This window comes from Geotrypetes seraphini, chromosome 7 (genome assembly GCF_902459505.1).
Source record: "Geotrypetes seraphini chromosome 7, aGeoSer1.1, whole genome shotgun sequence".
NCBI lineage: Eukaryota > Metazoa > Chordata > Amphibia > Gymnophiona > Dermophiidae > Geotrypetes > Geotrypetes seraphini.
Window position 1 is genome coordinate 156,147,436 of NC_047090.1, and position 144,179 is coordinate 156,291,614.

The 144,179-nt window shown below is 42.3% G+C and overlaps 2 long non-coding RNA genes and 1 pseudogene across 2 annotated transcripts; all 3 read left to right on the plus strand.

The window, feature by feature from the left end:
* The first annotated feature begins 7,354 nt into the window (after positions 1-7,354).
* On the plus strand, positions 7,355-52,126 carry LOC117363536. The gene is made up of 3 exons (XR_004540089.1): positions 7,355-7,450; positions 44,414-44,524; positions 52,013-52,126. It is a non-coding gene; the product is annotated as an uncharacterized LOC117363536 (long non-coding RNA).
* A 16,998-nt stretch (positions 52,127-69,124) lies between these two features.
* LOC117363715 lies at positions 69,125-97,710 on the plus strand. The gene is made up of 3 exons (XR_004540113.1): positions 69,125-69,249; positions 91,915-92,077; positions 97,600-97,710. It is a non-coding gene; the product is annotated as an uncharacterized LOC117363715 (long non-coding RNA).
* Positions 97,711-138,208: 40,498 nt separating this feature from the next.
* Positions 138,209-138,616, plus strand: LOC117364344 (annotated as a pseudogene).
* Positions 138,617-144,179: the final 5,563 nt, after the last annotated feature.

Genomic DNA, 144,179 nt, shown 5'->3' on the forward strand with positions numbered 1-144,179 from the left:
TTCTCTCCCCTTGGTCCCCCTCTTTCTTTCTGCCTTTCTTTCTCTCTCCCCCTGGCCCTCCTCTTTCTTTCTGCCTTTCTTTCTCTCCCCCTTGACCCCCTCTTTATTTCTGCCTTTCTTTCTCTCCCCTTGGTCCCCCTCTTTATTTCTGCCTTTCTTTCTCTCCCCTTGGTCCCCCTCTTTCTTTCTGCCTTTCTTTCTCTCTTCCCCTGGCCCCCCCTCTTTATTTTTTCCTTTCTTTCTCTCTCCCCCTAGCCTGCACAAAGCCATCGGGCCGATTTCTCCACTTCCACGATTCTTTCCCTACCCTCACCCCCAAGCCAGCAGCCGATTTCTCCCTGCTCCTTCCCCGATGTCCTGATGTCCTGAACTTCATCGGGCAGCAGCAGCATTCACAATTCACTGATGTTGCCCGCTTCAGGCCTTCCTCTCTGTCGGGTCCTGTCTTCATGAAAACTGGAAGTAGGCAGGACCCGGCAGAGAACAAGGCCTGAAGCCGGCAACAGCAGCGAATTGTAAACGCTGCTGCTGCCCGAAGAAGGTAATGGAGCACCGAGGCAGTCCGCTTCTCCCCCCTCCCAGCCGAACCCCCGCTGACCCTCCTATCTCCCCCCCCCCGTGAACCTTTCCGACCTTCCCAGCGAGAGCAGCAAACCTCCTTCGCGGCTTTCTCCTCCCTCTGCCGCGTTACTGATGACGTCATCAGTGATGCGGCAGAGGGAGGAGAAAGCCGACGCTACTGGAGGGAGGTTTGCTGCTTTCGCTGGGAGGGTCAGAAAGGTTCACTTGGGGGGGGGGGAGAGAGATAGGATGGTCAGCGGGGTTTCGGCTGGGAGGGGGGAGAAGCGGTCTGCCTTGGTGCTCCAAGGCCTGGCGCCATTACCTTTTCCGATAATGGCGCCGATGCTGCTTTCGCTGGGAGGGTAGGAGCGCGATAGGGACCGGGCCAGCTGTGCACCCCCCCCTAAGGCGGCCCCCGGGATGGACCTCCCCCTCGCCCCCCTTGGTACGCTACTGCCCTGGGGAAACAGCCTGCAACAAGATCGCGCGATGCCAGAGATTTTTGCCTGCTTCGGCTGTTTCCTCCGCCGCGGTCCCGCCCCTCCTCTGACATCAGAGGAGGGGCAGGACCGTGGCGGAGGAAACAGTCGAAGCAGGCAAAGATCTCTGGCATCGCGATCTTGCTGCAGGCTGTTTCCAGACGCGACACCCGGCGCAGGGGGGGATAACTGGACCGGACCGGGAGCACCCCCTCAGGGCTTGGTACCCGGGGCGGACCGCCCCCCCCGCCCCCCCCCTTGGTACGCCACTGCATTCAGGAACAGTAGGAGTTTTCTGTTCCTGGAGAGCTCAAAATTTAAAAATAATTTAAAATCGCAAAGAGTTGAATTGGGATTTGAACCTTGATCCCCTGATTCTCAGCCACTCCTCTAAGGCTTAGGCTACCCCTCTACTCTGCATGGATGTCTATGTGGCCATTCCTATGGTATCATAAAGATGTCCATTACTCTTGTTTTGCCCCATGCATAATTTGGACATTCCAGTTTGTATGAGGGATCTACATAAAGTTTTCACACTTTTTTATTTTTTTTAAACACCGTTTACTAAGTATCTTCAGTTACATCACTTTTCCTCATAATCACCCTATTTTGCCTGATTGACTGGTCACATGACATTCTACAACACGCCCTCTTACCACTTCTCCCGCCCCCAACCATTTCCCATGAAAAAATGAGCGTGCGGAAACTTTTTGAAGAACCCTTGTGGAATGGATGCTCATGCTACACGTCCATTTCTCATGTATTTTAGTACAGGTTGAATGTGGGCAGATCCCGTTAAAAATTACATTAAAAATGATATGTCACCGTCATGTCCTCTGCTTTCACTTCCATCCTCCCTTTTGCTCCTTAGGGTTTAATTATTTTCTGTTCTCCCACCCCCCACCCCACCCCCGTGCAACAATTTGTAACTTACCTCCCTTATGTGGTTTTTCCTTTTCCTTCCTTCTAAAGTTTATATTAATATTTACCTTTGTAAATCGCTTACATCCTCTTTTACTAAAGCCAGCAGCATGGACTGGCGCAGTAAGTGCCATAGGAACTGAATGGGCATCTGAGCACCCGGCTACATGGCATTGTAAAATGGGGCCTTAGTTATTATTGATTTGTGGTCTATTAAACAAAGTTAAACCTTGAACCGTGACATCTATATGTGTTGTACAGACTTGGACCTCCATATTCTGAGCTGGAAGTCCTTTCTAAAGTGCCACTTCCTTACAGAACAGCCCTTAGCCATTTTGCTGCTAGTTACACTTAGGGTTACCAGATGTACGGATTTCTCCAGTCATGTCCTCCTTTTGAGGGGGTCCAGATGGCTTTTCAAAACCTGGCACATGCGTGGACTTCCTCCCTGCCCGACAAGAGCCAGCAGTGGGGAGGGGAGGGGGCGGGGCTAGGACAGGACTGGGGGGTGGAGTTAGGGTGTTACAGGGCATGGATGGGAGAGCCTGGGGGCAGGTCTAGGGGGTCCAGATTGGATAAATCTGGCAACCCTAGTTACACTTACCTGTGAAAGTGTTGCTGTTCTGTTCATTTGTCCAAATAAGAGACACATAAATCTGGGGGCAGTCATTGAATTGACTAGAGAATGACACGGAGACAAAATTCATCACCGTCCCCGTCCCCGCGGATAACCGCGGGAAATAATCCCATGTCATTTTCTAGTGTCTCTTTCAGCCTCAGTCCTTCTACACCAGCATTCTTCAAAGCAAAGCTTGCGGGTCAGTAGTTGTGGCCATTCATACTCTGATTCTTCCCTCTCTCCTTAAAGAATGACATGAAGATGGTTTCTCGCGGTTATCCACAGGGACGGGAATGGTGATGAATTGTGTCACCGTGTCATTCTCTAGAATTGACCTTCACATGGTAAAGTACAAGGATAGTGCTTGTTTGAAAATTAACTGACTCTTGCATGGATGCAAAAGCACCCACATCAGGGCATAGCTATCAATGAACAAGTCCGGCAAGATGCCCAGCGCTGCCCAATGGTAGGGGCCGCCTGCAGCTGAACTCTTCCTTCTGCACAGCCAGGTCCAACATCTTTCCAACCTACCCCTCCCATCCAGGTCCAGCACCTCTCTCCCTACCCAGCACGCCCAGATGCTTACCTGCCCACCAAGTTTTCCACCAGCACTAAAAGCTGCCTTTTTAGCTGGCAGGACCTTTCCTCTGCCACAGCCAGGCCCTGCTGGCCCAAGAGGCAGCCTGTTGTACTGATGAAGGACCCAGCAGTTAAGTAAACATCTGGGTGTGTAGAGGGAGGGGGGAATAATGTTGGACCTGGGGTAGGTGTATATGGGAGGAGGGGCCTTCTTGGTCTCCCACCCAGAGACCACTGAATCCCAGCTACACCACTGACCTACATATTTGGCTTTTGCTATATCTGATTTGGGATTAATCAAGGGGAACCATGGAGATGATTTCAGAAGGATCAGGTGCCCTTCACAAGCGTAAAATCCTTATCATACGACACTATTGTTTTTTGTATTCTGCATGCTCAGTTCAAATCATGCGTGGAAGTGTTAGGTGTCAGATGCCAGAGCAGCCTGCCAACTTCTGCTGTTCAGGCCATGCAAGATGGCAGGGAAACTGTTCGGCTTGCAGGGCTCGGCCTTTCCCACCAGCAAATGTATGGTTGGGAGTGGCAGCGGTGACTAAGATGAAATTATTAGCCCCCCAGAGTCTATCCTCAGCCCCCCACCCCCAATCAACTTCTGCCTTTATTGTTTCTTTCCCCAATAAGATTGTATTTCTCCCTTTTTACCCTCTTGTACCAGTTAGTCAATCTCCTGTGTTGTCTGTAGTGTTAAACTATTGGTTTTAATTGTACCCAATATTTTATTATTATTCGCTTAGTATATCGAGATAAGCGATTTTATCAAATTTTTTAAATTAAACTTGAAACTTGGCTATGCCCTCGACTCGTGGCACACACAGATTTAAAGGCAGCATGTTCCGAGTATGCATTGGATGACCCTTAAGTATTTGTGCTTTTTCGAAAGCAGCTGAATTTTCAGCAGCTTGTACTGGAAGACTCACTCACTCTTTATATGTTCTTATGAGTGTCATTTGCATTTATTCGCTTTCCTGCTGCTTTTGAGTATGCCTCTTTCACTTGTCCTAAATCTACAACTGCTCTGGGTGTACTTATCTAGCTGCCTCCTACTGATATATTGATTAGCACGCTAATTGCATCCTGGATCTCTACGTGGGGTAACATTACACGTATATACCACGGCATGCATAGATTTAAAGAGGGCGTGTTCTAAACGTGCTTTCTGTGGATCGTTGTAGTATTTGGCATTGGCACCTGTCTTTAGACATGCATAACTGACGTCTAACTGCCTGTTTAGAACTGGTGCTTGGAGTCATGATTGAGGGGGGAGCTGTTTTCACTTCTTTGGTGTTCATAAACTACTTCAAAAAGCTCAGACAATTGAGTTTTGGAACTTGGCTCCCTTTGGATGTGCAGTTTTACAACATCCTGTACTTTCTCTGTGAATTGTTTTAATCTGTTGTAAATTTTGTTAAAAAAAAAAAACCAAAAGTGCATTGTAATTCAGCACTGCATTCTTGTTACCTCCTTTCAAACTCTTGCATATCTTCTATATTTCAGGCCCCTCTTCCTAATAAAGACTTTGCCTCTAAAGGCAGTCATTTAATTCACCTGACTCTCTGGAGCTCAGACTGGAAGTTGCTCTACAAACTTCTCCTTACTTTGCTTCCAACAGGGACTTTTTTTGCTTCTATATAACTGCACCCGTGACAAAGCATATGCTAATGCCAGGAGACTACTACTCCTATTTATCACTTATATGGCACTGAAAGGCATACACAGCGCTATACATTTTGAAATTTAATAGACGGTCCTTTCTCTGAAGAGCTTAAAATCTAATTTGGAGAGGCAGACATGACATATAGGGTTGGGGATGCAGAAACCAAGGTGAGAGGAGTTAGGAGTTGAAAGCACTCTCGAAGAAGTGGGCTTTTAACTGGGCCTTGAACACTGCCGCTGTAGGGATTTGGGCAGCTTGTTCCAAGCATAAGGTGCAGCAAGGTAGGAGGGACGGAGTCTGGAGTTGGCAGTTGAAGAGAAGGGCACAGATAGGAGGGACTTACTAGCTGAGCGCAGCTCGCAGGGGGGGGAGGGGGGAGCATAGCGGGAGATAAGTGAAGAGAAATAGTGAGGGGCAGCTGAGTAGGTAAGTAAGAGGGGTTTGAGGCATGGTGGTTGAAGCTACAGCCTCATCACCCTAGGGTTGTGGGTTCAAACCCCACACTGCTGCTTGTGACCCTGGGCAAGTCACTTAATGCTCCATAGCCCCAGGTACGTTAGATAGATTGTGAGCCCACCGGGACAGAGAGGGAAAATGCTTGAGTACCTAACTGTAAAACCACTTAGATAACCTTGATAGGCGGTATATAAAATGCTAATAAACTTGAAACTTGTATTCGGAAATGGATGGGAAATCAATGAAGTGACTTTAGGAGAGGGGTAACATGAATATAGCGGCTCTCACGGAATATGAGTCGTGCAGCCAAATTCTGGATAGATTGGAAGGGAGCGAGATGGCTAAGCAGAGTCAATGAAAATCACAGTATTTTTTTTTTTTATTACCATGATATCATGTGTGCTATACTGCAATTTCAGTCTGTTTGAATTTGGAAAGTCCCCTAACATCTTGAGTTTTACATTTTCTGTGATTGTTTTTTTTCTACATGGTTGTTGATTCTAAAGTCGTACTTCTTGCACAAGATCCAGTAGATCTTTGTGGCTTCCTTCTTGTGATGTTGTTTTCAGCAAGTTTGGGCTATTACCGTATATTACATCCACTAAGCAAGTGGTCAGTGGTTTCACCTTTTTCATTCCATATTCTACGTTTGCTTTTAGGTGAAATATGTTGGATATTTCCTTTTATGCAGTTAATTTGTAAAGTGTGCTCCTCCACTGCAAAAATTAGTCCATCAGTCTTTTTCTTGGTAGTGTCCATGTTATACTTAATTTCTCTAAGGTATTGTCCATGTAAGGCCTTGTTTTTTCCAGTTAGCCAAATGGGATTTCAGTTATTCAATTCTATATTCATTTTTCTTCTTTGCCATGTTAATGATCTTCTCCCTGCAAACTTTGATTAACATTTTCTCATTGCTGGTCCTGCTGTAATCAATCAGCCCCTGATTTTTCTCTTCAACGGTCTGTTTAACTCGGAGCAGACCCCCAACCACCTATTTTTCATGAAAAATATAGCCAGATAGCCTAATCAATGTCATCTCGGAGTGCAAAGTATGGTGCATTGTCATTGGGTTCCTGTAGTTGGGTTCCAGTCTATATTCTGTGCATCTGACTAGAATGGCCCAGGTATGTATGACCTTCGTAGTGTTTCAACTATTTAGTTTTGAATTAGGGCTTTCTGGAACCCCTTTAGGTTTTACGATTTTGTTTTATCTTTAACTGCCTCATGTAAGATGTCATCCAGTTGCAAAACTCCTAGATACTTATAACTATTGTCTCTGTGTGCATATTTTAGCAGTTTTCCATTTTCAAATTGTATCCCTTTTATTTCCTCAATTTTGCCCTAATCAAACCCCAAATCCACCTTTATGTCTTCATTATACATTCTTACTGTATTTTATATATTTATTTATTTATTTATTTATTTAATCATTTATTTAGCCCGTCGTCCCAAAGAAGCCCAGGACGGGGTTACAAGAGTACATTCACAGTAAAAGCGGAACAAACTTTCATGAGAATACAGAGATTGGCGGACGTAGGGGGATTAGATTACAGCATTTATGGTATAGGTGTAACGTACAGACTAAAAGTATGTATTGTCACAGGGTCACCCTGTTCCTATTGAAGAAGCCTTGCCAGAGAAGGGAAATAGGGTTAAAACCCTTTCAAGTATTCCTAAACCGGCTAAGGATAGTCTCAAAGTAGCCCCTAGGAATACTTATAAGCCAAGCCTTCCATCACTGAAACCTCCTAAAGCCCTGCTTAAAGCGGGCAGATATGCTTTAGCTTTACCTAAGCCAGGTATAAAGAAACAAGTGGAAAGACTACATTTCCCAGCAGGCCTAGAACCAGGGGCAGGAAAGAGCAGGGCTGGAATACAAGCCACTTCCAATCAGTCCCAAAATGGGTTTAGACCAGGTGAGGAGCTCTGTGAGAGCAGGCTACACCAACCCACCTGCAGGGAGGATTAATCAGCTTCCTACAGTGAGAGAAAAGGGATTAACTTTCTCAAAGCAGGGGAGCCAGCTCCAGAAGCAGTGGGAGCACCAGCCTCAGAGAACACACCAGCTCCCAACCCAGCAAGCCAGAGCCAGTCAGCCGATTGCCAGCCCAAGGAATTAAGAAGCCACAGTCTACCTCCTGGCTACCAGATCAGGCAGAGGTGGGTGATATAGAAGTCACAGAGAGTGGTGAAACTGTGTTTGGGCAGGATATTGAGTTAGCTGATGAAGACTTTGCACATGATATGGAGATAGAGGAAACAGAGCAGCCCATTATTGAAAGTATGAAAACAAGCTGATCTCTTCCTGTTATGGCAGCTGAAAGAAAATGTGGAATATGTACTACCTTAAGACAAGGCTGGAAAGTTTTTGGGTTTGAAGAAAGCTTTACATTAAGAACCAGTTTTTGTTTTTTCTCTTTTGGAGACGGTAAGCTGAGAACCGCCTATTGTTTGTATTCTAAATGCTGCCAGGATACCAGGTGATACAAACCTGAAGGAGCCTAGTGAAGGTTTTTGTTTTGATATTTTTGTTCAATAAAGTTTTCTTGAGAAATTGCACCTCTGACTCTGAACTGGGTTGCTTTTCCTTTATTCCAATACCAAGCTACCATTAGGACTTCGCATAACCGCTCAGCTGAGGTTTATGTGCTCCGGGTAAGGCCACTTGCTGAGCCCAGCTTGGCCGCACCCGGTCACAGTATGTAGCTGCGCTTGAGTTTCCACTTCCATAAAGTTTCGCACATTTCATAGCCCAGTTTTCTTTCGATCTGTTCACGTTGCAAGTTATAGATAATCAGAGCATTGTTGAATGCCATTTTATCATTATTATTATTATTGCTGTTGTTGGCCAGATATTCAGCCCATGGTTTTAAGTGGCTTTTTATGCCTCTCACAGCTGCTACTACTATTTATCATTTCTATAATGCTGAAAGGTGTACGCAGCACTGCACATATAACATTCAATAGACAGTCCCTGCTCAGAAGAGCTTACAATCTAATTTGGAAAGACAGACATGACATCTCAGGGTTGGGGAGTGTATAGCAGAAGGAACGATACGATGAGTATAGGTATCTAACAGAGAGTGGGAGTTGAAAGCAGCTTCAAAAAAATGGGCTTTTAGCTTGGATTTGAATACTGCTAGAGATGGAACATGATGCATTGACTGGCAGCCTGTTTCAGGCATATGGAGAGGCAAGAAAGAAGGGACAGAGTCTGGAGTTGGTGGTAAAGGAGAAGGGTACATATAAGAGAGACTTACCCAACGAACAGAGTTCAAGGGGGGAGCATAGGGGAAGATAAGTGAGGAGAGATATTGAGGGGCTACAGAGTGAATGCATTTGTAAGTCAGTAAGAGGAGTTTGAACTGTATTCGGAAATGGATGGGAAGCCAATGAAGTGACTTGAAGAGAGGGGACATGATCGAAACATTCAAATTGCTGAAGGGAATAGACTTAGATAAAGACATGTTGTTCACCCTCTCCAAGGTATAGAGAACAAGAGAGCATGTTCTAAAGTTAAAAGGGGATAGATTCCGTACAAACGTAAGGAAGTTCTTCTTCACACAGAGTGGTGGAAAACTGGAACGCTCTTCCGGAGGCTGTTAAAGGGGAAAACACCCTCCAGGGATTCAAGACAAAGTTAGACAAGTTCCTGCTGAACCAGAATGTATGCAGATAAGGCTGGTCTCAGTTAGGGCACAGGTCTTTGACCTAAGGGCCGCCGCGTGAGCGGACTTCTGGGCACTATGGACCACTGGTCCAACCCAGCAGCGGCAATTCTTATGTTCTTATGTAATGTGAGTGTGGCAGCTCATGTGGAATATGAGTCGTGCCGCAGCATTTTGAATGGATTGGAAGGGAGAGAGATGGTTGAGTAGAAGACTTGAGAGAAGTATATTGCAGTAGTCTAAGCGAGAGGTGATGAGAATCTAAGCGGGTTTTGAAAAGCTCTGTCGGGCAGGGAGGAAGTCCGCGCGGACTTTCTCCCTGCCCAACAAGAGCAGGCAGTAAGGGTGGGGCTAGGGTGGGCTTGGGGGTGGGATTAGGGCGGAGCTGGGTGGAACTAGGTGGGCCTGGAGGCAAGGCTAGGGGGATCCAGATTTTCCTAAAGGAAAATCTGGGAACCCTAGAGTTGTGGCTGCACCCAAACTCCATCCCCAGGCTGCTCCTAACCTAGCCAGTTAGCAGAGATATTCAACAGAGCTTCCCAGTTAGGTGCCACTGATTATTAGCAGCAGCCACCTCAGCGGGCACTTAACTGGTTGTTAAGTTTTTAATGTGTTAGGGGCAGGAACTAGGTGGGGAATGGGTGGCGAACGGTCTTGGATAGCATTCCGCCATTAGCAAAGGGTATTATGTGCATTTCAAGGGAATTCCCCTGGCCTGGCCATTTCACTCCCCCTTTGCAGAATCAGCTGGAAACACTTACATGCTATGCTATAAACGGGCACATAAATGTGTTTTCTTGCAGATTTGGTTCTGCCTCATTTCTTGTGCCTCACAGCTGTTGGAATGCTTTTTTTATGCCAAACGTTGGCTGTGGAAGTAGTGCCCAATTTATGGAGCCATATATAGAATTTTCCCCTAAGTGGTTATTTCAGTGGCAGGGGTGAAGCTTTGGAATAATCTGGTTGGACAACTGAGAATGAATAATCACTTTCGGAGTTTAAAAAAAATGATTTAAAACCTCTCTTTTTGCAGAAACCTTTTAAGTGGTTAAGAAGCAGTGACTGAAGAAATGAAGTGATTAATGTTATCTGTAATTTTTTTATTGTATTTTATACTGGGTTTTTTGGTGTTTTTATCTTATGGATTTTGTTTGTTCTATTTGTAATCTGCTTAGATATGGGCAGATTATATGATTTTTAAATAAATAAATAAACAAATGCTTGTTTTTATGTTTATTAAAATTCTTGCTATTGCTCAGAACATGCTGGACACATCCCCAACCACTAGCATGCAGCTTTTGCATCTAATGTGCACTGATTTTTGCTATTAGGGCCATCTAAGTGCGAAACCTTAATGCACTTGGGGACAGATTCTGTAATGGGTGACTAAAAAAGATAAGCACCTATAATTAGGCACCTATTTCATGGCAATCACACTTAGGCACCCAATAGATTCCTGCCTAACCGAAACTTAGGCATCTGTTAGGCGCCTACTATGTAGGCCAGGGTTTTAAAAGCCTACATTATGGTACCTGATGGCACCTCTTTTTCCACCCTTCCCTAAACACGCCTACTTTGGAGTTAGGTGCCGTTAAGTGTCATAAGATAGGCACCTATCACCCAATTAAATTAATTTTTTTCCAATTATGAGCTTACTAAAGCTCGTAATTGAAGCCAATATACTAATATCTTTTTGCGCCGTTTATAGAGTTTCCCTGTTAGGGTCTCTTTTAAAAAGCCGCAGTAGTGATTCTGCTTCAGCAAATGAACCGAAGCCTATTCATTTCCTATGGGCTTCGGTGCACTTGCCACAGGAGAATCACTACCGCAGCTTTGTAAAAGAGGTCCTTAAAGTAAAAAAAAAAAAAAACCCTTTATCCAAATTAACTCTTAGGCCTATCCACTAATACTGTCAAAATTTAGCCTTAAAAAGTATGGAGAAATCACTTTCTGATCTGGACATCTAAAAATATGGGTATCTGCCATTTCAGTATTGTAGATCATAAGCTCTGAGGGGTTTATACTGGTACCCTAAACTAATATTAACACTCAAAATGATATATTTTAGCATTATGCAAGTTTAAAGGAAAGCATAGAAATGTTTGGTATCAGCTCACAACCAAGTTAAAAACCTAAATAAAGAAATATAAATGGAAAAATCCAGAATGAAACGCAAAGAGCTGTATTTCTTCATTGTCTAGAATTTTGTATGCCTGTTTTGTAACTAGGAAAGTCACATTCTGAAAGATCTTGTTTTCCCCATTCTTTATTAAAATGATAGGTTATTAATATAGACTGGATATGGATGGAGAAGGGAAAAATCGATACAAAGGTAGAAAAAACTTGGTTAATTCAATTGAACTTATATAGACTAGCTGAAGTATTATTACCATATTGATTCCACAATAAAATTCACTTAACTAGTTTTCTGGTGTTTTATAGCCAAATAAATTGCTTAATTCATTGTACTGGAAAACCCCCTCACGCTGATGGGTTTATGTTAAAGATGTCACAACCCTTTGGGTGCCTGTCACTAAACTGCTCATTCAAGACTGCCGCCCCCTGGAGAGCGCACTAGGCTCACGAAAAGCACCGCCGGACGAACTGTATAGATTGCGTTCCAAGAGGAATTAAATGCCATAAACACTGCGGAATGTACAGAAATGTTAAAAGATCGTTCGGGTCCAACAAATTATGATGCTCCTTCCAGTACAGCTGCCATGTTAGGTGGATGACATTAATCAGAGTTTGCTTTTAAGTTACTGAAATTGCTCTCCGCAAAGGGGCTTCACAGCAACCACTTCATAATAGCCAAGTGACTAATGAAATTCATCTTAGTAGAGGTTTGGGGGAAAATGGCTCGAGGCTGATGGATGGCATATGGCCCAGAGACACCACTTTTGCTATTGATCAATTGCTCATTGCTCATGGAGAGCACTATTCCTATTGACTGACTGCTGATTGTCCGAGCTCGCTACTTTTCTAATTAAGGAACATGGATCAGTTGAGACATAGGAGAGATCACGCGCCTGGTGACAAGAAGATGGGCAATAATTTGTCTCTACCATCTCATTTGTAAGAAAAACAAATAGGAAAGGCCTCTCGTTGCTCCCATGGGACATCACTAGGGAATCGGCCGTTGCATCTATATTTTACCTGCGGGGAGAGATCAAATGCAGTTTACATAACAATGAGCGTTAAAGCTCACTTACTCACTGCTACAAAAGTAAAATCAACGCGGTTTACCAAGTGCTAAAAAGGGTGGAGGTACAGCAGGAATTTAGGGCTCCTTTGACTAAGGCGCGCCAGCGTTTTTAGCGCACGCAGGAAATTACCGTGCGCTACACCGCGCGCTATGCTTCTAGAACTAATGCCAGCTCAATGCTGGCGTTAAGGTCTAGCGCGCGGGGCAATGTAGCGTGCGCTATTCCGTGCGTTAAAGCCCTAGCGCACCTTAGTAAAAGGAGCCTTTAAACTCAGGGCTTCTTTTACTAAGGTGCCCTAGCGTTTTTAGCGCACGCAGGAAATTACCATGCGCTACACCGCGCGCTACGCTTCTAGAACTAATGCCAGCTCAATGCTGGCGTTAAGGTCTAGCGCGCGGGGCAATGTAGCGCGCGCTATTCCGTGCGTTAAAGCCCTAGCGCACCTTAGTAAAAGGAGCCTTTAAACTCAGGGCTTCTTTTACTAAGGTGCCCTAGCGTTTTTAGCTCACGCAGGAAATTACTGCGCGCTAAACCACACGGTACGCTTCTAGAATAACGCCAGCTCAATGCTGGCGTTAAGGTCTAGTGCGTGGGGCAATTTAGTGCGGGCTATTCCGCACGGTAAGGCCCTAACACTCCTTAGTAAAAAGAGCCCTCAATTTCTTAATGCCGCCGCGCACTTTTACATACTAGTGCTTTACAAACACTAAGCCCCCTCTTCTGTTAAACTGCACTAGCAGTTTGTAGCCACGCTGAATGGCCCACGCTGCTCCCGACGCTCATAGGAACTCTATGAGCGTCGGGAGCAGCGCGGGCCATTCAGTGTGGCTCACCGCGCTAAAAACTGCTATCGCAGTTTCGTAGAAGAGGGGGTAAATAATGGCTTTTGACTTTTACAAAGCTAACTTCTACAGAGCTTTCAGCTGTCACAATAAAACAAAATGTATTTTCCAGATTCACAGCCAAAAATAAAGTTGTTAATGCGTTTCTCCATTACTAGTGTTTTCTATATTTTGTTTCTTTGAATTGTTTCCTATTAACAATATTTATTTATTTTTATATACCACTTATAGTCTAATATAGTTTACATTCAGGTACTCAAGCATTTTCCCCTATCTGTCCCACTCTATCTAATGTACCTGGGGCAATGGGGGGGGGGATTAAGTGACTTGCCCAAGGTCACAAGGAGCAGCGTAGGATTTGAACCCACAACCTCAGGGTGCTGAGGCTGTAGCTCTAACCACTGTGCCACACACTCCCACATCATGTTAACATTGCCGGATTAGAAAGCCTCCTTATTCTAAATTTAGGACCCCATTGAAGACTTATCTTTTTGGATTGGCATTTTCTTTTCTTTTTTTTTAAATTTTAGGTCTTTATTGATGTGTGATTCCCTAATCTGAATTTTTTTAATTTGTAATTTTAGGGAACTAGGTCCTGCAGCAACTATTAAATTTTTCTCTTTTTTTTTCCTGTCCTTTTTAAATATTGGCATTCTTTTCCTTGTCTTAATTTTTTGTGAACCGCACTGATGTTGTAGCGGAGTGGTATATCAATACAAATAAACATCCCAGTAAAATGGTTCTTAGAACTCATCCTAAATTCTTTCCAAAAGTAGTCACAGAATTTCACCTCAATCAATCCATTGCACTACCTGTTTTCTTTCCATTCCTCATTCTCTCCCTGGAGAGACTGCTCTTCTTACATTGGACTGTAAATGTGCCTTGGCTTATTACATACAGAGAACTAAGCCACACAGATCTTCACCTCAACTGTCCTTCTCTTTTAATCCTATCAGATTGGGTCTACCTGTAACCAAACGAACTATTTCCACATGGTTCGAGGCCTGCATTTCCTTCTGCTATGCTCAGGCTGGGCTGAAGCTTGAAGGACGTGTCACAGCATACAGGGTCTGAGCTATGGCAGCATCAGTGGCTTTTCTGCGTTCCACGCTCATTGATGATATTTGCAAAGCAATTATTTGGTCCTCAATTCACATATTTACATCTCACTACCGTCTAGAATCCTATTTCAGATGAGATGGTCATTTCGGCTAAGCAGTTTTACATAATTTATTTTCTTCCTAATAGCCAACTCTCCCACCATCCCGTTCAATAAGCTAGGGAGTATCACACATGAGAATATGCTGCCTTCTTGTCCAAGGATAAAGCATAGTTACTTACCATAACAGGTGTTCTCCAGGACCAGCAGGCAGATATTCTCACATCCCTCTCACCCTGGTTGGCTTTTTAGCTTGCTTACAGAATTGAAGAACCACGATCCAATGTCGGGCAGGAAGACACTTGTGTTTGTGCAGTGTGGGTAGTCTGGAAGCTTCTTAAGAAGTTAAAGAGACAGTACAGTTTTAGCACTGTCCATACTAAGCTCCGTGGATGACATCACCCACATGTGAAAATATCCGCCTGCTGTCCCCAGATAATACCTGTTATGGTAAGTAACTGTGCTTTTCTTTTCTTTGTTTACAGCTGAAGCACTGGGAGCAGGACCACAGAAGACAAACGCAAATAGGGATGGAGGTGTGGTAGACACTGATCGATTTCCAGAAGATTGTGCTCAACTAAAAGTGGACAAAATGAGGGAGCCGGATGATGTACATCTGAGGGTACTGAAGGAACTTAGGGAATTCTGGTGGCTCCATTGGCTGACCTTTTCAATGCTTCTTCAGAGTCAGAAATGATATCGGAGGACTAGAGAAGGGTGGATGTGGTTCTTCTCCATAAAAGTGGAAGTAAGGAAGAAGTAGGGAACTATAGGCCAGTAAGTTTGACTTCTGCGGTAAGTATATCAACGGAAATGTTTTTAAAACAGAGAATAGTGAAGTTTCTGGAAGCCAGTGGGTTACAGGTGGGTCTTGTAAAACAAATCTGATCAATTTCTTTGACTGGGTGACCAGAGAATTGGATAGAGGGAGTGCGCTAGATGTGATGTATTTAGATTTTAGCAAAGCCTTTGATAGTGATCCACACTGACGTCTAATAAATAAACTGGGTGCCCTCAGTATGGACACCAAAGTGACGGACTGGATTAGGAACTGGTTGAATGGAAGGCAGCAGAGGGTAGTGGTCAATAAAGATCACTCTGAAGAAAGGGATGTTACCAGTGGTGTGCCTCATGGTTTGGTTCTTGGGCTTGTTCTATTTAACATTTTTATAAGTGATATTGTTGAAGGTCTGTCGGGTAATACTTGCCTTTTTGTGGATGATACCAAAATCTGCAATAGAGTAGACACTCCTGATGGTGTAAATAACAGGAGGAAGGACCTAGTAAACCTTGAAGAATGGTCTGAAATTTGGCAGCTAAGATTTAATGCTAAGAAATGCAAAGTCATGCATTTGGGCTGCAAAAACCCAAGGGAATGGTACAATTTAGGGGGTGAAGAACTTTCGTGCATGAATGAGGACCAGGTGTGATAGTATGTGATGAGCTAAAGGTGGCCAAACAGGTTGAAAAGGTGACAGCAAAAGCTAGAAGGATGCTAGGGAAAGGTATGGCCAGTAGGAAAAAGGAGGTACTGATGCCCCTGTATAAGAATCTGATGAGACCTCATTTAGAATATTGTGAACAATTTTGGAGACCGCACCTTCAAAAAGATATAAACATTTGATCCAGAGAAGTCTACTAAAATGACTGGTGGTCTTTGTCATAAGACGTATGGGAACAGATGTAAAGATCTCAATATGTATACTTTGGAGAAAAGGCAGGAGAGGGGAGATATGATAGAGACGTTTAAATACATATGTGGCGAGTCTCTTTCATTTGTAAGAAAGCTCTGAAATGAGAGGGAATAGGATAAAGTTAAGAGGCTCAGGTGTAATCTAAGGAATTTTTTTTAATAGAAAGGGTGGTAAATGCATAGTCTTCCTATAGAGGTGTTGGAGACAAAGGCTGGGTCTGAATTCAAGAAAGCATGGAACAAGCATTTGTGATTTCTTAAAGAAAGGAGGAAAAAGTAGATATTGCAGAAGGGCAGACTGGATGGGACATTTGGCCTTTATCTGCCATCATGTTACTGTTTGGTCAGTAAATGAGTTCCCAACCTTAGCCAGGGAATAAAGATGAAAGGGGAAGGCAATGACAAACCACCTCACTATTAGTCTGCTAAGAGACTGTCACACAAGTGGCTACCCCATAAGTCTTTTGGAACTTGCAAACGGAGGGCTACCTTTACAAAAGTACATTGAGCCAAAAATAAATATTTATTATTTATTTACTGCTTTTTCATGAAAAGATTGACCCAAAGCAGTTTACAGTACATTGAGTAATAATCAGGTACTCTTAAGTATTTTCCTTATCTCTCCCAGCAGATAGGGTTAAGTGACTAAGAAACATAGAAACATGATGGCAGATAAAGGCCAAATGGCCCATCACATCTGCCCATCCACAGCATCCACTATCTCCTCCTCTCCCTATTGGCTAAGCTTCTTAACACTTGCATTGTGAGGTCATACAGCTTTATGGTTATAGAAACATGATGGCAGATAAAGGCCAAATGACCCATCCAGACTGCCCATCCGCAGTAACCGTTATCCCAAGCTCTCTTGAATTCAGACACAGTCTCCGTCTCCACCACCTCTTCCGGGAAGACTGTGCTAATTACTAGGCCTCTACTCTACTCCTGGTGCAGTGTGCAAAAAAAAAAACCCCAACAAAATACATGAGTGAGTGAGCCAGAGAGGGAGAAGAAGAAGTTTGGAACACTGTCTGTGAAAGCATGGACCCTTGGCACTAGCGTCTGAGATGAAAGCTATCCCTATGCCTCATGTCAGTAGCAGCGGTCACTGAAATTCACCATGCTTTTCTTCTGATCCTTTTCTGGAGGCAATGCACTGAGCTGTAAGATCACAAATAGAGTCCAAGTCCCTTGTGGTACTGTATATGGAAACGTTGCTAGTGACTCTGCTTGATGGGTACAGTATTTTAGTACTGTAACCTTAGACTTCACTTAGCTCTATTCTGCTCAGATGAGCCCAACACTGATCGAAATAAGTAGCTACTGCCTCATGCATTCTGTTCGAATGTCAATTTAAACGCATTTGCAGAGCACTTAAGGAACAATTGCTTACTCTGGATAAGAACTAATTGTAATGCAATTCTTTCCCCATTCCTCAAAGCCAATCTTTTTTTTTTTTCTTCTGTAAAATGACTCATTTTATGTATTATCCATGTCTACAGAGACTTGTTCTACCAAAGCTAAAATGGTTTGAATTAGATTCAGGTATTATAGCTGACAAATCTTCAGTATCCTCAAGGTTCAATTACATCAAACTAATTCTGATACAATCCTAAAAGTATTTTAAGTAAAAAAGTATATAATTCTGAAAATATAGAGGGGAAAGTTACAGCATCCATTAAGAGAATGACACAGCCAAATAACATGTTATTTGCCTTATATGTATGATTTTCTTCTGCCATATTTATTTATTTGATTTTTTTAGTCTGTCCTTCCAAAAGAGCACAGAATGGGTTACAAATCAGGTTCCGATGCATTTTTCCAATCTGGAAGGCTCAATCTATCATGGAGCAATGGAGGATTAAGTGACTTGCCCAGAGTCACAAGGAATAGGGTTACCATACATCTGTATTTTCCCCGAATGGCTTTTCAAAACCCAGCAGAATGGAGTGGGCATCGCTCCTGCTGATGTTTCTTTCAAATGTACAGAGTGGTGTGGAGGGGTGTTGGGGGAGTGTCAGAAGGGGGGCTTGGGGACATCAGGGGTTGTGGAAGAGTATCAGGGGGAGTGTGGGGTGTTGGCCTCGGCATGAGGGGGCTCTCTTTGGAGTAGGACTGGGGGTATCAGTGGGTGGGAGGGAGGGAGAGAAGAAATGGAGATCTCCCTGCAGGTTCAGTTGATCATAGCAGGGGAATCCCTGATCAGCTGAGCAGGCAAGACTTCTCAAAACGGTGGTTTTGGGGAGTCCTCTCGGCTCAGCTGATTGGGGATTTCCCTGCTATGATAATAATACAGCTCTTACTTCTCTCATGCTCTTCTTTTTATGTACTCTAGTCTTAATTACCTGTGAACCGAGTCAAGCTCGGTTGGGAGATGACCCGGTATATAAATCGAAGACTAGACTAGATTGGTGCCATAAACGTAGGTCAGGGTTTTCCAGGCCTATATTTCCAGCGCCTATCTTTGCATGAATTGCACCTACATAGACGCTTTAAGCCACCTAACGTCACTTCTGACATTGGCCATGCCTACTTTTGTATTTGGCCGCCTCAAACTCCTAAGTAGGTATGATTCTGGCGCTTTTTATTTAGGTGCCAATAGGCACTTTATTTTTGGTTTTTGCCATTTTAAATGTTTATGTTTATTAAAATCTGATATACCGCCAAATCTTACCACAGTTCTCAGTGAATTACATTAATATAAAAATAAGAATTCAATAAAATATAAAAAGGAAGGCCATAAAATTATAGGCATTTCTCAATTAACTTAGGTGCTGGTAGGGTGCCTATCGATACCTACGTTTCGGCACCACTTATAGAATATCCCCTTCAGTGTTTTGTACTGTTTAACACAGCAAAATCCTTTTGTTTAAAGTTTCACAAAGGGATCACTCATATAACAAACTTTCACACAAAATTTGCTTTGTGCGACAGCTTATTTAAATTTCTCAGTAAGCTTCTGTAAAAATGCTTCATGGGTCCAGATTTCAAAGAGAAAACACTACATCTTTGAAGTTACAGGTATGTTTTTGCTATGTTATGAAAAGTCAAATTTCATGCAATTGATGACAGACTTTAATGGGTTCTCAAGGCTGAAATCTATAGAGGCTGGTCTATTTGTGGCTCATAGACTTTTGTGATGAAATGAGGAGTGGTTCATCATAGTCAAGGTGTTCTAAAGGTCAAAAATGGAGACTTTCCAGGTCGCTAAAATGAATAGGATAAGAGTGATGACTTTACTGAAGATTAATGGCGTCGGGGAGGGGAAGCATTCTTGCACTTATTAGTTTTCTTACCAGGTGTCCCCAATGGAGGCAAAGGAGACAAAGCTGACATTAAGTGGGGTGTCGGTGCTGGTTTTGATGCCGATCTAGGTTCAGTGTCCGAAGGGATGGACATCCTCGATGCTCCCACTGACAAACTGAAGAGATTTTCGAGCTGGAGCTGTCTAGCCTTCAGGGATCTTTTTTGTAACTGACAAAAGTGGTCAGGGCCTAGGCACTGAAGGCACCAATTGTGCGGGTCAGTGCCTGAAATGGTCCTGTTGCACCGAGTGCACCAATTGAGTCCCTTGGAAGGCTTGGACATCAAGGGAAAAGCCGCTGATGCAAAGTCAAAGGACTCAATGGTCCAATGGGGGTTGAGTAGAAGATGTACTGAAAAAGGTTCAATACCCCCAGCCTGAAATCAGGCTCCACGGGGTCTGAAGGCCCAAAAACCGAATAAGGGAAAAATTTTAAAAAAGGAGAAAAATATGAAAAGAAAATGAAATACTGAATAAAATAAACTCAGGAAAGCACAAAAAGGTAACAGTTTGATGCGCTGTTAAGATTCCCCAAAAATCCCCACTGTTTCTCAGCTCTGCAGAAAACTGAGATCTAATGGTCCTGCAAACTGACATAAAGGTGGGAAGGCATTGGCACATGCACAGTACGGGCAGTCTAGAGACTTTTAGTGAGGTTTAAAAGGACAGTACACTTTTGCATTGTCCATACCAGGGCTCCATGGATTATGTCACCCATCTGTGAGAATATGCTGCCTGCTTGTCCTGGGATAGCAAACAAAATTTTAAAAAAATAATAATAACAAAAGTGTTAATTTTTTCTTTTGGTTGATTTTCAAAACTAACAGGAAACAAAAGAGGAAAACCATTAACATTTCATGTTTCATTTCCAGCAAAATCATATTTCTTTATGTTACTAATTTATGGATTTAGTTCCCTACATGGCAGCCAACCAGTGGCTGTTACTGCAATGAATGGAGTAATTTGAGAAGGGGCATAACACAGGGAAAAACCACTCGATACTTTTGAATAATGGGGTCATGGTGTCAGATCCCTCCCAGCCCTAGTTCTAATAGAGCTGGAAACCCACACAAAAATCAACAGAATAGAATGGCAGCATTTTCCTCTTGCCAGTTTCTCATAACTACAGATCATGTCAGAATATCAAATCCTATTTAGTTGCTCTTCCCTTCATGATTATTCAGCAGGAAAGCACAAACTATTCTTGATATACCACAAGAGCTGCAGGGCATATATTTTAAATTCAAACAACTTGCAGTTTTCTCCAAAACCCATATTATTTATTATCATCAGTGTGCAAATTTTTTTTTTTTTTTTTTTTGCCTACATTGCAACCAGCAAAATATGAAAAACAATTACCAATAAAACAAGATTTATTAGAACCCATTTCACTGCTGTTCAGCACCATGGTCTGGACAGCTCTCGTGACAGACGGCCATATCAAAATTAATAGCGCTTTCAAGTTTTTTTTTTCAAGACCTACTAAAAACATCCTCAGATTGAGGTTAAGGACTCCACAGAGGGCTTCTCCAGAATGAATCCGGTGCTCATTTGAGATGTTTCCTTCAAGATATGTCTAAATAAAATGGAGATAAAACATTCCATTGAAAGAAGTGTGATGATTTATCAAACTAGTAATGGTCGCTGTCAGCAGATTACACAGTTTAGTCACATGGTGTTAATTTATATAGCAACCATTAAGAAAGCTACACAGTTTGTCAGCTTCCACGGCAAAATTTACAGCAATCTGAATAATGAAGATCCAGCTTAGCAGGTATAAGGATGTGGCGGGTGGGAGGGGGGGGAAGGATACAAAGGGCTAGATGCACTAAAGCCAGCGATCGTCGCTAAACCTGTTTTCACAGCTTTATCGAAAATCGCTTTAACCAACCCGATGCACAAAATGGCACACCGAGTGTTTTTCCCTTCGATCACCCATTGTCCGATCCAGCCTTGCAAATTAACTAAAACCCCTTGCAAAGTAGCCAAGCGATTGTTGCCCTATCATTGCTTGGCAATTCAAAAAAATAAATAAATAAATAAAATTGGGCTTTAGTGATCAAAAAAAGTGATAGGTCTGCCTTTTTTTTTTTTTCCAATGGCACAGATATTTTGCATGTGTTATACATGCAAAATATCTGTCCCATTAAAAAAAAATGATAAAAAGCTCCTCACTGCTGATGATGGCCCTCCCTGATGCCCCCAACAAATGCAGCATGAGAGAAAATTGGCAGGAGGGTGCCCACTCCCTCCTGCCATGCAGAACACTCCTGCACCATGCCCTGCCCTCCCTGTTCCAGGCACCACTTAAGCCACTGTCCCCCTGAACCCCCCCAAAATGGTAGGAGGGATACCCACTCTCTCCTACCACTGGATGCCCCCACCTACCCCCACCCCCCAAACCTTTTTAAAAAGTTGAAAGCAGGCAGCCCTTTCTGAGGCTCCTGCTTCAGGCTCACCAATCATGTGATGCACGGGGGAGGGGCCAAAGGCCCTGATTGGTTCAGTTTCCTAAGGCACCGGGGAGGGAGAGGCCCATCATTTAGGACTGGTGGCCCAAATCAGGAGCCTTAGAGCGGGCTTCTTGCTTACAACTATTTAAATAGGTATGGAGAGGTTGGGAGGTTGGAGGGCGTCCGGTAGCAGGAGGGAATGGCCATCCCTTCTGCCATTTTTTGGAGGTTTAGTGGGGATGGTGGCTCGGGGGTGCCTGGCCTTGGCACGTGGGTGTTCTGTGTGACAGGAGGGAGTGGGATCCCTAATGCCTATTTTGGGGGAAGGGGAGGGGATTGGTTCAGAGAACTCAGTGGTGCAGCGGAGGGGGTTCAACACGGGGGGGGGAAGATTTTTTCTTCTTTTTTTAATGGGACAGATTGTGCGTGTGTGCCATTAATAAAAAGAATCCCTAACAGCAGTGACAGGGGGCTGCTTCCCCTGTCACTGCTGTTAGGGCTCTGCACATGTGTCAAACGCTCACTGAGCGATTGATCAGTCATGTTTGCATGCAAATAATTTGCATAGAGACATCCTGGTGGGATGTTCATAAAGATCAAGATTCAAGAGGAATGTTAGGAAATTCTACTTTACAGAGAGGGTGGTGGATGCCTGGAATGCGCTCCCGAGAGAGGTGGTGGAGAGGAAAACGGTGACTAAGTTCAAAGAAGCGTGGGATGAACACAGAGGATCTAGAATCAGAAAATAATAGTAAATATTGAACTAAGGCCAGTACTGGGCAGACTTGCATGGTCTGTGTCTGTATGTGGCCGTTTGGGGGAGAATGGGCTGGAGAGAGCTTCAATGGCTGAGAGGGTTTAGATGGGCTGGAGAAGGTTTTAACAGAGATTTCGGCAGTTGGTACCCAAGCACAGTACCGGGTAGAGCTTTGGATTCTTGCCCAGAAATAGTTAAGAAGAAAATTTTTTTAAAAAAAATTTCAATTGAATCAGGTTGGGCAGACTGGATGGACCATTCGGGTCTTTATCTGCCGTCATCTACTATTTTATTATGTATCTTGGGTGATGGTGAGAATCTCAAAGTGATGAAACAAAATGACAATGTAGCAGCTAAAGCCAGAAGGATGCTAGGTTTCATAGAGAGAGAGGCATAACTAGCAGAATAAAGGGGGTGTTTAATGCCCATGTACAAGTTACTGGTTAAGCCTCACTTGGAGTATTAGACTCAGTTTTGTAGATCGTATCTCACTAAAGACATAAAAAGGCTTGTTGTGTTTCAGAAGAAGGTGACAAACATGTTATGGGATTTATGCTGAAAGAACTATGAGAAAAAAAATTGAAGACCTGAACATATAAACAACTAGAGCAGAGATGCAGGTGTTCAGGTCTCAAATGCTGCAAAACAGGTCAAGTTTTCAGGAGATGCCTCAAGAATAAGCGTGAGACAGATTTGCAAACCTAAGAGACAATAGACATGCAAATCTCCTTCATGCATATTCATGAGACGTATTCTGAAAACACTTGAAAGGTATTAATATGCAAATGGGTGGTTTTCATAGAGAGGGAAAAGGTAGAACTAGGGGACATGGACTGATGTTACAACATTGCACACTTATAGGCAAATTCTATAAATAACATCCCAATTGTAGGCATCCTACCACTGTCTAAACAGCCAATTGGGACACACATTTCTTTTTTTAAAAAAACACCCCAAGGCAGGCCTCCTACATTGTAGATATTTTTGCGAGCCTAGGGAGGTGTGAAGGGCTGCTTAAGCTCACCCAAGGTGTGGTTTCACCCAAGGTGGCTCTAAGCATCTTCCTAGGGCCACAATAGGCACCTGAAATGTAGCCCAGCAAAATGCTAGTCTTCATTTCAAATAGATGCAGCTGCTGAGCCGAGTGCAGTAAGGGATATCCCTGCCACGATCAGTTTAGCAGCCGCAGCAGGGTAAACATTCTCCCCATGAAGTCAATGGACAGGAGGGATGCCCACTCCCTCCCGCTAGAACCCCCGAAGTAATGGGTGAAAGTAGCCTAGAGAAGGACTTAGGGGTACTGGTAGATAAAACGATGAAGCCGTTGGCACAGTGCGCAGTGGCCTCAAAGAAGGCAAACAGAATGCTAGGTATTATCAAGAAAGGTATTACAACCAGAACGACGGATGTTATCCTGCCGTTGTATCGGGCGATGGTGCGCCCGCATCTGGAGTACTGCGTCCAATATTGGTCGCTGTACCTTAAGAAGGATATGGCGATACTCGAGAGAGTTCAGAGGAGAGCGACGCGACTGATAAAAGGTATGGAAACCCTTTCATATGCTGAAAGATTAGAGAAACTGGGGCTCTTTTTCCTGGAGAAGCGGAGGCTTAGAGGGGACATGATAGAGACGTACAAGATCATGAAGGGCATAGAGAAAGTGGAGAGGGACAGATTCTTCAAACTTTCGATAAATACAAGAACGAGAGGGCATTCGGAAAAATTGAGAGGGGACAGATTCAGAACCAATGCTAGGAAGTTCTTCTTCACCCAAAGGCCAAACTGGCTATAACTTTAGCAACTTTTATGTAGAACCAGTGAATTTCCAAAGTTAAGTCTTACCTCTTTAAATGTTCTACATAAAACTTGCTAAAGTTATAGCCAGTTTGGCCTGTTTTGAATCTAATAGTGACCAATACCATCATTTTGACACTGTATTGAACAATGCAATGATTGGATGGTGAGGCGGTATTTTCGCCTTCATGCCTCTGAGCATAAGTTTCAATAACAGTAAAAGACATTTTTTCAAGATTGTTTGCTGTTAAGGCATATAGAGTGACTATTTTATTGTTGTTAATATATATTCTAAGCAAGTATGCTATGAAATCATAGCTGGCTAATCCTTAAAAGATAGGTGGGGGAGGAAGAGGGGAGGGAGATGAGGGTGGGATAAGGGATTCTTGCTGCTACAATTAAATGGTTGTGTAGGCAGAAACAAATTACGGTACTTGGAGAAACTATAACTTTATTATTACATGAACTGGTTCTTCTGAATCGAGGTCTTATTTCTTCCTAGAGTTCCACACGTATTGTCTGTTAGGATGAGAAAGAAAAAGAATGAATTATTGATCTTAAATTCACGCCTCTGTGGAAAAAAGCACAAGGGTACAGTTATGAAATCTTATGCATTTTAAGTTATATGCCTGAATAAATAGTTGTCTTCACTAATTTGCAGGACAAATATATCTAAAAGTTTCCGATATTCAAAGATTAACAGTTTCTTAGAATAGGGCCAGTGAAAGAAAAGTTTTTGTATTTTTATATCACAAAAATAACTTGATACGTCTTATTTCCAAAGCAGAAGTGCTTATCTTAAAAATATAACAGTGCTTAAAATGCTTTACTATTGCTATAGTTTCATAGTTTATTTGAAATTTGATTAAACGCTTCTCCAGGGGTACAAAGCGTTGCATGCACATAGTACCGTATTTTCACGCATATAACGCGCGCGTTATACACGATTTTACAAACCATGCATAACCATGCGCGTTATAGGCGTGAGCGCGTTTTACAACTTTTTTTTTACATAGTTCCCCCCCATTGTCCGATTCACCCCGCAGGACCGCTCGCACCCCCACCCCAAAGAACCGCTCGCATTCGCACCCCGAAGGACCGCTCGCACCCCCACAGTCTCCCCCCCCATCATGGAGAAGCTCCTACCGTTGTCCTGCTGCTTCCTCTGCCGGTGGTTCCGGCCCTTCTATGAGCCCTGCGTCTGCTGCTTCCTCTTCCGGCGGTCCCGGCCCTTCTGTGAGCCCTGCGCCTGCGCTGCTTCCTCTTCCGGCGGTCCCGCCCTTTCTCTGACATCAGAGAAAGGGCGGGACCGCCGGAAGAGGAAGCAGCGCAGGCGCAGGGCTCACAGAAAGGCCGGGACCGCCGGAAGAGGAAGCAGCAGACCAGGGCTCACAGAAGAGCCGGGACTGCCAGAAGAGGAAGCAGCAGACGAAGGGCTCACAGAAGGGCCGGGACCGCCGGCAGAGGAAGCAGCAGGACAACGGTAGGAGCTTCTCCATGATGGGGGGGTGGGGAGGCTGTGGGGGTGCGAGCGGTCCTTCGGGGTGCGAGTGCGAGCGGTCCTTCGGGGTGGGGGTGCGAGCGGTCCTGCGGGGAGGTGAATCGGACGTCGGGGGGGGGCATCAGGCTTTCAGGGTGGGGACAGGACTTCAAGGGGGAGAGGAGAGTCGGGGCGGGCGAAAGGAGAGTCGGGGTGGCCAGAGGAGAGTCGGGGTGGGTGAAAGGAGAGTCGGGCGGCGACGGGAGAGTCAGGGCGGCATGTGCGGTATACGGGTGTGCGCGGTATATAAAAATTTCTTTACATAAATTTGTGTTCCCCTCACGCTATACCCGTGTGCACGGTATATGAGTGAAAATACGGTAATTTAAAATAGATAGGAGACAAACATATTAAAATATTAAACGTAGACCAACAAAACAAACATACTTATGACATGAAAACATTGGGAGAAAAGGGAAGAACTACAATTTATTACAAAAAAATACATAATAGGAAAATACAATAAGGGAACTCAGAAATACAATAGGGAACTCAGAAAATAACTTATTTAATTGAAAAAAAACTGAGCTTCATATGCTATTTTCAGTACATGGTTTGTTATTTTTTCACAACACTAACCTCCAGAAATATAAAAAATAATGGGTTCTATGAGTCTTTTTGTGTATTGAGGCACATTAAAGCCTATACAACTTGTTGTGATCACAAGCTTTGGAAGGATTTAAAACTGCAATGAGACTCATTAATGTCGTATCCAGATGGAATTTTAACTAATAGCTTCCTTTTAAATCTTACAAATAAAGTGTTTCTCATGTATGAGCCAATGTACTAACTGCCACATATTCAGAACATTTTTTGGTTTATTTACTTACAGTTTTTTTATGACTACCAGTCCAGGGTGTCTTAAGAGCCCATCACAGAAGGTCAAGTGAAGAGGTTTAGATTTAGAAATTGGCTTTAAGTCAATAAAAAAAAAAGGCAGAGAATATCCAATAAAAGAGAGAAATGATGAAATAGATGTTCAGGTTCGGTAGATCTTTACTATTAAATTACTTTTTGGTTCTTCTGTCGATTTAGGTTAGGCACAATGACATGGAAGAGGGAGGGGGAAATGCTAGGGTAAAAGACTGAAGGAGCATATCAGCAACTAGAGTTGGTCAACGGATGGTTTAATAAAAGAACAATGTGGATCTAAGGGTCCAGTTGCAGTTGGTAAGGTCCAGGAGTATGTGTTAATGAGTCCATAGGCCCAATTATGTTGGAGTTGTCTGAAGATGATAGAAGGTCACACATATCTTTAGACCCGATTGCAAAGAGTAAGAAGCTGAATTGGCTGTTGGAGAGGGAGGAATCTTTGGCTTTTGTCAAGGGATGTCAGGAAGTAAAGGGTCTTGAATGTATCTTGGGAGCTATCATAGGGGGTCTTGCGTTTATGTTGGTAGGAAATGACATCTTGAATCTTTGTCAGAGGGGCTATCCAGAGGCTAGGGATTTGGGAGGTATATAAGGATTTTTTGAAATTTGTCAGCCTAAAAGGTGTCTGAGATCAGAAAATAGTATGAAACTGGGCTTCGAGGGTAAGATGCCAACCCCTCATGTTAGGACTGGGGCAGCGATGCCGTCTATGGCAGGTGCTAAGGTTTGGAATGTGTTGCCTGGAATTTTGTGATACTGTGCTGGGAGGATGCATTTTAAGCAAATGCTAAAAACCCATTTGTTTGTTAGCGCTTTCCTGTGTTAGTTTTCTTTGGGGGGGGGGGGAGCTGTTCTGCAATTGTGTCTGTATGTGGTGTTTAACTTGTTATGATCGTAATCTTTGTAAACCGCATAGTTAATATACAGTATATAAATTTTTAAATAAATTCCTAAAAGGATGTCTAAGGAGCCGAGATAGTACACGGTAAACACCTATTCTTTAATAGCACTTAAGTTCTCATTTACATATATAATTTTCGGCGTGAGCACCTATGCCAGCTCAATGGCTGGTATAAGTGCACACTCCTTATCTAGTGTTGTTTGAAGAATGTCTTTGAGCTCCTTGTTTGTTTTGCCCGTGGGGTTTTTGCTGTTGGATATTTTTGTTCCCTACAAGATGCCTTGTTCTTGAATGTGTTTTGGTAAAGTCCAATTGCAAAACCTGTGTTTTGGGGTAAAGACCTGAATGGACTCGCCATAAGTGCATCATTCTGTACCTTGGGGGAGGGGGGGGGACACAAATTTATTTGGCTGCATTCATGGGGTCACGGCCACAAAAGATTGTCATGCACTGCCCTAAAAGAAACCATGCATGTCACCCCCATTCTCTTCCATGGGTTCAGGGTTAGACCACACATTTTCTCTATGCTTAATGCTCTATGAAGGATCTCCTCAAACCTCTATAGCCTAACAGTAATCTGGAGAAACAAACAGATATAAAACTAGACCATGAAGAGCATAGAGAAAGTGGAAAGGGACAAATTCTTCAGCTTATTGGAAACTACAAGGACAAGGTGGCACTCGGAGAAATTGAAAGGGGACAGGTTTAGAACCAATGCTAGGAAATCTTTCTTCACTCAGAGGGTGGTGGACACCTGGAATGCCCTTCCGGAGGCTTTGATAGGACAGAGTACATTAAGGGGATTCAAAGAGGTATTGGACAAGTTCCTGAAGGATACGGGGATTGAGGGATATAGATAAAGGTAGAGATAGGTCCATAAAAGGATATAGATAGAAGAATGAGGATTGAAAGGTTTTAGTCAAAGGATCACTTACAGGTCATGGACCTGATGGGCCGCCGCGGGAGCGGACTGCTGGGCGGAGGCAACTTCTTATGTTTGTAGTGTGAGCATACAGTGTTCTTATACAGTGTTTGAAAGGCTTGGTAGAACCTGACTACTCAGTGGTGGATATCTGCCCCGCTGTTGATTACAGACCAATGGACAATGTTTTCAAGCTAAGTCTTATTTTTGTTTAGAAGCTGCTTGGGGGACTTTCAGAGCGACTTATCTTGTTTTCACTTTAGCACTCATGTGATTAATTTATACCACGATTAAATCAAATCTTCTCATTTATTTATCATTTATGGATTTGAGCACATGTGAGGTGTCCAGTGATGGTGTGCAGGCGGAGGTCTTTTGACCTTTACCACTTTGTGTAAAGCACTGGAGAATTTTCTCACTTCGCTTACCTCCCACACTGAGGACTCCTCGCTCCACATATTATATTTATAATTTAGTATTGTCATCTTCTTATGGTGGTTGATATTTGTGCTTGGTGTCTCTTAAAAAAAAAGATAAGCAATCAGAGATAGGCAGTGATCCCATGAAGCTTACAGATGTTGGTTCTTACGTTATGTGCAATATATTCAAGAAGCCCTGTAAATAAAGCCCCACAATGTACACCTGCTCAGTCAATCTATATATATATATATATATAAAATCGGAGGTATGTATGTGTGTATGTATGTGTGTGTGTATGTGCCGCGATCACGCAAAAACGGCTTGACCGATTTGAACGAAACTTGGTATGCAGATCCCTCACTACCTGGGATGATATGTTCTGGGGGTCTCGCGGCCCACCTGCACACGTGGGCGGAGCTACAAACAGTAAATCAGATTTCACCCATTCATGTCAATGGAATAAATGTAAAGAGCTGCCATTCTCACTGTAATTCAAAAACGGCTTGACCGATTTGAACGAAACTTGGTATGCAGATCCCTCACTACCTGGGGTGATATGTTCTGGGGGTCTCGCGGCCCACAACTCTATGTTGCTTGCTCAAGGGTGGGTTCACCCAAGAATTTATATGTTCTTGCTCCAGGAGGTGAAACTAAAAATGTTGTTTATAATCACGTTTTGCGTTAGTTGTATTGTATTCATTTTGTCAAATATTTCACATTATAATTTGAATATTGTACTTTTTATTAAGCTGTAAAAAAATAATTTCATTCACCACTATAAAGTATCTTTATTTGAATCCATTTACAGTGTTATTGCTATAATTAAATACCCGTGCAACGCCGGGGCATCAGCTAGTATTAGATAATATTCAGATCTCACCCCCAAATCCTTCAAATTAAGGTTAAGGATCTTGGCTGGTGTTTTCCCATTTTATATGGCTCTTAGGTCACTAATACACATAACCCAAAGTTAAACAAGTGGAGAAACCTACAGCAGCCGCAAAACGTGACATCCCCTGAGAGAAATAAAATATCTACGATGTGCTAGATTAACCAGAGGAGATTCTGGGCAGCTCTTCATATGGAATAGGAGAGCTATTAACCTTTCCACCCCACTATTTACTCAGCCTAAGGAAGGGGGAGCAGAAGGAATTAATCCAACATGCAAAATGTAAATAGTCAACACTCATCCTCCCAATGATGAAAAGACTGGAAAAAATAAATTCCATGCAGTTAAAAAGCTGGTAAGCATATTTTTCCTTCTTAATGCACCAGTTCCTTTCTACTTGTTTTAAAGTATCTTTTGCATTTTGACCCTGGAAGATTTTTGGTTCAATCCAAATTAGGCCTGAGGTCTGGTGCTGTAAGCCTTCATTTGTAAAAAGCTAAGAACAGTATTTTTTTCTCTTTGTGCTCATATTTATTCCCTCCCCACCACCCCATACACATACATACACTCCAGGAACCCCCACAAATATCAAAAAACTGCAAATACAGTTTTTCGCCTGGGGAGGCAGGAGAGGGCAGCTGGAGCGCTGGCGAGTGAAGGAAATCATTTGCGATCTGCTCTGACCGCCTCTTCCTGTACTAAGGTCAGGCTACACCAATCAGGAGCTTCTTTGACACGCAGCTCCTGATTGGTCGGAGTATACCGCCAATGAGTGAAACCGTGAACCGCAAACTGCGAATTCACAGGGGAACACTGTACTCCAATAATTGATGCTATAATCCTTGGCCTAGAGCCCTGAACTCATGAGTCATAAATCCAGACACTGTGTAAGTGGGTGCCTTGAAGAAGTCACATGGGAAGTGTTTATTCTACACCGGCATCTGAACACCCAGATTTGACTAAAGAACACCAGCAGCATTGGCGCACCTTCCATGCAGCCCCCCCCCCCCCCCAGGTACATCAGCCTTAAAGCTGACATAACTGAGGGCACCTCAGTTTCAGCAAGGGTGTGTGAAGCCTTAGAGTTGCGTGGGTAACTAGGAGATAACTGATTTCAGATCCTCCTATTTGAAGCTCCGAGGGTAATTTCAAAAAGCATTATTTAAAGTTATCATTAGTGGTTCTTTAACCTGTTATATCTTTTGGGGGATAAACAGACAGTTTAAAACACAGTTCTTCAACCGCCGGTCCGTGGACCGGTGCCGGTCCGCAGAAAATTTCTGCCGGTCCGTGCAGGGCTGGCGAGATCAATTTGGCAGTTAAATTTCCTGCCAACTGCGGTTCCTGCTCACTAATGTTCCTCCCAGCCTCAGGCAATTAAGACAGGCTGCCGACGTCGGGGCCTTCCCTCTCTGAGTCTCACCTGTTCGGAAACAAGAAGTTAAAACAAAATAGACGGGACTCAGAGAGTGAAGGTCCCGACGTGGCAGCCTGTCTTGATCGCCGCCCCTGCCGAGTTGCTGAAGAGGGCCGCGGAGAGAGATGGTCAGCGTGTGCGAGCAAGATCCTGGGGAGCCTTCACAGTGACTTCCTCCCCTCCCACCAGCTCTCCTACTTGCCAGGGCAGTGATTTACCGGCAACATCCTGCAGGCAAGTACTGAGAGCTGCTGGAAGGGGAGACAGCCACTGTAGGAGGCAGGGAAGTTGCTGGATAAAGGGAGAGCTGTTACTGGACTTGGAGAGAGTTAGAAGGAGAGATGCTGCTGGGAGGGGAGGAGGGAAAGGGATGGGAAGAGAAGAGAGTTAATGTTGGATAGAGGGAGGAGAGAAGGGAGAAGAAGGAGAGATGCTGCTGGAAGGGGAGGAGGGAAAGGGATGGGAAGAGAGTTAATGTTGGATAGAGGGAGGAGGGAAGGGAGAAGAAGGAGAGATGCTGCTGGGAGTGGAGGAGGGAAAGGGATGGGAAGAGAGTTAATGTTGGATAGAGGGAGGAGGGAAGGGAGAAGGAAAAAAAGGAAGGAGGGAAGGGAGAAAGAAAAAAGGAAGGAAACAGCTGGCAGGGAGATTACAGGAGGGGAAGGGGGTCAGGGTGGAATGGAGAGATCAGATGAGGGAAAGGGGAGAGAGAGGAATGAGAAAGTAGAGAGACATTGATGCTGGAAAGGGGATCAGCAGAGAAATGAGAGAGGGATAAAGATGCCAGATCTGGTGTAGGAGAAATAAAAATGAAGAAGGCAGTGAAGCTCGAATGAATGATGTCAAAAAGGAGAGGAGGAACAGGATGGATGGACAGGGAAGAGGGGCATAGAAAGAAGTCAGATACATATGGAAGGGGGAGAGGGCAGACATTGGATGGAACGGGCAGATGCTGGAAGGAAAGAGTGAAAAGAAGATGAAAGCAGAAACCAGAGACAACAAAAGGTAGAAAAAAATAATTTTATTTCTATTTTGTCATTAGAATATATCAGATTTGAAATATATATCCTGCTAGACATATAACTGGAGACTGCAGTATTCTGTTAGCATTATATTTCTATGTAGCATTCTATAATAACTTGGCTTGTTCAGTTTTCTTGATAGTAGAGGGGATATATGTGAAGGGGAGGGGAGACAGGGTTTTGTTGGTCTGTGCTCTGTATATTTGTATTTATAAAATCACAATTGTTCAAAATATTGTTTCTTTTTATACTTTAATAAAATACGTTCAATATAAAATCATAATTGCGGCTTGTGCAGATGGGATCAGATGGTTTGCGGGGACCGAGCTCGCGGAGATGGGGCATAAACGGGGTTTTTAAATTTTAGTCCTAGTAGTTTGCCGGTCCACAAAATAATTCTTTTATTTCTGCCGGTCCACGGGTGTAAAAAGGTTGAAGAACACTGGTTTAAAACACTAGATTAGTTAGTTGTATACATATTTTTTCAATATTTTTCTTTGTTAATTATTATTTTTTAGTTCATTTAATCCTCATTTCTCCTCCTGATGAAGCAAGACATGTGAAACACGATCGGTGTAGAGAGGAAATGGGAGTTTCGCGTTAACTTGTTTGGGAGGTTTTCACGGATATTTTTCATTTTTGGGGGGCACTTCTGGATTGAGAAACACTTGGGGAATAGATTATTTTTGGAAAAGAACCAGCATTACAGACTCTTTCTACCAGACTCTCACTCCTGACTTGGAAGATGAATTTACAGCACTGCCTTTTAAGCTAAGTACAACGTCTATACAATATAAGATCTTCTTTATAGATATCAATTTGGGCAGGCAGGTGGGTGCGATCAGGGCAGGATTAATTAGTCGAGGGCCCCTAGGCACACAAGTACACTGGGCCCCCCTGCCCCGCCCCACCCCACCCCACCATGCGCCCAGGCGGAAACAGGAAGCTGCGTCAGAGGGAAGCTTTGGGCAAGCAGCACCACTTGCACAATTACAGTTCCCGTTGCCTTTCTTACCCACGTTGCTTGCTTGTCTTACTATCCGTTGATGGGGAGGGCTGCGTTGCCGATCGGGGGGGGGCTGCGTTGCTGATTTGGGGGGGCCCGCGTTGCCGATCAATGCTGGAGGGGTCCATCGCCATTTGGAAAAAACAATGTTGATGCCCTCCTTTATCAGGGCCCCCTGACCATTTCGGGCCCTAAGCACGTGCCTACTTGGCCTATTGGTTAATCCTGCCCTGGGTGCAATGATGTCTGGTTTGAACACCACTAATGAGCATTAATGGTGTGTTTTTATGGTGTTTTATACTGAGCTCTCACAATATACAGTATAATATAGGTTTTATGTTATTATTTGTGTTGTTTATTGAATTTGATTATTTATTATTTTTGTCCTTTGTGAATTCAATATATAATTTGGATTTTCTCCCAAGTTTTTTCTTTTTAACTAGGAGATACCACATCCATATCCCACCCATGTATATGCCCCCTTTCATTTGCATTAGCACTTACATGTGCCCTTATGGAATAACAATGTGGTCCAGATTCTAGCAACAGCACCATTCCGTTATCGGCGGCCAACCTTAAAAATGGCTTCCGATCACGTGTCATTCACACGGCACCATTTATAGAAATTGCGGCTTTGGAAAAGGTAGGCGCTGGCAATGTAGGCCAGGGGTTTTCAGGGCCTCCATTTCCAGCACCTGCCTTTCACATGAATCGCGCCTACGGAAGTGCTTTATGATGCCTAACACCACTTCCAGCATTAGCCACGCCTATAGTGACATTAGGCTTTGTAAAGCGCCTCTGTATGTACGATGCAGGCACCTACATTTTCATGTTTTAAATTTTTCTAAAATGGCGTCTTCAACATAAGTTAGGCACTGGTAGAGTGCCTACCTATGCCCAACTTAAGGTGCCGTTTATAGAATATAGGCCTTACAGTATGGTTGCTATATGTACCCTAAACATACATAGCGCATATAGTGCAAAGAGGCCCTAACTTCAGGCACTTAGTTATAGAATTGCCCTTTAAGTACTACCACTGTGCTATGACCGACTGTGCAGCACTCCAGAGGAGGTGAGTATGGTAAAAAAAAAAAAAATTTTAAGTTCATTTTAGTTCTTCATTTTGTTTTCTATTTACAGTATTTCATTCTTGGTTTCCTATTCCCACCTTTATCCATTGTTTCAGTCGTTTCATTTTTAGCAGACATTGTATTTTCATAAAATGGGTATCTTTTTATAATCCACCTACTAGAGGAAATTTTTGAAGCATGTAGACACGTAAATGACCATCTTTAGACATCTATATCACATATACGTACAGACAGATTTTAGGCTGCAGCATTGCAGATCCCAGGTATCCGCCACCACCACCCCCACCCCAGCTTCCCTACGGCGGGTAGGCCAAGGCCGTTGAAGACCAGGCTACCAGAACCAGCTGACCCCATCTCTGGCGCTTCACAAAGCACCAGCTTTAGCATGTCTGGCCCCACTGGGCTAAGGGGACCCAGCTATGGTTGCCAGATTTTCCAATCAGAAAATCAAGACCTCCTAGACCCACCCCCCAGGCCCACCCATCCCTGCCCTAGCACTGCCCCCAGTCCCACCCTAGCCTTGCCCCCCCACTGCCTGCTCTTGTCTGCCGCTCCCCGCCTCCCACGCTTGTCTGCAAATCGGGTCGGGCAGGGAGGAAGTCTGCGCATGCACAGATGTCATGCATGCACGTGACATCATCACGTGGTATCCACACATGCGCAGACTTCCTCTCTGCTAACGCGATTTGAGTAGGCTTTTCAAAACCCAAACAAAGTGCCAGGTTTTGAAAAGCCATCCGGACCCTCGGACATTTCCTCAAAAGGAGGATATGTGCATGGAAATCCGGACATCTGGTAACCCTAGAACCTGGCGCACCCCACCCACCCCCGGACAGGATTCCCATGCCAGTGACGTGGCAGAGGGAAGGCCCTGGCGGGGCAGGCCATGAACAAGCCTGTTCAGAGCCTGTGTCTTCAAGCTGTCTTCTGCTACTGCTGCTGCTGCTTTAGGAGGCCCTGGAGGTATGTCAGGCCTCACTGGGGGTGGTGGGGGGATGGGAGGGCTGTTCACTTAATCAGTGAGTCCGATTTGGGGGGGGAACGAATCGATTCAAATCAATTCACTGAAGTGAATCAGTGAATCGATTTGAATCTGTGAATCTGGCAGCAATACTAGACAGATATGCACTCATATACGGCCTTCTAGGTATTTTACAAAAGGCTCCATGTTCAGTAGAACCTTTTGTAAAATACTGGAGGAAATGAGCATATCTTGACTGGACATCTCAATTCCATTCTCCACAGTCTATCTAAAATGAGTCTTTTCTTGGTGTATTTTATAAATATCATGAGCTGTAATATCCAAATATAAGCACGAATACAATCAACGCAGTAACCTCCTCTTTTATGAAGTCGTGTTAGGCTTTATTATCGCCAACCGCGGCAGTATTAGCTCTGACGCTCATAGGAATTCTGTGAGCGTTGGAGCTAATACCACCAGTGATGAAAAAGCCTAATGTGGCTTTGTAAAAGGGGGGGTAAACTATGAGATGTCATACTGAATCTTAATCATAGTACGACCATGATATAGCATCAGAAATTTAAACATTTATCAACACTGTAAAAGAAATAACAGAAATATGTTAAATGTCAGCAGGATATATATAGGGCTCCTTTTACAAAAAGTACGCTACGTGTTTTAGCTTTCGCTAAATACTAGCGGACCGGTCTAACTCACATCGTTTTAAGTTTCACCTAGGAAATCTCGTCAAACCTTCGGTTCTCCCTGCAGGATGACTAAGTCTAGGTTGGGACCAAAACCAGAGGAAACAAGGGGTCCAACCTTGTCTGCAGTGAAAAACCAACCAGAAGCAAACAATCCAAAACTGCAGGCGTGTACACGATGCAGGCAAATGTTATTGTGACAAATAAATTATATCTAAAAACCTTTTTACCAAGCAAGGGACCCAACACGGTCCGTGTTTCGGACAACCTTCATCAGGGGTCCGTGGTAAAAAAGAAAGAAAAAAATTGGAAGGATAAACGTTGTGTGTTGACTTTGGCGATTACCCAAAGCAGTTTGTGACTTTTGGTGAAACACACAACGTTTATCCTTCCAGCTTTTTTTGTGACAATTTTTTTCTTTCTTTTTTACCACGGACACGGACCGTGTTGGGTCCCTTGCTTGGTAAAAAGGTTTTTAGATATAAATTTATTTGTCACAATAAAATTTGCCTGCATCGTGTACCCGCCTGCAGTTTTGGGTTGTTTAAGTCTAGGTTGGCCCTCATCCCGTCCTAACCACTCCTCCAGAAACACCCCTTTCAGCTCTGGGCGCACAGCGGGATTCAGAGGCCTATAAAGTCCCTTGCTACACCACTGACTGAAAGTCTTAGATAATTAATAGAAATTGGAGGCCTGAACATGGATATATTCAGCTCCAAATCAGAATTTTCTATATTCCTGCCCACCAGTTGAAAAGCCACAATTTGTTTCAGTTAAATATATTCCATTTCCATTTGGCTCAAGTACAGTTCTCGTCATTACTTCCATTTGTAGGACAAAATGCAAGCTTTTGTAGAAGAGCAAGAGGCATTGAAAATGGGGATTTAAGTCCTTTCCAAATTAGATTTTGTGGAGTTTTTCCACATTCATTTAATAGAGTTGATGTAAGTTGCCCTGGAAGGAAAATGAATTTTTAAATATCTGGTTCATACCAGGCAGAGCTGGACTAACCATTACGCAAGATTAGGTAATTGCCTTGGGCAGTCGCTTTTAGTGGACAGCAAAAGCAGCTGCAGTCCGAGCAAAACAATAAGTCCTGAAAGTCACAGAAACATAATCATCGATGCATGCTTTGACTTGCAAAACAAATATAAATAGCATACACAACTTCAGGTGGCTATTACATAAATATCAGTTTGGTAGAAATAGGAACTTCTTCCTTATTTCAACTAGCAACCTGCTCAGATCGTTATTATTATATAAAGCATTCGAGGAGGTTGATAGTATTAGAGGGGTGGAGCCTTGATAAAGCGGTTCCCGCGAAACATGTCAGCTATCTCACCCTGCTCGCTAAATGACAGCTCTAAATAGAGACAACTATATAAAAGCTAAGTGAAATAAAAATTCATTTATATTATAAAATACAGAAAGTTATAAGAATTGAAATATTTAAAGCTCTTGAAAAAATGAAAAATTAGAAAAATTAGAAAAATTAGACCCGGTGACGATTTGCCACGTAAAGCTCAGAACAATGAGATGTTTGAGTTCTGAGTGGTGACGCTGAGGGCCTAATAATAACGATCTGAACAGGTCGCTAGTTGAAATAAGGAAGAAGTTCCTATTTCTACCAAACTGATATTTATGTAATAGCCACCTGAAGTTGTGTATGCTATTTATATTTGATTTATTGTAAAATGGCATCAGAAGAAACAGAGTTTATTGGGTATTCAGAAGAGCAGTTTAAGAATATTTTATCTAGACCTGCTCTTCTAGATGATTTAGAGGATCCCTCCACACAGTCATAGTGGATTGAATTAGAACAGACACACAAACGCTTAATAAGAGCGGAATTGCACGGGAGTACTTTAGTACAGTATCTAAAAAAATCTATGATACCGCGAGGACTACGTATATTAAAGGAGCCTAAGCTCACTACTCTGGATAGAACCTTTGTGGATAAATGGACAGCGATTCTTAATCGCTGTTCTAGAGATCTGATGATTCTACTAGTAGAGACTACCTCTGATATAGAATTAGATCTCCGAGCCAAGACTGTATCAATGGAATTATCTATGAAAGAAAACATAGATAAGGAGGAGTTTAAGAAAAAACGAGAAGAGTTTGAAGACGAAATGGTACAATTCAGAGACTCTATAAAACAGACGAAAATAAGGAAATGGAAGAGAGACGAGAAAGATTACCAAATGGGAAAGGTTTATACATGGAATAAGAAAACATCAGGTGGAATAATATTAAAGAAGAAAGTAGCATTTAGTGCTTCGTCGGAAGAATCTGATGGTACCAGTGGGGATTCCACAGACACTACTTCAAATACGTCGGGGGAAGCAATTCAAGGCCAAAGGGGATCGCGAGCGAGAGGGAAAACAAGAGGAGTCCAACGGGGCAGGGGAAAAAACCAGCCCAATGGGAAAAAGTAGAATCAACAGTTATAAATATTTCTGGAAAAACATTAACAAAAGACCAACAAGGAGTACTTGAGCTAGGTTTAAATTTTGCGTTATGCCAACGTCCAGATTTTTTCCAGTTGAAAATCTTTTTCCACAAATTTTTAAGGAAATTACAGTTAAAACTATTTTTCAAGGATTCAGAAAAAATAACTGAAGAAACCATAGAAGAGGAAGAGGTTTCTATATGTAAGAGTGGTTCATGTTGGTTCCCTCCGGGACCAATGGATCCGGTTATCTCTACCTTTAAAGATCTAGTATTGATGGGAATTTCTGAATATGAAAGGGTTAAACATCGGAAAATTCCATACAATCTGACCTTTCAACAACATAAGGCTCTCCTACAACTAAAAGATTCTCATGATGTGATGATTTTGAGAGCTGATAAAGGTGGAGCTACGGTGGTGATGGGAAGAGACCAATATTTAAGCGAAGCAAATAGACAACTGGCAGATGTAACAGCATATGCCCCCTTGCCTGAAGATCCATTGCAGGCTTTGATGAAAGAGGTATATGACTGGATGACTTATTATGAACTTGGAATAATAACTAAAAAAGAATACCAGTTTCTGGTGGAGAAGTATCCACGTACTCCTTATATATACTTCGTCCCAAAAATTCATAAAAATCCGGAAAATCCCCCTGGTAGGCCCATAGTGAATACAAGAGGGTCTCTTCTAGAGCCTTTATCCCAATTTGTAGATACATTTCTTAGAAAAGAAACAACTAAGATCCCCTCTTACCTTAAGGATTCTTCTCACCTTCTTAGAATCCTAGCTCAAAGTCTGGACATGTCCCAGGTTTCATTCTGGGACATGTCCAGACTTTCAGATATAATGTCACTTTATACAAAAATACCACAAGATAAGTCACTTTAGATATAGTGTCACTTTAGATATAGTGTCACTTTATACGAAAATACCACAAGATAAGGCACAAATGGTGGTGAAAAATATTTTGACACAGAGAAAGGGTGACCTGAGGATTAGCAATGAGTTTTTGATAAAATTAACAAAGTGGGTTATTGAAAATAATTATTTTGAGTTTGAGGGAGCCTATTACCAACAGATACAGGGGGTGGCGATGGGAGCCACTATGGCCCCCTCATGTAGCTCAGTTTGAAGAAGTAGAAATCTATCCTTCAAGTTTCTTTAAACATATCATCTTGTGGAAAAGGTTTCTGGATGATATTTTCTTCCTATGGTCAGGGACAGAGAAAAAGCTTTTAGATTTTATGAAATGGATTAACACCAGGGACCCCCATCTTCAATTTACCCCTACTTACAATAGAACTACGATTGAATTCTTGGATATGACTATTAGTAAAAAAGATTTAAAAATGGACACCAGGTTATATAGGAAACCCGTGGCAAGGAATACTCTTTTACATTTTTTAAGTTATCATCCTTATAATTTAAAGTTTAACCTCCCAGTGAGTCAGTTTCTAAGAGTAAGAAGGGTGTCATCAGAAATGGAAATATTTAAAGAAGCGGCTGATAAATTAAAAAATAGATTTAGGGAACGAGGTTATCCGGAGAAGTCAATCCATAGAGCCTTTGTAAGGGCAAAATATGCAAATAGAGATCTTTTGCTGGAAGAAAAAATAGAGAGGGAGAAATTTGAAAAATTAATGTGTGTTACCATATTCTGAAGCAGCCAAGGAACTGATTATTCAAATTAAAAAACACTGGCATATTCTTCAGCTTCATGAGGTTTTTATTGAGGTTCCGATGTTTTCATTTAGAAAAGCAAAAACTATAAGCCAGGTTTTAATAGCCCAAAAGACTGGCTTGAGGAAACCTAGAATTACGGGTAAACACAAAAAATGTGGCCATTGCCAATGGTGTGTTAACACCATTGAGGGAGAGACTTGGATAGACCCCCAAACACAGCTTATTATAACGTCTTCGGCAAATACTAACTGCCAGACAGCGGGGGTTGTATACATAGTAATGTGTCCTTGCAATTTAATATATGTGGGCCATACTTCAAGGCCCGTTCATATCCGTCTTAATGAGCATAAGTCACGGAGAAAAACAAAAACAATGCAAGCTCCTATGGTGGAACATTGTGTAACCTTGGGGCATGAAGTGAGTCAGCTTAAATGGAGAGTGATAGACCAGATTAATGTTGGGAGGGAGGGACGGTTAAATATAGATGAATGTTTAAACTATAAGGAACAGCGATGGATTTATGTGTTGAATACAGTTATTCCACACGGGTTAAATTTAGAACTGGAATGGACATCTTTGGTTTAATCCATGCAATTAGTGAGAGGGATCCTAAAAAGTCCTAAAAAAGTCTTATGTATAAAGTTGGTTCATACTGTAAGGGGCCGCCCTCTGTCGTCAGGCTTCCAAGTCATCAAGTGGGCTTGGCTTCAGTACCGGCCCGATCTATTAAAAAGGAAGAATGCTGTCGGCTCCTCTGTAAAGCATTCGAGGAGGTCGATAGTATTAGAGGTAAGAGAGAGGGTTATTTTAAGCAAGTCTGGTATATTTTAAATGTTAGATATCCCAGTCTTTTCTGCAAGAGTTTGCTACAAGTTTCTTAATCTCTCTTTTAGGGGTGGAGCCTTGATAAAGCGGTTCCCGCGAAACATGTAGGTAAAGCATTCGAGGAGGTCGATAGTATTAGAGGGGTGGAGCCTTGATAAAGCGGTTCCCGCGAAACATGTCGGCTATCTCACCCTGCTCGCTAAATGACAGCTCTAAATAGAGACAACTATATAAAAGCTAAGTGAAATAAAAATTCATTTATATTATAAAATACAGAAAGTTATAAGAATTGAAATATTTAAAGCTCTTGAAAAAATGAAAAATTAGAAAAATTAGCAAAATTAGACCCGGTGACGATTTTCCACGTAAAGCTCAGAACAATGAGATGTTTGAGTTCTGAGTGGTGACGCTGAGGGCCTAATAATAACGATCTGAACAGGTCACTAGTTGACTTGCAAAACAACATTGAAAAGTATGATGTGCAAGAGAGCATTTTTATAGAATTGTTATGAGGTGATCATGGTAGTAGAGAATTATCAGAATCATGGAGGAGATAGCTGACAAGCTGGAGACCTGAAAATAATGAGTAACAGAGGGGTATAAGGCTGAAAGCTGAGGGGAGAGATGATTGAAATCTACAAAATCCTGAGTAGAGTAGAACGGGTACAAGAGGATCGATTTTTCACTCCATCAAAAATTACAAAGACTAGAGAAAACTCGATGAAGTTACAGGGAAATACTTTTAAAACCAATAGGAGGAAATGTTTTTTTTCATTCAGAGAATAGTTAAGCTCTGGAATGCGGATAGCGTACCTGGTTTTAAGGAAGGTTTGGATAATTTCCTGGAGGAAATGTCCATAGTTTGTTATTAAGACGTGGGAGGAGCCTCTGCTTGCCCTGGATCGGTAGCATGGAATGTTGCTACTCTTTGGGTTTCTAGAATCTTCTCACTCTCTGGGATTCCGTAATCTTGCTATTCTTTCAGATTCTATATCAAGTTTCAAGCTCAAGTTTTATTTATTCTTGATTAAACGCTTAAAGTTTTTCTAAGCGAATTACAATAAATAAAATAATATGTAATTTTAACAAAGTATTAAAAATAAGCAATTTAACAAAATAATTAATTATAAAACAAAACAAGCGAACAAAACAGGAAAAAAAAAACTAGATAAAAAATACACAAAAACAATAGATAATTTCAAGGATAAGGTTAAAAGAAAAGGTCTAAAAAGTGATTTACAAATTAAAAGCATTTGTGAATAAAAAGCTCTTTAAGTTCTTTTTAAAATTGTCAAGATTATTTTCATCTCTCAGTTGAAAAGATAAGGAATTCCAAAGCTGTGGAGCTATTACTGAAAATATATCTTGCCGACGGGTTCCAATGATTTTTAAAGAAGGGATTACTAGAAGTTTTTGATTAGTTGAACGGAGAGAACGTGAGGTATTATATGGGATAAGAACTTTACTAATGAATAGGGGTTCATAGGTATTAAGAGTTTTGAATGTTAATAATAAAATTTTATAGGTAATACGATGATTAATAGGCAGCCAATGAGATTTAATCAGAAAAGGAGTAATATGTTCGAATTTCCTACCTTTATGAATGAGCTTTATGAATGAGCTTTATGAATGCGGCATTTTGAATAATTTGTAAGCGTTTCTTTTCTTTTTGTGTAATATTTGAGAATAGTGAATTACAGTAGTCAAGCTTAGTAATGATTAATGAATGAAGTAGAATATTTAACGATTTAGATTCCAGAAATTTAGAAATTGAACAAATTAAACGAAGTCTATAGAAGCATGATTTAACAGTGGTACTTATATGATCAGGGTAGGAAAGTTTGTTGTCTCGGGGGCCCGTTCAAGCTGGACTTCAGTTTTGACTGTTTTGTTTTTATTTTCACTTCTTTTTAGTTTGACATATTTTTTTTTAATCTCACTCATTGTTTGCCACTTGTTTTGTTTTATTTTATCATTCAAATTTCATTTAAATTTCCCCAGAATTCTATTGCTTCAACGGTTCTCCCTCTGCATCTATTTCTATCTCCCCTCTTTTTAACCTTTCAAATTCCTTTAGATCACTAATCTTATTAGTATGTTTTATTTTCTTATTTTTCTCCTCTATCTCTATTTTCTTTCTTTATTACTCTTCTAATTGTCATTTTTCCTGGTACTTTAGTTAGATTGTGAGCCTTCGGAACAGTAAGGGAATTTCTAAGTACCTATCTTACTTATAATTTTAATGCACCAATATATTCATTGTAACTCGTTCTGGGCTCTTTTGGGAGGTCGGGCTAAAAAATTGAATAAATAAATAAAATTATGACCCCCAAGTATTCTTAAGGATGGTACAAGCTCTATAAGAGTATTATCAAGAATAAAAGGAACACATAGATTGATTCCTTGTTTCCATGTAAATAATAGAGATGTCTTTTGAATATTTAAGGCTAACATATGAGTAGTAAGCCATTATTTGACTTTTTCTAATTTTAGGTTAATCTCCTGTAATTCTTCTTTGTTTTCAGGATCAAGTGGGTGGGTAAGTTGTATATCGTCTGCGTAACTAAACGTAGTAAACCCTGTAGATTGACATAAGGTCAGCAGAGGGGATAAAAAAATGTTAAATAACAGAGGTGACAATATAGATCCCTGTGGAATACCGTAGTTAAGAGTATAAGGTTTGGAGATGGAATTGTTAAAAGAAACTGTCGAGGAGCGATTCCCAAAAACGATTTAAACCAATTGAATATTTGACCACAAATTCCAATGGCTTTTAATTTATTAAGAAGTAATTTGTGGTCGATGGTATCAAAAGCAGCAGACAAGTTCAATGAAAAAAGAATTACAGATTTGTGGTGATCTAAATAGTAATGTATATTTGTGGTTAGACCTATCATTGAATATTCTGTAGAATGATTTTTTCTAAATCCAGTTTGATTAGGGTGAAGAACATTGGTTGATTCCACAAAGTCTGAAAGCTGTTCGAATACTATTCGTTCAGTTAGTTTTGCCAAAAATGGTAAATTGGCTATAGGACGATATATGTAATGTTGCTACTCCTTGAGTTTTAGCCAGGTATTAGGGACCTGGATTGGCCACCTTCAGAACAGGCTTCAGAATGGGCTTCACGGACCATTGGTCTGACTCAATAAGGCTATTCTTATGTTCTTAAGATTTACCTACAGTTCTCAAAATTCTTATATCATCCAAGCTTGCCAGACATGGCAGCTGATGCCAGGTGCCAAATTATAGGCCCAAAGGATTTTTACACCCTTGTATATATATGTCTCCCCTTTAAAGCAATATTAACAATATAAGTGAATGTCTGTCCAGTTTTAGTTGCCATAGAAATTTACATGTGTTGGCACTTCACTGAGGTGAAACTTAGGAAGAAAAAAAAAATCCATGTGGAATCATAATTGCATTTTATTTTAAATCAAATATCTAAATGTGAGCTTTAGTTTTAAAATTTGCTGTAACTTAAACATGGTTTATTCCATATTACAATGTTATGTTTTTGCATGCTGTATATTTCTTACAGAGTGTATATTGGCTACAGAGTGGGGGCATATAAAGGACAAACTTGAAGCACCTATATCATCTACAGAAATCCTGGCAGCATTGAAGTCTCTCCAGGCTGGATTTGCCCCAGGTAGTGATGGATTCCCAGTGGAGTTTTTCATATCTTTTCAAAACATCATCTTTTAAATTTACCTCATCTTTTAAATTTATATCAATCAAAACTGACTACGAGTTGTATTTCAGGTACTAAGACGGAATCATTAACCGTTGTTTTGCCAAAGCCAAATAAAGATCCTATGTTGGTTTCAAACTACAGGCCTATTTCTTTAATTAATGTGGATGGAAAAATCTTGGCTAAATTATTGGCTTTGTTAGCCAAGGCTCTCCCTTATATGATCAGTATGAACCAAACGGGTTATATTGCTCAGAGGCATTCTTCAAATAATACCAGACTGGCATTTCATATGCTAAATTTAGCAAAAGCAATGGATGTTCCGGCCTTCTCTGTGTCTGTGGATGCAGAGAAGGCCTTTGATCATGTAGAATGGACTTTCATGTATCAAGCAATGGATTGGTTTGGTATAGGATCCGGATTTATTCAAATGATTCAAACTTTGTATAGTTCTCCTTCTGCCAGATTATATATTAATAATACATTCTCAGATCGTTTTTGTCTGAAGAGGGGAGTTAGACAAGGATGTCCCTTATCTCCTTTGCTTTTTGATATTGTTTTGGAACCCTTACTGTTGGCCATTCAATAGGCAAAGGAGATACAGGGAATTCCATATGCAGGTCTAGATTACAATGTTTTGGCCTATGCTGATGATATTTTGCTTCATTTGAGAAATCCTGACTCCACCATTCTACATTTACTGAAATTGATTGATCGATTTGGCAAATTTTCTGGTTACAAAATAAATTGGAGCAAATCAGAGGTTCTTCCATTAAATGTGCATTGTGTAAAAGGCTTATTTTATTCATTCCTATTCCTTTGGAAGGAAGAGGGTATAAAATATTTGGGTATCATGATTCAAAGAACTTTGGAAGACACAATGACAGTAAATGAAAAATCTTTATTGCTGAAAGTCGAAGAAATGTGTGAGCATTGGAACCCCTTACATCTTTCTTGGTGGGGGAAGAGTCCAAACCATCAAAATGATGATTTTACCTGTAGTTTGCTACTAAATTAGTATGTTGCCGGTTTACTTTCAAGGATGCTTTTATAAAAAATTAAATGGAATGCTCACTAAATTTATTTGGCTGGGTAAAACTGCTAGAATAGCTGTGGAAGGGCATAATCAAAAGGAACGTCTAAGTCTGTTTTCGTCTAAGTCGCAAGTTGTACAAAGTAAAAAACAACTTAGGACACATTTTTGAAAAATGTCCAAATTTTTTTTCATTTCGAAAATCGTCTAAGTATGCGTCCTGCCAATATGATCATCCAAGCCGCTAAATCGTCCATCTTTATACCTTTCATCCAACTTTTCGTCCAAATCAAAAACGTCTAGAACAAGCCCTGTTGGACGTGGGAGGGGTCTGCAAAGTGATGGACTGAACACCCAGACATGGCACCTAAATAGTGTGGTACCTTACAGGGTACTGTTGTGAACTTCACAAAAAGAGTGCTATGTCATCATCTCACTACAGCTCCCTTATAGGTCATGGTGAGCCTCCAAAACCACCTCCAGAATCCCCTAGACCCACTTATCTACCACCCCAATAGCCCTTATGGCTACAGGAGCCACTTATATGCCAGTACAAAAGGGTTTGGGGATATATAGGGGAGTGCACATGTTTCAATATCAATCTAGTGATTACAGGGGCTTATGAGCATGGGTCCTCCTTTCCATGGGTCCCTAACCCACCCCCAAGATGGTTTAAGACGCCTCTGTGCAGCATGATTAGGCTTTCCTATGCCAGGCGGCCATGTGATGATGTTCTGGAGGCACAATTTTCAAGTTGTGATTAATATTTTTATGGGAGGGGGGTCGGTGATCACTGGGGTAATATGGAGGGGTCTGTATTATGTGTTTGCAGTGCTTATCTGGTTACTTTAGGTGGGTTTTTGTGACTTAGACCATGTTTTAAATGGTATAAGTCACAATATCCAAGTTCCGTCGATCCCGTGCTGTATAACTTTTGGTTATACATGCAGTATGACTAAGTCATGAGAGCCATGGTGAAACAACGACTCAAGAAAAAGGTGGACAAACTTGAAACGGTAGACCAGGCATGGTCCCTACTGAAAAATACTATCACAGAAGCACAAAATCTCCACATTCCAAGGATCTCCAAAGAGGGGAGAACAAAAGGTAAGGGAGAACCGGCATGGCTTACCGGACAGGTGAGGGTAGCCATAAAAGAAAAGAAGGACTCTTTCAAAAAATGGAAACACATGAAAACAACCGAAGCATGGAAAATACATAAAGATGATCAAAAGAAATGTCACAAGGCGGTGAGGGATGCCAAAAAGGACTATGAGGAAAAAATAGCGCAAGAAGCCAAAAACTTCAAACCCTTCTTTAGATACGTGAAAGGGAAAAAACCCGCAAAAGAGGCGGTGGGACCCCTGGACGACCAGGGAAGAAAAGGGTACATCAAGGAAGATAAACAAATTGCTGACAAACTAAATTCCTTCTTTGCATCCGTCTTTACGGAGGAGGATACCGCTAAAATACCAGAAGCAGTGAAAGTGTTTAGTGGAGTAATAGAAGACAGCCTCACCACAGTTGAAGTGGAGTTGGACCAGATATACTACCAGATTGACAAACTTAAAAGTGACAAATCCCCTGGACCGGATGGAATTCACCCGAGAGTTTTAAAGGAATTGAAGGTTGAAATCGGAGAGCTATTGCAGAAACTTGCCAATCTGACAATCAGAACTGGACAGATACCAGAGGACTGGAAGATAGCGAATGTCACGCCAATTTTCAAAAAAGGATCGAGAGGGGAACCGGGCAACTACAGACCTGTGAGTCTTACGTCTGTCCCTGGAAATATGGTTGAAGCACTGATCAAGGATAGCATAGTCCGGCACCTAGATACACACGACTTGATGAAACCCAGTCAACATGGGTTCAGGAAAGGGAAATCATGTTTAACGAATTTACTTCAATTTTTCGAGACCGTGAACAAGCAAATTGATAGTGGAATGCCGGTGGACATAATATATTTGGACTTCCAAAAAGCATTCGACAAAGTTCCACATGAAAGGCTTCTCAGGAAACTACAAAGCCATGGAATAGAGGGAGATATACAAAGGTGGATAGGCAAATGGTTGGAAAACAGAAAGCAGAGAGTGGGCATAAATGGAATAGAGGGAGATATACAAAGGTGGATAGGCAAATGGTTGGAAAACAGAAAGCAGAGAGTGGGCATAAATGGAAAGTTCTCAGACTGGGAGAAAGTGACTAGTGGTGTGCCCCAGGGCTCAGTACTTGGGCCGATCCTATTTAATATTTATATCAATGACCTGGAAGACGGAATATCCAGTGAGATCATTAAGTTTGCAGACGACACAAAGCTATGCCGGGCAATCAGATCGCAGGAGGATAGCGAGGAACTCCAGAGCAACTTGTATCAGTTAGAGAAATGGGCAGATCAATGGCAGATGAAGTTCAACGTGGAGAAATGCAAAGTAATGCATTTAGGTAGTAAGAATAAGGAATACGAGTATAGAATGTCAGGCGCAACTCTGGGTAAGAGCGAACAAGAAAAGGACCTGGGTGTACTGATAGATAGGACTCTGAAGCCGTCGGCACAATGCGCGGCAGCGGCAAAGAAAGCAAACAGAATGTTAGGCATGATAAAGAAAGGAATCACGAGTAGATCGGAGAAAGTCATAATACCGCTTTATAGAGCAATGGTCAGACCACACTTGGAATACTGTGTCCAACATTGGTCTTCCAACCTAAAGAAGGATATAAAACTGTTGGAGAGGGTGCAGAGACGAGCAACGAAGTTAATAAGAGGTATGGAGAACTTGGAATATGAGGAACGACTCAAGAAACTGGGACTGTTCTCCCTTGAGAAGAGAAGGCTGCGAGGGGACATGATCGAGACGTTCAAAATGCTGAAAGGCATCGATAAAATAGAGCAGGAAAATAAATTATTTACATTGTCCAACGTGACACGGACAAGAGGACATGGTTTGAAGCTAAGGGGGGACAAGTCCAGGACAAATGTCAGGAAGTTCTGTTTTACACAGCGAGTGGTAGACGCCTGGAATGCTCTCCCAAAGGAGGTTATTAAAGAATCCACTGTGCTGGGATTCAAAGGCAAATTAGATGCACATCTCCTTATGAGAGGCATAGAGGGATATGGGTGACTAAAACTACATCAGGTGTATACCTGACTGGGCCTCCGCGTGTGCGGATCGCCGGACTCGATGGACCATGGGTCTGATCCGGAGATGGCAGTTCTTATGTTCTTATGTTCTTATGTCTAAGCCGGCCCACGTCCCGCCCAACTCCCGCCCTCAACACTCCTCCTGACATGTCCCGTTTAGCTCTGGTCATTCAACGGCACTATGAAGGCCTAGGTCGTTTATAAATACGTCCAAAACCTGTTTTCATTATCGGCACTTGGACGTATTTTGACAATGTTCATCCAAGTGCCGAGTTAGGCCGGTTTTTGGACGTTTTTCTCTTTCAATTATGAGCCCCATAGTATCTTTGCAAAAACCAATTGCAGCGGGTGGGGTAAATTTTCCACATTTTTATCAGTATCATCAAGCTTTCATTCTGCGGCAGGGTATGTATTGGATCCTTCCTGAACTCATGGAGCATCTCCCGTACTGGCTAATATTAGACTAGCAACTCCTGTCCCTATTACGATTGTTATTTTAGATACTCTGAGCATCTGAAAAACTTTTGAGTTATTTATCAAAAGAATTTATGAGCCTCAGTCCCACCACTCCACCACCTCAAAATACTTTCATCGCGGCGAGCTTTCATCGTGGCGAGCTGATTGGCTCTTTCTACTTTTTATCCTGTTTTCTTTATTCTCAACTATTTTAAAAGTGCATTGTGCATCATACTACTTCCTTACCATTTCTATAAAAGTATTTAGTGCTTACTTATTTCATTAAATTCATATATGTTTTATAAATAAATAAATATATCGGAGAACTTAGCTTGTATCGTTTAGTTCATCTAACTTCATAACGTTCATTTTAGTTCATTCGGCTGGCGTTAGTTCTAGAAGCGTAGCGCAGGTTTAGCGCGCGCTAAAATCCTGCGTGTGCTAAAAACGCAAGCGCACCTTAGTAAAAGGAGCCCTAGTATCACATACACATTTCAGGGTTTGAACATCTTAAAAATCAGCAAAAATCATAAGATTATCCCATCTCAGCCTATAAATTACATCTCAACCACTCATCTACTACATTACTTTACTAGAGCAGCACAAATCTGATAACCTGCAAAAAAGATGATATTCAGAAGATAAAGTATTAACTTAAGAAGCAGGATATTAGCTTTAAAAAGCTTGAACAAACAGATGGGTCTTAAGCAACTTTCTAAATTGCAATAGATTTCTACAAAACCGTAAGATACCTTTAGGGGTGGAGGGGGGGAGAGGTGTCATGCACGCTTGCTCCTTGACTGATTTCATTATGAGCTGATTTAACCCCTCTTTTACTACGGGGCTCTAGCCATTTCAGTGTGCACTAAACGCTAACGCGTCCATAGAATATAATGGACGCATTAGCGTATAGCGCAGTAGTTCCCAACCCTCTCCTGGAGGACCACCAGGCCAGTCGGGTTTTCAGAATGGCCTACTGAATATGCATGAGAGAGATCTGCATATAATGGAGGTGCCAGGCATGCAAATCTGCTCCATGCATATTCATTAGGGCTATCCTGAAAACCCGACTGGCCTGGTGGTCCTCCAGGACAGGGTTGGGAACCACTGGTTTAGCGCATGCTAAAATGGCTAGTACACCTTAGTAAAAAAAAACAAACCTTAGTTTGTATTGTTATTTATGATCTGGTGGTCTTCTTGCTGTATTTACTGGCTAATGTTTGTATATTACTGTTCTTTTGAAAATGAATAAAGATGATTAAAAAAAACAACCAACCATAAGGTACCAGACAATGCATGATCAAGCACTCCCTTTGTGCATATGGTACCTACCTCATTTCTTCTGGTAAGAGAGAAGATTTCTCCCTCCCTTGGTGATTCTCTCTCCTAAACAAGGAAGTTGACAAATGTCCCATGGATGTGCTTCTATTGCCATTAAAATAACTATGCATTAAGCCTGATCATTTCTGCTCAAAATAGTCAATAAATTATTTAGCTTGCAAAATGCCATTATGCATGGGTTTACTTAATTGAATAGAATAATTTATGGAAAAACCTGGGAAAAAAGAGGATCAATGCAGAAGACTTATGAGACTGATTGGATTTCAGCAGAAGCAATTTGATTTTTTTACCCCTCATTATAATAATGTTAAAGGGAAAGTATCAACGTTCATAAAATAAAATCAATATTTGATGAGCACCAAGGCTATGAATTTTAACTAGAAGTACAACTGAGGTAGAAATAGGTGTAAATAATTGATAACAGTCACAAACGTATATTTCCAAAGACTCTCCACAGATGAAGCTTATCAGAAAACACAAAATGAACTGCATCTTTGTAGATTAACATCAGACCTGATCTGACATGGGAAGGGGAGAAACACGGACCTCACGGACCTGACAGACCTTACGGATCTAAAACCGTACATCCTTAAAAATCTGAGGTCCGTGCCACTTGTAGTTTCTGGCTCTGACAAACCTCTATGACAATTTAGCTCTGACGGATCCGTCTCAGCATAGGGAGGGAAAAGTATTAGGATCCGTCAGCGCTAAAATGTCATAGAGGTATGTTAGAGCCGCGGACCTCAGATTTTTAAATTTACTGGGGCTGCAGGAAACCGGTTTAAAGGATTCATTTTAGAGCCGCTCCAGCACTAGTCTCTGGCTCTGACAGACCTCGATGACATTTTAGTGCTGATGGATCCCAATACTTTTCCCTCCCTATGCTGAGATGGATCCGTCAGCGCTAAATTGTCATCGAGGTCTGTCAGAGCCAGAAACTAATTACAAGTGTCACAGACCTAAGATTTTTAAGGATGTGCGGGTTTAGATCCGCAAGGTCCGTGTTTTACCCCTTCCCATCTGACATCATTCAGGAAACAGTTCTCTGCCTTCACTGACAGAAGTCATATACCTCCTTGATTATCTTTGGCCAAGTCTCAAGAGCTCCTGCTTCTCACCTTATTCACTGAAGCCCTTTTTGTCAATAGGGGCATTGTTGAAGAAACGGGGCTTGTATGTACCAAGATGAACTGCTTATTCTGCAACAAAGAGAAAGAGAGAGATTTAAAGCTGGCCAAGAGGAAAGTTCCACATGGGAAAAATAAAAACCAGAAAATAGTCTGAAATAAAACAGTTTAAGATCCCTGTTCTGTGCCCCAGCTCACAAGTAGCCAGTAGAAAGAGTTAAACATTTTGCTGCAGAGTTCTCAGGTTTTTTAGCATAAAATGGGTATAATTTTGATGTCTGGTTTATTAACATGGAGTGAACTATGTTGTTGTTGTTTTCTGAATCACTTCAATTATCATTTTTCAGTGTGACAAATTTCCTCAGGACAGACTTGGACATATTCCGGATAGTAATGAGGTCTCCTGAAGTCTGCTCGGTAGTGATTAGCACCTGAACCTGGACATGTCAAGCCTTTCCCTCAAATAATTTTCTTTCTTCCCTTATTTAGGTTCTCCTTTGTTAACCCCCCCCCCCCCCCTCCTTCACCTATATCAGTGGTAGGCAATTCCAGTCCGCGAGAAACGGAGCCAAGTCAGGTTTTCAGGATATCCACAATAAATATGTATGAGATAGATTTGCATCTCAAGGAGGCAGTGCATGCAAATCCATCTCATACATATTCATTGTGGATATCATGAAAACCTGACCTGGCTCTGGCTCTCGAGGACCAGAATTGCCTACCCCTGCCCTTTATTGTGGACTTTGTTTCTGATTGGACATTTTAATTCGCCTATCATAACAGGAGGCTTTCTTTCTTTCGTATTCATGCTGAAATTCCTTATCAAGTGTTATGTTTGATTTTGTAATCTAAATTGCATAAATGAAATAAAATAAATAGGTATAATTTTAAAAGGCATGCCCATGTTTGAAAACACTGCTTTAGAAGCTGAAATGGGCTTTCTGAAAATTAGCATCCCCATGCACAGGCAAACTTAGACATCAGGACCTGGTTTTAGAACAGTTCATCTATGTGGGGAAACCCCAAAATGTGCCTATTCTGTCCATTTTGAAGAGCTGACATAGGTACATATGCTTCCAGAGCCATCTCCAAGAACACACAAATGCCAACGCACACCTTTACACCTGCTTTGAAGTCAATGCAAATTTGTGCATATGTTAATCAGTGCATTTTATAAACTGCAAGTATATATCTCAACTGTGTTCCAACCACAGGGCGTGTCTATGCAGAGATCAGGCAGGAGTAGACATATAGGGGCTGGCATTCAGCAGACAGCAGGCAGCAAGCTTAGAGCTCACTGCTGGTGCTGGTTCTGAAAATTCAATGCTGGGCCATTTCCAGTGACTGGCATTGAATATATGGGTATTTTAAAAGGTGGCTAGCCTATAATCAATTAGCCGATATTCAATGCTAACTGGCCATTGGCTAGCACATAAATAGGACTACTATTTATGCACTCCTGCCTATGCGCTAACCTTGGCCAGTTAACACTGAAAATCGTGACCTATATCAAACCCTCCCCGGAATGTCTCCAAGATCACCAGCTAGTGTTTCGGTGCTAACTGGTGATTTTCAGCGAGATAATGATTACCTTCCGCTGAAAATGATAAGTTAACCACTGAACAGTAAAAGCAGGAGACCCAAGTTTCCACAAGAAATGAACAGATTCATGTAAACCGTTCTGAGCCCCCCTGAGCGAATTGTATAGAAAATTAATTGAATGAATGAATGAATAATCAATTAGGAAAAATGTACAGATTTCCTGTTCAATTATGACATTGAGATGGACGTTCTTACACTGAAAATATCCAACATGAATAGCCATTTTTCAAAGTAAAATGTCTGACTTTTGAACGACAAATAACAGGGACATGAACATCTGTCTGGCATAATTTTCAAAAATATAGTCACAAAAATATCCCTGTAGAACAGAGGAGTAGCTTAGTGGATAATACAGTGAATTGTAAACTGATAGACATAGGTTCAAACCCCACTATAAGTTGGTTTTTTTTTTTTTGTAAATATGATTTCTCCAGGACCTGAAAAAACCTTCTGGATCTTCAGGCTTCAGGCTTGCAGATGGCTTATATATTCAGGATATAAACTAAATATAATTAAACCAAGTGGTCAGAAAATCACTTACTCATATAGAGAAAAATACCACTTAACATAACATATCCACTGTGTAAGTATCTTAAAGGAGGGCCTCAGATTCGGAGCATACGCGTAGTCCTATCACAGACGCATTTGTCAGCGTATTTTTATAGCTCCATGCTCCAGTCATAGGCCCATACCCCAATTGAATTTTTGAAAAAACAGATTGAGATAAGTGATTTAGCTGCCTATTAAATAAGGATACACTGTGAATAGGACTAAATTCTAGTATCTTAACTTCACCTTTAAGGATTTTTAGTCACTATACTTAAGTTCTATTTATGAAAAAGTTTCAAAAATTCAATTGGGGTATGGGCCTATGACTGGAGCATGGAGCTATAAAAATACGCTGACAATTGAGTCTGTGATAGGACTACGCGTATGCTCCGAATCTGAGGCCCTCCTTTAAGATACTTACACAGTGGATATGTTATGTTAAGTGGTATTTTTCTCTATATGAGTAAGTTATATATTCAGGAACAATAGTTATTTTTCTTTTTCTGGATGACTCAAAATTATTAAAGAAAAAAGTTGGAAATGAGGTTTGAATCTGGGTCCCTTGGGTCGTAGTCTACTGCACTAACCACTAGGTTGACTAACTTATTTTTTTGTTCATAATGGCCATAATACCTGCAGCTGATATAGAGCCTGGATTTTATTTCCAGTTGCACTTTCATGGGAGAAGGAAGGGGACAGCAACCATGGGGGGGGGGAGGATTAAGGAAGGGGTCATGCTTTAATCCCTCCAGTGGTCAGCTGCTCAGTCAGAGCACTATTTTGTAACTTGTTGCCAGAGAATGTGGTAAAAGCAATTCGCTTAGCAGGGTTTAAAAAAAGGGTTGGCTAATTTCCTGAAAGAAAAGATGGAATTGGGAAAATTCATTATTTATAAAAATAATCATCATAAAATCTGTTCTACTCTTTTGGGATTTTGCCAGGTACTTAGGACCTGGATTGGCCGCTGTTGGAAACCAGATGCTGGGCTTGGTGAACCTTTGGTCTGTCCCAGTATGGCAATGCTTGTGTTCTTATATACACCACATTTCAGCAGGTATAAGTCTGTTGTCTAAACTTAGGTATGGGAATTGGTGCTAAGCAAAATCTATAAAGTGCATATGCCCTTTATAGAATCATGCTTAGCAATGATTTTTTTTTTTTTTTTTGCAACAAATTGTGAACACCATTTACACAATTCAGCCCAATCCAGTAAACATTCAGCTAACCACCAACGTTGTTATTCCTGGATATTCAAAGCCAGGACCTGTGTGGGTTCTAGCTTTGAAAATCCAGGTTTTTTAAAGCCAGCTTCACATAGCCGCTTAAGGCAGTATTCAGTACTTAAGCAGCCATGGGTTACTAAATAAAAATAGGACAGGCTCAAGGCGACAGATCAAAGGGGAAGGGGAAAGAAGGAGGGGAAGAGGACATGGAGAGATAAGAGGAGGAGCTTAGATGTAAGGGATGCTATACAGAAACTGAGATAGCTAGTTGTCGAAAAGGTGAGTCTTCAGGTTTTTTCAGAATATAGTGTAGTTTGTCTCTTTCCTGATAGCTTCTGGTAGGTCATTCCAAATTTTTACACCCAGATAGGTTAGCATAGAGTGGAAAATTTGTTTGTAGTAGAGGTGTTTTGTGGATGGCAGGTTTAGTTGGACTCTGTTAAGGATTTTTTTTTATGTCGACCAAACAGTAGAGAATAATTGAATGAGAGGGGCTTCTATGATCAAGAACATCTTTGTTGGTGATCCTAGCTGTCCATGGGATTCGTAGAAGTCTTTTCCAGCACCACAGATCAAAGATGTCAATTTTTCTTCTATTTGCTTTCATGAGTGTCCATGTCTCGCAACCATATGTCATGATTGAGAACACAATGGCAGTGATCAGTCTTTGATGGCACTTCCATATTTGGTTCATACTCACCTTGGCTGTACACTCCAGCGCTAATTAATGCTTGATCTCTGCTATCGAGCTGCCACTATGATCAATGAGGGATACAAGGAAAACAAAGCTCTCAACCACTTCTCTTTCTTCACTGTTGATCTCTATGTGGACTTTCTTGTTGGAGATAGTCATGATTTTTGTCTTCTTGATGTTCAGGTAAAGTCCTATCTTCACACTTTCTTCAGCTTCAGGGTAAACTTGTTGAGGTCCTTCTCACTCTCTAATACCAGCATAGTATCATCTGCCTATCTCAGATTGTTGATGGTTCTTCCCCTTATTTTCACCCCAACACCCCAAATTGCTTTGAATATCAGCCCCAGTATATTTAAACATTGTGGCTGGTATTTTAAAAGACTAAGGGGCTCATAATAATTTTTTTTAAAAATGTTCAAAAGTGGCCTAAATGGGTACTTGGACAATCAGAAATACAGATTGTCCAAGTACCAATCAAAGCTGGTTTTAGATGTATCTAAAACCAGCATAGGCCTTTACCCTACCTCTAAACACCTAGAGTGAAAAGAGGTGTTTTTAGAGGAGGGGAAATGGCAGGAGGTGGTCCAACCTAGACTTAGTCGTACTGCAAGTATAACCAAAAGTTTAACAAGATTGCCCAGTCCGAACTATACGTTTTGACTTAGTTCCGAATAGGGGCAGTGATCAGCTCAGCAGCCCCGGCAACCTGTCCACCCCCTACTGCAACGATCACAGCAAGAGAGATGCCTAAACTCTCCTGCCGCAATCGCGATCCACTCCCCCCCCCCCCCCCACGAACTGCCGAGACCCGGAAATAGAGATGCCCAATCTTTCCAGCCGGCACCCCCTTTCAAACCTGAATACCAGCAGGAAGGAGCCCAGGCCCTCCTGCCGAAGGCACACCCCTGGCACACACCCCGCGAATACTAGCAAGAGGGATCTCAAGCCCTCCTGCCAGAAGGCATAACCCCGAACCCACCCAACCAAACCCTCCTGCTGAAAGGCAAGCCCCCAAACCCCCACCCCTGTGAATACCAGCAAGAGGGATCCCAAGCCCTCCTACTGGAAGGTGAACCCCCAAACCCACTCCCTCCCCCAAACCCAAGCCCTCCTGCCGGAAGGTAAACCTCCCAACCCCCCCTCAATAATACCGGCAGGAGGGATCCTAAGCCCTCCTGCTGAAGATTAAACCACATCCCCTGCAACCCCCCCAAATACCGCCCCCCACACTACCCCGGAACCCCCCACTAACCTTTTAGGCCAGATGGATGAGTCCCTGGTCCATCCAGCTGGCAGGCGTGCCATCCTCGGAATGGTGGGCCTACCCCTTCCTGGAGCATTGTGGGATGCACTGGGGAGGGGCCTAGGACCTGATTGGCCCAGGCGCCGAAGGCCCGCCTATAGGAAGGGCTTTAGGCAACTGTGCCAACCAGAATTAACCCAGTTACCTATGGGCGGGGCCTTAGGCACATGGGTCAATCAGGCCCTAGGCCTCTCCCTTGTGCATCCCACAATGCACTGGGAAGGGGCAGGCCCACCATTCCAAGGATGGCGGGCCTGCTGGACGGCCGGATCAGGGACCCGGCCGGAAGGCCAACTAAAAGGTTAGTGGGGGGTTCCGCGGTAGTGGGGGGGTCGGGTTAGTGGGGGGCATTCGGGAGGTTCGCAGGGGGTGGGAGGCAATATTTGACAGAAGGGATTGAGATCCCTCCTGCCAGTATTGTTGGGGGGTGGGTTCAAGGGTTCGCCTTCTGACAGGAGGGCATGGGATCCCTCCTGCTGGTATTTGTGGGGGATGGGTTTGGGGATTCGCCTTCCAGCAGGAGGGCTTGGGATCCCTCCTGCCGGTATTCATGGGGAAGGTTTGGAGGTGTGCCTTCCGGCAGGAGGGCTTAGGATCCCTCCTGCCGGTATTTGGGAGGGTGTCGGAGGTGCGTCTTCGGCAGTAGGGCCTGGGCTCGCTTCTGCCGGTATTCAGGTTTTTTGGGTGGGGCCAGCAGGAGAAATTGGGCATCTCTCCTGCCAGTTCGCCACAGTTTTAGGGGGCATCGTGATCACAGCAGGAGAGAGTATGCATCTCTCCTGCTGCAATCATTGCGGTGTGTGTGGGGGGGGGGGGGGCAGTTACAGGCTTCTGTACCCGGCATTGTTTTTTGACAGACGCTGGTTACAGAATCCTGCTTTTAGGCAAAGGACTGGCCCCTCCTTCGCCTAAAAGGTCTGGGTTTGGGCATTTAGGACTTGGGCAATTTTTTGTTCGGGAATGTAGTGTAAGGAGAGACGTAGCGGCAGTCTGAGCCAGTAGATTGCTGAACGTGCAGGTAGGCCATTCTCAAAGAAACCCTCAATTTGGATGTGGTTTTTTTTTTAGAATGGACATTTCCCTGCTGCTAACTTCAGCGTCTACTAACTTAGACCAAAAGGGGACTTAGATGATGTTTTTTCTTTAATTATGCTCCTCTAACTGTGGGGTTTAAATACTGACCACTGGGTTCCCTTTTTGATTTTAGGAAGAATTAACTTTAATTATGTCAGCTTTAATGGACTTACTGTCTGATTTGATGCCAAGCTTTTTTTCTGTGTTTATGTGGCAAAACAAAATGCATCAGACCCTTTCTGTATGGGAGCATTCTGCGGTGCGTCACGGCCTCCACTTATTTCTCTCATACAAGTTTCAAGTTCTATTAAAATTTGATCTAATCGCCTATTCAAAACTTTCTGGGCGAAATTCAAAATTAAAAACTGTACAAGGCTTAGATACAATAGACTTAATTTTAAACTGACCAGACATACCAGAACATGAAGGGTAGGCGGGGAGGAACTACAATCGTTAAAAGAAAAGAGAAACATTTAAGGTAAGAACATTTAGGGAGGGTTAGTAAAAAAAAAAATTCGAGAAGATCTTTCTTATTAGAAAGTATCGGTGAGTAAGTTCGGGGCTAGTGCACAACCTCCATTACTTAGCTGACATTTTAACTGCAAAGCAGTATGTCTCACTTTGGAGAGGTGAGTCATGTGCCATACTGTTCAATTTGTTATACAAAACTGAGACAGTATTTATTTGACATTCAAAATGCATGCTAGTGTATTCCCTTCTCTGATATTAATGTATTTCTTGCAGTACTATTTCCATGTTCTTTGATCTTTAAGTCACCAATCCGGGACCCCCCCACCACCATCAAGCATACATACTCCCGTCTGACCCCAACTGATCAGCTATTCCAGGCAGACAGCAAACTTATGCATTTTTAAATTTGCATACTAAGGCAGATTTCTTTCACGTGCCACATTGGCAAGGTTTATGATACAGAAGATTTGCAGCTGCACAAAAGCATAAAAACAAGGACTGAATAAATCACCCAGTCCTTCAAATCAAGAATACAATTGCAGTTGAATATCTAAGGGGCTGAATCGTTTAGAATAATTTGCACAATTCCTTGGTATTGGAAAAGTCAGTTGGTGTGACAAGCAGTAGAGGATAGGTTGCTGATTGCTTAGAAAACGTGGGTTTTTTTTGTTGCATAGAAGTTTCTGGACCCCTGTTCATTTGCAGAAATTAGATAGTTCTAAATCTAATAGATGCTGGCACTGTCATCTTGAAATGGGGACACTGGATCATCTGTTGTTCTATTGACCTTTGGCACTCAATTTTTGGAGGTCGATATAGGGACAGATTAATACCATACTGGAATCATCGATTCCATTGACATATGATGTAGTCATATGTGGGATGATATTGCATCTTAAACCCCCATTGGACAGATATAAATGTCGAATTTTCCTTATTATGACCGGGATAGTCATGCAAATGGTTACTCGCAATTGGAAAAATTGGGATCGCCTTAGTTTTACTTTTTGGTGGGCGAATTTATGCTTATGTTATAAGTATGAGAAGATGAACGCTGACATGCTGGGGCATAATAAGTTATTTAAATTAGTTTGGGGTCCATTGACGACTTTTGTGGCTTCGTTATAGTTGTCTTTTATTTTCTGTTGTTTTAGGACACACATCCAGGGGAGGGTGGGGGGGATATCTCTTGTGTTTGGTTTAATTCCCTGATTGAAAATGCTGGAGGGAAGAGGGGGTTTTATCCTTTCTGTATTGTTACTGATTGATTACAAGTGCTTATTATGATTATTAATATATGTATGTATATTGTTTTGCACTTTTTGTTAGCTTGGAAAACTTAATAAAGATTTAAAAAGAAAAAAAAACATTTGGTTTTCAGAACATTGCATACATCAGGTCAATATTCTGACTCCTCAGCCAGTGTTTCAATTAAACTATCTGAATATCAGCACTGAATATCTACCCCGAAATGGTACCATATACCCTGTGTGGTATATGGTATACCCCATGTTTCCCCGAAAACAAGACATTATCTTATATTAATTTGGGGCCCAATAAAGGCACTAGGTCTTATTTTTGGGGCGGTCTTATTTTTTTTCATTTACAATGATCATCTCTCCCTTCCTCTCCTCCGCCCCAATTCTTCCTATTTCCTTTCTCTCCCCCACATGTGCAGCATCTTTCCTCCCCTCTCACCCATCCTTTGTACAGTATCTTTCTATCCTTTCCCCTTCCCTCCCATCCCCCTGTGCAGCAGAACCTTTGCAGCTTATATCCCTCCCTTCCTCCCACCCACCCCCGTGGAGCATTTTTTTAATCCCTCCCATCCCCTCGCCACGCCATGCACCCCCCCTCTCCCTGTTGACCCTTTCATCTCTCCCACCCATCCGAGCCCCGACCGCAAGACCAAAATACAGTACCTTATAACAAACCGCATCGTTGGCAGCACCGGCCCCATCGCAACAACACAGCAGAGGAACGCCCGGGCGTGAGAAAGCCGCAATGGACCTGTGCTGCTGACGATGTGGTTTATTATATGGTGCTGTATTTCAGGCTCGCAGTCGGGGTTCGGATGGGTGGGAAAGATGGAAGGGTCGCAAAAATCATGCTAGGGCTTATTTTCGGGGTAGGTCTTATTTTTGGGGAAACACGGTAAGTATACCATCATCCATTGTTTGTATCCGGATGATTGAGATATTCAATGCTGGTGTCTAGATAACTAAACAGATAATATAGGACAGCCAAATACTGAGGTTGAATATCACCAGTCTTCCGATTAATAATGGCATCTTGTAGAATACCAGGATATCTCAGTATTGGCACACCTTACATTTACGCCCCAATAGTTATACTAACCATAGACCTGGCATGACTGTGGTCACATTAATGCAGCAGTGATGGTACTATAAGTTACGCTGGTATGTGGAAGACCCACCCATGCCCCGCCCATATTCTGTCCATGCTCTACCCAAATTCCATCCATGTGTACACCCCCATCATCAATTATATGGTTAAGTGTACACTTATGCAGTTACAGTATGTTACATAATGTATTCGCAATGCTTGTTTTGAGGTAATACAGGAATGGATGAGTCATAATCAGTTAAAATTGAATGTGGAAGAAAACTGAAGTTTTATTAGTCGTGAGAAGAATTCATCAGCGTTACTTTTTGAGGTTATGTTGGGTGGCGTCACTGTCCCGGTTCTACAGCAATGTCGGTATTTGGGGGTGTTGTTAGACTCTTCATTATCATTCACTTCACAGATGAAAGCTGTGATTTCTCGCCTGTTTTTCAAATTACAACTGTTGCGGAGGTTGAGAGATTACCAGTATCTACTGAATGACAATTTCAGATGTCATTGTTTTGACGATCACCCCCGATCTTTGATTATTGTAATTCTCTTTACTTGGGGTTACCCAAGTATGTGTTGGAGGCTATGCAGCTGGCACAGAATGCTGTGGTGCGCATGATTGCACGCGTTTCCAAATTTGATCATATAACACCAATTCTTCGTAATTTACCTTGGCTGCCGATTGGCCTTAGAATTGAATTTAAGGTCTTATGCGCAACTTTCAGGCTGCTGGAGTACAATTGTCTTGACTGTCTTGCGCTCTGCCTTACAGTTTTATCAGCCAACACACACATTGCGATCTATGGGCAGGATGTGCCAGCCTGTTTTCTCTTGTGTTTATTTTATTCAATCTGGTTCTCTGATGCATCACGTGCCATCAGTAGGGACCCCCTGGGGAAGGAGTGTTTCTTTGAAACACGGACCGTGTTGGGTCCAGTCCATCTGTAAATTAGGACCAGTTTTTTTGGATATGTTTATTTATGTTGTGCTATATATGTTTTAAAGAATTTTTGTATAATAAATTCATGCATCCTGCACATTGTCCTGCAGTTTTGTTTTGGTTTCGTTTTAGAAAATATCTAAGCACCCATGTTGTTTTGAGAATCTCATTTATATTTAAAAAAGACATACTGTGTCTTGTTTTCCATTCAATATTTCCATTGATTATGTTGCCACTATCTGTGGTCTTCAGCATTCATCTTCCAAGTTCACTTTAACTATATGGTCTTTGGCGTGCTGTACATCGGGAGCTAAAATGCTGCAGATTTATCGTCAGTCTACATGGTTTCCAGCACCACCTACTCTGGGCTTTTGTTTTTCTGTCTGTTTGACTGGCAGAGTGCTGTATTATAATCAAAATGTCAGGTGGGGAACTAAGCCCCACATTAAAAATTAATACGGCTGTCACTCACATGTCCGGTTTTGCATATAGCATTCCTGCAGGTCACACAACTGTTTTGTGAGATTTTGATTATTCTGTTTGCATTTGAGGTTTTAGGGTGGGGGGGGAGAGGTATGTTGGGTCTGTTTGCTTTAGAAAATACAAAGGAAATGAACTGAAAATATTGCAACATTTTGGTTAATGGTAGTCAGAAAATGCATGTTTTACTCTTTTGGTGCCAAAGCAACACTATCTACAAAGCCACGCTAACGGTTTTTAGTGCAGAGAGCCGCGCTGAATGGCCCCCGCTGCTCCCGACGCCCATTCAGCGCGGCTGCCCACACTAGAAACCGCTAGCATATTTTCAATGGATTTACCACTATAAACATTAATTTGCATTGAAAAGAGCAATAACAATACTATACTGCCCACCCTTATATTCCTCTATATTCTAACTTATAGGTGGAGAGATATCTTAGACTTACCCCTTCTTTTACTAAGGTGCGCTAACCGATTTAGCGTGCGCTAACTGCTAACGCGTGTATGTTAGTCTATGGAAGCATTAGCTTTTAGCGCTAATGCATCCATAGACTAAAATACGCACGTTAGCATTTAGCACGCACTAAATCGATTAGCGCACCTTAATAAAAGAGGGCCTTAGAGTGGCTGCACCGCTATGTACATTAGCATCACCTTAGATTAGCCACTCATAATTTCAATCGTAGGCCGCACTACCAGCCACCCTCATTATACGCCCTTATTTAATTTTATCTTTTTCTCTTTTTTATCATATATATCAATGTTTTAATCCCTATTTTGCAAATATCATTTTTTAAAACTTTCAAATAAATGATTTATAAAATGTTCTTTATCTGTTTATGAGGGAGCTAGCGTCAGTGCTTTCTTACAGCGCACTCACGAACGGGTTTTCCCCATTCTTCATCAATCGTAGTGTTCACAAGTTTAGGAAATAGAGGGCCTGTTTTACAAAGCCGGGTTAGTGGCTGCCGTGCGGCAACAGCCCTGAAGCCTTTTAAAATCTCTCCGGGCTTCGGGGCCGTTACTGCGCAGCAGCCGCTAGTGCGGCTTTGTAAAACAGGCCCGTAGTATTGCCCTTCCTGTGCAGGTCTGGAGAAATATGAGCTAACCGCTCCGGACGACTCCCTGAAGCAGCGGTTAAGAATTATATACGACGAAACGCTGGCCGCGTTAGATACGTAGAGAAGCGGCTTTTACATTAGAACAGATGCAAAAAGCTAAGTACTAGTACAGGTGAAAAAGTGATAATATGAGATAAAGTGAAATAATGAGAATATATGAAATTCTAAGCAGCTGTCAGTGCTTCTTGTACGGAACAATGCTCTATTTCCTAATGTTGTGAATGCTATGATTGATGAGGAATGGGGAAAACCCGTTCGTGACTGCGCTGTAAGAAAGCACTGACAGGGCAAAACGATCCAAGATGGCGACTGCATAGGTTGTCTGTGTGTTTGCTCCTGACAACCTCCTCGAAGTAGCGATTCTTATTAGTACTTTTTAAAAAATACTCACTCAGGATGCCGAAGCGGAGAGGAAGAAGCGTCGATGGGGCCTCGCGGCGCTTCGGGACTCCCGCGGTCAGTGGCATAGAGGGGCTTATCCGGCGCATGCAGGGCATGTCGGCAAAAACAGGGCTGACCCCGCTGGAGACGCTGCAAGGGAACGGCGCGCAGCAGATCTCCTTGGGGCTTGAGACAACATTCAGCCCTGAAACAAGAGCACCACCCCCGAACCCTCGAACGACCAGTTCCCCGAGGGAGGGGGAGCTTCTGGGAGTCGCAGAGCCTCCTCCCCCCAGAGGCAGTAGAGATCGACCCAGGGAATGGAGATTCAGGCTCCCAGCTTTTGCTGGGGAACCTGAGTATGGAGTTTGAGGCCCTAACAGCTGCGGGAGCGGGTTTAGCACAGCCTGAACTGCAGCTGGAAGACTTGCCAGTGGGTGAGCATAAAACTTTACATTTACAATTTCCTCAGCCTGTTAAACCCCAGGAGGTAACGTTGGACGCTCTGTGGGACTTGGTAGCTACCATTCCAAAATCTATAGCCTCTCAACTTAACCAAGTGGAAGGAAAATTTAAAGAGCATGATAAGGAAATCACAGAATTGCAGAAAATTACCACTGATTTCAAATCACAGATTGAGACTCAACAACAAAACATTAAATCCTCTAAAGCAATACAGGACGCACTAATTAAGGACAATACCAACTTAAGAAGGAAGCTTGAATCTCTTGAAAATTTTTCAAAAAGTAATAATCTTAGATTAATTAATTTTCCTAAGATTCCTACAATAACTCCCAGAGATAGCTTAAACGTTATTTAGTAGAAATACAGTGGTACCTCGTTTTGCGAGTGTTTTGCAAGAAGAGCAAAACATTTGCAAAATCGGTGCCTCGGAAACCGAGCATGGCTCGATTTACGAGCAACCCCCCCCCCCCACGTAATCCGGCACCCCCCTGCGATCTGGCACCCCCCCTGCCTCGAACCAGCACCCCCCGCCCCGCATTTTGGATTACGAGCATGCTCCTGAAACAGATTATGCTCGTAATCCCAGGTACCACTGTACTTGAAATTCCTGAATCTTCTATTCCACCGTTCACACAGGCTTATTATTTGCCTGTTAAAGATATTAGTGATCAAAAGAATCCTCAGGAAGCGAATCAAGAAGTGATTCAAGAGCCATTGGATATATCAGCCTTAATGGAGTTCTCAGATAGGGAAGTAGCCATTCCGGCTACTTTGCTTCTTTCAGTTGCTCTTACATTGGATAAAACATGGCTATTGAAGTTATATTTTAAAAATAAACACAAAGAATTTTTGGGACTTAAAGTTCAAATGTTTCCTGACTTAGCCAGCGACACACAGAGGCAAAGAAAGGAAATTTATTGCTAAGACCAGCAATTACTGCCCTGGGAGCTACTTTTTTTCTTCGATATCCTTGTAAATGTATAGTACATTATAAGTTACATAAATTTGTTTTCTTTTAACCCTCATAACTGACAACATTCCTGTCTCTGTCAAGACTGGAGAAAGCTCATGATGAATAGATGACTGCCTTAGCACAATTCCACCTATAACTGTTTTTTTCCTTTCAATTGATTACTTTAAATTCCGTTTAATTCAATTCTTGGATCTAATATGAGGACTTGAGCGAGATTTTAAGATAGAATTTAATTTCCTTTTGGAATTTGAATTATGTTGGATGTTCTTTTTCTACTTCTTGAATCTTGCTTTCTGTACAAGTTTAAACTTGATTGATTATAAATGAAAATTTAAAAATAAAGATTAAAAAAAAAAAAGAAAGCACTGACATTAGCTCCCTCATAAACAGATAAAGAACATTTTATATCATTTCTTTGAAAGTTTTAAAAATGATATTTGCAAAATAGTGATAAAAACATTAATATATACAATTTAAAAAAAGACAAAAAGATAAAATTATACAAGGGTATGTAATGAGGATGGCTGGTGGTGTGGCCTATGATTGAAATTATGAGTGACTAAACAAAGCCAGTGCTGAAGCACATAACAGTGCAGCCACTCTAAGGGCTCCTTTTACGAAGCTGCGTTAGCGGTTTTAGCGCAAGCACGCTTTTAAGCGTGCGCTAAACCCACGTTACACAGCTAGAACTAACGCCAGCTCAAATGCTGGCATTAGCGTCTAACACGGCTGGCAATTTGGCGTGTGTTAAACCGCTAATGTGGTTTTGTAAAAGGAGCCCTAAGTCTGAGGCTATCTCTCCACCTATAATGTAGAGTATAAGGGAAATAAATAAGGGGAATATAAGAGTAGGCAATATAGTAGATGTTGTTGCTCTTATTCTTTTGGTAGACAGTGGCAGCCTGTCTATATTTACAATTTGGACTCCCGATTTTGAAAATGTGATATCCTTGAACAAACAGACCTCATGCTTACGATCTGAGGATAAAAATGTATTTACAGTTCCATCTCTACGAATCATAAACACTAGACGTATCACACTCTTCTCTGTTACAGCGCCTCAAACATGGAACCTACTACCTGCTCAGGTAAGAGAAGAAAAGAATCCCGATGTTCACTTACAAAATGGGAAACTCACCACTAGGGGTGAGCAACCTTGAAAGAGATCTGGGAGTGATGGTAGACACAACCTTGAAGGCGTCAGCACAGTGTGCGGCAGCCTCAAAGAAAGCAAACAAAATGTTGGGTATCATTAAGAAAGGTATTACGACCAGGACGAAGGAAGTCATCTTGCCACTGTATCGTGCAATGGTGCGCCCGCACCTGGAGTACTGTGTCCAGTACTGGTCGCCGTACCTCAAGAAGGACATGGCGGTACTTGAGAGAGTCCAGAGAAGAGCAACTAAGTTAATAAAGGGTATGGAGGACCTCTCTTATACTAACAGACTGAAAAGGCTGGGGCTTTTCTCCCTGGAAAAGCGGAGACTTAGAGGGGACATGATAGAAACCTTCAAAATCATGAAGGGTGTAGAAAAAGTAGATAGGGACAGATTTTTCAAATTATGGGGAACTACAAGTACAAGGAGGCACTCGGAGAAATTGAAAGGGGATAGGTTTAGAACAAACGCCAGGAAGTTCTTTTTCATACAGAGGGTGGTGGATACATGGAATGCGCTACCAGAAGAAGTGATAAGCAGGAGCACGCTACAGGGCTTCAAAGAAGGTTTGGATAGGTACCTAGAGGACAAAGGGATTGAGGGATACAGATAGGAGTAGAGGTAGGTTATAAGGATAGGATTAGAGGATTAGAGGTAAGTTACAAAATTAGTCTGGGACCACTGTTCAGGCGATAGGCCTGATGGGCCGCCGCATGAGCGGACCGCTGGGCAGGATGGACCTCTGGTCTGTCCCAGCGGAGGCACCTTCTTATGTTCTAAAAAGTTTTTTTGTATAGAGACGCTTTTACTTAATTAGTCTTTCAAACCGAGCTACAATTCCTAACTGAATAGGCAAGTGCTGATCGATTATAACATAACTCCTATTGTTTTATCCTTATTTGTTCTCTTCTCTATATCAAATTGAAGTTCTTCCCCCGACTTCCCTACGAAGCGCATGTCTGTCCATCACTATATTGTATGTTTCCCTTATGTGAAAATTATTTATTGTTCATCGCTTTGTAATCTTTGAAAAAAGCGATTTTATCAAATACGAAATAAACTTGAAACTTTTTAAGTTTGATAGTTTTAGAGCACACAGCTACATCATGGTGGTTATTTTCCCCAAGCTTTATTAATATTTTGAATGCCTGAAAGCTGGCATTTAGACATCCATATTACAAGGACATCCAAATATTGATTTTATAAAACCAGGTTATGGATATCTAAAGCTGCAGTACATTCATCTGGAAGGGTGGGCTGGTCTGGGCTTGTTTTGGGCGGGCATCACATATGCTAGGTATGCCACTGGTCCAAATCCAAGTTTGGTCATTTTGCGGGCTACGCACAAAAATCCAGTACCAAACATACCCATTTTCAAAATGACAAAACATCAATCTGGGGGGGGGGGCTTTCCTTCAAAAATGGCAGTTTTTCATATGTGCGTCTATATTATTGAACTATTTTTGTGGAAAAAAAAAACAACTCAAAAGAAAAATGCACAAAAGAAACTACAGTGTTCCCCCCAGTCGTTCGCAATCGGCGATTCGCAGTATTTTCTGACCTTGAACCGCCGACAAGGAGAGGGCAGCCAGAGCGCCGCGAATGCAGGAAATCACTCATGGTATGCTCCGACCGCCTCTTCCTGCACTAAGTTGGCCTTATCCAATCAGGAGCTGCTTTGACACGCAGCTCCTGATTGGGTAAGGCCCGACTTAGTGCAGGAAGAGGCGGCTGGAGCATACCGCGAGTGATTTCCTGCACTCATGGCTCTCCGGCTGCTCTCCTGCTGCCCTCTTCAGGCTCCCCCATGAAAATCCGTATTCGAGGTTTTTCAAGATTCGTGGGGGTTCCTGGAATTTTCCCGCAAATATCAGGGGAGTACTGTATTGGGATTTAGAATGGGCCAGTATTTTTAGTAGACTGACCACACAGACATCCCAGCAGAGCAGTGGGGCACCTTAGGGGGCATTGTAGTGAACTTCACATAAAAGGTCATGGGTACACATCTTATTATAATCCCCTTATAATGTATGATGAGCCCTCGAAAATCCACCCCAAACCTACAGGACCCAACTATTCACCTTACCAACAGCCCGTATGCCTGTAGGTGTCACTTTCAATTAACTCCAATTAACATCACTTATGAGTTGGGGAAAGGGGAGTACTTTGAAGGGGACCCAATGAATAAGTTGTAAGATTAACAAATTTTTCTAAAATCAGTCCTGGAACTTTTTGAATAGACCTCATATTTATTCAATAAAGTATATTTCAGAAAATTATAAGGACTTCCTGCATATTGTCAAAGAAGTCCTTGCAGTGCCCAAGACCTGATGACCCATGTAGGAAATTGCCACAGGGGAAAGCATTAGATAAACCTAAAGTTCCTCCTAGGGCACTGCCAAGAAAGAAATTGCCTTTGCAAAGCAGTGCACAGAAGGAGGTAGAAACTCCGCATGTGTGTTTACCTTTTTCTATGCAGCAAGTGGCAGCAAAGGTAAAAGGACTACAAATCCCATCAGGCCAGGGGCAAAGAAATCCTAAAGTCAGGACTGGAATAGCTCCAGTACCTAGTAAACCCAGAGCTGGTTTGAGTCAGCTTAACAAGCACCTGAGCTCAGAAACAGTCAGAACTAAGAGCACACCTGCACTCCAGCACAAGCAGTTAGCCACTGGGAGAGAAAAGGGTGGGTCTCCTAGTTGCACTTGCAGGCAGTCACACATTGGGAAGAGAAGGAAGCCAGACCTTGTGTGCCTAGAACCAGAAGTGCACCAGAGCCTAACACTTTGCAGGATCAGGTAGGAACCCCTGACTGGGAGAGCTTTATTGATGCCTCATACGCAGAGGAAAATTAGATTGAAATGGGTGATGAATTAAGCATGGAAGAAATAGATGAGGATGTTGCTTTCATTAGTGACCTGATGAAATGGAGGTGAGCTAGGGCTCAATAGAGAAATGTTTGAAGCCCAAACTGATAATGTGGTAGTACTCAAGACATTGTGCTGGAAGTATTGCTTTGAGGTTTTTCTCTTTTTGATGCATCAAATGCTAAGGAAAGCAGAAATCCAGGCAGGACTGTTTGGTTTGGTTTGGTTTTTTTCTTGTGGTGCTGTTTTTGGCAGTGCACGAAAAACTGGTTACTTAAGCTGATGCTAGTCACAAGTCACTGTGGGACTCATCATTCAAAATCCAGTGGGATCTTGGTTGGGATTTTTGTACAACAAAAACTACAGGGCGGGTAGAGATTCAAACACCTCTGGGAGTATTTTAGTTAATAAAACCCCCAAGGTTAAATACCCCGGTGAAAGGACTCGCAAGAAGTCAGTAGCAGCAAGTGTTTGAACGGTGACGGGTCAAAACCAAGCGAGATAAAGCCGCACGGACAATGGAGTGCTGACAATCGCGCACAGGAAGTCTGCACGCTGGATTTAAACAGTATTTTAAAGCGCTCTGAGGAGGGGTTTGGGCGGGGAACCCCTCATTTAACTTAGAACTGTTGACGTTTCCATTGGGGGGAGCCCCCCTCCCCCCATTACAGAGGAAAATGTACTTTTTTCCTAAAAAAACAGGGAAAAGGGCTGTTTCCTCTATAATGGAGTGTTCCCCCCCCCCCCAACGGGAGTGCCAACAATTCTAAGTAAAGTGAGGGGCTCCCCGCTGTGACAAACCCAGCACCAGCACTAGTTCGGTCCCTAATAGGATCGGGTGCAGAAGAGCTGATCAGATTGATTCTGGCGCTCAACTTGAGGCTGACCTCCCTTGCCCCTATGATCAGAGCAGTAGTGATCTGGAGCAGAGGCAGGCAGACTGGCAACAGCAGCCTCCGGGCTTTAGGGCAGTTAGAGAAGCCACAAGGAATATAGCTGCATTAGATAAACCCAGGCAGAGAAAAGCTGCTTTAGAGCCAAAGCCCATCCCCCGCTACAGGCTGAAGGGGATTGGCTCTGAGCTGTTTAAAAGCAGGCTGAGACAAGCAGGAGGAGGAGGAGCGAGTGACCAGGATGAGTCACTCCCACAGCCTAAGGCAGGTGAGGAGCTGTGGAGCAGAGCAGGAGAGACAACCGTGCCAGATTGGCCCATGCAGGATTTGGAAGAAATCTTTCCCACTTCAAACTTCCAGATTCCAGACCGTGTGGAAAGCATGGAGGTACAAGTAGCTGGCCCTATGCTAGAGAGCCAGACAGAATGTATGGAAACTGAATGAAGAAAGTGAGTAACTGGGAAACCATTAGTGGTTTGTGGTTTTTTTTCCCTTTTGCCTATGTTTTTCCTGCTGTGCCAACCAAGCCTGAAGAATGTGTTATATGTTTGGGCTTTATGAGTATTTTTGAGTTTAAGAATAATACTTACCTGAATCCTAAACTATTGGATTGGTTTAGAGTAAAGTTTGGGAACAAGAAGCTCAAGATAGAACATTTAAGTTTGTGTTTTGAACTTTGGAAATCCTGCTGTGGCTCCCGTTCCTGAGGAGCTAATTAGCTTATCTCTATCAGCTGTTTGTTTTGCCTACACGAGGGAGCTGAGGGAAAAGCTGAACTGTTGCAAGAGTGTGCTGTGGCTATATTGCCTAAAGAGTTTTTGTTTAATTTGGATTTACAGCAAAGGTTTATTTCAGACTTTATTTGGCTGCTGAAATCTGCTGCTACTTGCCTCTGATATTAATACTGAGAGAAAGTTTGAATTATGAGTGAACACCAGTGTAAAGCAGACCGGAGTCAGAGCATATGATTCCAGTAATAACCAACTACAGGAAGTTGTTGTTTTGTTAAAGCTTTATTTTTGCAATTAACTTTATTTTGGAAAGCATGCAAAAGTGTTCTTTATTTTATGTTACATCTTTTTGACCGCTTGGTCAGAATAAACATCATATTCCTATTTGAAGAACTTGGTTTCACTGGTGATATTTGGAAACTCTTTGCTTGCCTTGTCTCTCATAGGCCTAGGCGGTCGCCTAGAGCCACCTGAAAAGTCCTGAAGGTACCCCTGGTTAGAGGGGACATGCCAGAATCCTTGTGTTTGTCACACGACAGCCCGACGCTGCGGAGGGTTTGTGACACCGCCCAAACCCCTCCTCAGAGCGCTTTAAAATATTGTTTAAATCCAGCACACAGATATCCTGAACTGGCCTGGTGGAGAGCAGTGTGGGCCAGGAAGGGCCTAATCCAATGGGCAGGTGTAGGCCTGAGAGCCTCAGAGAAGGCCACTAAAAGACTGGGATAGAAGCCAGTGGTTGGTTATAAGCCAAATAAAGGAAACAAAGTGGATTGATGTTTTTGTTCATATTTTGTGAAAGGACTATTGTTTGCCTGCATTTCGAACTCACTTTTTGAAATTCTGCTAATTTGGTTTAGATCCACCAAGTCTGGTGTGAAATAAAGATTTATTTTTGTGGCACACAAGTGTTTTTGCACTATTTTTGAACTTTATTGCAGTCCTTCCCAGCTACCTATACCTCGCTTTTGGCTCAGCCGACGTCTGTGTGAATTAGGGTATTGGCCCTGGACACGTCCAATTGGCCACACACGGTCACAATATGTGTTGGTGTATTAAGGTTTAGCAGACACGCAGTAGAATATACCGCATGTCTGCTGAGAGAGTCCTGGACTGAAGCAGCAAGCTATATGAGAACGGAAATATGCAGTACCGTGGATGCACTAATTGATTAGCACAGAAGCGCGCATTCTCCACCCCCAGACATGCAAAAATATAAAATTTATTTTTTAGTGCACGCTTTGTGCGCTTGGATTAAGACACTATGGAACACCTCAGCGCTTCCCGCAGTAAGCGCTTTCAAGCTGCAGTAAAGACATGCGAGTGTTTACCACAGCTTAGTAAAAGGATCCCTATGGATCCCTAGACTACTGGTATTTAAACATGTATTCTTAGCATTTAAAATTAGGTAACTCCTTATAAAATTACATTCTTTATATAGGTTTCATCATAGAAGACCTCAAAGAGCTCAGATACAGTATACCCAGTTCACTTCATTTCTTCAAACATATGGTGAATGAAAGAAAGATTTACTCTCACACACACACACATTTACAAAACTGTAGTGCGAGTTTTTGTGCCGGCTATGGCGTTAAAAGTTCTATGAGCGTCAGAGCCGTTACTGGTGCAGCAGGCGCTAAAAACCATGCTACAGTTTTGTAAAAGAGGGGGTTAATTTTGATAGGTTTTTTTAAAAATAGTTTTAGATATAGCTAAGTTTCAGTTAAGAACATAAGAATAGCCATACTGGGTCAGACCGATGGTCCATCAAGCCCAGTAGCCCGTTCTCACGGCGGCCAATCCAGGTCACTAGTACCCGGCCAAAACCCAAGGTGCAGCATTCCAGGAACTTGTCCAAACCTTTCTTAAAACCAGCTACGCTATCCGCTCTTACCACATCCTCTGGCAACGTGTTCCAGAGCTTAAACAGAGCAGGATAAAAAACTATTTACAATGTCCAATGTGATGCAAACAAGAGGACATGGACTAAAGCTAAGGGGGGGACAAGTTCAGGACAAATATCAGGAAGTTCTGCTTCACGCATCGAGTGGTGGAAACCTGGAATGCTCTCCCAGAAGAGGTAATTGCGGAATCCATCGTTCTAGGGTTTAAGGGTAAGTTAGATGTACATCTCCTTATGAGTGGCTTAAGGAGACATAAGTAAGGGTAAGCTCGATGCACATCTCTTATGAGAAGCTTAGAGTGATATGGGGACTAATACTATGCCAGGGTACACCTGGCGGGGCCTCTCCGTGTGCGGATCGCCGGACTTGATGAACCTAGAGTCTGTTCTGGAGATGGCACTTCTTATGTTCTTATGTTAACTATTCTCTGAGGGAAAAAATATTTCCTCCTATTAGTTTTTAAAGTATTTCCCTGTAACTTCATCGAGTGCCCCCTAGTCTTTGTAATTTTTCACAGAGTGAAAAATCGATCCACTTCTACACGTTCTACTCCACTCCGGATTTTGTAGACTTCAATCATATCTCCTCTCAACCGTCTCTTTTCCAAGCTGAAGAGCCCTAACCATTTTAGTCTTTCCTCATATGAGAGGAGTTCCATCCCCTTTACCATCTTGGTCGCTCTTCTTTGAACCTTTTCTAGCGCCACTATATCTTTCGTGAGATAAGGAGACCAGAACTGAATACAGTACTCCAGATGAGGTCGCACCACGGAGCGATACAAGGGCATTATAACATTCTTAGTCTTGTTAACCTTCCCTTTTTTTAATAATTCCCAGCATCCTGTTTGCTTTTTTGGCCGCCGCTGCACATTGGGCGGAAGGTTTCATCGTGTTGCCTACAATGACACCCAGATCCTTTTCTTGGGTGCTAATCCCCAAGGTGGACCCTAGCATCTGGTATCTGTGATTCAGGTTATTCTTCCCAATGTGCATCACTTTGCATTTGTCCACATTAAATTTCATCTGCTAGGGTTAAAGTCTTAATTGTTGACAATGTTGTGTATGGTTCATAGACAAAACCGCGAAAGACAAAGGCGCGCGCTGACAACTGAGCGCAAGACGGAGGCACGCGCTGAAGAAAATGACAGTTTTTAGGGGCTCCGATGGGGGGTTTTGTTGGGGAGCCCCCCCACTTTACTTAATACAGATCGCGGCAGCGTTGTGGGTGGTTTGGGGGGCTGTAACCCCCCTCATTATACTGTAAACTTAACTTTTTTCCTGTTTTTAGGGAAAAAGTGAAGTTTTCAGTAAAATGTGGGGGTTTACAAACCCCCAAACTACCCACAATGCCCCCACAACGCGGCGCGATCTGTATAAAGTAAAGTGGAGGGGTTCCCCCCCACAACCCCCCGTTGGAGCCCCTAAAAACAGTTATTTTCTTCAGCGCGCGCCTCCGCACTGCGCTCCGTTGTCGACGCGCGCCTTTGTCTTCCGCGGTTTTGACTTGACACCGTTGTGTATAAACTTCAGATGTATACTAAACCTACCATACAGCTATGCACAGGGGAAAAAACAATTGATTTACATTTTGATTTGTAATTCTTTTGACATATTTTTGTTAATAAAAAAAATGTTTAACCCACATTAGATATTTTTTTTTTTTTAATGCACAGAAATCATCTGTACACGGGCTAAATTCTGAGTGTTACTTTGCCACTGTAGGTGAAACGAGTGATATCTTATTTCGCTAAGTGCCAATTTGCAGAAACATAACATAACAACAAATTTCTAGACTGCATAATCATAAGTTCAATGCGGTTTACAAAAGATTATACTAGGGAAGAGAAAGCCAGTAATTTTATGAAGAATACAGAGATAACTAATTTGTCAAAAATGTAGAAAAGAGATAAGTTTTCAGCAACTTTCTAAAGTGCTCATATGAAATGGAACTGGCTAAGAGTAATCGGAAATCTTTGTCATGATATGCAACCTGATAAGCAAGGGTACGTTCGTGATATTTCTTACTTTTACAGCCCTTAACCGATAGAAACAAAAAACAGAGCATGTGATCTTCTATTATTCTTCTGTGACAGTATGTCTGCCTACTTTTTAGCGTTTGTTATTATTAGTAGTAGTAAATATGGTGCCATGTTGACTAGACTAAACATGAAGTCATAGTTCAGATTGCCCAGAGGTAATTTCACCCACATCACCCCTCTAATATGGAATGATCCTGCTCTGGAGGGACAACCTCTAGGTATAGAAGTACAGTTCAGCTTCTAACTATTTTCTTGAAACAGTTATTTTGGGGTAACAGCTGTAATGGTACTTAGGGATGGATGAGAGCATCTGACTTGCTACAACTTCAGGCTTGGATCGCAGTTTTGCCTCAAATGCACTTCTGGGTTTAGAGTCATTTCACCCTGGTTCAAATTGATTGGCTTGGTGCGATGCAAGCAGTAGAACCAGATTTGTCATGCATGTGTGCAAACCAGCAAATACATATTCATGCATGATTAACCATTTGCATATTGTTAATTAAGCAAATATTGTCTGGATTCATGCAGGCAATACCAATCTGCTTGCCCACGGATTAAAATAAACCCTTCAGATTTTGTGTAATAAATTACAGTCTTGGGAGCTCAAACTCCCTCCCTTATTGATATTCAAACTACACCGTCTTGTGTTTAAAAGTGCACCGAGCTGGCGTGCTTTAATCTATTTTTACTAACCCTAGCCCTTGCTGAAAAGATTTAGGTGGGTGAATGCAGTAAATTTTAAAAAGTCATTGAATTAAGGATATTTTAGAAAGATAAGTGAAGGCACAATAGAAGCCTTGTCAACTCGTATGACTTTTAAACTTGTGGTAATTCAATGCCTTAAATTGTCTTTGAGCCATATCAAAAATCTTATTGTTCTTATTATAAAGTCTTGAAAATCTGAGAACTTCACTCCCAAAAGTTTCTATGAGTGCAGACAAAGCTCTAATGTTTGTAGGGATCTTCAGACCACCGCTCAAGTACCATATCTCGCAGCGGTCCTAATCCTCATTAATCCCAATAACATTAGCTCTAGCCGATGCAATTCATTAGAAATATTCTTTTCTTTAATTTTAAATAGTTCATTAGAATTTACTTAGTTTTTCTTAATTCATTCCCCTTGCTTGCCGACGCGTTTCAATATACTTTATCAAGGTCAGGGATACATTGACAAATTCAGTCCTAAAAACTATACATTAACAGCTGCCATAGCTCCAAGTATTTGGGACTGAATTTATCCATGTATCCCCAACCTTGATAAAGTATATTGAAACGCATCGGCAAGCAAGGGGAATGAATTAAGAAAAGCTAACTAAATTCTAATAAACTAAAATTAAAGAAAAGAATATTTCAAATGAATTGTATCAGCTAGAACTAATGTTATTGGGATTAATGAGGATTAGGACCACTGCGAGGTATGGTACTTGAGCGGTGGTCTGAAGATCCCTACAAACATTAGAGCTTTGTCTGCACTCATAGAAACTTTTGGGAGTGAAGTTCTTAAGTTGTCTTTGCCATCCTCTCCTTTGGACTGATGCGCAAAGCTACAAACTAAAGCCACCATGCATGAGCAGATAATGCGACAGTAATGCAAAAAAAAAAAAAGTAAATTAATGCTCAAAACAAATGATATTCAAATTTCATGCATGGTTCAATCACCTATTAAATTCAAAGTGGGGGGGGAGGAATGTGCCTGGTGCTTGCACACAAAGTGCAGCTCTCACACGCATGCCCAGACAAAAACCAGAAGTGTCAGCACACACTGGTGTTTTTACCTCGCAAATATTACCAGCGTGTGGCATTTTTTTTTTTTGCAAGGCTCATATTTAAGCGTAGAAGAAGAGGCACCGATGTATACTTTTTACTTTCGGCTTTGCTCGGACATATGCACGATAGGGCGTGTCAATTTTAGGGGTAGCTATTTGTCTTTTCAAACTTTACAAACGACATTATGAAGTTTTGTATGCTGAATCTAAAGCTTATCTTCCAAAAAAAAAACTTAGTGAGTCTTACCTACATCAAATCACAGTTGAAATATGTAGAAATTAAGTAATATTTATTCAAATGTACAAATAGTCTAAAATACATCTGTAGCCACGTAATTGTCTTTAAATGTCATTTATGCAGTTAATTTACGCTGGCTTTTACAAAGCTGCGGTACAGGTTTCTACCGCGGGCCGGTGAGGTAAATGTTTCAACACTCATAGAATTCCTATGAGCATCAGAGCATTTACCTTGCTGGCCCGCGGTTGAAACCTCTACCGTGGCTTTGTAAAAGGATCCCTTAACATTATTTAACAAAATCCAGCAAAACGGCCATATCTTGTTTCCTTCTGTTTTGGCTCATGAGCTCCCTGCTGACCATCTGACCCCTAATATGATATTCCCTCCTCTCCTGATTGTACACATGACCAGCAACCTCGGTCATTTTTACACATCTTTCTATAGACTGGGTATATGATGGCCAGTTTGGAACCACCAAGGGCTTGCTCAGAAAAGCCTTGATCTCTGCTGTTGCTGTGGTACAGGTAAAAGGAAGCTCAGAGACTCTGGAGCTCCAATCAAGTACAGTGGTACATTGGTTTACGAGTGCACCAGTTTGCGAGTGTTTTGCAAGACGAGCAAAACATTCGCAAACATGGTGCCTCGTAAACCGAGCTTGCCTCGCTATACGAGCGCCCCCAGCCCGCGATGCGGCATCCCCCCCAGCAATCCGGCATCCCCCCTCGCTCACGTTGCCCCCCTCCACCACGATTCTACATCCCCCCCCCCCGAGCAGTCAATGACACCCTTTACCCGACTTGGCACCAGTGCCGGTGCCCGAAGATCCTCCCTCTTCTGGCGCGGCCTGGGCTGGGTGGTGCGTCGGAAATCTTCCTTCTTCTGGTCTGGGCTGGCTTTGAGCATTTGCGCATGCTCAAAGCCAGTCCAGCCCAGCCCAGACCAGAAGAAGGAGGATCTCCGACGCACCGCCCAGCCGCACCAGAGCATTTGCGCATGCTCAAAGCCAGTCCAGCCCAGCCCAGACCAGAAGAAGGAGGATCTCCGACGCACCGCCCAGCCGCACCAGAAGAGGGAGGATCTTCGGGCACCAGCACTGGTGCAAGTCGGGTAAAGGGTGTCATTGACTGCTCGGGAGGGGGGAAAGTAGGATCGCGGTGGAGGGGGGGGGCAATGCGAGCGGGGGGATGCCGGTTCGCAGGGGGGGAAGCTGGATCGCGGGGAGGGGGTTTGGAACAGCGTCGGATTCCTCAAGGGGGAGGGGAGAATGGAGCAGCGCCGGTAGCCTCGGGGGGGGGGGGGAGGAGGTGGAACCAATCAAAGCAGTTTCCCTTACTTCCTATGGGGAAACTTGCTTTGATATACGAGCAATTTGGTTTACGAGCATGCTTCTGGAACGAATTATTCTCATAAACCAAGGTTCCACTGTAATTGGGTAAGTGTAGTTCCCTCAGTGTTAATGGATGGTATTTTCCTGGGTCTCACCCTGCTGTCTCCAAGCTGCATCTTCTCATCTCATTCACCTCTGAACTTCAGTGTCTTCTTTACTGCCTCTCTTCTCTCCTGTTCCTCTTCACTGTGGATATTCAGCAGCACTTATGGAGCGAGTATAAATCTGTGCAACAGAACAGGCTGGTCCTTATTCAAAATTGTGGGGCTCCTTCAGCAGCTGCTGGAGATATTCCAGCAACCTCTTTGAGAGACTGGACAGAGAGGCACAACAGTGGGCAGCCTAAACAAGCCAACAGTCCATCAAGGGCCAGATCCTGTTTCCAACTGTGGCCAATCCAGCTCACAAGTACAAACAACATCCCAATGACTGAATAGGACATTATGATGTCTATCCTTCCCATATCCTGTGGACTTTACCGTCTGCTTTTCATCAGGACATGGATATATGTGGTGAGATATTATCAGCCTACTTGATGTTACTCGTTGTTATGCTAAATACTGTCACCACATTCTCTGCAAATAAATGCAAGGGTAGATGTCTAATGTTGAGAAACTACCGTAATTACAAGGTGATATTTAAGGTGACTGTAGTTTGCAATTGTTTTTGAAAACGTGTGGCCTGATCCTGTGACTACAATAGGGAGATATGGATTAGTTGGGCCTATGTTCCCCGCAAAAGGAGGGTACCCTCCTCTGAGGCATGGAACAGTTGCTACATAGTACTGTAGACTATCAGCAGGTCTGAAATCTCCCAGAAATTATAAAGGCTATTTGGTACTTCATAGAATGGAACGTGATGAGGATTGAGTAATTACTGACACTTTGAGAAAATGGGAATGGTATTTGTATATTGCCTTTTTGTGGTTACACATTCAAAGTGGTTTAAATAAATCCAGGTACTTATTTTATACCTGGGGTAATGGAAGATTAAGTGAGTTGCCCAGGGTCACGGGGAGTAGCACTGGGATTTGATCCTACAATCTCTGGATACGGAGGCAACAGCTCTACCACTAGGCCACTCTTCGCTGCATATTGCCAGAGTAAGAGAACACCTATTTAAGAGTCAGAAAGAAAAGTCATCTTTGAACAGGTCAGACACTGTTAAACATGTTGCTTTCATTGGGCAGACATGTGTTGATCCACTTAGACATAGTAACATAGTAGATGACGGCAGATAAAGACCCAAATGGTCCATCCAGTCTGCCCAACCTGATTCAATTTAAATTTTTAATTTTTTCTTCTTAGCTATTTCTGGGCAAGAATCCAAAGCTTTACCCGGTACTGTGCTTGGGTTCCAACTGCTGAAATCTCTGTTAAGACTTACTCCAGCCCATCACACCCTCCCAGCCATTGAAGCCCTCCCCAGCCCTCCTCCACCAAACAGCCATATACAGACACAGACCGTGCAAGTCTGCCCAGTACTGACCTTAGTTCAATTTTTAATATTATTTTCCGATTCTAGATCCTCTGTGTTCATCCCAAGCTTCTTTGAACTCAGTCACAGTTTTACTCTCCACCACCTCTCTCGGGAGCACATTCCAGGTACCACCACCCTCTCCATAAAGTAGACTAATGTGATATCATTTTGACTTTGAGGCAATATTTTCTATGCCTATGCTTGTATTACTCTTTTGTTAACAAGTATTCTAGCATATCTATATTAATATGTATTTCTCCAAAATATGGATACATTATTATTATATACTTAACGAAACGAATAAAATAAACATGACTATTATTCTTAATAAAAACTTGGAGTTTCAACATGCTTGACAGATTATTTTTCTCCACTCATATTGTTTCCGTGACCTGGACCGGAGACTACACATCAGGTCACTGAAAAAGCATAGTGGCCTAAGAGGAAAAGCTGTGCACTGTGTAGTCATGTGACAGAATGTTAATTAATCCAAACATGATAAAGGTCAACAGCATTGAGATGGTACATCAAGAAGAAAATTGTCAGGAGATATATACAGTAACTGTTTCCAAGAATACAGTCAGCTGTGACTACTGCTGCAATATCACATCACAAGTCAAAGGTAATAAGGGCCATTTACAACATATATTGCCTGTCTGAAAATTTGCATGAAATTATAATGATAAAATGTGCATCGTTTATTGTTTACTTAAAGCTTGCTAACGTGCCTTTTCTTGGCGTATTCTCATAACTTCATGCGTTGGCCATCCTGATGTAAATTACCTTCCACTTCACGGCTTACTTCTCTGGAACAATGAACAGAATCCCAGCCCTTTGTCTGATTTTCATTTTATCGATAAAATGATGGCCAAAGGCAAAAAGAACAAGATTCTGCGCTGATCTTTTGCTACACCATCCTCATTTGAAGCAAAATCTTTTCATTTGGGTTTTGCTTTCATTTATTTGTACCTGATCCTTGAACATGTTTGTTTGCAGTGTTCCAGTGTTTAATAAAAGCATCAGTAATGGTATTAATCTTCTCCAGAGTGAACAAAGTAAACAGAATAATATAATCACACATTAAAATGGCTGCTTGATTGTATTCTGTAAATCATAACATAATTAGAAGACAGAATTTTTTTTTTCATTTACATAGCATTAAAACTAATTTTCCCTGTGCTATGGTTTCCTTAGTGTGCTGTCCATGGAATGAGACTTCCGGAAACATTACGGGAAGGAAGTTTCCTCACTGAACATTTTTTCCCAGAGAATGTGAACTTTTTCAGATATATCTTCCAGGTTTTAATAGATCAGCTGCTTTTGATACCACAAATCATTAGATTTTATTACATCAGTTAGAATCATTTGGGATAGATGGCGCTGTCCTTAAATGGTTTGTTTCTTATCTATCTATGAGACGCTTTTTGTGCAACAAAGGATCAAGAGCAGTCTACATTTATGAACATCTCCTCAGGAGTCCCACATGGGTCTGCATTATCGGCGACATTGCTTAATATTTTCCCGAAACCTTTTATGCATCCTGTTGGATATTTTGAAGTTGGATTACAGAATTCACATCGATGATATTCAGTTTCTTTTGAAAGTAGAACATTTGTTCACTGAAATCTTAGACATTCTGAACATGTCATTGCATATGATTTAGTAAATCCAATAGCTCGGTAACTTTGCCAAAACAAATACTTTTATGTACACAAACACTTGGCAAATCAGGCCCAATGCATTCAAAAAGATAAGTACAGTAAAACCTTGGATTGCAAGTAACTTGGTTTACACGTGTTTTGCAAGACAAGCAAAAACTTTTGATTAAATTTTAACTTGATATATACAATGAGGATACACAAAAAAAGGGGGGAAAAAACCCAACGTGGTCTGCAGTGAAACAACAGCAAGCAGAAAACAACAAACAAACTGCAGATAATGTACAAGATGCAGGCGTTGTTTATTCATAGAATTGCAGTAACATATACAACCTTATAGCCAACCAAGGGACCCGACACGGTCCGTGTTTCGGTTAACACGCCTTCCTCAGGGGTCCATGGTGGTTAAGGTCTAAAGCAAACCGCATAAAATATAACAAACAAATGCCGATAACGATCAAATAATGTCAGGTCCCTTGGTTGGCTATAAGGTTGTATATGTTACTGCAATTCTTGGACCATCCCTTTTCAACATATTCATAAGGGACTTGACCCGAGGACTACAGGGTAAAGTAGCACTGTTTGCCGACGACGCCAAACTGTGTAATATAGTAGGTGAAAGCAATCTCAAAGATAGTATGATGCAGGATCTGATCACATTGGAAAACTGGTCCTCAACATGGCAGCTGGGCTTCAACGCTAAGAAGTGTAAGGTCATGCATCTCGGTAGCAGAAATCCATGCAGAACATACACCTTGAATGGAGAAATACTAGCTAAGACTTCAGAAGAACGGGACTTGGGAGTGATCATCAGCACAGACATGAAGGCTGCCAAACAAGTAGAGAAGGCCTCATCCAAGGCAAGACAAATGATGGGATGTATCAATAGAAGCTTCGTCAGCCGCAAACCTGAAGTCATAATGCCACTCTACAGAACCATGGTGAGACCTCATCTGGAATACTGTGTGCAATTCTGGAGGCCACATTACCGGAAAGATGTGCTTCGAGCTGAGTCGGTCCAACGGATGGCCACTAGGAAGGTCGCTGGACTCAAGGGTCTCTCATACGAAGAAAGACTGGGCAAGCTGCAACTCTATACCCTAGAGGAGCGCAGGGAAAGGGGTGACATGATCGAGACATTCAAGTACGTCACAGGTCGTGTAGAGGTAGAAAATGATATATTCTTTCCCAAGGGACCCTTGGTCACAAGGGGGCACCCGCTCAAACTCAGAGGAGGGAAATTTAGTGGTGACATCAGGAAGTATTTCTTCACAGAAAGGGTGATAGATCACTGGAACAAACTTCCGGTGCAGGTGATCAAGGCCACCAGTGTGCTCGACTTTAAGAATAAATGGGACATCCACGTGGGATCCCTGCGACGGTCGAGTTAAGGAACTAAGTCATTAGCACTCAGACTTAATAGGGTGGGTGAATGGAGTGGGCAGACTTGATGGGCAGTGGCCCTTTTCTGCCGTCATCTTTCTATGTTTCTATGTTTCTAATTCTATGAATAAACAACGCCTGCATCTTGTACATTATCTGCAGTTTGTTTGTTGTTTTCAACTTGATATACAAGCAATGTCTTGCAATACAAGTACATACAGTATACACAGATCACAACTGAGCCAATGGTCCTTCTCTCTCTGACACTGCAGGAGTGTAGTGACTCTTCTAAACGAGCGAGGTCTTGTAATATGAGTACATACAGTATATACACAACTGAGCCGACGGTTCTTGTACATTATCTGCAGTTTGTTTGTTGTTTTCAACTTGATATACAAGCAATGTCTTGCAATACAAGTACATACAGTATACTCAGATCACAACTGAGCCAATGGTTCTTCTCTCTCTGATGCTGCAGGAGTGTCTTGCGAGGTCTTGCAATACAAATACGTGTGGTATTTTGTATTAAAGTTTTTGGGTTGTGGAACAAATCGTCTGAGTTTCCATTATTTCATATGGGGAAATTCGCTTTGATATACGAGTGCTTTGGATTACAAGCATGCTTCTGGAACGAATTATGCTCGCAAACCAAGGTTTGACTGTACAGGGTTCTGTCAGTCCAGAGGGCAGCTAATAAAATGGTTCAGTGGTCTTCATTATAAAGCATATGGGGTGAGACTTAACTCAGTATGTATATTTTGAAGAAAGGACATTTGACTATTTCCATGGTATAAAGGAAAAGGAGGTGGGCCTGTTTCAGTTGAGAGGAAGAGTACCCAGTTAACTCTGCCTATGGATTTGAAAACCCATTTATTCATGTGCATGCCTCCCTGTTTGGAGGAAAAGAAGTGCTCTTAGCTGGCCAAGAAGCTCACACTTGCAGGAAGGAGAATTCTCCTGGCTAAATGGAGGAGCTCCAAGGCTCCAAATGAAGGGCAATGGTGGACAGAGATTAGGCATGTTACAGAGATGCAGGTTTTATCTGCTAAAGTCCATGAGAGAGTAGATTAAGCACGGAAATAATGTGCCTCAGGGGTTGAGCATTTATGAAGTATTCGGTGTGGGGAAAGCATGAACAGGGTTTGGAGGGGAGCAGCTGAAGGGAATGAAGGAATTCCAAAAGGTGTCGTTTTCCGTTATATGTTTCTAAATTGACGCGTGTGTTACATTTACCCAAAATGCGGAAACTTGCATAAAATTTTATCTAAAGCGTGCATAAAATTGTGTCTGAAAATGAAAGAGCACAGTCTTCCTTTGTTCACAGAGGAAATTCCTCATCCCTCTAGTTTCTCACGCATTGCTATGTACATGCCTCAGGCTGTTCCTTCCTTTCTTCTACTGAAAGTTCCTAGATTCCAGAAACATATGGTAGCATGTGCATGGGGAAATTGCCCAGTCAGACACTGCCTCATTCAAGAGCCATCACAATTAAAGGGCTGGACAATCATTTCATTTGGGTAAGGATTCTATCAGCCACATGTACATGTTTCTATCCAACCTGGACTTCTTAGCAGAATGTACTCCTGACCTTGAACAGTAATTGGGTATGTGTCACCACAGACCAATCCCAGAGGCTCTTCTTTAAAGCCAGGCTTATGAATAAAGCCTTTTTTTTTTTTTTTGTTCAGCTCAAAATTACTCTTATATTTGTCATAGGAGAAATCATCAGACAATTGCTGTTTCACAAGTTTAATAGCTGTCTTTCCATGCTCATTATATGTAAGAAAGTTACTTTGAGGAAATGGAAAAAGTAATTACAGCGGATTAAGCTCAAAGGGGATAAATACAACAATCTGAAGATTCCACAGAGAGTCGCACTAAGTTTTATACACTTAAAGAGAATTACAGGCTTTAATGCTAAGTAATATTTCTCATTTGGAACATAATTTGACTTCAGACATCATTTTTGTTCTTATGAAAGGCAAATATTTATTTTTAATAAAGCTAGTACACAAAAGCATAGCTTGTACAATAATTTTCTTGTCAGTTTGGATCCTGAGTGCTGTCTTTCTGTTCAAAACACTGGAAGAATCCCTCATACAACGTGTTGCTATGGATGGCCTAATTATTCCTGCCTTGCCTTTTCACGGTCTACCTTAATGACCTCAAAAGCTTCTAATTTACTGCACACAATTAAAACTAAACATGCAAGATGGGCCCATCCAAAGCTTCCAGTTAAGAATCACTATCTATGTTGCTTTAAATATCAAATCAGATGAAAGAGAAAGATTTGGGGAGGGGGTGGTGTCAATATTCAGACAGCAGTGCTCAGCGCTTAACTGACCAAGTGCTGGCGCAGGACACCTCTAAAAGCCTGTTTTGAGTTTGACGCCAACTGGATATTTTCAGCGGCCCTAACCCATTAAATACCACTGAAAATGACTGTTTAGGCCCAAACAAGCGATTTAACCACTGAGAGTTATTTCTGGCCAGTTAGATTGCTTTGAATATTGATCTGTTGGTGTTGTGTTTTTTGTTGTGGGGGTTTTTTTTTTTTGGGGGGGGGGTTGGGGGTGCCTGTATGTTTTATGTTTTCTTTTATTTGTTGTTGGGGGTGATCTCCAAAGGCTGAATAGTGGGAAATATTCAGATGTTGACAAATAAATAAAAACAGTCAAGAAATCACTAGTTATCCACCACTGCCTTGAAAACAAATATTCAGAGCACAAACGAGGAGTTGACCTGGATGCTCCGCTAATACCCTCTTTGCTCACAAACACCTTGTTTATATATTTCTATTTCATGTATAATCTCCCCATTAACTAGGCAGGTTACAATAAACACACATTATAACACAAAAGAAAATGAATTGACCCATAAAAATCTCATTGCTTAACCCATACAAAAAAATATACTTATATACATGTATACAAATATACTTAAAAATATTCTCTAAAAATACCCAACTCTTCAAGTAACCTTGATTTAGTTTCTCAGTCATAGTAAAATGGTAGATGACGGTAGACAGTGGTGTAGCGAGGGTGAGAGGCCCCACCCCGTGCACACTCCTTTCCTTCCCCCATTATCTCTTTAACTTTCCCGGCGCAAGCAGCGTCACCAACTTGCCGCCCGTGTCGGTGTCAGCTCTCCCGCTGACGTCACTTCCTAGACGTGGGACCTGGAAGTGACGTCAGAGGGAGACCTGATGGCGCAAGCAGCAGGTTGGAGTCGCTGCTGGTGCTGGCAAAGAGCTAGAGGTGTGGTGGGGGAGGGGGAAGTGAAGGCGCGCAAGCAGCAGGAGAAGTGGAAAGGAACGGGGGGCAGAGAAAAGGAGGGGTACCAGCGCCCCCGCCAAGAAAGCACCTGGGGCAGGACCCCCTTCACCCCCCCTTTACTCTGATGGTAAAAACCTGTATGGTCTATCCAGACCAGCCAACAAAATTAACTCATAGCATAAGGTATGATGTGATACTATCTATGCATATTTGATCTTGATTTGATCAGAACTTAAGATTGTGAGCACACCAGATAAAAAGCACCTACATATAGTATACGATATGTAAACCTCTCTGACGGTACCCACAAAAAGACAGTACAGTGGTGCCTCACACAACGAACTTAATTCGTTCCAGGAGCAAGTTTGTTATGCGAAAAGTTCGTTATGTGAAACGCGTTAAGCGCAGTGACTAACGACTGCCTGCAGTGCCTGCGCGGAAGGATGCAATACATCGGCAGCGATCGTGGAAGCTCGGGCGACTTCGTTGTGTGAAACGAAGTTCGTTGTATGAATCATGACATGAAGTTCGTTGTGTGCAGCGTTCGCTGTGCGAGGCGTTCTTTATGCGAGGCACCACTGTATATCAAATCCATGAGCCTTTACCTTGCAAGTTTCAGGGCACAGACCATAGAAGTGTGGAGAGTGTGGCGCAGTGGTTAAAGCTACAGCCTCAGCACCCTGAGGTTGTGGGTTCAAACCCTCGCTGCTCCTTGTGACTCTGGGCAAGTCCCTTAATTCCCCCTTTGCCCCAGGTACATTAGATAGATTGTGAGCCTGCCGGGACAGGCAGGGGAAAAATGCTTGAGTACCTGAATAAACTCATGGAAACCATTCTGAGCTTTCCTGGGAGAACGGTATTGAAAAATTAAATTGAAGTCTGCCCGACTCTAGCTTTGCTCTCCGACTACTGAATGTGTCATCGAAGCCCCGCTCCAGCCCTTCGAAATCTCTCCAGTCACGACCGTAGGAGTTTTCCTGGTGCTGCTTTTGCTTCTCAATTACTGGAGTTTCCATCGCGGCCAAACTTGCTGGGCTTCATGCCTTCCATTCAGATTCCTTTGGGTCTATCCCCTGCATTTTTCAATCCCGTGACTGTTTTCATCTCTACCATCTCCCGCGGGAGGGTATTTCCGGTATCTACCACCCTCTCCATGAAAAAAAAGTACTTCCTGATGGTATTCCTGAGTCAAGCCCTCCTGGCAATCTAAATTCATGTCCTCTAGTTCTATTGCCTTCCCTCCTCTGAAAAAGGCTTGTTTATATATTAAAACCTTTCAGATATTTGAATGCCTTCAATCAATGCCAAAATATACTAGTGCAAACAAATACGCTTTGAAATATTTCTTAAGGGTACCAAGCTCCTACTCATCAAAATGCATAAGCATCTTTTGTTCACCTCGGGCATTCTTCAGACATGAATTGAGTCCAGGTCAAAGCATTGCCACAGTCAGGCAACTCCCATTACTTCTATTAGAGTAATTTTGACAATTTTAAAGCCTTTTAATGTTTGAAAGAAACCAGGACAGCTGGCTACAGCAAGCCTTCTTTTACTCATCATCTGATATCTCTCCAATAATTTGCAAGTTTCCCCCCCTGTTTTTACAACACTTGCAAATTCTTTCCATTTAAAAGCTGCTTTTAAAGAGACAGTGCCCCATTTCTTATTGGGGGCTATAACATTTGTGTTTAAGGATATTTCCAAAGCAGTTTTTAAAGTCTGGAAGCCCATCTCACAGCAAGTCATTCAGCTATCAAATAGCAAAAGTGTGGAACTCGCTTCCCATTATAATTCGCACAACCACAGTATACATACTGTTTTGCAAAAATCTAAAAGCAGGCGCTGGCTTTTACAAAGGCACGGAGAGGCTTCTACCGCGGGCTGGTGAGGTAAATGCTCCGATGCTCATAGAATTCCTATGAGTGTCAGAGAACTTACCTTGCTGTTCCATGGTAGAACCCAATACCACAGCTTTGTAAAAAGGGGCCATGTTTTTTTAAGAAATCCCTACCAGGGCAACAAAGAGACTCAGACTATGCAAGTCACCCAAAATAAAGACAATGCTAATGGTCAGCTGCTGTCTGATATATCGAGGTGGAAGAAGATATCTTCTTTTTCAAGGGTCCCGCGGCAACAAGGGGGCATCTGTGGAAAATCAGGGGCGGGAAACTGCACGGGGACACCAGGAAATTCTTTTTCACTGAAAGGGTGGTTGATCGCTGGAATAGTCTTCCACTTCAGGTTATTGAGGCCAGCAGCGTGCCTGATTTTAAGGCCAAATGGGATAGACACATGGGATCTATTCACAGAGAAAGGTAGGGGAGGGTCATTGGGGTGGGCAGACTAGATGGGCCGTGGCCCTTATCTGCCGTCTATTTCTATGTTTCTATGTTACCACACTTCAGATATCTGAGCGGTTTACAATTTTAAAATATATTAAATTAAAAAACAATAAAAACAATTGGGGTAACAAGACAAGGACAAACGAGGTAAGGTGTGGAAAGCCCATAAGGAAATACTTTACATTTGAGCAGAGATTTTCTTTTTAAAAAGATAGGTCTTAAGTACTGCCTTGAGTCTTAAAAAAGATAGTTCCAAATGTAATGTTAAAGGGTTCCATACTGTAGGAGCAAAACCAGAAAAACAGGAAGTATAAACTATATGAGACTGAACACAAAAGGGTTATTAATTACAAAATTATTAATTACAAAATTCTTACTTTTATCTTTCAGATTTCACATTCTGGCTTATCTTCCTTTCTCATTCCCTATTTTTTCTTCTAGTTCTTTGCATTCTGCACATCAGAACCTTTTGGTAATTCATTATCACCTTTGTGTTCAGTCTCATATAGTTTATACTTCCTGTTTTTCTGGTTTTGCTCCTACAGTATGGAACCCTTTAACATTACATTTGGAACTATCTTTTTTAAGACTCAAGGCAGTACTTAAGACCTATCTTTTTAAAAAGAAAATCTCTGCTCAAATGTAAAGTACATTTGAATTTTACACAGTTTGGCTGGTGATCTGTTGGGGAAAAAAAAAAGTAGATTTTATCACTTTTTTGTCTTTATTTTCATCTCCTTTTGTATCTTGGGGCTCCTTTTACAAAGGCGCGCTAGGGCCTTAATGCGTGGAATAGCGCACGCTAAAATGCCGTGCGCACTAGCCGCTACCGCAGTAGTTTTTTGGCTAATGCGCACCATGGCATGCGCTAATCTGGTTTGTGCGCTAAAAAGGCTAGCGCACCTTTGTAAAAGGAGCCCTTAGTATGACTAATTATTTTAAATTTTTATTTTTATACTTTATTTTATACTAAATATTGCAAACTAGATTATTATATGTTACTAGTGTTTAAGCCCGTTAGATTAACGGGTGCTAGATGACCGCCTCTCCTGCTTTTGAACCTGGGCAGGGGCAGAGGCAGAGCCGGGGCGGGAGGGAGTGACGGTGGGAGAGCAATTTCAAAGCCTCGGAAGCGGCGGATCCTTGACCAATCCGTGCTTACAACGTCCCCACACTCGCAGTCTAGATTGGCTGGCTCCCCCACCAAAGCCCTTCGCAGTGGCAGCCCCTCCCGCATCCGTCCCCGCGTCCCAAGCCTCTCCGAAGGCCGGCTCCCACGAAAATGGTACCCCTCTGTCCAAAGCCGCCGCGGCAGCCTCCCTCAAAACACATTTCAAATCTGACATATTGTAATCACAAAACAGAAAATAAAATTATTTTTCTTACCTTTTGTTGTCTGGTCATTATTCATATCATGTAGGGGTCCCAGGCTATGGTTGGCTTTTGATAACTCGCTTGCCGGGGCCCCTTCTTTCTTATTCCCTCCCTCCATCCCTGCAGCTGAAGACAGGCACCTCCCCCCAGTGGTCTGAGACAGGAGGGAGCAGTTAGGAGAGGATCTGAGGGCAAAGAGGGGCTCAACAGCGCCCAACCACCTTTCCTTCCCTCCCTCCATCAGGTGCAGTGAATCCACCAATGTTAAAAGGAGCCGCGTCGAAATCGGAGGCCTGCCACTGCCGTAGCACGTTCCCCTCTGCCTTGGTCCCGCCCCTTCTCTGACATAAGGGACCACGGCAGAGGGAACATGTTACGGTGGCGGCAGGGCTCCAATTTCAAAGCAGCTGCTTTTAACATAGGCGGAGCTGAACTGTACCTGATGGAGGAAGGGAAGGAATGGTGGGGCAAATTTTGGCAACGGCAGGAATTGTTTGGCGGGCCAAGCACCGTGAAACTTTGTTTCTTTAGGCAGCCCCGGTTGTTTACTTGGATTCAATGTGAGCCGGGTGAGGAAGGCCGCCGCAGCCTCGCGGCTAGGTAGGGGGACAACAATGGCGCTTATGCTCAAGCCCCCACCGCAGCTCCTCTCTCGATCCTGGTGCGGTTCGAGAGAGGAGTAGTGGCGGCAGCTTGAGCATAAGCGCCACTGTTGTCCCCCTACCTAGCGGCGAGACTGCGGCGGCCTTCCTCACCCGGCTCTCACGGCTGGCGGCCGGCGAACCCTAATGCTGACATTGAATCCAAGTAAACAACCGGGGCTGCCTAAAGAAAGATGGTAATCGTATTCTGTTCTGAAAGCCCCCGCCGCAGCTCCTAGGCGGTTGAGGGGGGAAGGTTGTGGTCGGAGTTGCTAGGCTGCAGCGGATGTGTGAGTTGCGAGTGTGGGGCCTGTAGCGGCGCGAGGTGGAGAGCAGGCTGTGGTGACGTAGTAGGCGCGCATGCGCACTCGTGTTTCCGCGACGGGATCAGGGAACACGATTTTTTTAGTGCGCTTGCGCGTCCTACCATTTTATTATATTAGATTTCTCTTGTTTCCTCTCCCCTATTTTATTGTGTATATAAACCACTTAGCTAATTCATTTTTATTTGTGGTATATTAACTAAAGCTGAAATGTGAAATTGAAACATACATAAAACTGGGTGAAAAAAATTAAAAAAATGTACACAAAGATTCCGGAATCTTGAGGGTTCTGCAATGGATGTGTGATGTGCAGGCTCCTCCATCTTAGGCCTATTTTTTAAATTAATCTATGACAGTTATTTGATCATTTTCCTTTAAAACAATTATTTCTTCTAAAGAAAGCAATATGGGTTTGCTGGGATGTAAACCAAAAAGACAAAAGCAAGAACAGACAACTCCATCAAAGTATACTTTGCCTAAGGAAATCCCAGACAACGCTGAGCTAATGGAAGAACTGAAAAGAATTGGATTATTATTAAACGGGAATTCGGAGAAATTAGCAGAACCAAGAGAGGAAGTTTACAATTTGACAAGGCAAAATGAAATTGTAAATGCCAGAATGGAAAAGATGGAAAAATGTATGTGTAATATAGAAGTTGCTCAGGTTCAAATTCAAACAGATCAAAAGAAAATATCTGTTTTGGAAAAGCATTTGGAGGATCTGGAGAATCGTTCTCGTAGGAATAATGTGAGACTTTTAGGTTTAGAGGAAGGGGCAGAAGAGAAAAATGCTATAGCTTTTCTGGAATCTTTTCCAAAAATGTTGAAGATAAAATCAAAATTTCCATTGGAAATAGAACGTGCTCACAGAGTACCGACTAAAAGGGCTACTAATCAAATGTATCCTAGACCTTTTATTTTTCGTATGTTGCGTTATCAGCATACTATAGAAATACTAAAATTAGCTAAAGAAAGTAAGAATTTGGAATATAAAGAGAAGAATCGGCTAATTTAAGGAAGCAGCTATTAGCTCTCAGACTGCAATTAAAGCAGCTTGGAGCAAAATTTGGCCTTTTCTGCCCGGCTATTATGAAAATTACATATAAAAATAAAACAACTCAATTCGATAATCCAGAGAAGCTAAAATAATTTATTTCCCAACAGGAGGAACCTATGAACCAGTGATTTAAAGTCTACAAAAAAGAGTGATCGCATTGGCATAAAAGAAGAAAAGGAGAACAGTTTTGATGGGCTATGTGGATCACTATCGTTTATTCAGCTTGGGATAATTTGAACTTGGAAAAGGAAAATTCATTTCATTTTAAAAGTGAGTTAACTTTAACGACATTTGACTTGATTGATAGAGTGTCTCGAGAGAATAGTGACGTAATGATACATTACCAGTAGCAATGATCTGTCATCGGATTCCAGCATGGTTTTAACGGTTGGAGTATCGAAGTTCTGTGAGGCGTCTGTGCAGAGTTGCAGTGATGTTCTCAGAGAGATGTCGTGGGTGTTGGTAACGTATGTGTCTAAGACGTCGGAGTCAGCGTCAATGTCTGTGTCAGCGTCAACGTCGGAGTCAGCGTTACCGTCGGAGTCAGTGTCAATGTCAAAAGAATAGTGAACTTAGTTTCCAGATATTAAATAAAAACAGTGTATTCTGGAGCGCACTGCTTGGTATGACTTTTTAAGCGGATTGGGAACGTCCAGGAAAACATTAAAATAATATCCAAGTTCAATTCTTCTAACGCTCTTAAAAAGTTCCATTGTTGCTCTTGGCTTCTTTTGAGATTGTCATGTCTCCTTTGGCTAAATAGGTGTTTACACTCATTGCTTGTAGTTTTTAACAGATTGCATCAAGACAGTGCCATCACCAAAATGAACATGACTTCCACGCTAATTTGCCAATCTGTTCCTTGTTTTCTGGGGCAACAGTTTGTTCTTCAGTTTGGGTATATGTTATAACACAATTTGGATTTACTTGGAGTTAGTCCCTGTTGGCAGAATTAGACCAAAGGAATGGAAGAACATTTTAAAAGGGGGCACATAATAAGAATTTACTTGTAAAGTAAGAATATGGTCTTGAATTGGTATAGTATTTCTTGTAGATGAAATTTGGTGTTTATTAAATAGCTGAAATAGTTATTTAAAAAACAAAAAAGGATTAATTAAGCTCAATTTATATATGAGGGGCGCATATATGATAATAGATTGTTGGATCTTTTTCTTATGTTGCAAAGATTTTAGAACATATCATTCAAAGCTATAAGGATATGAGTTATATGAAAATTTTTACATAAAATTTATATAAAGGGTAAGTTCAAATAACATGGTGATATATTGTTTGTTATAATATTTAGAAGATTGTTTATATTGTCATTGGAAAATTATGATATAATGGTATTATAAACTTTAGCTACATGAAATATATAAAGGTATGTCATTAAAACATTATAGTACTACTAGTCTTTAAGCCCGTTACATTAACGGGTGCTAGAATAGATGTGTGTGTCTGTCTTTCTTTCTTTCTTTCTCTCTCTCCCCTTGGCCGCTGTCTATGTTTATTTGTTTTTCTCTCCTTGGACACTGGCTGTCTCTCTGGCCCCGTGTGTGTCATTCTTTGTGTCTGTGTCCTTGTGTCATTCCCCCGCCCCCCCAGAGCAAAGATGTCTGCCCCCAGCATACCCCTTTCCCTCTCCCTAACCCCCTTGTGTCTTCCCCCTCCCCCTGCGAGCAAAGCTGTCTACCCCCCAGCACACCTCTGCAACAAAAGCATCCCCTTGTACCTGCAGCATTGGCATGACACCCTTCAGCCAATCGTGAGTGCTCAGAGCGTGACAGGTAGCGGGGCCTGCAGCTTCTTCGGCGTCGGTGAGGAAGGAGAGGTTGGCCCAACTCTCCGCAGGGGCTTTGGGGACAGTCTTGTGCGGCTCGAAGCCCTCCTTCCAGCAGCACTCCATACTGCCTTCCTCCCGCCACCCAGAATAGATGTCTGTATGTCTGGGGTTTTTTTTATTTGTCTCTCTCTCCTTGGACGCTGTCTGTCTGTCATTATTTGTGTCTGTGTCTCTCCCTGGTCCCCTGTATGTCCGTCTTTCTTTTTGTCTGTCTCCCTGGCCCCCCTGCTTGCCAAAGCAGCCCCCTTTCCATCTCCCCCTGTTCTGCAATGCCTAACTGCTCCGTGGCCCCCAGCACACCCCTCCCCCCAAAGCAGCCTCCTTTCCCTCTCCCCCTGTTCTGCAATGCCTGCTCCATGGCCCCTTTCTGTTCCGCCCCCCCCCCATGATTGCTATCTGCACAACCCTCCCACCAAAACAGCCCCCTTTCTTGCCTGCTCCATGGCCCTTCTTTTTCCTCTTCCCCTCCCTCCAGTCACCGCTGCCATTCCTATTTAAAATGGCCTGCTGAGGTTCGCGGCCGGCTGTAGCGAACCTCGCAGGCCGCTGTTCACCTCAGTAGCATGTTCCCTCTGACGCGATCTCGTCAGAGGGAACGTGCTACCACGTGGAGAGTGGCCTGAGAGGTTCGCTACAGCCGGCCGCGAACCTCAGCAGGCCGTTTTAAATAGGAATGGCAGCGGTGACTGGAGGGAGGGGAAGAACAGGAGCGGTAGCGGTTGTTGCGGGAGGGGGGGAGTCGGCGACATGCAGGCCGCTGTGAACAGGAGCGGCAGCGGCGGCAGGACCATGAGCCCTCCTCCCGCCATCCGCTGCCAGAGTCGCTCCTGTTGCCCGATGCAGCTAACTGGCACATACACCGTTTGGCTGTGAGTTCGGGCGTGCAATGTAAGTCTGCATGTGGTTCAAGTTGTGTGCATCGTCGGTCTGGAGGAGTGGATCGAGCTGGGGTTCGCGTGCGATATTGAAAGTTCGGTTGCGTGGGAGTTTTGGTTTTGTGAGGAGCCGGCATAGTGTTTCGGGTGGGGAAGAGTCGCGGTTCCTTTTTTGTTTTGGGCCCGTGCAGGAGGAGCTGAAAACAGGGCTGGGGGCTCGGTAGGTGGTGGAAGAAGGCTGGGGAGCCGCTCGATGGATCGCAAAAAAAGGAGGAGGGGTGGGCACTCGGAGAAGGGAGCTGTTTTCAAAGGCGCCCCCGCGGCTCCTCTCATGAGCTGCAGTTGCGTCGGAAGATGAGAGAGGAGTCGCGGTGGTGACTTTGTGGGTCCGTAGTCAGAGAGAAGTAAAGCTGGGGACTCGCGCATGTGCAGTCCTGCGGCCACAGACCTACAGCGCACGGAACACGCAAATAGGACTGCGCATGCGTGGCTAGCTCTTTATTATATTATATTAGATAGATGAAATGGTTACTAAGTGAGGGTAATGGATTAAAAGGGTAAATAGAAGACTTGTTGTTGGAAAATGTATTATAGGGTTTTAATTGAGTTTTATTGGAGAGTAATAGATGAGTGGGTAATAAAATTCATGAATGGGAATGAATATAATTATTCAAAAAGATTATTACTGATTCATCTATTTATCTAAACATATTATAGAAAGGCCTGGGGGGGTTTATGATCACTTATCTATATGGGAGTTCTCAAGTATTCATACTATATATATGGGTGGGGGGGTGGGGAGCTTAAGGGGTTAGTTACAGGGATATGTAGATGTGTAATGTTAAAACAAAAGGAAGGCAGTAAAATGAATTATTGTAGGTTATTCTGGAAGATAAGTATAAAAATAATATATAAATGCATTTAAAAATTTTCTCATTAAATGTCAATGGATTAAACCATCCTATTAAGAGAAAAAAAAACCTAAATTTTCTAAAACAGCAAGCAGCAGATATATATTGTATATAAGAGACGCATCTATCGGATACAGAATCAAAAAAGCTAGAAACAGGATGGATAAAACATTGCTTTTATGCTCCTGTGGTAGGGAAAAAAGCAGGTGTAGCTATTCTGATTCATAAAAAAATGTGCGGTGACGTTTACTTTTAAAAATAGTGATCCTTCAGGAAGATGGGTGCATATAGAAATGAAGTTAGGGGAAAATTCTTTGGCGCTTTTAAATATTTATGCCCCGAATTCTAATCAATCAGAATTTTTCATTTCTCGTCAAAAATTGCTGTTACCTCTAGCTACTTCTAAATAGGTTGTGGCTGGGTACTTTAATGCTGTTATGGATCCTTTGATTGATAAAAATCCTAGTAGGATAATTAAATCAATGGGACTTGATAATATGATACATTCTTGTAGTCTAAAAGATATTTGGAGGATTTTACATTTTAATGCTCGGGAATTTTTGTTTTGGTCTCATGTTTACAATTCGTTTTCAAGGATAGACTGCATATTTGTTTCAGACTCATTAGTGCACAATGTGACACAAGCAACCATAGATCCAATCATTTTGTCAGATCATGGAGGTGTTTGGATTGAAATAAAGATGGAGGAAGAAAACTCAGGTAGACCTGTTTGGAGATTTAATAATGCATGGCTTGCAGATTCAAAGTTTCTTGAAGAAATCCAATTAAAGATTGAGGAATATTTTCAAACTAATATTTCAGAAGAAATTTTGGAAGAAATATTATGGGATGCATTTAAAGCAACCATTAGGGGAAAAATTATTTCTTTTGCGTCATATATCAAGAAAAAACTTCATTTAGAATTTACTAAATTGGAAAAAGAGATTAAAGATTTAAAAATAAAGTTAGCAGCAAATTGGGAAAAAAATACTTTGCAAGCCTTATTAAAGATTAAATATAAATACAATGAAATTTCCTCACAATTAGCAAGGAAAGATTTGTTTTCACAAGCCTTGTATTATGGAAACTCGAATAAAGTGGGAAGATTACTAGCTAATTATCTCAAAGCAAAAGAAAGGAAAGTAAAAATTGTTGCGATTAAAGATGAAAAAGGTGATACCCATTTGCAAACTACAAATATTCTAAAACAGTTTTTGAATTTTTACAAGTCTTTGTATTCTTCTGAGCTTTAGGTTAAATTACACATTTTGGTGGACAACTGTATGTACTGTATTACATATAGATTTGAAAGGGTAAACGCAGAGTGCTCAGGAAGTAATGTTTTATTTAATAAAATTTGGAATCCATTGACATTTGCCAATTTAAAGTAAAAATAACATATTGCCTTCTGAGATTTTTCATTGCACATCTGGGATGGGATGGGAGGGAGGGTTGGGTAGGGATAGATTTTGATTAACATAGATATTGAATCTTCATATTAAGACATTTAATATTGTTAACATTAATAATTGATGGAAGGGAGGGGTTATAGTTATGGTTCTATACTTTCTGCTTGTAATAGTGTTTTTTTGTCATATTTCATGTTATTATTCTAATGTATACCGTGCTAGGCCAACAATAGAACTAAGAAATCTCACCGGCTCACTATCAGAGACGAAGATTAAATTTCTCAAGAGCCCACATTTAACTACCAGAGCTAGTCATGGTTGTTAGACAACTGTCAGGGCCATCATCGAGTATAATCTTATTTTCTCTGTGAGCCTTATGTTATAATTATTTAATTTTTATATTATTTTTTGTTTTCTCAATAAATATTAATTTTTCTATTATTTTTTGTTTTGTTAAACGTGGGCTCTTGAGAAATTTAATCTTCGTCTCTGATAGTGAGCCGGTGAGATTTCTTAGTTCTATTGTTGCCCTAGCACAGTGTTTGAGTAAGGTCACTACTATTTTAAGCGAGAGTGTATATTATTCTAATGTATTACACTATTGTATTTTAATAAAATTATAAAATTATTAAAAAAAATTGTACACAAAAATGAAATATATTTAAAAGTATATACTATATAAGTTGTAAATATGTGTATTTTAAGTGTATTTTTTTTGTATGTAACTCTAAAATGATTTTTAACTGTTTTTTAGGTATGTCACTATTCCTAAACCCTTGATGCAGGTGTGAATGTTGAAACATGGCTATGTCAGCTCCATTGTAATTCACCTAATACCTTGGACACTGCAATAAACATTTACGACTATGGGGAACTCTTGAGTGCTTTTCCTCCTTTCCTGGGTCATCCTTGCTTCTCTGTCTGGTATCTATCTGCAGAAACTTTTTTTTCACTTCAGCTGTAAGCAACTGCCCCGTTATCACATCAGTGCCACTTACGTTGCAGACTGATTGACTTTGGGCTCCTTTTACTAAGCTGAGCTAGCGTTTTTAGCGCAATACTAATGCCAGCTCTATGGTGGCGTTAGTGTGTTGTGTGCATGGCAATGTAGCGCGCACTAAGACCGCCAGCGCAGCTTCGTAAAAGGAGCCATTTGTCTCAATCAATCAGACTGCTGCTAGCAGAAAAGTTGGAGAAAGTTCTTAGAAAGACGCAACAGCTTAGAGAGGAAGCTCTGGCTGAACGCACGGTTATTTTTGCTGCTAACAGCAAGAGGCCAGAAAGGAGCAAAGCGTGCAATCATGGATGCTGTTGATGCTGATTCTTCACGAACAGGGAAGCGCTCACATTTAAATCAATTTTTAAGCATCACGATCAGTGTTTCCTTTGAACGCTGGCTGCAGCATGAAAATATATTGCCCAAATATTCAGCACCAGCCAGTATCTGGATTTTGGCACTAAACATTCAGATACAGAGGTGGCTAGTGGCATTTTCCAAATTCTAATGATATTCAGCCCTCTTACCCAGATAACACTATGTACAGTAACACAATTTATGTACATGGACTGTAAGGGCTCCTTTTACTAAGGTGCACTAGCATTTTTAGCGCACGCAGGATATTACCATATGCTACACTGCGCGCTACATGGCTGGAACTAACGCCAGCTCAATGCTGGCATTAAGGTCTAGTGCGCGTGGCAATTCAGCGCACGTTATTTCGTTCGTTAATGCCCTAACACAGCTTAGTAAAAGGAGCCCCAAGTATAATTTCCTAATTACTCATGCTTAAAATGTATAGAAAATATCTGTTATTTCCATAAAACTTTGCTTTTGTGACCAAGATAGACAAATTTTGCAATTTACCTATTTAAAATAAGAAAATGCCAAATTTCCATTTTATCATTCTTATAAAGTCATAAAAAGCAACATATGAATCACCTCTGGCTCCCATCATGTTCTCATTATGTTGTTCTTGGTGTGGCATTCAATGTCCAGTATAAGCGCTCACCTTGCTTATCTGAGTATGTTCCCATATTTTCCTTGAATGTCTCAAGATGAGCATCAAGGCAGTGGCGTACCTAGCATATGTGACACCCGGGGCCCATCATTTTTTGGCACCCCCCCATCTGTACAAAAAAAACATGATTTTTAGTAACAAGCCACACGTCACACATAAGTATCTAGGAAAAAGCAGCATCTTGCATATTGCAGTGAGCAGTACATCAATACACCCATTGTAAAACTAAACAAGCCAGACCTACACCGTCAATCCTAACAGAAAACCATGTCTTTCGAACACACAGAACACAGAAAACACCTTCACCTAGTATGGAATATGTCATCACAAACTAACCCCTCCCCCTTTTACTAAACTGTAGTGTGGATTTTAGCCACGGTGGTAACAGCTCTGACGCTCATAGAATTCTGAGCATCAGAGCTGCTACCACCACGGCTGGCGCTAAAAAACGCTCCACAGTTTTGTAAAAGGGGGGATAAAATAGAAATACATAGAGAAAGGTTAAATTGAACCAGCAAGAAGCTGGACTCTGCATACAATGCAACACCACAGAAACAGTGACACATGTCTCCTAAAGCAATAAATAAATAGAAAATTTTTGTTCTACCTTTGTCTTCTCTGGTTTCTGGTTTCTGCTTTCCTCATCTTCTTGTTACTCTCTTCCTTCCGTCCACTGTCTGCTGTCTCTCTGCCCCTCCCTATATGGCATCTTCTCTCCTTCTATGCCCCTTCCAGAAACTGTATGCCTCCCCTTTCCATCTCTCCTGGTCTGGCATCTCTCTCCTCTTCTTCCCTCTCCCACACCTCTTTTCAGCAATCCCTTTCTTCCCTCATTTTCCTTTTCAATTTATTTTCTGCATCCATCTAGATTACGTCCTTACTACCCTCTCATCAATTTCTTTTTTTACTGTCTACCTAGAGCTCGCCACCTCTTTCCCTCACCCCTCCAGTATTTCTCTAACTCAATCCTTTTCCCCCATCATCTGCCCTCTTTTCTCTCCCCACTTCCATCATCTGCCCCTTCTCCCTACTTCCATCATCTGCCCTCTTCTCTCTCCCCTTTCTCCCCACTTCCATCATCTGCCCCCTTCTCTCAATCTCTCCATCCACCACAGGCCCATCTTTCTCCCTTCCTCACCTTTCCGATTTTGGCAACAAGATCTGCAACCTCCACCCTCCACCCCCCCCCCCCCACGATGACACTTAAGATCAGCAACGGGCCTCCTTCTACCCCTGGCATCAACAGAACTTCAGATCGGCAACACGGTGCTCAGTCAAAAGAAGAAACAGGAAGCTAAGTCAGAGGGAAGCTTTTGACGTGAGCACTAAAGAATGACACGGGGAAAAAAATCTGTCCCCGTCACTGCACCATCCCCTTCACCGTCCCGTCACTGCCATCCCATTCACCGCCCTGTCACCGTCCCCGCAGCATCTATACAAGCCTCAGTACTGCAATATTTAGCTTATTCTTTCTTATAAATCAAAGTTCTGGCTGCTGAACTGGAGAAAGAGATGTTCAGCTGGCAGGGCTTTGTTTATAAATTTTTATCAACACAACTAATATACAGTGGTGCCTCACACAACGAACTTAATCCGTTCCAGGAGCAAGTTTGTTATGTGAAACGTTCGTTGTGTGAAACGCGTTTTCCCATAAGAATACATTTAAAACACAATAATTCGTTCTGCAGCCCTGTTTTCCCATAAGAATACATTTAAAACACAATAATTCGTTCTGCAGCCCTACATTTCCCTCCCTCCACCTCACCTTGTATGCGGAGTCTGCCGGCCCTCTCCCTCACCCAGCCGCACGCTTCCAGAAAGCTGTGCACGCGCAGCTGCTGGAGTTGGTCAATGTTCTACTCTCCTGCAACTTCCGGTTTCCGGTTGCGTCAGAGGAGAAGATTGAGCAACAGAGCATGCGCGCGTGCGCTGCTCCCTGAAAGCGTGCGGCTGGCCGAGAAAGAGGGCCGGAGAACTCGGCATCCAGGGTAAGGTGGAGGGAGATGATGGAACAGTATTTCATGGTACAGTATTACTATTTGTTAAAAAGGAAATAATCTTTTGATGTTTTCTGGATTTTTTTTCGTTAGCTTAAACATGGCTTAACTTGCTGTAAATGGGTCAGGTCTCGTAAGATAGGACCAGAGAATCGGGTCTGGGTAAAACCAGGATTTGCAGGATCTCCAGGATCCTCATGGACTTGTATTGAGATCCTGGTAATATTGCAGGATTTCACGAATTTTCCAGGACCCTGGTCCACCTTAACAGCAGACCTCCTCTTTTTTTGATTGCCACAGCTGCTGCTCTGCATTTACTGGAGTCCCCTACACGCCGTCTTCTCCTTCTCTGCATGGGTGCTGCTGTTCCCGGCTTCGGCGAGAGTAGTTCCGCCCCCCCCCCCGGGCCCCTCGGGCGACTTCGTTGTGTGAAACGAAGTTCGTTGTGGGGAGCACGACAAAAAGTTCGTTGTGCGCAGCGTTCGCTGTGCGAGGCGTCCGTTATGCGAGGCACCACTGTACTACTTTATCCTGAAGCAAAAAAAAAAAAAAAAAAAGAAATAGAATTTTTTTTCTACCTTTGTTGCCTGGTTTCTGATTTCCTCATGTTCTCATTCAATTCCTTCCATCCACTGTCTCTCTTCTCTCTGAAATGTGATTGCAGATGTATGCTTGCCAGTTCCATGTTTGGAAGAGTCCTCCATGCATTTGTAGTGGTCAGTGGGTTCCTGCCAAATTCTCGGCATAGCAAGCTTCATGGTAGAGAATGACACAGGGATAAATTTGTCCTCGTCCCTGCAGGAACTCAATTTCCCCATCCCGTCCTACTGTCCTTGTCCCTGCCCCATTCCTGTAAGCTCTGTCTTAACCGCACAAGCCTCGAACACTTATGATTTTAAAGTGTTTGAGGCTTGGGCAGATGAGGATAGGGCTTAGGCATTGGCGGAATGAGGCATTATGACATCACAGTCTGAGCTCTAGAATGTTGCTACTTATGATTTTAAAGTGTTTGAGGCTTGGGCAGATGAGGACAGAGTTTGCAGGAATGGGACAGGGACAGGCAAAGAACTCACCGGGATGGGATGGGAAAATGAGTTCCTGCAGGGTTGGGGAAAATTTGTCCCCATGTCATTCTCTACTTCATGGCTCTCTTATCCCTTCTGACCATCCTTTTAAAGAACAAAATGAAATTGTGGTAATGAAAACAATAAATTTATATCATCCATGACTAATGTATATGAGATTCCTCACAACATATTTCATATACTGTATGATACGCTGTTGCCATTGCCTACTCCCAGGCTGCCTCTCCCAGCCTCAAGCTTTGCATAAATTCAGTGGTAGCTGCAGAAGGTGATAAATTATTTTCAGACTTTTGTATGTCTGTTTCTGTTCTTTTATTTAGATTTTCTGTTCCCTAGCCTTTTTCTTATTTATTCATTTTTCTTTTTCCAATGTCTTCTCTCCCTTCTGGGTATTGGGTATTCTCTGATTTCTAAGTATTTTTAGTTTCTGGTACCCATTTTATTCTCTCAGCATTTTAAATTTTCCATTCTTTTATCTTTCTTTTGTTTATGTTATAGGCTCCATTTCTTTTGTTTTTACTCTTTTTTTTTGTTTCCCTTTATTTTACCTATACTCTTCCATTTTTCTTTCACTCCCCTCCTGATCCCTCACACACTTCCTTCACCCTTCCTTCTTTTTCTCCATTTTTGCTCCTTCCCACTCCTCTTCTCCCCGCTGTTCCCTTGCTTTTCTTTCTACCCTTTCATCTCTTTCCTTCACTCCCTCCTTTATTTTTCCCCTCTATTATCTTTCATTCCCTTCTTCAGACTCTCCCCTCTTATCTGTCTCATCTCTTATCTGCCCTTTCCTCAACACAATTTTCTCTCTCGCTCTTAAAATGTTTAATTTTTTTAAAAAAATTTACATTTTAAAATTCTCACTGTTATTTGAAAAGTGTATATGTGGAAAAAAAAGCATGCATTTGGGGTGAGGGAGAAAAGGCTAATCAATATTCAATGAGGGAAGAGATAATGGTTACTGTGGATGGGCAGACTAGATGGGCCATTTGGCCTTTATCTGTCATCATTTTTCTATGTTTCTATGACGTGAAGGGAGAACAGTTCCTTCCTCCCCCTCTCCCCCTTCCCCACCCCCACCAATCTGAGCTTCATAACCCTAGCCTTTTCAATCAAAGCAAGCAAATTACACCTGTGGCTACTCCTTCACTCCTCTGCTCAAGCTTTCTCTGGTGCCGTTCCCACATTATGATAGACCTTACAGGAGGAGTGGAGACAGGTGAAGAATTATGAGGTGTTTTGGAAGAAATTAAACAAATGGCTCTTTCTTAAAAGAGCAGGGGCTTGATGGAAGAAGGGTCCTCTCCTTTTGTTCTCGTGCTCTGGAGGAGTGTTTCTGTTATTTATGGAACGTTTGACTGGATATGTAAATATTATTACTAATTGCTCTGAGTGATTGTTGTGGGAGGATGGTTTAATTTTGACAGGAGGGGGATTTTGTTTTATTGTTAGTCACTGTATTGCCATTAACTGCTCCAAGTGACTGATGTGAAACATGTGGGCAGTATATAAGAATTTTAAATGCAAAAGTATACATAACTATTGAGCTCTCGCAATTGTGATTAAGAAATGTAAGGATGTTAAAGGTTTGGAAAGTAAGCTAGTGATATACACAGCAAGCATTCTAATGGGTCTGAAGGCCCATTTCCAAGGTTTTGACTTTGATCAATACATTCTCTAAGATATCTGGCTGCAAAATAAATTGATCCATATCAGAACTACTCCGTCTTCACTGTTTGTGATCAGAACTGAGTTATCAGAATGTCTATTCCAGAAGGAAGAAAAATATACCACATTGCTAGGCATGCTAATAAATAAAGATATGAATTTATTTAGTTGGTTTGGGGTTTTTTAAAAGGAATTTTTCCATAATTTGGGTTAACTAATAAATGGTCAGCTCATTATTTAACTTTGGGGGCAGTTACCATTTTAATGGCCTGAAACTTGGTATACTAAGATAACTATATTACAAGTGCAAGACCCTTTATCCAAAATCCTTGGGACCAGGCATATTTCGGTTTTTGGAGCTTTTCAGTTTTAGGCGTGGTAATGTTAAGTCAAGTTTCAAGTTTAAGGGGTCCTTTTATCAAGGCGCGGTAGCGGTATAATGCGCGGAATACTGCGCGTTAAACTGCCTGCCGCACTAGTCGCTAATGCCTCCATAGACCAGGCGTTAGTTTTTTTGCTTGCCGCGGGGGTTAGCGCGTGATGAAATGTCTGACGCGCTAACCCCACGAGCGCGGCTTGATAAAAGGAGCCCTAAGTTCCAAGTTTATTATAAAAAATTTTAAACCGCTTCATCAGGTTTCTAAGCAGTGTACAATATAAAAATTACATAAAAACAAATTTAAAAGTTAGGGATACTAAACGATACCAAAATAGATTATTAAGTCGCATAATTAGACGTATGGACTAACTTCAAACAGTAGGTGAGAACTACAATCGTGAGAAAAAGAGCACAATAAAAGGGAAAAAAAACAATAGGTTAGGGTAAAAAGCAATAAAGCTTGTTTTAGTTCCTAAAAGGACAGTTATTGTCCAAAAGCATCCTGGAACAAGAATGTTTTTAATTTTGATTTAAAAAGATTTATTACGGATTCACTGCACAAATGATTAGGCAGCGAGTTCCAAAGAGAAGGGGTAGTGACAGCAAAATTGTTGGATCGCAACGTGTTGATTGATTTTAATGATGATACGACAAGAAGGTTCATTGAAAGACAGACATTTTCTGCTGCTCACTGCCACCATGACTGGAATCTGCAGCTCTCTTTTCCATTTTGCAGCCCTCCAACTTGAATTACACAGAGTTCAGGAGAAATGCATGCACTTGCATTGGTTTCAGCGTGTGTCACATTGGGAAAATTGACTACTGGTTTGCATCAAATTTCAATTTTTGGAGCTTTTTGGGTTTTTGAATTTCAGTTAAAGGATTTTGTACCTGTATAAATATGATCCCTGTTATATTTCTGGCCTCTTTGTACAAAAAAAAAACCAAACTAATCCAGATGTTGATATATGACTTCATGTGGAAGGGGAAGAGGCCATAGATTTATTAATACAAACCAAGTATAAAGGAAAGGGTGAACTTTCAGACGTCCTAGTTGTGACAGGGTGAAGTAGCTGTCACTGGCCAGTAGAAGAAGCCCGAGCAGTGGAGCTCATTGAGCCTGAGAGAAGAACTAATCTGCATATAGCTGCAAGTGCTGCTGGGAGCTGTCCACTCACCCTGAGTGGACTGTGATGCTGAAAAGAACAGCTCCCAGCACAGCAAGCTCAGATTGCAAGAATCTCCTCTAGGAGTTGAGCAAACCTTGGGAGGAGGAATGCTGGTTTCAGCCTAAATCCTAGTAAGCCCTGAAGGCCACTGTTGACCAGCGTTGATTGATAAGGGACCCAGTGCAGTGGAGTACAGTAATCAGACTAAATGGTCCTGACAAGAGGGACTGGTGCAGCAGAGAATGAAAGCCCAGTGATGGGAGGGTCTGCGGGGACCTATACACCATCAGGAGGTAGAACCAGTGAAGAAAGATCCAGGTGAGTTCTCAGTGCATGCATCAATGAGAAGATGATTGAGGGGCTGGGAGAGCCCTCAGTGTGGACTGGGCAATGCAGCAGTTAGGAGTCCTCGGTACGTGCATCAGTTGGGAAGACCTGGTCAGGGATTTTAAGGGAATGAATGTAGAATGTGTGTATTGCCTTGTTTTTATGTTTTTACAGAGGACCAAGGTACCTGGGGGTGTGGATATGTTAAGGGTAATACCGCTCGGCCTAGTCACATGATGTCACTATTATATCATTGACCATTTTGTGCTAAGAAAAAGTGCATGATTATTGAATCTTTATTTTTGTACCTGTATTCTAATGAAAATTGTGTTTGTTTCTGTCTTTGAGGTATCTCAGTCTCTGCTATCAGATCGTGCACTTGCTACCTCCTCATGCTATATCTGCCATTATAACTTCCACAGTTTCCTCTCCATGTTAATGCTTAAGTCTTTGTCACTGGGTCTTTTGCTATCTCTTCATAATCGGTGCTTCGGTAGCTGCCATTGAAACTTTCATTTGCTATTTTTCCATATCAGTGCTTTAGTCTCTGCCATCAGATCTCCTGCACATGCTAACTTTCTGAAATGCCTCTCTGTGTCTCTATCAGAACACAAATGCTGCTCCTTAGGCACACTTTGGATCATCACCATGGATGTCTATTAGGAGATCATCTCAGTTTGTTTGTTTTTAAGGAGTGGTTGGGATGGTTGTGGTGTATTGCTGCAGCACATCATTGGGGATTTTCTAAGATGTCAGATCTCTTTAATATCCTTCCAGTCATCTTCGATCTAACAAAAATAAGAAAATAATAGGGAAAAACACCCAGAATTTATTTTTGTATCATATTTAAGAAGCTCATCACAATAGAACTCAATTTCTAAATCCAAATAAAGGCCTCAGTGTGATTACAAATCACATAAAGTAGAGATCTTTCAGGACCCTCCTGCTATTACTTTACAAAGATGCCAGGAGTTTAAGGAGCTCTTAGCAGCCCTATGCCACGCAATTATCCAGTATTACTTTTAGTTTATCACAATTGAGTGCCAGTGTAAAAAGGTGGCTACGGTTCAAGAAGCCTGGACTATATTAAACAAGGCTGGTCTATCAACATAATGTGGAAAAGTTGAGAAAGGCATCTGTACAGAGATTGGTCCAATTCAGATGGCAGGCTACTGGGCTAAATGGACCATTGGTCTGACCCAGTAAGATTATTACGGATTGACTACCAGAGGAGGAAGCTGGAGGCAGTTGAAGAGGTGTTCAGGTGTGATGGCCAGTTCTCCATTGGCGGCCTTTTATCAGGCTGACAGCATTGGACTCTGTGTGAGTGTTTATGTGTACAAAGGGGAATCGGGCAGGGAGAGAAGAAGAGTTTGAATGTTTGATGAGGGTCAAATGTGAGTGAGTATTTTTTTTTTTTTTGGTATTTCAGGCACTTGATATACCACAGAAAAATCCCAAAAGACAACTATGTAGTTTTCAATAAAAACTAGTTAAGGAAGGAGACAGTAGAAGGGGGATGACAAAAATTTAAGGAAAAGAGAGTCCAAAGGATTCAGTAAATCGATGAGTCTTGCATAGTGACTTGAATTTAGGAAAGGAGGATTCCAAACAGCTTTCCAAAATGTAACCGAGACTGGTCTCTTGAGAGATAGTGATATGAAAAGACAGGAGAGAGGGAACTTGAGGAGATTAGAAGAGGAAGAGTGAAAGAGTTGACGAGGCGTATAAGCAATTAGGAGGGGACTAAAGCAAGCCGGAGCCAAGGGATAACAGAACTTGAAAACTAGACAGAGAAGTTTAATACAAGCTGAGACTGGAAGCCGGTGCTCTGAATGGAGAAGAGTGACAGGGGCAAAACGGTGAGCTGAGTGAAAGAGTATGGGGTGGCATAAGGAAACTTGGAGCCTTGCTATATTCTGTGACCAATAGGGAGGGGGCGCTACCACCACCTTACTCAGGTCTTCATACTCTCTAAAGTGTCATCTGCTTGTTACATGAGGTAGAGGCTTCTCTCATTTCTGAACTACCAGCCCTACCCTGGCTTCTCAAACAGGAGACCAAGCACTGAAGCCAATGATTTAGAAGGATAAATCCTTTAATTAGTGTCAAACATAATACAAGCATATACTTGTATTCAACTCATAAAAGTCAGAACTCCTTGGTATTCCTACCCCTTCTGCAATAAACAACTGTTTGATTCCTCCTTCCTTGAACAGTATGCCTACCACCTTCCTTTCAGGTTTTCAGGATACCACATACCATTGCAATTATAGCCCAAAGTGCCTACATTATACGTGGACATGGTTAGAGCAGATCATGGGATCGAGTTAGGCACTTCTTTGTGAATTAGGTGCAATTAGGCTCCAATATCGGCACCTACTTTTAGGCAAAGAAAACCCTAGCGTACATTGGGGAACCCCCTAAATGTTAGGACATTAAATAGCTCTGATATTATGACCCCCCCCTCATGTTTTATCCTAACCCCACTGTCACCTTTTTCTATCTCCATTATGTAACTTTTAACCTTCCCTCCCTTCCACCCTCACTTTCCAGTTTGTCTTGTAATGTTATTTATGTTCACACAATACTATTAAATTAATTATATATATACTTTTTTGTTATTTTTTTTCTTTTCTATCCTGTAATCTTAATGTAAACCAGCTAGATATTAATTTGATGGTTGGTATATCAAAATCAATAAACTTGAACTTGAACTTGAACTTAGCCAATGCTAAGCGTGATTCTATAATGAGCCCCTAAGTTTTATATGCTAATATTGACACTAACTTTAGGCAGACTTTATATAGAATCAGGATCTAATTCTCTAAAGCCGGGTGCCTAACTTTACACTTAGGCCCTGATTCTATACAGTATATGGCACCCTAAAAAAATCAGAACTGACTAGAACAGTGCTTTGCAGGATTTCATAAAAGGCGCGTGCCATATATAGAATCACGTTCAGTGCCAGTACACATCATAACTTTTAAGCACATCTATTTAGGCCAAGGAAAACTAAGCCTAAATTCCTGCATCTAAATTGTCCGTGGATTGGGCGTATGCGCTATTGTATCCTCTCTTCCACGTCTGACCAGTTCTACTTTTTTTTTTCTCTGTTCTGGTTTTAGTAGGATGTTCCTACTGTTCTGTTCTATTTTGTTGGCACAGTGTTTGACGAACTGAATCATTGTTGTTCCCAATGACCTGGATTGTTGGTCATTCCTGCCCAATTGTTGTATATTTTAAAATGTCAATAAAGATGATTGAACTAAAAAAAAAAAAAAAAAGAATGCCCACGATGCACCCATGTTCCTCCCATGGCCATGCCCCCTTTCAGATTCTTTGCACTAGAATGGACAAACACCACTACCGTGTTTCCCCCATTATAGGACCTCCTCCTTTAGTAAGACACCCCCCTTTTTTTCCCCACCTGGGAAATATAAGGCCCCCCCGAAAATAAGGCACTATTTGGCAAGCATGTCTTGGCGATCCAGAGTACTGGTACAGTACCGTATGCGTGGTCACACAACTTTCTGCTTCCGCTGTCCAGGAAAACAAGCCCAGGAACAGCCTCTGTACACCGAGGCCCTGATTCTCCAAAAGTGCGTCCCGATTTTAGGCAGCTGTAGACGTCCTACAGCTGTCTAATCAGCCAATCGGGATGCACGTTTTTTTTAAAAAAATGCTCCCCAGGCAGGCCGCCCGGGAGAGGCGTCCTATACTAAACGCCGATTCTGTAACTGGCATCTTTAGAGAATCGGGTTAAATTAGACGCGGCCGCTATACTTATGGCAGCAAGGGATCTCCCTGCTGCAATATGTATAGCGGCCGCGGTTGTTGCGGCCGCCTGTCCCATCGCCGACAGGAGAATGCCTAACTCCTCCTGTCGGAACCCCGGACCCCCCTCCCCCCCCAAACTCGTAATCGCCGACAGGAGGATGCCCAACTCCTCCTGTCGGAACCCTGGACCCCCCTCCCCCCCCAAACTCGTAATCGCCGACAGGAGGATGCCCAACTCCTCCTGGCGGAAAGCCCAACGACCCCCCACCCCAACTAATCTCCCTCCCCCAACTAACCTTTCAATGTTGGTCAGCTGGACGGGTCTTGCTGCCGTCCAGCCGACGGGTCTGCCTCGTGGAAATGAGACGGCACGCCCCTTCCCGGCCCATCCCCGCTAAATCTAAGGCCTGATTGGCCCAGGCTGTAGAAGCCTGGACCAATCAGGCCTTAGGCATAGCGGGTCCGCCCATCCCCACTAATCCTAAGGCCTGATTGGCCCAGGTGCCTAGCCTGGGCCAATCAGGCCTTAGATTTAGCGGGGATGGGCCGGGAAGGGGCGTGCCATCTCATTTCCACGAGGCAGACCCGTCGGTTGGACGGCAGCAAGACCCGTCCAGCTGACCAACATTGAAAGGTTAGTTGGGGGAGGGAGATTAGTTGGGGCGGGGGGTCGTTGAGCTTTCCGGCAGGAGGAGTTGGGCATCCTCCTGTCGGCGATAACGAGTTTGGGAGGGGAAGGGGTTCCGGGGTTCCGACAGGAGGAGTTGGGCATCCTCCTGTCGGCGATTACGAGTTTGGGGGGGAGGGGGCTCGGGGTTCCGACAGGAGGAGTTAGGCATTCTCCTGTCGGTGATGGGACAGGCGGCCGCAACAACCGCGGCCGCTATACATATTGCAGCAGGGAGATCCCTTGCTGCCATAAGTATAGCGGCCGCGTCTAATTTAACCCGATTCTCTAAAGACGCCGGTTACAGAATCGGCATTTAGTATAGGACGCCTCTCCCGGGCGGCCTGCCTGGAGAGCATTTTTTTTTAAAAAACGTGCATCCCGATTGGCTGATTAGACAGCTGTAGGACGTCTACAGCTGCCTAAAATCGGGACTCACTTTTGGAGAATCAGGGCCTTAAATGTTTTTCTGGTTTGTGATACAGTTTTTTCTGGTTTGTGATGACCTGTACCATATACAGGTAATAAATGTCTTTTTTTCAGCAATAAATGTGTACTGTATTCTTCTTCATGGAAAAATAAGACATCCCCCTGAAAATAAGACCTTGTGCATATTTTGGAGTTTTTAAAAATATAAGACAGTGTCATATATTCGGGGAAACAGGGTAAATAGAATGTGCACATAACTTTTAATTAATGCTATTAGTGATCTGTAACCTGTCGCTAAAATTGTCTGTAGTACCTGAAGATTGAAAGATGGCCAATGTTACACCGATTTTTTTTTTTAATGGGTTCCAGGGGAGAACCAGGAAATTACAGACCGGTAAGCCTGACTTCAGTGCTGGGCAAAATGGTGGAAACAATTATAAAAAATTAAATCGTGGAACATGTAAACAAACATGAATTAAAGGGACAGAGTCAGCATGGGTTCAGCCAAGGGAGATCTTATCTCACCAATGTGCTTGACTTCTTTGAAGGTATAAATAAACATGTGGATAAAGATGAGTTGGTTGATGAAGTGTATCTGGATTTTCAGACAGCTTTAGACAAAGTTCCTCATGAGTGGCTCCTGAGAAAATTAGAGATTCATGGGATAGGTGGCAAAGTTCAGTTGTGGATTAGGAATTAGTTATCAGATAAAAACAGAAGGTGCTATTTAACATTTATAAATGATTTTGGAAATTGGAACAATGAGTGGGGTGATTAAATCTGCAGATGACACTAAACTGTTCAAAGTTATTAAAAGTATGCAGATTGTGAAAAATTGCAGGCAGACCTTAGGAAATTAGAAGACTGGGCATGCAAATGGCAGATGAAATTTAATGTAGACAAATGCAAAGTGATGCACTTTGGGAAAAATAACCCAAATCACAGTTACCAGATGCTAGAGTTCACCTTGGGGATTAGCGCCCAAGAAAAACATCTGGGTGTCATTGTAGACAATATGGTGAAACCTTCTGCCCTATTTACAGCAGCAGCCAAAAAAAGCAAACAAGATGCTAGGAATTATTTAAAAAAGGATGTTAACAAGACTAAGAATGTTATAATGCCTCTGTATCGCTCCATGGTGTGACCTCACCTGGAATATGGCGTTCAATTTTGATCACCTTAGCTCAAGAAAGATATAGTGGCACTAGAAAAAGTTCAAAGAAGAGTGAGCAAGATGATAAATGTGATGAAATGCTTCTCGTATGAGGAAAGACTAAAAAGGTTTGGGCTCTTCAGCTTGGAAAACAGATGGCTGAGGGGGGAGATATGATAGAAGACTACAAAATCCTGAGTGGAGTAGAACAGGTACAAGTGGATCGATTTTTCACTCCATCAAAAATTACAAAGACTAGGGGACACTCGATGAAGTTACAGAGAAATATTTTTAAAACCAATAGGAGGAAATATTTTTTCACTCAGAGAATAGTTAAGCTCTGGAACGTGTTGCCAGAGGTTGTGGTAAGAGCGGATAGCGTAGCTGGTTTTAAGAAAGGTTTGGACAAGTTCCTGGAGGAAAAGTCCATAGTCTGTTATTGAGAAAGACATGGGGGAAGCCACTGCTTGCCCTGTATTAGTAGCATGGAATGTTGTTACTTTTTAAATTTAGGCCAGGTACCAGTGACCTGGATTGGCCACCATGAGGACAGGCTACTGGGCTTGATGGACCATTGGTCTGACCCTGTAAAGCTATTCTTATGTAATGCCAATTATCATCAATTATGAGGTGTTAATTTGCAATTATCAACACCAATTAGGCTTGTGAAGCAATTCAACTGTGCACGCAACTTAAGGCAATATATACAGAATTTGGAGGTTAGTATGTTAAAATGCAATTTAAACACATGGGAGGGAATTCAATTATTAGTGCCAAAAATTGAATGCTAAACGCTGTTCTAGAAAGGGAGCACACTCTTTATAGAACAGTGCTTGATATAGATTCAGCACCTACATTTTCAGTGCCCTATTTACATCTATCAAAAAGCAGGTGTAAATGCCAGTGCCCAGCTTAGGTGCGTTTTGGGTGAATTCTGTGTAGAAGAACATAACAGTTGATATACTGGCCAGTATCAAACCCAGTATCCTGTTTCCAACAGTGACCAACCCAGGTCACAAGTACCTGGCAAGATCCCAAGGAAGAATAGAGATTTTATGCAGATAATCCTAGAAACCTAGAAACATGGTGGCAGATAAAGGCCAAATGGCCCATCTAGTCTGCCCATCCACAGTAACCATTATTTCTTTCTCTCTCCAAGAGATCCCACGTTTCTATCCCAGGCCCTTTTAAATTCAGACACAGTCTCTGTCACCACCACCTCTTGTGGAAGACTGTTCCATGCATCTACCACCCTTTCTGTAAAAAAGTATTTCCATAGATTACTCCGGAGTCTATCATCTCTTAACTTCTTCCTATGCGCTCTCATTGCAGAAATAATCATTAGATTTTCCCAAGCCAATTCACTATTTATTCCTAGGATAAGCAGCATAAAATCTGTTTTACTACTTGGGATCTAGCTAGGTACTTGGGACCTGGGTTGGCCACTGTTGGAAACAGGTTACTGGGCTTGATGGACCTTCGGTCTGTCCCAGTACGGCAGCTCTTATGTTCTTATGTGAGCCAAGTATAGGACAATCAAGCCGTTGTGACATCACTGATGAGGTTGGATCTTAGGCCTTGGTGGATTGAGGCATTATGACGTCACAGACTCAGCTCTGGAATGTTGCTACTATTTGAGTTTCTGCCAGGTACTTGGGACCTGGGTCTGCCACTGTTGGAAACCTTGATGGACCTTTGATCTGTCCCAGTGTGGCAATTCTTATGTTCTTAATAGCTTATGGACTTTTGTTTTAGGAAATTATCCAAACCTTTTTTAAAGCCTACTAAACTAACTACTTTTACCACGTTCTCTAGCAACAAATTCCAGAGTTTAATTACAAGTTTAATTCTGTGCACAATTTTTTGAAATGCTCCGACACCCCCCTGAACACGCCATCTTTTCAGAAACATGCTATTAGAGTTAAGTTTTGAGGTTTATAGAATAGTGGCAGCCAGTTGCATGCACAAATTCTAACCGATGCCAGTTAACTTCAATAATTAGTTGCTGGCACCCAATTATTGCTAGTCAAGAACTTGTTGAGCCATTAAATTACATGTGTAACTTGGATGCACACCCAAATTTTGGTGCATAACTTTGGGCGCCATATATAGAATCCGGAGGATGGTGTCTGCATAAATACTGTAAAGCCCTTTAACGCATTTGGACACTAGCAGTTACTGTGTATTAACTGCAAAATGTACTTTTGAAAAATCACCCCTTACTGTCTTTCTCATTGCTCATGAGTCATGTGTAAAGTCAGCTCTCAGCCTTGGTTGATATACGTATGTTTGTAGAGTCATTTCATTATTACTGTTCTTATTGTTTAAAACCCAATAAAATGAATGAACTAAAAATAATATATTGACTGGCTAGTAAAAATGCTGACTCCAAAGAGCACTCTGACTGGGAGTACAACCCCCCACCCCATCATGCTTTTTCTTATATATTACCTGATTCTTGCAGCTTTAAGCATTTCGATAAGTGACCTGCCAATCCATCTTTTCAGACTGCCTTAAATTGTTCTCTGAATCTATTGGATGAAAACATTGAGCCTAACTAGAAATAATCCACCTAGCTTAGTTCCTGTCAACCATGGCCTCGCTGTTACAGCTTAATTCCTCTTGTGTGTTTAATACTTGAATCTTAATTCTTCCTGCTTAGGCAACGGAGTCATTTATCTGTGCTGTAGACTGGGAGTCCAGATATTACCATGCCTATATATATTGGAGGTGGGGGGGGGGGGAAGGCTGACTAGTAAATGAATAATCAGAGTTCTTCAAAGACTTACAGACTCAAAATATTGAGGAGGTGTACATTCAAGTATAGTAGGCATATCTGTTTCTGGAGTGCTCACAATTTAAAGGTTTAAAAAAAAAGGGTTAAAGTTAGATTTGAGCCTTAAAAGTACATAAGAAAAACCATACTGGGTCAGACCAATGGTCCATTAAGCCCAGTAGCCTGTTCTCATGGTGACCAATCCAGGTCCCTAGTACCTGGCTAAAACCCAAAGAGTAGCAACATTCCAGCATCTCAAATAATAGCAACATTCTGGAACCCCAATGAGTGCAACATTCCAGAGCCAAGATTGTGATGTCATAATGCCTCATTCCACAGTGCCTCAGAGCCAACCTCATCAGTGATATTACAATGGCTTGATTGTTCTATACTTGGCTCACGTAAGAACATAAGAATAGCCATACTGGGTAAGACCAACGGTCCATCAAGCCCAGTAGCCTGTTCTCACGGTGACCAATCCAGGTCCCTAGTACCTGGCTAAAACCAAAAGAGTAGCAACATTCCAGCATCTCAAATAATAGCAACATTCTGGAACCCCAATGAGTGCAACATTCCAGAGCCAAGATTGTGATGTCATAATGCCTCATTCCACAGTGCCTCAGAGCCAACCTCATCAGTGATATTACAATGGCTTGATTGTTCTATACTTGGCTCACGTAAGAACATAAGAATAGCCATACTGGGTCAGACCAACGGTCCATCAAGCCCAGTAGCCTGTTCTCACGGTGACCAATCCAGGTCCCTAGTACCTGGCTAAAACCAAAAGAGTAGCAACATTCCAGCATCTCAAATAATAGCAACATTCTGGAATTCCAATGAGAGCAACATTCTAGAGCTGGTATTATAATGTCATAATGCCTCATTCCACAGTGCCTCAGAGCCAACCTAATCATTGAGGTTGCAGCGACTTAATTGCCCTATACTTGGCTCAAGTAAGAACAGAAGAATAGCCTTACTGGGTCAGACCAATGGTCCATCAAGCCCAGTAGCACGTTCTCACGGTGGCCAATCCAGGTCCCTAGTACCTGGCCAAAACCCAAGGAGTAGTAACATTCCATGCTACCAATCCAGGGCAAGCAGTGGCTTCACCCATGTCTCTCTCAATAACAGACCTTTACTTAATTCGTCTAGGATTTTTGTTTTCTGTCCCCCCTTCCGCTTCATCCTCCCTCCCTACCCTACTTCCCTTCCTTCCTCAAGTCGCCTAGAGCCTGTTTAGGAGTGTGTGACACATAAATATTAGATTAGATTAGATATTAGATTAGACTTTTCCTCCAGAAAATGGTCCAAACCCTTCTTAAAACCAGCTACGCTATCCGCTCTTACCACAACCTCTGGCAATGCGTTCCAGAGCTTAACTATTCTCTGAGCCTTGATCCCCTGGTTTATAGTCCACTGTATTGGCCACTAGGCTACCCTTCAGATCTGCTTGCTGTTGTATTCAGAATGCCTATAATAGCAGATTTTGACAGAGAATCTTGTTTCCCTTTCTAGTTTCACTTTCAGGGCTGAGGGAGGGGGAAACAAACCCCTGGGGGGATTCATGCCTTAATCCCTCCATGGTTATCTGCTCAGTAAGAGCATCTTTTTGTTTATTTATTTCTGTGTTTCACATCAAAGAACAAAAACTTTGAAAAAAGTAATACAATATACTTAACAAAGAATTATGTACAAAGAAAAGCAAGATGAGAGAAGGGGGAAAAAATACCTTCACAATCTCACTTAAATTAATGTGATTATAGTCCACAAATGGAGAGGAAAGGAACCATTCACTCTTGAGGGAAGTTGAGATAAGAAAATAGAGCACCTTTTTTGTACCCTGAATGTGATTGAAACAGGTCTAAATAAAAGTGCCCTTCTTTATAGACACAGACATCTCTTCCCATTCAATTATCACTGTTGGGCATCCTAATTGCGAGCCCTAGTCCCACCCAAAATGCCCCCCCCCCCCCCCCCCCCCCACACACACACACCCAATGCTAATTGGTGCACTACAGTATAGGATGTCCAAATCCTGCTGTTCCAAAAAAGATAATTTGGATGTTTTGGGCAGATGGATTTTTGGGGGGTCACTTTGAGACATCCATCTGCTTACAACAGCTCTTACTACCTTCTAAATAGGTGAACATTAAAAAAAAGTGGGAAAGTCTTCAAAAGGTGCCTTGAAAAAATGTGCAGTTATGGAGCAGTAAAATGCATTAACTGGAAATTTTTTGAGCACTTTAGGATAAGTGCCCATAAAATCGGTATAAAATATGTATTCCCTATATACATCTGACATATGTTATATTGTTTATCGTTTATTGAGATTTGATACTTCACAAATTAATACAGGTCAAGGCCAGGTACAATATTCAAAAATACATAAAACAAAAATTACATTGATTTAGGGCCAGATTCTGTAATGAGTGCCTAAAAATGATAGGCATCTAAAGTTAGGCGTCTTATTTCATGTCAATCACACTTAGGCGCCCATTACAGAAGTGTGCCTAACTTAAAATTTAGGGCTCCTTTTACAAAGGTGCGCTAGCGTTTTTAGCACACACAGGATTAGCGCACACTATAGCGCACGCTAGCACGTGTGGCATTTTAGCGTGCACTAAGCGTGCGCTAAAACCGCTAGTTCGCCTTTGTAAAAGGAGCCCTTAGGAACCTGTAATGTAGGCCGGGGTTTTAAAGGCCTACATTATAGGCCCCTAAGTCCTTTAGTGAATCATGTCTAGCAGCGTTTAAGAGGGGCATAATCAAAAGTTCAAAATGTCCAAAAGCTTGCTTGAGTCAGCACTTGGACATCCTAATGGCAGGGATGTCCAAGTGCCGATAATCAAAACAAATTATCTGGATGTTCAGCAGCACTTCTAAGCTGCTCTGCGTCCAAGCTCAAAGGGGAATGTTGGGAGGTGTGTTATGGGTGGGCTTAAAACTGGACGTCCTGAAGCAATAATCAAAGCTTTCCCAGGACATCCTAGGTGGAACTTACATGCCAGGATTTAGATGAATGTAAAACAGGCCCCAAAGGTGACCAAACTGACAAGATGACCACTGGAGGGTTTAAGGCATGAACACCCCCCCTTTACTCCCCCAGTGGTCATGACCCATTCCCACCACCTAAAGATCAAGGGGAAAAAAGCAGGCTTCTTATCAGCTGATCACAGGGGAATCCCAATCAGCAGAGCTGGCTCAACTAAGGGGGGATTCCCCTGCCGGAATCAGCTGAACCAATCACATAAATGGTTAAAATTCAATTATCCATAAATTTAAATGAGACTAAACTCCAAACTCAAATTACCTAAAAAAAAAAACAACAAACAACATTTATATCGGCTCAGAAATCTAATTCATTAATCAAAACATTTAGGTATATCATAGTACATTTATTACATAGATCATAATGTTAGTCCAGATTCACATCCTGGGCTCACAGCTCTAATCGTGTATACCTCCTGCTATCTCTAAGTTCAAAAAAATTTTTTAATTATACTAATATTAATCCCCAATTGTTTTTGTATACTCCTTACTCCCTCTAGAAAATGATGAGTGCAAAACACGATTGCAAAACTTTCATAGGAATCACAAACTGTTTCCACAATTGGCAACGCTTACCTTGAGTGAACCAAACCAGTTCCAGGTAATTTAAGGTTTGAGTTTGGAGTTAAGTCTTGTTTAAATTTATGGATATTTGAGTTTTAGCCATTTATGTGTTTGGTTATATTCTGCTCTTATTTAGTCTTTGGTATTATGATTTTGTGTGAGCAGTAATACAATTACTGTACAACCCTGTTCTGTTATCTAGGATCAGCTGAACCGGCAGGGAAATCTGATTCCTCTCTCCCTCCCTCTCTCACACTCACCGATCCTGAAGCCCCCTACACAGAGACCCCTGCCTACATTCCAACCCCCCCCCAACATCCCCCAACACCCCCCTGTACCTTTCCTCAGCATAATCAGCAGGAGGGATACCCACTTCTTCCTGCTGCTGGGCCCTATCAAACCCCGATACCCCACTCCAAACAGGGGCACTACCCAAACACCAGACCCTGATACTCCTCGAACTTCTGGCACCTCACCCTAACACTCCCCAAACTCCCAGGACCCCACCCCAACATCAACCCCCATACCTTCAATGACAATCCGATGGGAGGAGTGCCCACTCCCTCCCACCGGCAGGCCCGCCTTCATAATGGCGACCTTCCCCTTCCCGATGAATCCTGGGATCACCAGATAGGGCCTAAGGCTCTGATTGGCCCAGGTACCTAAGACCCCTCCTATGCCTAGGCCAATCAGGGCCCCTTAGGCCCCTCCCTGCACAGTACAGAAAATGGCCATTTTCAAAACAGCTAGACGGCTATCTTTTATTTTTGAAAATGACCTAAGTAGATGTTTTGGTTCTTAGGACTTCTATCTTTTTTGGCCATTTTCAAAAATAAAAATGTCCACATCAAAAACGCACAAAAGCAAGTTTTGCAGACATACCCAACTACTCAGCTGATGGGAATCCCCCACCAGCTGAGCCAGCAGGACTCCCTGAAACCGGCTCAGCTTGTTAAAGCTCATTATTGAAGTCAATGTACTAATTAAGTTAGGCGACTATCTATTTAGATGTCTAACTTTAGGAGCCTAACTTTAGATGCCTTTTATAGAATTCCCCAATTAGTATGCACCAAAATCTTTAAGGCACCCTAATGAACTGAATGTGCAGTAACAATTCCACATCTCTACCAAGTGAGGGGGTAGCAAGGTACACTCAACAAGTAAGAGAAAACCAATCAAGCAACAAAGCTTTTATGTCTTTAGGCTACGTTCCAAGAAATGAGATCATCAGATAGCTCACTGTAACCCAACAGTGGTATCAAGTAGATGGAAAGGCAGAAAAAGTATTACAGCAAAAAGTGCTGACGTGCAACTTGCCAAGAAGTTTACATCAAAGGCGGCCATTAATCAGTTTTGTGTTTCTCTAAGGGGTAAAGATTCACATATCTTTCTCTCACCTTTACATAGTGACCTCACTGAACAGCATCTAAGCCAAAACGCTGCATAGCTATCGTTGCTATTCAACATGAACAGAAAAAGAAAAAAGTCAAATTCATAGTGGCTGCACATTACTCAGGATAAAAAGGTGCCTACCTTTAGCTGCAGCTAGAAGTAATTTCCAAGTACAGTTTGATATGTTATAATGCACTTATTACACCATTTGAGCTCCAGAAAAAGGAGACTCTTCCAACAACTAGATGTATTAGCAACATGATGCAAAAGTCTTAAGATGAGCAAATAAGATTTTGTTTAATCATTTTTAACCTATTACATGGATGATATCCAACACACTCTTGCTGACAAGCGGCATTCATCTCTGTCATGGTATGCATAACACTAATGCAGCTATATAGAAGGCATCCTTATGTTTTTAGGTTATTTAGTAAAAACAATATTAACTTATTTAGAAACATTACTATGAAGGACTTGCCAAAAAGAAGCCAACATCTTAAGACTGCAGAAAGTTCATCATTCCAAGAATCTTTCATTATATTGTGCAACATTTTCAAAGTGTGATTTTATAAGGGGGCAATAATGAGCAGATGCCTGCTTGGCCTTATAAAATACTACATTGCAGATAAGGTTGTTCACTGGAACTAGATTTGCCTGCGAGCCAGCTCATCCATTGGACCAGGTGAGGCTCTGGCTCATGGAGCCAGAGATACAACACGCTGAAATCCCTGGCCCCTCAGCTCACCACCAGTGTTTCATCTGGTCCAGAGCTTTCGCCCCTTTCTTTCATGGTCCAACATTTCTCCCCTTCTCTCGCCAGCCCCCGGTCTGGCTTTGCTCCCTCTCCTCTTTCTTCCCCCATGGCTCTCTAAACATTACCTTGATTGCTGGTAGCAACTGCATGCACAGTAGGCTGCTTTCAGTCAGCCTTGGGTCTTCCCTCTACCGCATCTCTCCTGCAATTTCCTGTCAGCAGGGTGTGGCAGACTGGCCAAAAGCAGACTGCTACGCATGCTGTTGCTACTGGTGAGGTAACATTTAGAGGGCTGCAGGGAAAGGAAGAGGGAGGGAGAGAGAAAGGAGAAGGAGCTTGAGAGAGAAGGGGAGAAAGGTTAAACTTTGAGGGCATGGGCACCACCAGGGAGGGGGAGGGGGAGCACCGCTATCGACGTTAGCTCAAGGCACCACAACCCTTTGAGCTGGCCCTGTTTGTCTGACAGGTTTGATCCAGTCCCAGGTTTATCCCACTGCAAGAAGAGACTTGTCATTTTGCTTTTCTTAGGAAATGCAATGGGGATATCAGAACTGCGCACCCATGCATGCAATGGGGTAAACTCAGGACTGGATCAAACTTATCAGGCGAACATGGATTCAGTTGGCAACCTTAATTTCACGGTATGGACATTTTCACCTGCCCGGGAACAGATGCAAATGTTCACAACTATAATTTTAAAGTACGGTATGTATGTAAATTAGCCCATTTCATTGATCTATATGTATACATGGGTGCTAATCTAACCTATTCCAATCTAGTCTTCAATATCTCGATCGTTCTATGCTTAATCAGGTTCAAGGTGATTTACAAGTTGAGAAGTTCACATCATATTTAGGAATTACTATTACTACTACTATCCATTCAGTCGTATCCGACCCCTGGATACTCTGTAGGCCAGTCCTCGCCATGCTTCCCTGTTTTCCATGGCTTCTTTCAACTGCCTGATGTTTATTCCCATGTCATTCTTGATGGTAGCCAGCCAACAGGTCTTTGGTCTCCCTTCCTTCCTTTTACCACTGACCATTCCGAGTAGCACCTCCTTTTCTCGTGAATTCGCCCTCATCACATGTCCAAAATAAGTCAGTGTCTATCTGGTAATCTTGCCTTCCAGGGACAACTCTGGGTTTCTATGATCAAGAACATCTTTGGTGGTGATCCTAGGAAGTACATCACTGAAATATAAAGTAAGTGGTATACTATGAGGTAGTTACCAGAGATGTGTAATAAATATTTAACAGAGGAGAAACATTGAGCTGCCATTAGAAATACATTACAGCAGTTTGAAGTACAATACAGTTGAGTAAGATAGAAATAGATAGGGTGTGATTGTGCTATGTAGAGTTAGGGGAGGTGGCTCTAGTGGTATCTAGAAAGATGAAACGCTATGTTGGTTGCTGTGGATGAGCATGAATTTGTAAGTATCTATGGAGCATACTGTATGTTGTCGAAAAGAAAAATCACTGTGCCCAAATTCCATCCCCACTCACACCCTACCAGCAAAGTTTCAAGTTTATTTTGTAATTGATAAAATCGCCTTTTACAAAGATTACAAGGCGATGGACAATAAATAATTTTCAAATAAGTGGGACATACAATATAGGGATAGTCAGACGTGCACGTCATCGAGAAATCAGGGAAGAACTACAATTTTATGCCTGTCAGTATTTTGTGAGGCCATTTGCACATATACGTGGCCACATACATGAGAAAATCATTTTGGGGCCCTTTTACCCAGTTGTGGCAAAAAGTGACCTTAGCATGTCTTTTCCATGTGCTAGGGCCTCTTTTTGCTGCGGCCAGAAAATGGCCGATTTTCCAAACTAATGGCCATGAACTAATGTTCAGTCAAAACGAAAAACCCAGAGGAAGAAAACCTCACAACCCACTAGAAGTGCAAAAACGAGAAACTTATCTTGTGCTGGAAAATGTTGCCATAAGTGAATCTGCAGCTTCTGGTTCGACTGAGCATGATTTCTGGACCAGCCCTTCGTCAGGAACCTCTAAATTGCCGCTTGAATAATGACTCTCGGTTTGAAAGTAGAATTTTCAGCGGAGCAAAACTTGCACGCTGAGCGGGTTGTACACTTTTAAGATTGGTCTCCACTCATTCCATTATTATTTACTTGTTTATATTATTATTTGAGTGAGTTCACACGCTACACTATTATCTTTAGGTGCCTAGGAAGATCCTGTGATGGTGTGCTGCATTGAGGCGTGGGCTCTTGCATGAGGACGCTTTGCATTTTTCTGACTTATGCAACTCGCACTGAGGACTTCCAAATCACTAAATGATAATTTATAGTAATATAATTGTGTGAGTGGATTCTGTATTTCCCTCAGTACTCATTTGAAGAACTATTACAGAAGGAGAACTAATGTTGCCATTAGCACACGGTTATTACCCAAAATTAGCATGTGAGCCCTTACCACCACCTATTTTGTTGGTGGTAAAGGCTAATTGGCACGTAGCTAATTGATTAGCATAGACGCGCCCTCTCTTCATCCCCTAGACATGCTTCCTGGCTAAAAATATAAGGCCCAGATTCTCTATATAGCGCTGATATTGATGGTCACCTAAAAAGCGGTCGCTGAACACGTGTCAATCAAGCAATGGCATCATATACACAATTGCACCTCCGGGAAAGATGGGCACCGGAAATGTATTGTGTTGGATTGTGTTTATTCCTTATTCGCCTTATACACAGCGAAGTACAAATGAACAGACATAATAAATACCATTACAAACATCAAATCATGCAAAATTATAATAAAAACATATAACAGTTAAGAGCGATCCTATTCAACACCTACGACATCTTCCTCATAACCACAACACAGATATCTGCTCTTCAGCTGTATTTTGTTTTACAGAAAAGGTGGCATTTCAGCCATCTTTTATATGTCACCATATTCTCTTGCTGTTGTATATATTGCGGCCAGAGTTTTCCAGGCCTACGTTTCCGGCACCTATCTTTCTTGTGAATCACGCCTATATAGGTGCCTTAGGCCGCCTAGCACAACTTTCGGTGTTGGCAATGCCCATTAGGTGGCCGAAAGCGCCTATGGAGGCACGATTCCAGTGCAGATTTTTTTAGGTGCTGGTAGGCACTTTAACTTCAACATTTTTTTTTGCCATTTTTAAATGATGTTTCTTAATTAACTTAGGTGCCAGAAGGGTGCCTATCGTTTGTAGAATTTCCCCCTCTCTGTGTTTTTAGCGCCTAGATGGCACGTGCATATGTGCACTTTACCAAGGGATACCTCAACATGCCCCACAGTATGCCATTTTAAGCTGCAGTAAGCACACATTAATGATTCAATCACAACCTTCATCAGGCAACTACATTGGCTCCCAATATCATCCCGAATAATTTTCAAATCGTCATGTATCCTACACCAGATTCTATACGGAAACTCAGCAAGCCCCTCTCATCCAACTATTCTCTACTGTTTGGTCAACATCAAAAAGAATCCTTAACAGAATCCAACTGAACCTGCCATCCACAAAATACCTTCACTACAAGCGAATTTTCCACTCTATGCTAACTTATCTGGGTGTAAAAACCTGGAATGACCTACCTGAAGCTATCAGGAAAGAGACAAACTACACCACATTCAGAAAAAACCTGAAGACTCACCTCTTTGACAATTAACTGTCTTAGTTTTTGTATAGCGCCCCCTACTTCTATGTCCCTCCTCTTGCTTCTCCATGCTCCCTTCCCCTACAACTTTCCCTTAAGAACATAAGAACATAAGAAGTTGCCTCCACTGGGTCAGACTGGAGGTCCATCTCGCCCAGCGGCCCGCTCCCGCGGCGGCCCACCAGGTCCTTGACCTGTGAAGTGAATTCTTGACCTTTATAATCTACCTCTACTTCTATAACCTACCTCTGCTGCTATCTGTACCCCTCAATCCCTTTATCCTTTAGGTATCTATCCAAACCTTCCTTAAACCCCTTTACTGTGCTCTCGACTACTACAACCTTCAGAAGAGCATTCCATGCGTCCACCACCCTTTGATCTGTCGCCTTGAGCCTGTATAGGTATGTGTCACTCACAAATGGAAGATAAGATTAGATTAATGCTTACTGCTGCTTGGTAAAAGAACCCCTCTACAAAATTACCCTCTTAGCGAACAAAATTGATTGGTTGCTTAATCTCCATCGTAAACTATAAAATAATAGGAACTTAAGGCAATTGTTGAGTACGAATAAAAAAAAAAAAGATTCCAAGCAAAAGCAGTGTAAAATCAGGAAATTAAGAACTGTCAGTGAGCAAGAACAGGGATACTCACACTGGCATATTTCCAAGAAATCCAGGTGAATTAATAGCAGGAATAAATTTTTTCCTTGACCAGGAAAGCAATAAATAAATGAGAAGTGCTTGAAATCTCTCTCTTTCTTGATAAAGGAAGCATGATCAAAGCCTTGAAGTCTATTCTTTTCAAAACCGAAAACTACAGTAATTGCTCAAATTTCTATATAGTTTATTGCACTTCTGCCTTCTAATCATGCATTTGTGTTGATTGACAGATGCAGCATAAGCACCTAGTTCCGTGTTCAGATGTGGTTTAATTGGCAACAAACTTCCATTTTCAATCATGGATTATTTACTCATTTCTGAATTATCAGGTGCAAGATAAATTTTAAAGACTAAGGTCCTGTCAACATTTCTTAAAAAGCAGCTTGTTCACAGTACATTGAGCATAAGAACATAAATTCTACGGAGAATCAAGGGTAAAATTAAATCAATAATTCCAGCAAAGATTCTTGCATCCAACTGTTCATAAGTTTTCAAGAAACGCCAGAAAGATGGTTATGTTTAGAGAAAGTATTTCATTTAAGTGGAAAAGCCTAGCTGTTTCACTGAACTTTAATTAAGTATGACCATAGATGTCAACACAGAGGTTGGGTGGTCTGTGAAATTAATGGCCATCTTTCACCCATTCTTAAAAGCTAGTTACCTCCAGGGGTTAAAGTATACAAGATTTTATTACTATATGAAAAGGCAAATGTGAAATATGAAACCCTGGACTGCTGCCTTTTATTCTCTTAAAAAAAGAAAAACAATAAAAAGCAAAGATGGAGCACACCTGTCCACAAAATGCCCTATAACTTAATTAAATCTCATGAATATGTAAATGTTCAATAGTACACCAGATTCTCTGCCTTTTCTTCCAGCTCATCTGCATAATAAGCCATGTTTAAAAAAGCAAAGGTAGTGCATCTTCTTTCCCTTCATGAGGGGTAAGGATTAGAGCATGGCATAGTGACAAAATTCATCACCATTCCCGTCCCTGTGGATAACCGCGGGAAACCATCTCCATGTCATTCTTTAAGGAGAGAGGGAAGAATCAGAGTATGAATGGGCACAGCCACTGACACCTCAAACCTTACATTGAAGAATGCTGGTATAGAAGGACTGAGGTTGAGATAGACACTAAAGAATGACACCAGATGGTTAGAACATAAGACCATAAGCGATGCCATACTGGGACAGACTGAAGGTCCATCAAGCCCAGTATCCTGTTTCCAGCAGTGGCCAACTCAGGTCCCAAGTATTTGGCAGAAACCCAAAGAGTAGCAACATTCCAGAGCTGAGATTGTGATGTCATAATGCCTCATTCCACCTCATCAGTGATGTCACAATGGCTTCATTATCCTGTACTTGGCTCACATAAGAATCAGAGTATGGATGGGCACAGCCACTGACCCTCAAGCCTTGCATTGAAGAATTCTGGTGTACAAGGACTAGGCTGAGACAGATACTACACAGAATGGCACAGGATTGTTTTCCATGGTTATCCGAGGGGATGGGAATTTTATCACCCTGTCATCCTCTAGTAAGGATCATATGGCCTTGTTGGGGGTGATTTTATCATTGTTTTACACATGTAAAAATGTTTATATATGGAAAAGGGCTGTTTGAGGTGAAGTTTGAGTGGAATAAAGCAGACTCGCACATTCTTTATAAAATACACGGGTGTGCATACACTTTACTCTGCCCAGACTCCACTCTTCTTTATGCCCACTGTCAAATTACCTGCCATTGGACTTTGGTGCCAGTTTATAGAATACAATGTAGCCGGAATATTAGCATTTATGCAGGTACTGCATGTGTGCATATATGCACAAATATGCCAATATTTTGGTCAATTATGTGTGTTTTTGGTGTCTAGGAATAGGCACCATATTATATATATACAGTGGTACCTTGGATTACGAGCATAATCCGTTCCAGGAACATGCTCGTAATCCAAAATGCTCGTTGATCAAAGCGAGTTTCCCCATAGGAAATAATGGAAACTCGCTTTGATACGTTCCCCCCCCCCCACCGAGGCCAGCAGCGCTGCTCCCCACTCCCGAGAACCAACATTGCTCCCCCCGAAGGCTCAGTGATCCGACACCCTCCCCCCTGCGATCCGACACCCCCCCTCCCGCCGCCATCGGGCACCCCCCCGCCGCCATCGGGCACCCCCCGTAAGAGTCCTCTTCTTACTTTAATGTAGTACCAGCATGTCGGCCTCCTGTGCTGGCCTTGAGCATGTGCGCATGCTCAAGGCCTGCGAGTTCACGTTCTTCCCAAGATTCTCGGAGAGAACGTGAGCTCGCAGGCCTTGAGCATGCGCACATGCTCAAGGCCAGCACAGAAGAGGAGGCCGACATGCCGGTGCTACATTAAAGTAAGAAGAGGGCTCTGGGGGACTTCAGGTTGCGGCGGGGGGGGGGTGCCCGATCACGGCGGGGGTGCCCGATCACAACGGGTGGGTGCCCGATGGCGGCAGGGGGGTGCCGTATCACAGGGGGGAGGGTGCCAGTTCACGGAGGGGAGGCGCTCACAAATCGAGGCGCGCTCGGTTTCCGAGGCGCTGATTTTGCGAATGTTTTGCTAGTCTTGCAAAACACTCGCAAACTGGTGCACTCGTAAACCGAGGTACCACTGTATATGACACCTAAAAAATCAATACTAAAATGGATGGCATTTAGTGTGTTTCTATAAAACACTTCCAAAGTTATGCGAGGTTTATGGAATCACGCTTAGTGCCCACATGCGTGACTAACCCTTAGCTGCACCTAAAGCAGGCCTAAATACCTGCACCAAAATTGTGCATGGATCAGAGAGTGTGGCGCAGTGGTTAAAGCTACAGCCTCAGCACCCTGAGGTTGTGGGTTCAAACCCACGTTGCTCCTTGTGATGCTGGGCAAGTTACTTAATCCCCCCATTGCCCCAAGTACGTTAGCTAGATTGTGAGCCCGCCAGGACGGAGAGGGAAAACTTTTTGAGTACCTGAATAAATGCATGTAAACTGTTCTGAGCTCCCCTGGGAGAACGGTATAAAAAATTGAATAAATAAAAATCATTAATAATTTAAAAAATTAGTAATATTGTGTAACAGTGCACCTAACTTGTAGGAACACTCAAGGCCAACTCATGCTCCTCCCATGGCCACGCCCCCTTTTGAGATTCATGCACTAGAATTTGTGCGCACTACTTTGTAGAATAAGCTCAGAAAGCTCAAATTCTAATTACTGCCAATTATTACTTATTAATTACCAATTATTGGCACTGATTAAGCTTGTTAAACAATTATTTTGCATGCTCAAATCGGCAACGATTTGTGGGAGCAACTTTGGTCATACTCTACAGAATCAGACCCAAAATGTTATAAAAGTACCTTCCAAGTGGTTTGCATTGGTGAAAAAGGAAGTCGAATATATGTACTTCTATCCCAGAGCTGCTAGACATGGAAGGAGAATTTGCGGGAAGTGACTTATTCTCTATACTCCCAGGATCAAGAGAAAAGAATAGCAGAGGAGCCAAAAGGAAGAAAAGAACTAAAATAGTCATTTTAGAAAGAACATCCGACTCAGTATATGGACCCCTTAGTCTGTACATCTATTTCTCATAGTTTAGAGCAGGATCTACCAACATACAGCCTGTCCTAAAATACATCCAGCATAAACATCCATTTTATAAACTGAAATGTCCAAATGTTGAAAGGTCAACGCAAAAAATCCCTCCTGAAGAACACCGTGAAAATCCTGAACAAATCATAAGAACATAAAAACATAAGAATTGCCGCTGCTGGGTCAGACCAGTGGTCCATCGCGCCCAGCAGTCCGCTCACGCGGCGGCCCCCAGGTCAAAGACCAGTGCCCTAACCGAGACCAGCCCTACCTGCATTCGTTCTGATTCAGCAGGAACTTGTCCAACTTTGTCTTGAATCCCTGAAGGGTGTTTTCCCCTATGACAGCCTCCGGGAGAGCGTTCCAGTTTTCTACCACTCTCTGGGTGAAGAAGAACTTCCTTACGTTTGTACGGAATGTATCCCCTTTCAACTTTAGAGAGTGGCCTCTCGTTCTCCCTACCTTGGAGAGGATGAACAATCTGTCTTTAGCTACTAAGTCTATTCCCTTCAGTATTTTGAATGTTTCGATCATGTCCCCTCTCAGTCTCCTCTTTTCAAGGGAGAAGAGGCCCAGTTTCTCCAATTTCTCACTGTACGGCAACTCCTCCAGCCCCTTAACCATTTTAGTCGCTCTTCTCTTGGCCCTTTCAAGTAGTACCATGTCCTTCTTCATGTATGGCGACCAGTGCTGGACGCAGTACTCCAGGTGAGGGTACACCATGGCCCAGTACAACGGCATGATAACCTTTTCCGATCTGTTCGTGATCACCTTCTTAATCATTCCTAGTTCTTCTCAACAAAAGCAAAGCAGTTGTGAAAAAAACCAAACGCTCCCCTCTAAACAGTATTAAATCTTACATCAATAAATATTTTAACATTTTAATATTTTTAACCAGGAGGTCCTCAGTGTGATTGCATAGTCAGGTGAGCGCAGAGGCGTTCAATACTTAACTCACACACAGGCTACACAGCCCTTTGCATCACACCATCCTTGGACTCTCCCTTATGCTGAGAACAAATTGTGCAAAAAGTGCAAGTGTTAATCTGATACCTAAAGTAGAGTAAAAAGAGTCATGTAAATTTCACGACCGCAAATTTTGAATGGGGCAAAACAAGGCACATGGATGTCTTTGTGGCAGCATACAATAGAAAAGCAAGAAGGACGCTAGGTTGCATAGGGAGAGGTATGGCCAGTAGGAAAAAGGAGGTATTGATGCCCCCGTATAAGACTTTGGTGAGACCTCATTTAGAATATTGTGTACAATTCTGGAGGCCGCACCTTCAAAAAGATATAAAAAGGATGGAATGGGTCCAGAGGAAGGCTACTAAAATGGTATGTGGTCTTCATCATAAGGCGTATGGGGACAGACTTAAAGATCTCAATCAGTATAATTTGGAGGAAAGGCAGGAGAGGGGGAATATGATAGAGACGTTTAAATATCTACGTAATGTAAATGCGCACGAGTCAAGTCTCTTTCGTTTGAAAGGAAACTCTGCAATGAGAGGGCATAGTAATCTGAGGAAATACTTTTTTACGGAAAGGGTGGTAGATGCGTGGAATAGTCTCCTGGAAGAGGTGGTAGAAAAAAACTGTCTCTGAATTCAAGAGGGCCTGGGACAGGCACGTGGGATCTCTCAAAGAGAGAAAGAGATAATGGATGGGCAGACTAGATGGGCCATTTGGCCTTTATCTGCCGTCATGTTTCTAGGTTATTAAATGGCAACATAGAGCAGAGAAGAATCCTACTAGTTAAAGTACCCTGAGGTTGTGGGTTTGAGCCCAGCACTGCTCCTTGTGACCCTGGACAAACCACATAATCCTCCATTGCTCTAGGTACAGTAGATAGATTGTAAGCCTTCCAGGACAGACAGGGGAAAATGCTGGAGATTTGCTCCTATTACATAATCATAAAAAAGGATTGGTCTTTTCTATAATTTATGGGGTCATTATTTATTAAAGATTAAAGATCATTTTTTAATAACTGCTTTAAGATTATACAGTATCAAAATCTGATATTATCATCTACAGATAGTGAAGCCAGAGTCCAAACATAGAGCTCAGATTAATTTAATGTTCTTTTTTTCCCTACTTAGCCGATACACAGTGGACATCCCAATGATAGCTTGATTGTGAGCTGTACTGGGATTCTTGGTGAAATCAATAGAGGGGAAAGCAGAGCAGAATGATAATAAAGGGCTCATATAAGCCGATTTGCTTTTTTAGTGCTTTCAGAATCCCATCATGAGTGCGAAATCCCCCGAACTCACAGGCCCAGTGGTTGTGTATGAATGTTATCACTGTATCTCATTCTGCTTCAATTTCCCAATTAGAATTAACAAAACCTACTTCTGCTTTATGGAAAGTATCATTCAGATTAGGAAGCAAAATTTGGTAGCCAAACTTTCCATCTCTGTGGGCTTTGTACCAGTTTGCCAAATGGAATTACATATGTACAAGATTAAGGAGAAAGAAAAGCCATAGAAGACAAACATAAGACAGGAATATAAAAATGTGAACCCCAAACTGAAAGAAATTGAAAAAAAAAAAGTCAAACTAGCTCACAGTTGGTCACAGAAAAGAAAAATCCAAATCTGGTAGTAGTACAGAGTTTTAAATATGCTTTTATTTCTTGAAAATTTTAATTTATTTACTTTTATGTTATTTTAATCTCTTTGAATTAATCAGCTTCTCCACGTAGTCACCATTATAGGACCCCCCCAGGGTATGCACTTTTATCCTATATAGTCCCCTTTTGCTTCTTAAGCCTGTTCAAACACGTGTTCACAGATCAATTGTTTAGCACGGTCTTCGTACTTTTTAATTTATTAAGTTTTTCACTTCACTTTGCACTTTGCATAGATTCAATACTTCCTGTCTTTACATATTTGTGATATTTATCACGGCCTTTCACCAATTCATTATTATTAGTTTCATTCACATCACTGTATCCTTCATCTCACATTTTCTATATTTTTTTGCATGTTAGATATCACTCGCACACTCAGATTTTATAGCCACTACCTTACATAACTTACATATATTCTTAACGTACCCCTCATTATTTATAGGACCCCTGAAGAAGACTTTTTGTCGAAACGCGGACCGTGTTGAGTCCTGCATCCCTAGCGGACGAGGTCCTTTAAGGTTTTCATGTAGATTACTTTACTTTTATGTGGATCATTTTAGTGTACCTTTGGAACTTTGACATTTTCAAATAAAGTCCATTTAAGGAACATCGTCACTCCACAGAGTTTCTTTTGGTTTCTTCTGTATTTGGTTTCTGCTAAATCGTGATGAAAGAATAGGGGGAGGATTAGCAACTGTTTCTAAGGAAGGATTTGTAGTAGAACTATTGGATTCCAAAATGATCAATCACTTAGAAATATTAGCCTGTAAAATTAGCAATAAGGAACTAGAAGATCCCCTTTCTTGTATATTATTCTATGTTCCGCCAAAAAGCTGGTTCAAAGCTAAAGAGGACTTTTGCGAATTTGTCCTACATAACTCAATCACTTCAACACATAATTTAATTGCAGGAGACATAAACCTAGATGAAATGGGCAATCCAGAAGCAAAAGACTTTAAAAACTTTCTATCTCTACTTAATTACAATCTCCCTTTACCCACACAAACACATGAAAAAGGCCATCATTTAGATGTAGCAGCGATGTCCACAAAAGAGATCTTAGACCCTTTCATCTCTCTTTCGGATGGTACTTGGTGTCACGATATCTGGTCTGACCATTTCACTTATTATTTCAATCTAACCTGGACTCAGCAAAAATCTAAGACTCATCCACGGACAAAAAGAGAACACCTTACAAGGGGCCATATCAATCCAGAGGAATACTGGTCACAATATGATTTACAAGCGAAGATAGAAGAAGGAGTTGATTACTATGATCATTGGATGAAAACTAGCACATCCATTTTAGATAAAATTGCCCCTAAATGAAAGAGTAAAAGCTGCTCAAATAAATACAACAAATGGTGCGACATCGAACTCCTAACAATGAAACAATCAGTAAGACGATTAGAAAGAATCTGGAAAAAAACGGGAAAACTTTCAGGCCGAAACAACTGGAGATCCAACATAAAACTCTACAAACAACAGATAAAAGAAAAACGTAAAATATTTTACTCATCCAAAATTAACTCATCTAACACCAGCTCAAAAGGAGCCAATACAAAAGAACTGTTTAACATAGTCACAAATTTATTTGACACCACACGCCACATTCAACCCATGCATAATATCAAGCTACCCTCAGCAAATGATCTAGCACAACATTTCAATTCAAAAATTAAAAACCTAAGAAATAACTACTCGACAATTGTCACACACGAACATCAAACAACTGATATACATGGAAATGAAATACCAGCGGACATGATTTGGAGTTCCTTCCACAATTTATAACAAATACTCTAAATCATACTGTGGCCTGGACTCATGTCCCCCAGAAATTATGAAAGCAGCTCCACTAGACTTTAAACTATCTTTGTTGAATTATCTAACCAATAACCTAACTAATGGAAAATTCCTCATTAATAATGGTCACATCATAACCCCAATTCCAAAAAACCGCATAGAATCATCAACATCAGTAACCAACTATAGACCAGTAGCATCCATTCCATTCATTGTAATAATCATGGAAGGATTGGTACATACCCAACTGATGGAATATCTCGACCAGTTCTCTCTTATGCATGAAACCAAATCTGGTTTCAGACCTCTGTTTAACACAGAGAGAGTAATTGCGGCTATCCTGGATAATTTGCGCTACTTGTTTAGTAAAGGCCTCAATGCCCTGATCATGCAATTTGACATGAGCTCTGCCTTTGACTTGGTGGACCATGGGAAACTGTTACAATACCTAGATGCAATTGGAATCAGAGGAGAGGTATTAAACTGGTTTCAAGGTTTTCTTATATCCCGCACCTACCAAGTCCGTTTTAATTATGATCTCTCTGATACATGGAGCAATCCATCTAGTGTACCACAGGGGTCACCACTATCCCCTCTGCTCTTCAATGTTTACATGTCCTCATTGGGTACGCAACTGTCCCAGCTGGGGATTAAACTATTCAGCTACGCTGATGACTTCACGATAATTATCCCATTTACTATCTCTATCTCAGAAGTCACCCCCAAAGCAACAGAAGTACTAAATCGGATGGAGCAATGGATGACTGAATTCAAACTGAAGTTAAACTCAGAAAAAACAAAATTTTTTATAGCATTGCCACACCTACTTGATACTAAAACGTCAGTGTGCATCGATAACCTTAGTTATCCCATTCAACCCACGATGAAGGTATTGGGAGTAACACTGGACCAGAGTCTGACCATGAAAGACCAGGTAGACTCCTTGATTAGAAAGATCTTTCTCACCCTCTGGAAGCTTCGGTCCATCAAAGCTTATTTTGATGTCTCATCATTTAGAATTCTGGTACAATCCCTTATACTGGGTCAGTTTGACTATTGTAACATCGCCTACTTGGCACTCTCCCAGAAGATTATGCGGCGATTGCAACTGGTATAAAATGCAGCGGTTAGACTACTCTGTGGACTGCAGAAGTTTGATCATGTAACATCTTCCTATCGACTTCTACATTGGCTGCCGATGGAGGCACGTGTGAAATTCAAGTTTGGTTGTTTTTGCTTCAAGGTACTTTACGGCTTAGCCCCTAAATATATAACAGACCTTTTCTCCTTCACAACCAACAGACAAAGGATAAGCTCACATCCGAACTTTGTTTCTCCACCGGTTAGAGATTGTAAATTTAAAAGTCATCACCAACATCTTTTCTCACATCAAGCAGCATTATGGGCTAAAGATCTGGAACAACTGCTCGTGCCCACTACTTATAGGGAATTCAGGAAATGCCTAAAAACACATCTGTTCCTGAAGTACTTAGGTAACTGACCTATACAATCTTAGATCTCAACAAGTGATCTTTAGAACTGTTATTCACTAACTCTGAACTATGTTTATTCCACTCAATCTGTAACACCTTTAATCATTGTAAACCGCATAGAACTTCACGGTCCTGCGGTATATAAACTGTTATTATTATTATTATTTTCTTCTCTGTGGATATTTTGGGGTCATTTTCTTTGGTTTTTCCAATCCTGCAGCACATTTCTTCTTTCTAGATTAGTAACATAGAGTCCAATATTCAAAGCTACTTATCCTTGGCTCAAGACCTGCTCCCTAGATAAGTAGCACTGATGGGAGCTAGTTGGCAATTTTCATCTATCTCCCCAACATTATCTGGATAGCTCCGTCAAAGGGTAGAGCCTGGGCAGAGCCAGAAAATGTCTGGATAGCAACAATATTCAGCACCTGTATTCAGATGACTTAGGACAGGAAGAATGCTGTCCACGAGTTTCTAGGTACCCAGGTAACAGTGGAGGTAAGATAATGGCATTAAGACAGCGCTACTCATTTCTGGTCCTCTAGGTCCATAGGCAGGCCAGATGTTCAAGATATCCACAATGAATAAGCATGAGAGAGAGGTTTACATACACTGCCTCTTTGGTATGCAAATTATGCAAATCTCTCTCATGTATATTCATAGTGGATATCCTGAAAACCTGGCTTGCCTGTGGACTTCGAGGACTGGAATTAAGCAGCTCTGTCATATGAGATACTAGGCCCTTCCAAGAAACACTTAAACCAACAATATTCAAACTTTTCAGATTTTGTACTTTCCAGCATCACTTCTAGGCATCTTGAAGTCCAAGGACCTTACAAATATCTGATTTTAAATATGCTGTTAACAGTGTATTAACTCATTATATTATTCTTCCTCTTATATTTAATATGTCTATCTTAAACCTCTTAGACTGAAGATTACACAGTTTTTCTCCAAGATAATGGTGAGTGCAGATTAAATTCACCTTCAAGGAGCAAATTCCACACTGTCTCCATTGAGATAAAGCCCCTGAATTATTTTGTAATAAAGCCCTGATTTCTTTTTATTCACGGACTGTACATCATTTTTCAAAGCGCAGGTACATGCATGCTTTCACTGTGAAACTTGCCGCAGGTGTCGCTCTCATTGAAAATATAATCTCTTCACATTATTTTCCTCCCTTGACTTAAACACACCCCAGGAAAGGTCTGAATTAGTGAGACAATTCAATAAAGGAAAGCTTAATTAGAGCCTGTTCAACTTCCCTTCATGGAATATTAGCATAACTGGGATATATACATGTATTCATTTGCTTGCAAGCACTTAGGGTCAGATTCTATAAATGGCACCCAGCATGGTTGGTGCCTAGAAAAAAAAGCACTTACCGCATGTCAATCAAAGTTAGGCACTGTTTGTGGAATCAGGACTAGTGGCACTTACATAAGCTTAGGCACTGGCATATTAAGCCAGGGTTTTCTTGGCCTAAACTAGGAAATTGGAAAACTGGTCGTCCAAGTGGCAGATGAAATTTAATGTGGACAAATGCAAAGTGATGCATATTGGGAAGAATAACCCAAATCACAGTTACCGGATGCTAGGATCCACCATGGGGATTAGCACCCAAGAAAGGGATCTGGGTGTCATTGTAGATGATATGATGAAACCTTCCGCCCAATGTGTGGTGGCAGCCCAAAAAAAGCAAACAAGATGCTAGAAATTATTAAAAAAGGGATGGTTAACAAGACTAAAGATATTATAATGCCTCTGTATCGCTCCTTGGTGTGACCTCACCTGGAATATTGCGTTCAATTCTGGTCTCCTTATCTCAAAAAAAAAATAGAGCGGCACTAGAAAAGGTTCAAAGAAGAGCGACCAAGATGATAAAGGGGATGGAACTCCTCTCATATGAGGAAAGACTAAAAAGGTTAGGGCTCTTCAGCTTGGAAAAGAGATGGCTGAGGGGAGATATGATTGAAGTCTACAAAATCCCGAGTGGAGTAGGACGAGTACAAGTGGATTGATTTTTCACTCTGTCAAAAAATTACCAATAGGAGGAAATATTTTTTCACTCAGAGAATAGTTAAGCTCTGGTACGCGTGGCCAGAGATTGTGATAAAAGCGGATAGTGTAGCTGGTTTTAAGAAAGGTTTGGACAAATTCCTGGAGGAAAAGTCCATAGTCTGTTATTAAGACATGGGGGGAAGCCTCTGCTTGCCCTGGATCGGTAGCATGGAATGTTGCTACTCTTTGGGTTTTTGGCCAGGTACTAATGACCTGGATTGGTCACCGTGAGAACGGGCTACTGAGCTTGATAGACCACTGGTCTGACCCAGTAAGGCTATTCTTACATTCTTATGTTCTTAATTGAATCCACACCTAAACTCCAACCCAAATCTGCTCTTAACCATGCCTACTTACTGATAGGCACTGGTAGGTGCCCATTGGGAGCTTGGCGTAGATACCTACCTTGAAATGGTAGGCGCTTACTTAATTAGGTGCCTACTGGCTAATTAGATTTTTTAATTGTTTTTAAAATGCCTTTTAATTGCATTTTCAATAATCAGTACCAATAAAGCCAATTTAAAAAAAAAAATTAAGTTAGCTGCATAGATTGGGTAGGCGCCCTGATCTAGGTGCCTAACTTTAGGCATCATTTGTGGAACTAGGGCCTTAATGCCAACCATAGAGCTGATATAAATATTAAGATCTAGATTCCAGAAATATACTCATAACTTATTTTATTCTATAAGTTGCATGTGTTAATTGTCCACTCCCCACGAATGCTCCACCCAAACTCTACCCATGTGTATGCCCGATTGCAAATAACAGTACACACTGTGAAAGATATGGACAATGGGCTCCTTTTACTAAGCCGCGTTAGGGCTTTAACGCGCGGAATAGCGCACACTACATTGCCCCGCGCACTGGACCTTAACGCCAGCATTGAGCTGGCATTAGTTCTAGAAGTGTAGCGTGCAGTAATTTCCTGCGTGCGCTAAAAATGCCAGCGCACCTTAGTAAAAGGAGCCCAAAGTTACAGAATAGCATATAACCGGATTTGCAGCATTTATATACCTATCTGAACACAAACCAAAGATGAAAAAAAATAAGCAGTTTATGACGTTCAACCAGATGAATTGAGTTCTGGATCCTGACATCTCTCTGCTCTGTGGTCTGGGGTAGGGGGGGGGGACTGATGTGAGGGGGAGGGGGATGCTTAGCGTGGTTTGCTGTCCCAGGGTCATCAGAGTCCAGACCCTGGGGGGGAATTAGGTTTGTGCCTTACTTTTTTTTCTGACTGGCGTTCCACTTTCATTGGGGTGGGGGGTCGGGGGGGGGTGCTGGTGGGGGTGGGTTGGGGGAGGAGGGATTTTTGGGGGAATGGGTGTTTTCTGGGAAGTTATATTTGACATGCTGGTGTAGGGTTATCTTTGTTTATGCAACCATTGCATCTTCTTTATGTGCTGACAGTTGTTGCTGCTGTGTTCATTTTTGCGAGTCTTTTCATGTCAATAAAAATTGTTACAACCTAAATGCATATTAGGTGATTCAACACGATTCGTGTTTTATCTGCATGGCCTGTATCACGAGTCTAAATACAGAAAATACAGAAAATTTATCATTTTCCTCTTCCCGTCTCTCTCTCTTCTATTTCTCTTTTTGTCGTGGCCGATAGCTGGACAGGTGCTCAAAAATGTATTACTACCAGAACGAAAGAAGTTATCCTGCCGTTGTATCGGGCGATGGTGCGCCCGCATCTGGAGTACTGCGTCCAATATTGGTCGCTGTACCTTAAGAAAGACATGGCGTTACTCGAGAGGGTTCAGAGGAGAGCGACACGTCTGATAAAAGGGGTGGAAAATCTTTCATACGCTGAGAGATTGGAGAAACTGGGACTCTTTTCCCTGGAGAAGAGGAGACTTAGAGGGAATATGATAGAGACTTATAAGATCTTGAAGGGCATAGAGAGAGTAGAGAGGGACAGATTCTTCAAACTTTCGAAAAATAAAAGAACAAGAGGGCATTCGGAGAAGTTGAAAGGAGACAGATTCAAAACAAATGCTAGGAAGTTCTTCTTTACTCAACGTGTGGTGGACACCTGGAATGCGCTTCCAGAGGACGTAATAGGGCAGAGTACGGTATTGGGGTTCAAGAAAGGATTGGACATTTTCCTACTAGAAAAGGGGATAGAAGAGTATAGATAGAAGAGTACTGTGCAGGTCCTGGACCGGTTGGGCCGCCGCGTGAGCGGACTGCTGGGCGCGATGGACCTCGGGTCTGACCCAGCGGAGGCAATGCTTATGTTCTTATCTCCAGTGGATGATTATCCGGAACTGCTCCAGCTTCCTGATTAAACGGAACAAGCAGGTGTAAAGCACTGAACCCAACAATCTGAAGGCCCGGAACTCATTCCACTACAATGGACTCATCCACGGCAAGACAGTCGGCGTGGAGCCAGCCGCTGATGGCAAAGGCATCGTTGTAGTCCTGAAGAAACGGGCAGGTCAGCGCAAACCAGCCACATCCTATGAGAAAATTACCATCAACAAGAATGCCCGGGCCACGCTGAGCAGCTTGCGTCACATTATTCAGAAGAACAAATATCGCAAGGACTTGCACATGGCAGCCCTGAGGCGTGCCAGCGCCATCCTGAGGGGTCAGAAGCCAGTCCTGGTGAAGAAGAAGCGAACCAGGGCTACCAAGACTGCGTGAGTGTGACCTGTTGTGAACTTTGTACAAAATAAAAGCGTTAAACCAGAAAAAAAAAAAAAGAAAATTTATCATTAATAATAAAACCCTAAGTGCACATGCGCACTCCTATCTGCGTGATCCGTGATCCGTGGCTCCGTGGCAGGTAGGAGGGCGCATGCGCGCTTAGGGTTCTATTAGCTTGGGAGGAAATGCCCGGGGCCTCTGGAGCGCAGAGGGGCAGCAGCGACAGAGGCGGCGCACGCTGACGGGTGGCGGCAGAGGAGAAGCAGCGGCACTGGTGGCAGGAGCAGGAACTCTAAGGGGAGTGGGACTGCGAAACTACCGCGCGGTGATGGGTGTCAGAGGAAGAAGAGCAGCGGCACTGGTGGCAGGAACAGAAATTCTGAGGGGAGTGGGGCCGGGGAATTGCCACAAGGCGACGGGTGGTGGAGGAAAAGCAGCGGCACTGGCAGCAGCAGCAGGAACTCTGAGGGGAGTGAGACTGGGGAATGGCCGCGAGGCGACGGATGGTGGAGGAACAGCAGCAGCAGCAGCAGCACTGGTGGCAGCAGCAGGAACTCTGAGGGGAATGGTACCAGGGAATTGCTGCGAGGCGACGGGTGGCGGAGGAAGAGCAACAGCAGCAGCAGGAACTCTTAGGGGAGTCAGGGAGGGAGGTTACAGGAAGGGAGACTTACTTCTGGACAGGGGGAGCAGGGAAGAGGTGCTGCTGGACAGGGGGGAGGTAACAGGAAGGAAGGTCTACTGTTGGATAGGGGGAGCAGGGAAGAGGTGCTGCTGGTCAAGGGGGAGGTAAAACGAAGGGAGAAGGGCTGCTGCTGGACAGGGGGAGCAGGCAAGGGGTGGTGGTGGACCGCCGAAGAAAGAAAGAGACAGAAAGACAGACAGAAAGCGGCCAAGGAGAGACAGACAGAAAGTGGCCATATCTATTCTAGCACCCGTTAATGTAACGGGCTTAAAGACTACTGTAGTATATTTATAAAAAATATATACGGACGATAGTCTACACACAAATTGTAAAAACGCAACACAATAAGCAATAAAACTACACAGTAGCTTTGAAAGTTGCTTTTTCCAGTTTATTGACCCTGCAGCCAGCCAAATGAATTAGCTCAGAGTTCATATTTTCACCTTTATTTGTTATATTGCCTATAAAGTTGCTTATCTAACTGGTATACGATATAATAATATTTGAACAGAGGAGTTTATCAAATGGAAGCACACACTAGGAGGCCTAGATTACAAGTGAAATAAATAATAAACGTACCAATTATAACAGAAAAGCTCATTTATAAATGTCAAGGAGCTATGCTTTTTTTAAGATACAACAGCACGGAAATTCCACCACATGGAAACAGTCCTGGCAGACATCATCGACGACTGCTGGAACCTGCTAGACAAAGGAAACGATGCACTATTGGTTCTCCTAGGCCTTGGCGCTGCATTTGACACCATCGATCATCCCCCGCCTCCTTTCCAGACTCGCAGATATTTGGAATCCGTGAAATTGCACTCCACTGACTACGCACGCCTTCAGGACGCTCCCTCTGCCTTAAGAATGCCCGGAAAAGATCCAACTCACACCTCTGGAACCAATTACCACCTCACATCAGATCACTAGAAGGACTACTGAACTTCAGGAAGGCAATAAAAACTCACCTTGTCCTCTAATCTTCTATGAAATAGCTCCAGTCTAAATACCACTGTCTAAGCAACAAGATCAACCATCCGTACCCTGCCATACATTCCGTATCATACCTAATACATATTATCATGTGCTGTTATGTAGAATCTTGCCATGCCTGATGACATTAATTCGTTCTCTATCCTGTTGTCCCAAAAAGAGCTGAGAATGGGTTATAGGTTAAACATATATAATAATTTCAGTACAAGTTTACGAAGTGAGTTTTTACGCTAACCTGACACATACTAGGGCTCTAATTTTAATATGCATAATAAACAGTTTACCGGTTTCAGTTTGTCATAGTTATCCGTACAGTGCAAAGTTTTCAGTACAAGTTTTATCCTAATTTGACACAAAGAGAGTTTACAGGTTAGATTTGCCATAGTTGCAGTGCAAGATTTTACAGTACGAGTTTTCCTTAAGTGACACATACTGGTTCTGGTACCAATACACATTTCTTTATAACCCATCGGTCAAAGACAGTTGCCAGACATTCCATACTATACCATACCAAGCAAATATTATTATTCACAATTATGTATTGGCCTGTCAGGCCATGCACTGTCATGTTCCTTCCAAGCTCTTGGGTGTATTATCTGCCATGCCATGTACTGTCATGTATTATAAGGCACTGCCATGCTCTATTATGTACTGCCTTAGCACGCTTCGTACTGTCAGACCTATAATGTATTCTCAAGCTCTATTAGTTACCGCAGTGTCATACCAAACTCATAACATCACCACCCCATGCTGCATGAGGTCTTAACCCGTCATATCCTATTAAGTATTGCCATGCTTTTTGAGTACCATCATGCTATGTATTGTCCTATCATGTCATGATCTAAAATGTACTGTCAAAAACATAGTGACACAGTAGATGACGGCAGATAAAAACCCGAATGGTCCATCCAGTCTGCCCAACCTGATTCAATTTACATTTTTTCTTCAATTTTTAAATTTTTTTCTGTCATGCTCTACGTTACTATACCCTGTTATATTATGTATGTAAACTTGTAACCCATTCTGAGCTCTTCTGGGAGGATGGGTTGTAAATCCAAAATAAAATAATAAACAGGGAGAGGTAATGTAACTATTAAATATGACCAAATTATCAATGTAGTTGGATCGATGGTGTAAGGCAGTGGCAAGAAGAAGAGATGGATGGAATAAATTCAACAGAAATGATGAGCTTACTCTGGATTATCAAGTGGAAAACCAAGGGAGAAATAATAAGGACATTGCTGGAAATACTGAGCAGTCAAAATGTAAGTTGCTACAGCTTTTTTTTTTAAGGGCTTTCAATTGGTGGTAAGCAGTGATAAGGAATTATCTCTATCAACAGTGATAAAGTACTTAAAACCCTTTGGAGAATATATAAGTGCCAGATCTTTCACTTAGAGAATGACATTAACATTTATGAAATTATCCATAACGTTTCCAAGCAATGGAGCATAGCAGATTGGCTGAATGAACACCTTATTAAGTGGCAGAATTATTTCTTTAGCTGTACCAAAGCGGGGGGGGGGGGGGGGGTGTTTCACTACTCTGTAAAGCAGCGAGTGTCATTCATTGTCAGAGATAGACACTTAACATGCATACACGTAATTATGAGAAAGAGTTAAGTGCCAACTCAGTGTGAAATACTGTAGCATTAGTCTACAGAGAACCTGTCGCCCAGAACTACCTTCTATAGAGGTCATCTTGGGGATCAACGAATCACTGGGGAATAAAGAGATTTGCACCTGATTCAATGAGCTACTGGAATGTAAAGTCAGCACTTTTATGTCAATGGTTTTGAGCCTGATTCAGATTTGTTGTTGATCCTTCAAAATCCAAAGGGGGAAATATTCAGACCGAGGTGACCATTTTTCAAATGTCAGCTGCTGTGCATTTTTATAATGAGATATTCAGGATACCAGCACTGAATATACAGATATAAAGCAGCTGCCAGCACTTACCCATTGAAAGATACAAAGGATCCTTAAATAGAAAGAAGACAGTATCGACACAAAATTCAACAGATCAACAACTGTGGCTTCATTTATGATGCACGGAAGCAGTACCTAAATTAAAGCCTCAGCAGTGGGGAAGTAAAGTTGATGCTGGGCGGACTTATAGGAACTGTGTCCAGTATATGGCAAGACAGATCGGGAGAGGCTGGCGTCAACTTTGACAGCGACTCAAGCAGTGGGGCAGGAACGATGCTTAAATTGAAGCTCTAGCAGTGGGGAAGCGAAGCTGATGCTTGATGAACTTCTACGGTCTACGTCCAGTATATGGCAAGATGAATCAGGGCAGGCTGAAGTTAGCCTTGATGGTGACTCCAACAGTGGGCGGTGTGGTTGATGCTGGACGGACTTCTATGGTCTGTATCCATATGCGACAAGATGGATCAGGAGCCATGGTGAGACCTCACCTGGAGTACTGTGTTCAGTTTTGGAGGCCACATTATCAAAAGGATGTGAAGAGAATGGAGTCAATTCAGCGAATGGCCACTAGGATGGTTTCAGGACTCAAGGATCTCCCATATGAAGAACGTCTGACCAGGCTGCGCTTATATTCTCTAGAAGAGCGCAGAGAAAGGGGGGACATGATAGAAACATGTCACGGGCCGCATTGAAGTGGAGGAAGAAATCTTTTATCCTATGGGTCCCACGGCGACAAGAGGGCACCCGCTAAAGCTCAGGAGGGGAAGATTTCATGGGGACACCAGGAAATACTTCTTCACCGAAAGGGTAATTGATCGATGGAATGGTCTTCCACATCAGGTAGTTGAGGCCAGTACCACACTCGATTTCAAGGGACGATGGGACCGTCTGGTGGGGTCGCTCCAGAGGAATGCTTAAAAAAATGGATTCTCGAGAAGGGAGGATTCTTGAGTGGGCAGACTTGTTGGGCCGCCGGCCCTTTTCTGCCGTCACACTCTATGTTTCTATGTATGCTTATCTTATACCACATTCATATCGTCTGAGTACAGGTCTTGCCTATCTCAGGGGGAGAGGTAGACATCTTAGAGTGGAACTTGTCAAGTAAAATGTAGTAATGTACTAGATTGTTGGTTCAACATTGCTTTGATAATGAATGTGACTGTTGGGCAGACTGGATGGACCTTGCCGGTCTCTATTTGCTATCATATGCTATGTTACTATGATATTGACACCGGTATCCAGATAAAATTAGGGCAGCTTTTTTGCAGTCCTAACTTTATCTGGATAGTTACGCATTTAGTGGACTGAATACAGGTAACTCTTGGCTCAACTTTAGCTCCCAACCTGGACTGTCCTGGCAGGTTTGGCAACAACAGTCCTTCTCCAGTTTAATGATCCAAGAAATCTCTCTTCTGGCCCTGCTCTCCATAGCTCTGCAGTCGCTCATCCCTGGGAGGCCTACTTGAATCCCTGGTTGTTTAGCAGGGGTCTTCCAGGGCAGGAGTGATGGCAATGACTGCAACCACATTTAATGTTGTGGCCCCAATCTTTTGCCCTAGTCTCCCATATGAATTCAGGCAAATTATAGAATTAAAGGGCATGTGGTTGCATAGAAACATGATAGCAGATAAAAGGCCAAATGGCCCATCCACTATCTGCTAATCTAATCTAATACAAGATTTCTGAATCACTCTAATACCATTTAGTTTTAGGCATTTACATGAGAAAAAAGCCTTAATAATTCTATGGGAAGTTACAGTTCCTTGGATAAAAAGATATCCTTACAATTCTTTAGATAAAAATACTAACTTTACAATCTATCACATAAAAATTTTTAAGCATTTAATGAAATCTCCATTAACTAATTTCTGTCCTTATCTGCCTAGGTAAATCTCTCAAACAATAGCAGCATATGTAAAAGAGAAGTTAAATTGACTTTTAAAACATATGC